This window comes from Indicator indicator, chromosome 35 (genome assembly GCF_027791375.1).
Source record: "Indicator indicator isolate 239-I01 chromosome 35, UM_Iind_1.1, whole genome shotgun sequence".
In the NCBI taxonomy this organism is placed as follows: Eukaryota; Metazoa; Chordata; class Aves; order Piciformes; family Indicatoridae; genus Indicator; species Indicator indicator.
In genome coordinates this window covers 4,887,966-5,014,776 of record NC_072044.1, presented here as the reverse complement: position 1 = coordinate 5,014,776, position 126,811 = coordinate 4,887,966, and the positions used below count along the sequence as shown (strand labels likewise).

Genomic DNA, 126,811 nt, shown 5'->3' with positions numbered 1-126,811 from the left:
AAGCTAGAAGTGGGGAGATTCAGATTGGATGTTAGGAAGAAGTTGTTCCCCATGAGGGTGGTGAGAGACTGGCACAGGTTGCCCAGGGAGGTGGTGGAAGCCTCATCCCTGGAGGTGTTTGCAGCCAGGCTGGATGTGGCTGTGAGCAACCTGCTGTGGTGTGAGGTGTCCCTGGGCATGGCAGGGGGGTTGGGACTGGCTGAGCCTTGAGGTCCCTTCCAACCCAATTCTATGATTCCATAATTCTAAAGATTTCCCCCAGCAGCCCCAGGAGCCACTCCTGTGGCCAGCAGCTCCCCTCCCTCACCTCAGCATGTCATTAACAAGCACAAACTAAAACCATTCCCAGGAGAGATCTGGCCCAGTCTTCTTCCAAACAAATTCTTCCTTTTCCTCCGGACTGATTTCTGCCCCATCCCAACCTTGTCTCCAGGGCCCAGGTGCCCCTGGTGTGTGCCCCACATGCCATGGATGAGTGCCATGTCACGCTGGCATCCTGCTGCCACTCTGCCCAGAGAAAGCAGGTACAGCTTGACCTAGATAGCCTGGGGTGGCTCCTCTGCAATTAGCTTGAAAGGGAAACGACTTTCTCCTTCAAGGCAACCCTGCCACAGGGACTCTGTGTGCCCAGGGCTGCTCTCAGGAACCAGCTGCCACTCACCCTCCAGGTTAGGTGAACACCAGAATTTGGCACCCAGTGCTTTCATTTTGGGACTCCCAGCCACCAAGTGGGTTTTGGACCCTGCCTGCTCCCCAAGTACCTGCCTGGTGTTTCTGGGTCCCATGGTGGTGGAAAGCAGCAAATACACAGAAGGTATTTTAGCACCAGGGGGCATTTTGGAGAAGCCACAGCAGCACTGTGGGCAGCAGAGTCCTGCCTGGGCAGCCAGAAATGCTCAGCTCCTGGCCAGGGAAGGATGCTTATCTCAGCTACCTCCAAAGCTCAGGTCTGGAGCTCTGGTCCATGGCTCCAGAACTAAACTCAAATTTTCCCTGAATTAAAGACTTTAAGCCTAGAAATTATGTGGCTTCCGATCCCTTCACATGATGCCATCCACAGAGACAGTGGTGCTCACACTGAAGGAAAGTGAAACAGCCTTGGCTGAGGCACAGCCTTCATCCCAGGACAAACAGCCCAGTACATCCCTGAAGGCATCTCCTTCAAAGAGGCATCTGTTGTGCTCAGAGCTCAAGCCACTTGCTCAGCCTGCTGTCCAAATTCATCTCACATGTGCAGTTTTAGCAGCCAGAAATTAACACAGGGACCTGGAGCCCAGGCCTCATTTCATGCCCCAGTTTTGCACATGAGGGGTCACTGGAGCATCCCCAGCATCAAAGCAGCCCCACTTGGGAGCCATCCATCTCCTGAGGAGGGCTGGCCCTCCCCTGCCTCATGGCCCTCCCCTGCCTCATGGCCCTCCTGACCCCATGGGGCTGAGTCACTTCCTGACCCTGCACTGGGGCTACTGCAGCTGAAGCCCCCAGTCCCTCTGCACTGCCTCAGAGGGATCCAACCTCTGGCTCTCCCCTGGTCTCAGGAGAGCAGCTACCAGCTCCACAACCATGTCCCTGTTCCCAAAGTGTTTCAGGGTGACTTCTATTAAAACTGGCTTCTCTCTGATCTCTCAGCTGAGACATCCCTGATGGGGGTGGAACTCTGCCCTGTGCCCCTGGGATAATCACGGCAGGAATCTGGGCATGAACACTTGGTAACGAAAAAAGCTTTGAAACCCTTCAGCCTCTGCCAGGGCCTCGCTGCCACTCTGTGCCTGTCTTCCCACTCTGACACAGCCTCTACTAGGCATGAAGGAGCTGAAACCAGGCTAAGAAATAGGAACAAAGGAGGCCAGATCGTTCCCTGGGTTTGCTGGACTGCAGAGCAACTCTGAAAGCTGGGAGCCATCACTAAGACCCTGATGGGACAGCCAGTACAGGGGGCAGTGGTCGAGCTGCCCGTGCTGGATGTCTGTGGAAAGATGCTTGGGAGCAAGGATGGAGGCGAGCAGCCCCGGGGTGAATCCTGGAGTGCAAGCATCCTGAGGAGCTAAGCCCATGCCAAGGGACAGATCCTGGTGCCATGACACAGCTGCCCAAGATGCCTTCAGGGATGGCTGAGCTCCAGCACAGCCTCCTCCCTGGCATGCTTGGGAAGGCTGACAAAGAAAAGGCTCCTTGTGACACAAGGGACATAAAAGTTTCCTAAGAGAAACAGAGAGAGCAGGGGCAGAAAGGAGCCTTCAGAGGACAACAAACTGCTGATTCATCTGCCAGCCCCATCCCTCTGGCCCCACCGTGCCATGGCCAGGACCTGGCCTGCCCACCAGCTGGTGTGACTGCCTGGGACATTGCCACCACCCACATCACCAGGGCCCTAGGCTGGGTCCTTCCCCAGGGAGGTCTCACCGCTCACATCTCCCTGCCCCTCAGAAGAGTGTGCCAAGGCTGGTCACAGGCAGGAGGCTCTCTTGGGTACATGCAGCAGATGGGCAGGAGGGTGGGAAGGGAAGGTGGATAGAGCTGGATCTGTTCCCCACAACATGATACTGGGAGCTCTGGGAGCTGCTGAGAGATGGGCTGCAGGCTGGGGCAGGAGGAGAAGGCCAGGAGCCTCCTGTTGTCAGAGCAGCAATGCCCAGCCCGCAGCCAGGGCACTAATCTCTGCTTGAGCCTCTCTGGGAATCCCATTAGGCACTTAACCCACTTTAATAAAACCTCGTTTGGAGCAAAGCTTAGCTCTCAGCTGGACCCACAGAGCAGCTACTGTCACCAAGAGCCCTGCACAAAGCAGACAAACAGAGCTCTGCCCAGGCTGGGCTTGGCCTGGCACTGATCCTGCTGCACGGATAGGGCTGGGTCGAGCTCTGCCGCCACTGAGACGCACCCCGAGATCTGGGCAAGGGTCTAGGCAAGGGTTTGTGCAAGAACCCCAGTGCCAAAGGCCTCTCCCCAGCATCTGGGGATACTCCCGGTGCATCTGGTTTCCTGTGCTCTTTCCGTGTCCCCCCACCTTGTCCCCACCCCGCAGGTTTATTACTGGTGCTATTCCTGCCGGCGTGCAGCTGGTGTGACACCTCCTGAGCTGGGACAACCGGGGACCCCAGACAGGCCGGCTCGGGGCAGGGGTCTCCCGTCCGCCTGGCAGGAACCCCCATAGGGGGGCATCAGGGCTGTTGAGTGCTGGCTCGGGACGGAGGAGCCAGCCTCGAGCCCCGACCCCAAGCGAGGAGCGGAAGGCAACGAGGGGCGGCGAGGGACAGCCCCGGACCCGCTGCGCAGGGAAGGTTCAGGATGTGCCGGTGCTGGACAGCTCCTCACGGCACCGCCCCCTGCCCGGGACCGCCCCTCCGCCCCGGTGTCACCGCCACGGGCCGGTACCGCCCTCTCGAAACAGTGAACCTCTCCCCCCGCGGTCCGATACCGCCTCTCCAGCTCAGCATCAATCCCCGAGCGCCGGTGTCACCCACCCGCGCGGTACCGCCTCTCCCGGCTGGTGCCGCCTCCCGGGACCGGTGCCCCGTCCTCGAGCCGGTACCGCTCCTTGGGCCGGTGCCCCTCTCCCTCGGCAGAGTCGCCCCCCCGAAACTGGTGTCCCTCCCCTCATCGGATCAGTGTCCCCAACGCCGTGCCGGCAGCGCCCTCCCCGTGACCCTGGCCAATGGTCTCTGTCCCCTTTGTGCCTCTGTCGCCCGCCCGCGGCCATCAGAGCGAGTGCGGCCAAGCCCGCCCAGGCTCCCTCAGCCCCTCCGTCCTGCAGCCCCTGTCTGCGGCTGGTGCCACCTCTCCAGAGCCTGCTGCCATCTGTCCTCCCAGCAGCGCTGCCTGTCATCCCTCAGCGTCCCAGCGCCCTTGGGAACCGAGGCAGGGCTGTCCCGCCGTAAGGTGACACCCCCCTGAAACTCCTCTAGATGCTTCTCAGACAACCGTCTGCCCCGGGGGGAGGGTTTGGGTTGTGCCGGGGGGTCTCCTCCTCTCATCGGCTTCTCCACTCTCCCCGTGACGCCATCGGCAGCCCTGTGACACAAGAACCACCGGCATGGCATAGCCTAGGGTCTCTTTGCCACCCAGTACCATGGCAACATCTCTTTTGCACCTCTTCAGGGCACCAAATCGTCCCCAAAACGTTCCCAAAACCTCTTCAGAATCGCCCCCACACCTCCGCATCTCCTCAGCGCTGGACCAAGCCGTGGGCTAGGAGCCATCCCGCATCCCGGGCACAGGCTCTTGGGCCAGTGACATTCGGATCAACTCCTGTCTGGGCCAAACCTCCCGAAGCCGATTGCATCATTTATTGAGCCCCGCGTTCCTGCCGCATCCCGGCCCTGGCCCTTTGCTCCCGGGATTTTTGAGCCAGAGCAGATGTCGCAGCGTCTGCGCTCGCCTCCGCCGTGCGGAAACAAACCCCCCTGGGCCTCAACCCCTGAAACCTGGAAGCCCCCGACGCGTTTTGGCTCTGCCGATGGAGAGAGGCAGCTGGGCGGCGGAGCTGCGAAACGCATTAACGCGGCAGATGCTGTCTCCTTCGCACGCAGACGTGTGGGGTGCCACGGCCGGGGGGGATCTGCTCCTGTCCGCCCATCCCGGCACGGGCGGCTCGTCCCCGGCAACCCCAGCGCTCGCTGCCGGGACCCTGGCTGCCTGTTTGCTTCTTCCAACACTCAGCCCTCCACGCCTGCGGCGGGCAGAACAGGATCTTCGGGCCATCCAAAAAAGTCATTTTCCCACCCCAAAGCAGGTTATGGATTTAGAAAACACCACAGGGAGTATGGGGTGGGTAACAAGGGATACAGCAAAGGGATCGTGTGGGTAACGCTGGGAACACGGCAAAAGAATGGGGTGAGTAACGCTGGGGACACAGCAAAGGGATGGGCACAACACGGCCCAAAGCTGGAGCTTTAACCCCGAGAGCAGACACGGAGCTGGGGTGCTGTGACTGTGCCCCTCCCTGCAGAGCAGCCAGGCTCCACGTTGGGCATTTTTCGATGCCAAATCTGCTTCGGGCAATGAAGCAAGTGAGGAAAAGTCAATTCATGGCTTCGATTCCCAACTGAATCATGCCTGGTCCCAGTCATGCCTGGTATGAATCATTCCCACCACAAGCAAAATTTCCCTGTCTGCTCTTACCTGGGCACACGGGACGAGCGTCCCTTAAGCCTGGCACACTCTGGTATAACAAACAGCTCTGCCGCTCCTGCAGCCACGGCTCTTCCCGGCAGCGCCCGCCCCGAGAGCACTCCGGCTCGGTGGCACTCCAAGGGCTTTCCCTCGGGACAAGTGGCTGTTTGCCATGGAAAGCAAAAGCCGCGGGGAGCCCTTAATGGGATGAGTGGATTTTCCAGTGAGATGCAAATCCGCAGTGGCTGCTGGCAAACACCTCCCGGCTCGGGTCTTAAGGGTTTGCAGCCAGCCCCCACTGCCACTGCTGCCAGGCTGCAGTGACCATGCAGTCCGGAGGGAGCCACATCCCTGGGGCTTATCAGAACAACCCTGAGTGTGTCCCCGATTCTATGACTCTGACACCAAAGTCCTCAAAGAGCCAAGGGCTGCCACTTATGTTTGTGGCTGGAAGAGACGGGCAAGGGCTGGCAATGCCCACCCCGGCCCTGGTACTGCCCCATCAACCGCAGAGCAGGCAGCATCTCTGGTCCCACCACCTTCATACACCTGAAATTAAATCTCCTGACTCCAAGGGATGCAGCTCATAGAGCCACTGTGGGGGCTCAGCACAATGGGGGTACCTGGCTTGCCTGGAGGTGAGCTCTAGTATCTCTAGAGTTATTTAATTGTTGGGAAAGGAGGCTCAGGGGAGACCTTCTCACTCTCCATAGCTACCTCAAAGAAGGTTGGAGCCAGGTGGGGGTTGGTCTCTTCTCCCAAGAAACAAGTGATAGAACAAGAGGCAATAGCCTCAGCTTGCACCAGGAGAGGTTTAGGTTGGACATGAGGAACAATTTATTCCCCAAAAGAGTTGTCAAGGCCCGGCCCAGGCTGCCTAGGGCAGTGGTGGAGTCCCCATTCCTGGAGGGGTTTCAAAGCTGTGGGGATGTGGTGCTGAGGGATATGGTTCCGTGGTGCCCTGGCAGTGCTGGGTTAAAGGCTGGACTTGATGATCTTAAAGTTGTTTTCCAACCTAAATGATTCCATGATTCCATGATTCTATGATCCTGCCTGCCCGTGCACACTCCCACCTTACCCGTGCCCACCACGGGGTGGATGCCTCCATGCATCCAGGAGCCCAGCCCTCGGAGCCAGCAGGGACGGAGGGGACAGAGCACAGCGCGGCGAGGGGCAGGGCACAAGAGGGATAAAAGGTGGAGCAGAAGCCAGGACTCCTCGGCCGGCCCTGAGCCGGGGGAGTTTCCGCTGCCGGAGGTGACGCCCCTGGCCGCATCCGTATGGGCCCCGCAGCCGCGTCCGGTGGGAGCCGAGGATGAAGGTGGGGAACGAGCACAAACCTGACTCCTCCAGCTCCGCTCCTCCATGGGAGTAGAAACAGCGGAGACCAGGCAAATACTGGGAGGTAACTCCAACACTGGCTCCCACCCCAGAACCACTCACTGCAGCATAGTCAGGACCTCTGGAGCCCAAGTACCACATCCCAGCAGTGAGAGGATGCCAGGATGCTAGTCCCACTGCCCCAGCTGGCCCTGGGGATGGGTGGCTTGTCCCCACCTGTCCCCTCCTCATAGGAACCTCAACCCCTAGTGCCTGCAGAGCAGTCAGTCCCTCTGCTTCAGGCTTCAATCCCCTCCATGGCCAAATTCTGCCCTGGCACACGGATGGTGTGAGGGCAGCTCTGGCAGCAGGGACATGGTTCAGCCCCAGCCACAGGGGCTGCAGTGTAAATCAAACAGGATAAAGAACTGTTGGGTGTCCAAAGATGGTGCCATCATGCTTACATGGTGACACATGGTGACTGCAGGTGGCAGGAGCTAGGGTGGTAGAAGCCAGGGTGGCAGTAACCAGAGTGGCAGCCACGCTGCCAAGCCTTTCAGGGACAGGGCTTGGCAGGATGTGACCCTGCATGAGGTGACATGCAGACACTGTGGGTGCTCTCAGGAACCCAACACTGAGATGGGGCAACTCAGAGCACCTAAAACAGGCCCAGGTGACAGCAATGGTGCTGCATGTGGCTCAAGGGCTGTGCTAGGATGGGGCACTGACCAGGCAGGTCTGAGCAGTGCAGGGAGGTCAAATCCTGCAGCAAGCAGCAGCTCCACTCCATCTCCTGACCCACACCGCCCCATCAAAGCTCCAAACCCTGCCTCAGGAGAGGGTTGATGAGAATCCTGCTTTCTCCAATTGTTGTCACTTCCCATGATGGTGACAGTGAGTGCTGGGTGCCAGGGGCTGCTCCAGGCCCTCTCACCTCTAGTATCTCCTGCTACAGACAGTGGCTTCAGCAGCAGTGCCCCCTGTCACCACCTAGACCCCATGGTACAGCTTGCTTGGTAATGAGCAGGGCTTGAGCTGTGCCAGCAAACGCACTGGGAAGCTATCAGAGCCTGCTGGGACAGGTTGGTGGCTGCTCTGTCACCTGGAAGCCTTCGAGGAGGTCCCACAGGTGTGGGCAATTTGCCACTTGCCTGCAACCTGTGCCTCAGTTTCCCCACACTCTGTCATCAGCCTTGTCACCACCTGTGGCCACAACTACCCCAACAGGTCCTGGCAGCCCAGTGTGTTTCTAGGAGCTGGCACTCCTCTGGGCTTGGTTAGGGCTTGAGGACCAACCCTGCCCAGAGGGGACAGGCTGGTGACAGGAGCTGAGTTTTCCCTAGGGTCATACAAGGGCAGTGACACTTTGGTCTCAGCTGTCCCATGCCTGGGGATCCCTCCCTGTCACTGCCTGGGTTTCTCCCTGCATGGGGTACAAAAAGCTGTGGCAGGACAGAGGATGCTGTCCCTGGCTGCCACCCAATGGGCATCCCACCCAGGTGACAGGGGACTGTCACCCATTTGCCAGCAGCATGGTGGAAGGAGATCTGCAGGGGTCATGGGCATGGCCAGCTGCTCTTCTCCTCACATGACCAGCTCCAGCTCTCCCGCTTCCTCATGGATCCTGGTCTGGTCAGAAAGGTGGAACATGGCCCCAGGGACTCAACTGCTGGATGCCTGAGCCCAGGGGCACTGGGGGCAGAACAGGGTGCCCAAACCTGGTGGCACTGGGGATGGGACAGAGTGCCCAAGCCCAGTGGCATCACACAGAATTATAGTGTCATAGAATCACAGAATGGTCGGGGTTGGAAGGTATCCCTGAAATCCTGGAGTCCAACTGCCCTGCCAGAGCAGGATCACCCAGGGCAGGTCACACAGGAAGGCATCCAGTCTCCAGAGGAGACTCCACAACCTCTCTGGGCAGCCTGCTCCAGGGCTCCAGCAGCCTCACACCAAAGAAGTTTCTCCTCATGTTTCAGGTGGAGCTTCCTGGGTTCCAGTTTGTGTTCATTGCTCCTTATCCTGTCACAGGACACCACTGAACAGAGCCTGGACCCTTCAGATAGTTGTAAACATCAATGAGATCCCTTCTCAGCTTTCTCTTCTCCAGACTAAACAGCCCCAGGGCTCTCAGCCCTTCCTCATCACACAGATGTTCCAGGCCCTTCATCATCCTCATAGCCTCCACTGGACTGTCTCTGGCAGTTCCCTGTCCCTCTTGAACTGGGAAGCCCAGAACTGGACACAATACTCCAGATGTAGTCTCACCAGGGCAGAGCAGAAGGGGAGGAGAACCTCCTTTGTCCTGCTGGCCACAATCTTCTGAATGCACCCCAGGACACCACGTCCCATGGATGACTTCTTGTCCACCAGGACTCCAAGGTCCTTGTCCATGTCCATGGAGCTTCTTTTGAGCAGGTCAGCCCCTAGTCTGCACCCTTGGTGTTGTTCCTCCCCAGGTGCAGGACTCCACGCTCTTTCTTGTTGAACCTCATTAGATTCCCCTTTGCCCAACTCTCCAATCTGTCCAGGTCCTGCTGGATGGCAGCACAACCTCTGCTTTATCAGCCACACTCCCAGCTTGGTACCACCAACAAACTTGCTGAGGCTCCACTCTGTCCCCTTCTCCAGGTCACTGATGAAGTTATTGAATAAGTCTGACCCCAATACTGACCCCTGGGGAACACCAGCCCCTGGGGAACACCAGCCTCTGGGGAACACCACTAGTTACAGGTCTCCCATGGACTCTGCACCTCTGAACTCTTGCTCAGCATGGCCCAGCACAGCCCAGCCAGGCCCAGTGGCAGCTTGGTGGTCCAGCTTGGGGCTCCTGCAGCCAGACCAGAAGGGGGCCCTGCGGGGGCTACATTGGCTCTTCTGGGGTTGAAGGTCCAGGTAGCCCCAGGCTTAGTGGTCACCTGCCCCCCCCCCCCCTGCCATTCCAAGCCCCACATCCCCCACCCCCGCCCGGGCTCGCTCCAGCTGCAGCCGGAAACATCTTTTTCCTGTCCGTGGGGCTGCGGCGCTGGGGGGGTGGCAGGAAGAAACCTCCTGCCTTGGAGGGTTATTTATAACCTGCTGCTGTGGGGCCAGCCAGACTGCCCCAGTGTCCCCACTTGCACCCCAAACCCTGCTCCAGTCCCCTCTCCAACCCCATCTCTGTCCCTGACCCCATCCATTTCCATTCCCATTCCCTGTCCCCATCCTATCCCATCCCCATTTCATCTCATCCCCATCTCATCCCATCCTCATCCCATCCAACTCCCCAGTCCCATTCCCTTCCCCACACACCAAAACCCAGCCTGGACACCTCTTTAGCAGAAGGAGGAGGCCCAAGTCCTGCTCAGGGACATATTTCCCTCTCACCCAACACCAGAGCCACCCAGCCCACACTCCCCATCCCACCCTGGCACCTTGGCACCTGGTTCTCTGTTCTAGGGGAGTGCACAGAGCCAGGTCTGGCTCATGCCCACATCCCAGGAGCCTTTCGCCCTATCCAGTCCTAGGAAAACACTGGAGAGCAGCTGAGGCCTGGGGCTAGCAGCACAAGGAGGACACCAAGGCAGATGTGGGTTGTGAGCTGGATTAGGCTCCTGGGGAGCTGGGGGACACATCTGTGGGCAGGGCAGCAAAGCAGGCAGCTCCTGCCCACCCACTGAGGCTGCAGGCAGCCCCACACCCCCCTGGCACCACATGGGCAGCTCCTCAGTGTGTGCAAAATGACTCAGCCAGGATCCGGCCAGGCCAGCCAGGAGCTCCTGACTCAGCTTCCCCGGCTGCAAAACTTGGGGCTCTAACCCTCCTTGTAACACCACAGACTCCAACACACTGTGTTGGGGAGTGCAGGGGGCTCCCCCCATCCCCATGATCCCCTTGGGACCACTGGCACCCTCCAGCACTGTGGATGATGGCACAAAGAGCTCCAGCAAATCCCTGGGGAGCATCAGCAGCACCCCAACAACCCTGGGCAACCCCTGCCTGCACAGGGCATGAGTTTGCCCACTTGGAGCCCACCAGGGCATGCGGCAGTGGTGGCTGTGGGACCTGCAGCCCGGCACACCCAGGCTCCCTGGCTCTCCTCCCACTTGTTTTTTTCCTAGGTGAAATCCAGGAAAACAGGAACCCCGGCGCATGCATGCCGCGGGGCTTCACCGCTCCCCTCCCACAGTGGTGACAAGTTAGCGTCCCCATGGGGGACATGGCCCATGCCAAAATCACCTCCAAGCTTCTCCCTGTGTTGTGCCATCCTGGTTTGGCCACAATGTTGGCAAAGCTGGGCTGTGATACAGTCAGCTCCAGGGAAGCCATCCTATGTGTGGGCTGGGGATGCCACCCCAGGGATGCTCAGCCCCCCAAGATGGCCAGGATGGCAGAGTGTCTCTGGGGTGGCAGAGCATTCCCATGGTGCCCAAGCACCCAGGAGAGAGAGAAGCCTTTTGCTATCACTGAAAACAAGACAAAGTCCCCACTGCCCCCCACACTGTCCCCACTGTCCCCATGCCAGCATGCAGACATGGAGCATGTGGAGCCACATGGCCCTGGGCAGCCACTCCAGGAGCACCCATGGGTGCCTACAGCACCTTCCCATGCCTGAAGCGAGGGCAGCCACCCCAAGCTGCTGGCACCAAGGAGGGATGTTGGGCAGCAGAACCTGTGTTTCCCCACCCCAGGCCAGCTCTCTGGAGAATGTCCCCTTGTCTCGGCAGCGCCCATGCCTCAGTTTCCCCTTGCGACCCCCTGCTGCTGTTGCCCTCCCCGGGGCTCGTTGTAGGGTGAGGGGCAGTAGGCAGCAGGCAGCAGCAGCAGCACTGGCCTCCGGTTGCTTCCTGCAGCCCCTCTCTGCCGAGAACAGAGACGAGGAGGTCTGGGGGGCATCGGGGGACACCGAGGCACAGGAACATGCCAGCCCGAACGTGCTGCCCCGAGCATTGCTCCACTGCCTCTGGAACAGGATCCCCGCGGTGAGGTGGGGACATTGGGGGATACAGGGGAGGGGACACGGGGCAACGGTCAGGCAACGACGACCTCCAGTGCCCGCCAGGATGTTCCCTGTGTCGCCACTGGTCCCAGCCACAAGACCTCCTTACTTCGGTCCCCACCGGGGTGTCCCCCACGACCTGCCGTCAGCAGTTAAATGCCTTCTGTGTCTCCCCGGTCCCTAGCGGAGTGTTCCTGTCATCACCGACCCCCGCCAGGATGTCCCTACCATCACCGCCTGACCCCACAGGATGTTCCCCATCACCCCGGCCCCACCAGGGTGTCCTCTACGTCACCGCTGGTCTCTGTCGGGGTGTCCCACATCACCCCCAGTCCCCGGCGGGGTATCCTTCGTGTGTTCCCGGTCCTCACCGGGATGTCCCTACCATCGCTTCCTGTCCCACCGGGGTGTCCCCCACCTCCCTGCTCCCCGCTGCCCCCGGGGCTGGCTCGGCGCGCGGCGTGGCACTCACCGCTCGCTGCGCCCCGTCCCGCTGCGGCCCCCCGTACAGCGCCCGGTGCCGCCGCCGGCCGCGGACTGACCGCGGGACCCCGCGCCGGGCCAGGGGAGGAGTCGCGCAGGCCTGTGCCCGGCCCCGCCGCCCCGGGAGCCCGGGGGTGCCCGCCCCGGCTCGGAGAGCCGCCCCTGCCCGCTTCGGAAAGGCCCCGCCCGGGCCTCTCTGTCTTCGGTGCCTGGATCGCGGCGCCTGGAGCCGGCGGCAAAGCCCGACCCAGGGATCTCCCCAGGGACCCCTCGCCCCAGAACCTCCCTGGGCCCCACTGCCCCATGGATTCCCTTCCCGATCCCCTCCATGAATCCCCCGTGGGCCCCTCCCAGATCCTGCCCCCATGTCCCGTCCCCAGGACTCCCGATACGGAGCGTTCCATAGGCTCCATTCGGATTCCCCGTGGAGCCCCCTCCTGCATGGATCTCCTCCATGGATTTCCTTGACCTATGGATTCATCCTTCCTGGATACCGGCCCTCGCTCCGCGATCGTCTATGGGTCCCCCTCATAGATCTCCCAGGATCCCTTCCCCCCCCGAAAATGTCCTCTCATCCCTCAATTCCCCTAGACGCCTCATGGATCCTCACCCCAAAAGCGCTCCTGGATCCCTCCCCATAGTCCTCCCTGCCACCCCACTCCACCATGGATCCCCCCCCCGTAAATCCCCACCCAAAAGCCCTCCCATTCATGGATAATTCCCCCCAAATCCCCCCCTGGATCTGTCCGTATGTCCCTCCCCGTCCCTCACCCTGGATCTCTCCATGGACTTGCACCATGGATTCTCCTCCCCATGGATCCCTCCCCTGGATTCCTCCTCCCTCAGATCCCTCCTCCCCCCATAGATCCCCCCACCATAGATTCCTTGTCCCACCCCAGGCCCGGCTATGGATTCGCCCCCCAGATCCCTCTCCAATCCCAGGATTCTTCCATGTCTCCTCTCCAGGAATCGCTGTCCTGCACCTTCCCACGACCCCATGGACGCTCTCAAATCCCTCCCGCCCCCCATGGATCCTGCCATGAATCCTCGACATAGATCCCCTGACCCTCCCCAGAGTCCCGTGGATCCCGTCAGACCCCTCCTGTCCCCCATGGATCCCCCTCCATGAATTCTCGACATGGATCGCCCGACCCTCCCCAGTGCCCCGTGGACCCCCTCAGACTCCTCCTGTCCTCCATGGATCCCTCCTCCCACCATGGATCTGCTGCCCCTCCCCCGGCCACCCTCTCTCCACTCTGTCTCCCGAGTCCGCTCCCGACGCCCCTCCCCCCCCCCGGCCCCGCCCTATGCCTGACGCCCCGCCCCCTCACTCCGCTTCCTCGCCCTGGCCCCGCCCCTCCCTCGGCTGCGTCCGCCCCAGCCATGGCGGACCCGGCAATGGACGTGGCCTCTGCTAGCAGCGCGGGCGCGTGGCGGCTGCGGCACCTGCACCTGTCCCTGCGCGTGGCCTTCGCGGCGGCGGGCGCGGGGCGGCTTCACGGGACCGTGCGGCTCGAGCTCTGCTGCGCGCGCGAGGGCGCGGGCCCGCTGCGGCTGGACGCGCACCCGAGCGTGGCCGTGCGCGGGGTCGCGCTCCTCACCAGCCCCGCGGACGGCGCCGGAGACGGCCCCGCCGGCAACCCCCGGCAGCCGCTCGCCTTCGAGAGCCACCCCTTCACCAGCTACGGCAGCGCCCTCCACATCGACCTGCCCCAGCCCCTGCGCGCCGGGCAGCTTCTCACCATCGAGATCGACTATGAGGCGGGAGAGGGGCCCGGGGTGAGCGGGAGGAGGGGCGGAGGGGGCAGGGGAAGTCGGAGGAGGTTGTGGGAGCCGAGGTGGGACGGGGGAGCTGAGTGGACAGGGGGAGTGGAGTCCAGAATGGCTAGCAATAGGACGAGGGGGAATAGTTTGAAGCTGAGGGAAAGCAGGTCTGGGTCTTAGAAGTTCTTCGGTACGAGACTCAGGCTGCCCAGGGAGGCGGTGGATGCCTCCTTCTTGGGGGTGTACAAGGCCAGGCTGGATGAGTTCTTGAGCAGCCGAGTCGAGATGTGAAGTGTCCCTGCCCGTGGCAGGGAGGTTGGAGTAGATGATCTCATGTGATCCCTTCCAACCTGAGCCATTCTAGGATTCTGGGATGAATCTAGGAATAGGGAGGGACAAGGGGGCTGGGGGAGCTGAGGGGAGAAGTGAGTGGAGGGGTCGGGGGAGCTGAGGGGACACTAGGTCTGGGGCAGGCAGAGTCCCCCATGGTGGACACCAGTGAGAAGCCCCTTCCCAGATCCCTCAGCAGAGAGCATACATGGGTGAGGAGCTGAAAACACTCCCCACCCTGGGAGCAACCCCCCACCCTGGGAGCACCCCCCACCTTGAGAACACCCCCCACCCTGGGAACACCCCCCATCTTCGGAACACCCCTCACTCTGGGAAGACCCCTCACCCTGGGAACACCCCCCACCCTGGGAACATCCCCCACCCTGGGAACACTCCTCACCCCATGGTCTCTCCCTTCCCTCCTTCCACCCCCAGGTGTGCTGGCTGGCCCCTGAGCAGACGGCAGGGAAGCAGAAGCCCTACATGTACACACAAGGCCAGGCTGTCCTCAACAGGTCCTTCTTCCCCTGCTTCGATACCCCCTCAGTCAAAAGCACCTATTCAGCCACGGTGAAGGTAAGCAGTGCCCCTGGGAAGCTGCCACCTGCCTCTCAGGCCACACCACAGCCCTGGGGCATCACCTCAGTGACACTGCTGGCGCCCTGGTGCAGCACAGCACACAGAGGTGATGCTTTCACACTGGCTTCAAATCATCCACCAGAGTCCCCAGCAGAGAAGACACTGAGAGAGAACTCAGTCATACTCCTGCTTTTCTCTAGATGAATACCAGCACACCCCAGGGGTCCTCCTGCTGCTCCCCAGCTGTGTGTGGTGCTGGGCACGGTGCTGTGCAGTGGCTTGCGAGCAGCTGCCTTTGCTGGCCGTCAGCCTGCTGAAAGCTCTTCTCTCCCAGGGGAAATGGCCAAAGTACCCTGAGTGTCAGCTGTTGGGATGCACTGGGTGCTTAAGCCTCTCTGCTCTCCTTGTGCTGCTGTGTTTGAGAATTCCTGTAATTAGCACAGAATAATTCCTCTAATTACCACACAAACCCCTGGGTTTGCCCTGTGGCAGCCTGAGGGTAGTGGGATGTCTGCTCATAGTGTGTGTAGCAGCAGGAGGGGGACTGACATAAGCTGAGTTTGGGGGACACAGCTGGAGGAGGAAGGTGATGCTGGGCCACACTGAATCCTGATGGTGGTGCCAGGGCTGCTGGGCTTCCATGATGGAGGAATCAGCCACTGGTCCCCAGGTTTACTACAAAAATGGGACTAAATAATCCAAATTCCCTGCTTGCAAGAGGGTGGTCATGTGGTGACACCAGTGCAGGGCTGCCCTGGCATGCTGGCTGGCCATGGGCAAGGGAAGCTGCTTATCAATGTGACACTAGTGATGGCACACAGTGGCATCAGCTGGTGATGCCAGAATTGATTTTTTTTTTTGCCTCTTGCTATGATTTCCACCCATAAAGCTTTGGCAGCATCCCCTCAGCAGGTGAGTGCAGGGCTTGGCTGTCACAGAGCCTCAGTGTGATGCTCTGCACTGGGAAAGCCCCATCCTGGGTGGCTCTGCCAGGACCTGCAGAAGGACAGAGACCAGATCAGTCTGCCAGGGCTCAGCCCAGGCCACTGCATCAGCCATGGGTTCTGCTTTGGCCTGAGAACAGGAAGTACAAGTTGTTGGGTAAGGAGTGGGAAGGGAGCTGGGTCTGAGGGATCTGCATCCTTTGCCCTTTCAGCACCTGCAGCTCCAGCACTTTTTTATCTTGCTGGCACCTTGCAGGGCTGCTCCAAGTGTCCTGGTGCTGCACTCAGTGTGTGTTTGGGCCCCAGTGCCAAGTGATGCTGTTGCAGGGAGGCAGTTGTGATCCCCAGTTGGGGTTCAGGATGCTACTGCTCTGCACCCCAAAACCTGCAGTGCAGTGTGCTGGACACATCAGCCATGAGAGAGTCCCCTCGCTCTGTACCTCTTGGATCTGATGGATGTGTTCCTCTCTGTGCCCAGGTCCCTGAGGGCTTCACAGCTGTGATGAGTGCCACGAGCTGGGAGAAGCAGAAGGACAACACCTTTGTCTTCAAGATGTCCCAGCCCATCCCCTCCTACCTGATTGCTCTGGCTGTTGGGGACATTGTGTCTGCTGAAGTTGGCCCAAGGTAAGTGGCTCTGGAGGAGACCCAAGAATTAAGTCCTGGCTGTGGGAGCTGCATGGTGAAGCTGCTGTGCCATGCTGTCCCATGCCCTGCTGGCTGGTGGCAGCTGCCTGCTGCCTGTCCCCACACTGCTGGGCTCTGGAGAGCAGGGCAGGCTTGGAGGCAGGACCTGGTCAGCCTGCACTTGCCATGCCTGTGGTGCTGCCTCACCAGTCCACAGTCTCCCCTGGGTGAGGGGAATCTTGCTCTTGAGATCCAGGAGGAGCCTCTGTGCCAGTCCCCTTGCCTCAGGGTGTCCCTAGCTCTGCCCCTTTCACCCCTGATCACCCAGGGTCCCACATCTCTTCTCAAGCCTGGGGGTTGGTTTGGGTTTGCAGCTGTCCCAGTAGCTACATAAAAGCCCTTTGACATTCAGAGGAGGGAAGCAAGGGCAGCAGTGTGCACTATCAGTCAGTCTCATCAGCTTCCTTTATCAGCAGCCTTTTATTTTGCTGTGGGATAAACACTGCAGTTTTTCCCTGATGAAGCAATAGGGTAAAAGTCTGCCAGTGGTTAAAACTTCCTCTTGCACTCTCTTGGCCAGGAGCCGTGTCTGGGCTGAGCCCTGCCTGATCGAGGCGGCCAAGAAGGAGTATGACGGAGTCATTGAGGAGTTCCTGGTGGTTGGAGAGAAGCTCTTTGGACCTTATGTCTGGGGCAGGTACAGCGTCCTGTTCCCAAAGGGCTTTGTTCCCTGGGGATCATCCCTCTGTGCCCAGCCCTGCTGGCAGGAGGGGGTGGGTCTGAGGTACAGCCTCCTGTTCCCGAAGGGCTTTGTGCCCTGGGGATCATCCCTCTGTGCCCAGCCCTGCTGGCAGGGGGAGGTGTGTCTGCCCCATGCCACCCTCTCTGCCCATCAGGTATGACATCCTCTTCATGCCACCCTCCTTCCCCTTCGGGGGGATGGAGAACCCTTGCCTCACCTTCCTGACGCCCTGCCTGCTGGCCGGGGACCGCTCGCTGGTGGACGTCGTCATCCACGAGATCTCCCACAGCTGGTTTGGCAACCTGGTCACCAATGCCACCTGGGGAGAGTTCTGGCTGAACGAAGGCTTCACCATGTACGCCCAGCGCCGCATTTCCACCCAGGTCTATGGTGCGTGGCCTTGCCAGGCCGAGGCTGTGCCGTGGCAGGCAGGAGCTGCGTGGGGCTGAGCTGTGTGCTGCAGCCTGTGCTGCGTCTCGGAGCGGCTGAAGGGCAGCAGCCTGCACCACCCTGGGGCTTTCCTCTTAGAAACAGAACCAACTTTGCTCTGGGGAGGTGCATGGAGCTCCCACAGCCCTGTGCCAGGAAGGTGGGCACAGTGACCTTGTCTGGCCTCACCTCACAGGCTGAGGGAGCTGGGGGTGTTCAGCCTGGAGAAGAGAAGGCTCCGGGGAGACCTGAGTGCAGCCTTCCAGTATCTGAAGGGGCTACAAGAAGGCTGCAGGGGGACTGTTTGCAAAGGCCTGCAGGGACAGGACGAGAGGCAATGGCTTCAAACTAGAGCAGAGCAGATTTAGATTGGATGTTAGGAACAAGTTCTGCACCAGGAGGCTGCTGGAACACTGCAACAGGTTGCCCAGGGAGGTGGTTTGGGTCCATCCCTGGAGATATTGAAGGTGAGGCTGGACAGGGCTCTGGGCAACCTGAGCTAGTGGAGGATGTCCCTGCTGAGTGCAGGGGGTTGGACTGGATGAGCTCTGGAGGTCCCTTCCAACTCAGAGCATTCTGTGATTCTCTTACCCCAACAGCTCCCTCGGGGAGCTGATCACATCCACCCTGTGTGCCAGTGACATGGTCACATCTGGCAGCTCAGGCACTCCCAGTGCTGTTTGCTGCATCCAGGTGGATTAGAAGGGCTCCAAAACTCCCTTGCTGCCCAGAGGCTGTGTCCCTGTGCTGCTCTGCAGCTCCCAGGGCCTTCTGGATCCCTTTCCTGCCCCCCCAGCTCACAGGACAAGGCTGTTCCCCTCCTGTTGTGCTGGGAGCGTGCAGGGTGCTGTCTGGGGTCTCCAAACACCTCCTGCTTGTCCCTGCCAGGCTCAGCCTACACCTGCCTGGAGGCTGCGACGGGCAGGGCCCTCCTGCGCCAGCACATGGACAGCACCGGGGAGCAGCATCCCCTGAACAGGCTGCGGGTGGTCATCGAGCCAGGTCCGAGCCCTGCCCCTGGCCTGCAGCCAGCCCGGGAGTGGTGACAGGAGAGGCGTGGGGCCGGGGGGCGGTCCTGATGCTTGGGGGAGGGTCCTGCTGCTGGGGGAGGGTCCTGCTGCTGGGGGGGGGGTCCTACTGCCATAGGAGGGGGTCCTGCTGCTGGGGGGTGGGGGGTCCTGCTGCTGCTTTGGGGGAGGAGTCCTATTGCTGGGGGGAGTCCTGCTGCTGTTGGGGGAGGGTCCTGCAGCTATGGGGGGAGTCCTGATGCTGGGGGAGGGTCCTGCTGCTATGGGGGGAGTCCTGATGCTGGGGGAGGGTCCTGTTGCTCTGGGGGGAGAGTCCTGCTGCTATGGGGCAAGTCCTGATGTTGGGGGGGAGGGTGTCCTGCTGCTATGGGGGTGTGTCCTGCTGCTATAGGAGGGGGTCCTGCTGCTGCTTTGGGGGAGGGTCCTGCTGCTATGGAGGGGTGTCATGCTGCTGGGGGGGGGTCCAGCTGCCGGGGTGTTTCATGGCCTATAATAAGCCTGGTGCTGCCAGAGTGGTGATGGCTCCAGGAGGGATGTGAGTGGCTGGCACAGGAGGTGGCAGTGGCAGGCGTGAGAGCTGTGCTGTTCTGCAGAGGGGGAGGTGACTGCTGCTGGTTTGCTCCTGCAGGGGTCAATCCAGATGACACATACAATGAGACCCCCTACGAGAAGGGTTACTGCTTTGTGAGCTACCTGGCTCACCTCGTGGGGGACCAGAGCAAGTTCGATGCCTTCCTCCAGGTCAGTCTGAGGAGGAACCAGAGGGAGCTGTGGGAAACCTCACACTGTGAGCCAGAGCACAGCAGGATGCTGGGGAGGGTGGGCTGAGCAGGAGAGGAGAGGAGGAACCAGAGATGTTCACAGGGGCAATGAGGTGAGGGCAGAGCTGGGCCCTGTGCTGGCAGCAGGTGGTAGCAATGCTCAGAGGTGTCCCGAGGGATGCAGGGGACTGGGCAGCCCTGAAGGGGGGGAACTGAGGTAGTGTGGGCTTGGCAGTGCTAAACCCCCAGGAGGTAGAGCATGGGGGTGCTGGGCAGCATGGCTGGGGTGGCACTTGTGGCACTGAGTCCTGACCCTCCCCACAGGCCTATGTGAACCGCTTCAAGTTCCAGAGCATCACAGCAGATGACACCCTTGGGTTCTTCCTGGAGTACTTCCCAGAGCTGAAGGAGAAAGGGGTGGACTCCATCCCAGGTCAGCAAACACTCTCCTGGCCAGGACACCAGGGTGCCCCTTTGCCAACCAGCACCTAGCAGGCATTGGAGCTGTTCTGTGTCCCCTGCACATCCTGAGGCTGCTGCTGCTCCTTGGCCTCTGCTCTGCAGGAGGAGGCTCAGTGTTGGCCAGCCCAGGGTCAGGCACTAGCTGAGGTGTGGGCTTGCACCAGCTCAGCCCAACTCCCCTACACACCCCCAGTCCCTGCTCTGCACTCAGGTGGTGCTGTCCATGGGATTCCTGATGGAGAGCTGAGCCCAGAGAGTCTCTGGCACCAGTGTGGCAGCCTTTGCCAGCACTGGCTCAACCAGTGCCCCAGGCTCAGCCCAGCCTTGCTGCAGAGGAGATCCAGGCTTGGCAGGAGCTTTGCAGGCTAGGCCTGGCTCATCTCCCAGGCAGGGTGTGGCTGTTCCCACACCAGCCCATGCTGAGCCCAGGGTGGCTCAGTAACCTCACCCTGTCGGTCCTGCTTGTCACCATCTCTGGTGAGCAGGTTTGCTGGTGCTGGGGGTGCCCTCAGAAGGCAGTGGGATGTGTGGGCAGCAGCTCCCACCCTGGGCTTCACAAACCCAGCCCCAGCTCTCCTCCCTTCCTGGCTGCAGGCCTGGAGTTTGACCGCTGGCTGAACACCCCGGGCTGGCCACCCTTCCTGCCTGACCTCTCACCAGGGGAGCAGCTGATGAGGCCAGCAGAGGAGCTGGCTGAGCTCTGGGCAGCTGATGGCTTGAACATGGAGGCAATTGAGGCTGTGGACATCACGGCCTGGAGGACATACCAGCTGGTCTACTTCCTAGATAAGGTCCTGCAGAAATCCCCCCTGCCGGAAGGTGAGAGCCAGAAGAGACACAGGGTGATGTGTCCTGGTCCAGGTTGGCCAAGGGACATGAGGACACCTCAGGGGGAGTCCTATCTCTGCTGCAGTCCAGCAGTATGGTTCCTGGGGTCTGGGAAGCCTTCCTCAGTGTGGTGGGGGGCAGAGAGCCTGGGGAAGTGTGTCCCTAGAGATGTGGGGACACCTGCAGTGACAGGAGGCATCCTGCTGTCCCCAGGCTGGCTCAGCTGGGCTGTCATCTCCCTGTGTCACCTCTCCTTGCACCCCTTGCTGAGGGACTTCCCCACCCTTTGTGCTGCCATCCCAAGCCCCCAGGCTTGTGGCTCTGCAGGGCTGCCCAGCACCAGGAGCCCCAACACAGGCACCCTGGGCTGCTCCCAGGGCTGGGGGTGCTGGGAGGGTCCAGGCTGGCCCAAGGCTGCGAGGAGCCCGGAGGATTTGTAGCACAGCCAGGGTGAGCTCAGAGGGTCCCCTGGGAGCAGGGGCTGGGAGCTGGATGGTGATGATCCTCTCCCAGGCAACGTGGAGAGGCTGAGCAAGATGTACCCAAAGATCTCCAAGTCCCAGAACGCTGAGCTGAGACTCCGCTGGTGCCAGATCGTCCTCAAGAACAACCTCGAGGCTGAGTACAGCAAGGTCAAGGACTTCCTCCACAGCCAGGTTTGTCCCTGGGCAGGGCTGGCTGTGCCTGGCAGTGGGGAGAGACAGGCACAGGACCTTCCATGCCAAAGGGCCAGGGGTTGGCTCTTGATAGAGTCACAGAATGGTTCGGGCTGGGAGGGGCTCTCAGGGATGATCTAATCCAACCTGCCTGCTGTGGGCAGGGGCAACTTCCCCTAGATCAGGTTGCTCAGAGCTCCTTCCAGCCTGACCTTGAACCCTAACCCTCCAGGTATGGAGCCTCCACAGCTTTCCTAGGCAACCTGTGCCAGTGCCCTCATTGTACAACGTTTCTTCCTTATCTCTTGTAAGCTGTTAGGCACTGAAAGGCCACAGCAAGCTCTCCCTGGAGCCTTCTCCAGGCTGAACAGTCTCAACCCTGTCAGCTTCTCTCCACAGCAGAGGGGTTCCAGCCCTCTGAGCATGTCCCTGGCCTCCTCTGGACCTGCTCCAACAGGTCCATGTCTTTCTTGTGCTGGGGAGTCCAGAACTGGACCAAATAGTCCAGAGGGGAGAGCCTCACTGGGGCACAGCAGTGGGGCAGGATCCCCACTGATCCCCTGGGGATCAGCCCAGGCCAGGCTGGGGCTGGGCTGGGCTGGCAGTACTCAGTGCCAGCTCATGTCCAGCTTTGCACCCTCAGCACCCCCAAGTCCATCTCCACAGGGCTGCTCTCCTTCCCTCTCTCCTCTCTCTCTCCCTCCCTCCCTTCTACCCTCTCTACCCCCCAGCCTGTAGAGTAAGAGTTGCCCTGCTGTAGGTGCAGGCCCTTCTCTTGGCCCTGTTGAGCCCTCCTGAGCTTCTCCTGGGTCCACTCCTTCTCCAGGGTCAAGGCTTTCTCTCCAGGTGCCGCAGTGCCAAGGGCTGCCCATGGTGGCATTTTCCACCCTGTCCTCTTCCTCTGTTCTCTTTCCCTAGCCAAGAGCAGGGCAATACTGGAGGTGTTTGTGCCCTGGGGTGGGTGTGGGGCTTCTGGGGCTTCACCCCCACTGGAGCTGGGGTGTCACTCCCTGCTGTGTCTCTGCAGGGGAAGCAGAAGTACACCCTGCCCCTCTACCGTGCCATGTGGGGTGGCTCGGAGTCAGCTCGGGCCCTGGCCATGGAGACCTTCTCTGCTACAGCCTCCCAGCTCCACATCAACGTCCAGAACTATGTCAAGAAGATCCTGGGCTTGGAGGTGGCAGGGGATTAGTGCATCCTGGGCCCTGCTCCCCTGCAGGCTTTGCCTCTGCCAGGACCTCACAGCTCTCTCCCTGGCTGCACATTTCCTTATTAAAATCTGTGGTATTTTTCCTCTTGTGCTTTTCCTGATCTCAGAAGCCCCTGGGCAGCCTTGGAGTGCTCCTGCTTCCAGGAGGGGACCCAACCAGCCCTGGGTTGCTTCTGAGGTCACTCCAGGAGGCTTCTCCTGATGTTGGCACAGGAGGGATGTGCCTGCAGCAGCTCAGGGAGGCTGTGGTCCTTGTTGGGTTCCTGCCAAGCTGTCACAGGTCCCAGATGGCAGCAGGGATAGTGATCTGCCTTGGGAGGGGGCTGCTGCTGTCTGCAGTAGGAGGCCCTGACCCTTCAGCCTTTGTGGTGGGACTGGAGTGGCAAAACTGGGACCTCTTTGCTTCAGGGCCCCTGGGCGCTGAAGAAGGCAAAGGATGAGTTGGGGATTGCTTCTCCTCCTCCCTCTTCACACCCCAAGGCATCTCACCCCCATCATTGTGCTGGGGCTCACCCTGGGGTCAGGGAAAGGGTTGCTCCTGCTCCCCCTTGGCAGCCTCTCTGCTGGAGGAGGGACAGTGCTCTGCAGAGGGACAGTGCTCTGCAGGCAGCACACCAGCCCCCCCCCAGAGAGCAGCCACCCTCTGGGCCCCTCTGCCTATCCCAGCTCTGGGCAAGCAGCAGGGGAAGGCTCCTGGTGCCTGGGGGGATCAGCCCAGCAAGGAGCAGCTGGCTGGGGCTAAGGCCACCCCCTGATCCTGGACCTAGCACACGGAGTGACAGCAGCAGGTTCCTGACCAGCACCATCATGGATGGGGGGAAGGTCTCTGTCCCCTGCACAGCCTGAGGGGCTTTTAGCTGGAGGTCTTCCATCAGGAAATGGAGGCCCTGCCCCAGGCAGCCAGCAGCACAGGCCCAGCCAGGCAGGGACTTACTGAGCCATGCTCTTCACACTTGGCTGGGATAAATCCTGCTGGAGTGTGGACAATGCTGCAAGTAGAGCATGACTTGAGGGCTGTGAGGAGCCAGCATGGCCTACATAGGGCAGGGCCTGTGGGAACGAGACCAAGGCAGGGAGCCAGGGCTCCTGCTTCCTCAGTAAATACAGAGGATGAGCAGAGCCCCAGAACTCCAGAACAAACCTGCCCCAGGGCTGCAGTGACACCAGCTGTGGGATCCTGCTGGCCATGCCCTCACCAGGGTGCAGTGAGGAGGACACCACAGGACCTGACTGTTCAGCTACCCCCATGGTGTGTGCTGGCCTCAGGACCCATCCTGCTGCAGCTCCTCCAGCACCTGCTGCTCCCAGCACACCTCTCATCCTGAGATGCCTCCAAAACCCAAGGGTGCCGCATGGTGAGACCACCCCTCTGGGCCATGCCCCTGCCTGACCCGTGGGAGGTTGGTCCTTTCCCTCCTCACAGCCCCAGCACTGCCCTTGCCTTCTCCTGAGACCCAGCCCAGCGCCCCCAGGGTCAATCGGAGGAGCCTGCCGCAGCCCTCGCTGTGCTCCCAGGGGCAGAGGGGACAGCTCAGGCCCACGGGGCAGGTCCCTGGCTCTGCTCTCAGAGGGGTGCATGGTGCTGGCATCATGCACAAGGACAGACAAGGACATAACAGCACCTTGGGACAGTGGTGTTCAGACTGAGGCAACACAACTCTGGCTGGGCACTGCAGTCACCAGAGCTGGGACTAAGCCAAAGCCACCTGCAAAGCAAAGGTTCCTGCAGTGCCCCAGCTCAGAGGGGGCAGAGGCTGCACTTTTCCTTGCAGTCACCAAACCCGAAAGGGTTTGAGATGCTGAATCAGTGGGGCTGGTTCTGGCAGGGTGGAAACCAGCCTGTCCTTCCTCAGGGAGGGAAGCAGGCTGCAGATGTTTGGGAAGTGGCTGTCCTCTAGTGGATTCAGCTCTGCCGAGAAGCACTTGCAGTGTCTCACAAGCACTGAGCTATGGCCCTGCTCACTGCAGAGCTGCTTGCCCAGGCACCATGCAGGCTGCTGGTTCATGACCTCCACCAAGAGACAATCATTAGCAACAAGGCATCTGGAAACCATCCCTCAGGTTGAAACGAACCCTGGGCTCTCAGATGCATCTATCACCCCTGGTCTGACTGACCCCAGCAAGCCCTCACCTGGGAGTGAGTGAGAAATCCTCAAAGCTTTCCCCTGCAGCAAATGAAGTGACATGGAGCCAGTGCCCTCAGCATGCCAAGCACCACCTGTGTCCCGCCACAGGGTGCTGAGCAGGGGCTCACACCTCCTGCTGCACCAGGGACACTTCACTGGCCTGAACTAAGAACGATGGCAGGGAAGGGCAGGGCTGGGTGGCTGCATTTCCCAGGAGGAATCTTGCACTGCTCCAGCTCCAGCCAGCTGCTGCCATCCTAGACATGCAAGGCAGAGCAGCACCACCTCAGTACTGCCTTCTGCTTCACACCACTGTCAGCTGGTGCAGCTTCAGGCAGGACAAGACTTTGCTTCTCAGCTTCTGTCACTCCCTCCTCTCTGGGCTGCCTTGGGGGCTCTCAGCAGGGCTGGAGGCAGCTCTGCCAGCAGACATTTCACCAGCACCAGCTGATCTCCAGCAGTCCCCAGCCTCATTCTGCAGCAGGGAGAGGCAAAGATGCTCTCCCCAGCCCTCCCCAGAGCCCGGGAAGCATCCAGTGTGGTGCAGCTGGGAGGGCAGAGCAGCTGCCTCTGAACTGGCTGGGAGGGTGCTCTGCCTTCATTCACCTTCCTGCAAAGGCCCCAAGGAAGGCACTTCAGCACAAAATTAGTAATGAGATGCAGCTCACTTATTTTAACCAAAGTGACCTTCAGCACACTCTGAGCTCTTTCTGCTTAGTTTTTCCCCAATGAGAGCCAAGTCACTTGGGGGCTGCCAGGAGAAGATCTTAACTCTTTATTGATCCAGCAAGGCTTAGAGAGACAGGATTCAGGGGTGGGATGGGCAGAGAGGAGCACTGCAACCTTCCTGCTGCAGAGCACAGTTCTGGCCCTCCTGCAGCCCAGCACTCCAGGAGGCTGCCAAAGGGCTCTTATCCTTTAATCCATGCCATGGAGAGCCTCTGGAAAGCCCCCAGATGTTGGTCCAAGGCTCAGCCTCGCCGCCAGCCCCGCACACTGCGGTTCCAGTTTGGCTTTATCTGACTTTCCCCGGCAGCCTCCGGCTGTGTCAGCTGAGCTTCCTTCAAAAGAGCCCTGGAAATACTGCATTTCAAAGCACTAACAACTCAGGACTGCTTCATTGCACAGTGTAAAAGTACTCACAGGCTGGATTCTGAGCTTTGTGACTCCCCCAACCATGTGGAATAAATTCATTCCTGTAACAGTTTCAGTTTGATGTTTGTGTAACAGAGACCAAAACCTTCTCCACAAAGGGACCAAGCAGGGCAGAGCAAGGCAGCTGTCCAGGCTCCTCTGGGTCACCCTTGCTCTGTTGTGTGCTCAGTGTGGAATGGTAAAGAACTAAAGAAGTCAGCTGTAAAGTGCTGGTTTTGGTGAGGAATGGCTGCAGTTTGGTTCCCCAGGCAGGTCATATGTCTGCACCCAGCTCTGCACACTGCTTGTCTGAGATGTGGTTAGCTAAGGACTCTATGATGTCAAGGAGGAGCAGCTGGCTCAGGGAGCGGAGGTTGGGCAACTTGGAGACCTTCAAGGAAAAGAAAAACAGAACAGAAAAAAAACAGAAAGGAATTAACCCCCTCCCCAGACCATGTCTGATCCATCACCACACAGCCCCTGCAAGGTCAGGTGAGGCCGAGGCTGGGCACCTACAGCCTGAGCCCACAGTGGGGACTGGGCTCCAGAGGATGACCCAGGGGGGCTCCAGGCACAGCTTCCTCTGCTTACAGCCCAGCTCCAGACTGCTGCTGGAGGGCAGTGGAGGAGGGCAGATGCTGAGCCCAATGCAAGGACTTTGTGCTGACAGCTCTGCTGCGGATGGAGGCCATCAAGCAAAGCTGGGCACCAGCACAGCCCTGAAATTGAAGTCTGTGTTTGTACTGAGAACCTGCCCTGGGGCCTGATCTCTTCACTCTTGTGTGCTCCTCAGGACATGGTGCTCAGTGCCCACACTGGTTTTGCTTGGCAAGCCTCCTGCAGTCAAAGCAGGTCACTGGGGCAGCAGCCAACAGAAACCTTCACCACGTCAGGGGCTGAGAATCTACCACAAACTTCATGCTCTTGAACTGCTCAGGAGCTCAACTCTTATCCAAAGGGAGCTCTACAGATTCCTTCCTTCTCCACAGCCCCACTGTAAGGAGTCAGGAACCCCTCTTGCTGGAGTTACCAATGGACAAGCCCAGCCCTGGGGACAGACTCTGCCCAGCCACCAGTAACTGTCTGGGGGAAGATCTTCACCTGGCTCTGCACAGCTTGGCTGTGAGGAAGAACAAAGATGTCTCCAGCAGCATGTTCTGAAACCCAGCAGGGAGATGGCTGAGGAGACTTCCAGAAAGAGGTCAGGACATGTGCTTGGGGTAATACCCCCAAAATATAGGTCCACAAGGGCTGGGAGGGAAGGAGATCCCTCAGGACTGCTGGGAGCCTGCCCCTGCCCGAGGCTCGCGCTGCGGAGGAACACATCAGGGGGGGCATCTCAGCACTTCAGAGCAGCTTTATTTGGGCTTTTGCACAACACTGACACAGGAGAGCCTCAACCACGGGGCCCAAAGCAGCCAAGCTCTGGGAACAGATCCTCAGTGAACCCTCCTGCTGTGGGGAGAGCTCCTCAGCAATCCCAGCTGGGAGGAGCATTAAGGGAGCTGGGAGAAGAGGAGACCTCAGCAGCCATACCCCAGGCTGCCTTCACCTTGGTGACCCCACAGCTTTGTGCAGCCAGAACAAATCCTCCCTTCAGGCCTGTGGCTCACCCTGGGCAGGACAGTGATTGCTGGTGCCCAGGCCCCCTGCGCTGGGCCAGAAATCACACACTGGAGGCTCTCAGGCCACAGGAAAACACTGCACAATGAGAGCTCTTGGGGCACAGCTGCTGGACAGGCTTCCAGCCATGGCTGGATGAGAAGTTTCTAGCAGGCAGCAGCTTAAACAGCAAATATTTGCACACATCCTGGTGAGCAGTTACCAGAGCAGCTGCAATGGTGCAATGGCTGTTCCCTGGCACGGCCTGGGCAGACTCCCCCCAGTCTCCTGTGGCCTCACGTGGGGAGTTGAGGCCGTGAGGTTTCAGCTCTTGGGGACTGTAATGCAGGGACCCCAAACCCCAGGAGATGTCCCAAGCCACCAAGCTGTCCTGTGGGACAGGCTGTGGGACCATGCTCCATGTCCCTCTGCAGCATTCAGGCCAGAAAACTCTTCAGATGAAGGCAGGAGGTGGAACCTTGTGCTGGGGACTCTTACTGGGAGTGCAATTCCTGGATGCTGGCTCCACTCTCAAAGCTTTTCATGCATTTGGAGTTATTTCTGACTGTAAAATACCCCAGGTGGGCAATCAGGCACTTAACAAGGAGCCCCTCTCTGTCTCCTCTCCAGCCCTGCTCTCCTTCCCTGGAGTTTACTCAGAGAAAAGGGAGGCAGCTGGGTGCTGACTGGGGAATTGTTATCAGCAAGAGTGCAGCATCCAGAAATCCCAGCTCCTGATTTATTTACCCATTCCCACAATGCCAATAAGGTGTGCAATGAACTGCTCACAGGCTGGGGAGCTCTGGTGGAGGGCTCATAGCTCACAGGAACACCTCCATGACAATATCCTTATCTCAGGGTGAGAACAGGAACATCAGCACTTCAGGCTCTTGACCCTTCCTCTGGCCAATGCATCACCCAGACACGGAGCCTACAGAGAGCACAGCAATGGCAACTGCACCAGCACCTGGCAGTTTGCCTTCCGAGCACGTGGCAGCAGAAGATCCATGACAGGGAACACTTCAGAAGAAATATGAGCAGCACACAGGGAACAGATTTGTGCCCTCAGTACTGCTCCTGCCACACACACAAGAACACAGCAATGGCACAAAGTGAACAGCTGGAACAAGGGGAAAGGAAAGCAATGCTGGAAAGCTTCTCTTCTGGAAGGACTTCACATTTCCAGACCAGGCTGTTCCAGCCTTTCACTTATTTTTGCTGTGACCAGTATCCCCAGCAGGCTTGTCCTGCAGGGAGTGGCAGTGACAGGCAGGCAGCACTCAGCTGTCTCGGGAGGAAATGGTTCCTGCACTAAATTGTCTTTAACCACCGCAGGGACACAGGACAGCAGCTCTCAAAAGCCCCAGAAAAGATGCAACCAACCTTGGTGAACTGGTGAACGATGATGTGCAGGCAGTGCCTCTTCATGTCCAGGGCCTGGGTCTTGTCAGCTGCCTCCAAAATCTAGAGCAGAAGCAAGGAGGAGATTTTCCCTCTGCGCGGCTCAGGCGTGCAGCACAGACATTGCCCTGCCCCAGGCAGCTCCCTGAGCTGGGGAACAGCTCCAGATTTCATCACAAACCTGCATCTGTTCTAAACTACTGAACAGCAACCCTGGGGTTTCAGATGGGTTTTAGATGGATAGAGTCCTCAGGAGATGCTCAGTGGGAAACTGCAGAGCTGCTTCAGAGCCAGGTCCCTGAAGTGCCCCAGTGAGACTGGCAAGAGCCAGAAGCATTTAAAGCTGGAATTGATTCTGCTCATGTTGCAGAGGGCTCTGCCCACCCAGCAGGTGCCACTGGCAGCTTTCTTACCATGAAGTATTTTTTGTTAGCTTAATCTTCCCTGCCAGATCCTGTCAGCATTACTGATACAGCAAGGCCAGTGCCACCTGCACACCACCCTTTGCCCTGGTGCAAAGGTCTACCAAAGAAAGAGTCTGGAGCTGAGTGCTGAGCACAATGCAGATCTTGAAAAGCCCTCAGAGATACTGGTCTGCAGTGGGGGCTGAGGAACTGCCCAGGGACACACAGAGCAGGGCAGGAAATCAAGCTGCTGGAGGCTGTGTGTCCTCAGCAGGGTTTGTGCAGTCTCAGTGGGTGGCAGTTTGGGAGGGACTCAGGGAACCTGGCACTGGGGGTGCCCACTTAAGCCTTTGGCTTTCCTCTACCTAAGTCAAGTGACTAATTAAAGCTACCTGGGGACAGTTACCTGCAGCACATTCTCCACTGTGACATTCATCTCCAGGTTCTGCTTGCAGTAGGCCTGCAGCCTGTTGTTGGAGAAGCCATAGTAGTAGGAAGCAGCAAAGAGGTACCTGAGCAGCTCACTAAGGAAAAGGTGCAGCAGAGGCAGCAGCACTGCCTGGCAGTACAAGCCAGGTGAAAATGCAGCACCCCACAGAGCAGCCCTGCCAAAGAACCCAAAGCAGGCAGGGCAGGAGGCAGGGACCTTGAGCTCCTCTGGGTTGAAGGATACAGGGAGTCTTCAGGAGGCATGTTCACTTCTCCATAGTAGATGTATCTGAGCATGGACTCGAAGGCCTGCTTGCTGGGAACCATCTCCCCTATGGAGATGTTCACCTGCCCATCCTCTGGCATGAAGGAACGGAACATGGCCTCGAAGTAGCTGCAGAAGGGAACAGAACTGAGGGAAATTGCTCTGCAGACTGCTGGAGCCCAGCAGTGTTCAAGGGCTCCTACCAAGCATTGCAGCTTCCACAGAAGCAAATCCAGGTGACAGCCTGGGCAAAGCCACTGCTGAATTGTTCTTTCCTAGATGTCTGTCTGCAAATATAACTCCCCCCCTAATTTCCATCAGCACTACCTGAAATTCATCTCTTTCCTGAAAATTAGGACACTTGGTGCTTTGATTTTCATCTCATTTGCATAAGAGCTGGTAGAGAGCTTAAAAATTATGAATTTCCTTGGTGTCTGCAGGCTGCCAATCATGCAGAGTTGTTTTAACAGCTGTGAAATGCTTCTGGTAATGTACCACAGTAGCTGACACTGAATATTATTGCTGGGGCTGGGAAAAATAAACCAGTGGTGCCAGGGTTTGAAAGGGAAATTTGCTGTGAACACTTTGTGGCTGGCAGAACACAAAGGTGCAGGCAGACAGAGCAGGCAAGGGAAGGGCAAACCTCCCTCAGGAGGCAGAAGGGAGAGCTGCTGCCCCTGCAGCAAAGCAGGGGAACCATCTACTCCTCTGTCATGCACCATTTCTTCTGATGCCTGTTCACACCCAGGTGAAATAGCAGAAAGAGATTCAAGTTTCACAGGACTGGAAATGGACCTTCACCCTCAGAAGCCTCTTTCTGACCTCAGTGGACACCTGCTGCTTTCCAGTGCACTGAAGCTGCCTTGCATGCATGGAATCATGGAATGGTTTGGGTTGGAAGGGACCTCCAAAGCTCATCCAGTCCAACCCCCCTGCACTCAGCAGGGACATCCTCCACTAGCTCAGGTTGCCCAGAGTCCTGTCCGGCCTCACCTTGAGTATCTCCAGGCATGGAGCCTCAACCACCTCCCTGGGCAACCTGTTGCAGTGCTCCAGCAGCCTCCTGGTGCAGAACTTGTTCCTCACATCCAATCTCAATCTGCTCTGCTCTGATTTCAAACCATTGCCCCTGGTCCTGTCCCTGCAGGCCTTTGGGAACAGTCCCTCTGCAGCCTTCTTGTAGCCCCTTCAGGTACTGGAAGGCAGCTCTATGGTCCCCCTGGAGCCTTCTCTTCTCCAGGCTGAACACCTCCAGCTCCCTCAGCCTGTCCTCATAGCAGAGGTTCTCCAGCCCCCTGATCATTTTCATGGTCTCCTCTGTTTCCACTCCACCAGGTCCATGTCCTTCCTGTGTGGAGGGCTCCAGAGCTGGATGCAGTACTCCAGGTGAGGTCTCACCAGAGCAGGGCAAAGTGGCAGAATCTTCCACCCTTCCTCTGCTCTTACAGATCCTTTGTCTTACAGGGCAGCTTCTTACACCCCCTCCAGAGAACCTCTACAGCTTTAATTTCCTCCCTGCTGGGTATCAAACTGAAAAAAAAATTAATCATTGTTGCTTATTATAAGCCATTGAGCAAAGCTGCATCTTGCACTTCAATGCTACACAAAGTTCCTCTCTGTCTTCTAACAGAGGGCAGCCACCCCCAGACCCACAGCCCTGCAGCTGACACCCAGCAGAGGCTCACCTGGAGCGTGCTGCCAGGATGGCTTTGTGGGCTGGCCTTGGGTGCCCATCCAAGAGGAGGATGATGTCACAGAACTCAGTCCCAGCTCCTTCTAGGTAAGCCTTCATGTCCTGGATTAATGATGTTCCTAAAAGTCAATGTTCATGAAGTGGTTAGAGGCACCACAGCTACTACCAAAGTGAGAGGGGAGAGCTCACTGCTCTCTACAGCCTGCAAGGAGGTTGTGGAGAGGTTGGTGCTGGTCTCTGCTCACAGGTCCTTAGGGACAGAACAAGAGGGAATGGCCTCAAGCTGCAGCAGGCCAGGGTTAGGCTGGACAGCAGGAAACATTTGTTCCCAGCAAGAGTGGTCAGAGACTGGCACAGGCTGCCCAGGGAGGTGGAGTCACCAACCCTGGAGCTGTTTAAAGGTGGTGCAGATGTGATGCTTGGGGATATGGCTTAGAGGTGAACCTTGCACAGCAGGGTCAGTGGTTGGAACTGATGATCCCAGAAGTCTTTTCCATCCTGAATGACTGTGATTCAATAACACATGGCCAAGCCACAGCTCCAGCCCCGCCTTGTTTTGGGACCCCTGGGGACAGCCTGAGGCAGATCCTTCCTCACAGCCCTGGAGCCAAACAAGCTTCATCCTTCCCCATCACAATCCATCACCGCCTGCCCACCCCAGCCTGGCAGCTCTGCTTTCAAACTGCTGACAGCAAACACTGGCAGGGGCCACACTGGAAGGTGCTCTCCACAGATAAGGCAATCAGGTTCCCCCCCACCCTTTGCAGTATTGCCAGCCAGCAGGAAGACAAAATTCTGTCACCTAATGAAAAAGCTTCCCCAACTCCTCAACAAAGGCCTCTTTTAGCCAACATTTTAATTAACCTTTGGAAAGACAGAGGACAAGAGCACCTGGTCTGATCCAAGGTTTCAAAGTTCATGTTTCATTGGTTTTGATGCTGGGTCCCCTGTCCCAGCCCTGGCTACAGAAGGTGGCTCTGCCTCCCTCTTGCACGGGGCACCTGTCTCCTCTCTGGCACAAAGGCCACCCAAAGGCTTTCTACTTAACCTTCTGGGACTGGCTTCCCCATCTTTCTCTCCAGTCCCCAATTACTGTTGTGCAGAATTCCCAACCAGCACTGGCAATGCCTCTGACCCTCCTAGCCTCAGAACATTTCATGATTAGATTCCTTTGTTTGCATGTCATGATGATACAATTCTGAGCAAGCCCAATCCCAGATCAGTCCTTGATGAATTCCACAAGAGAATCATCAATCAAATCTCCTTCCACTGCACACACCCACACTTCAAGGTGGACCCCAGCAGCAGCCTTCCTTGCAAGATCTTCCTCTGGTTAAAACCTAGGAGCAGCCCAACTGCCTGCTCAGCTTTGTCACCTCCCAGGCTGCTCACAGGGAACAGCCTCTGCCTTTGTTTTGAATCCTTCTTAGTTCCACTCTGCTCCTTCTGCCTCATCTCTCTCTGAACAGAACCAGGGGGCTTTATTGCAAGAAGAACCCAACAGGATTTAACAAGACCCTTTCCAGGGAGGTGGTGCATTCTCCATCCCTGGAGGAGTTTAAAAGCTGCCTGGATGTGGTGCTGAGGGAGGTGGTTCAGTGGCAGTGGCTCAGCAGCAGTGTGGGGTTGGGAGCTCCAGGTGAGCAGTTGGACTGGATGGTCTCAAAGGTCTCTTCCAACCTCACAGATCTATGGTTCTGTGGTTCTGTCTGTTTGGATGGGGACACTGCTCTGAGTGCAGCTCACTGAAGAAGAACCAGCATAGAACCACAGAATTGTCAGGGTTGGAAGGGACCTCAAGGCTCAGCCAGTTCCAAGCCTCCTGCCATGGGCAGGGACACCTCACACCACAGCAGGTTGCTCACAGCCACCTCCAGCCTGGCTGCAAACACCTCCAGGGATGAGGCTTCCACCACCTCCCTGGGCAACCTCTGCCAGTCTCTCACCACCCTCATGGGGAAAAATTTCTTCCTAACATCCAATCTGACTCTCCCCACTTCTAGTTTTGCTCCATCCCCCCCAGTCCTGTCACTCCCTAACACCCTCCAAAGTCCCTCCCCAGCTTTCCTGTAGCCCCCTTCAGATCCTGGAAGGCCACAAGAAGGTCTCCTGGAAGCCTTCTCCTCTCCAGCCTGCACAACCCCAACTCTCTCAGGCTGTCCTCAGAGCAGAGCAGCTCCAGCCCTCTGCTCATCCTTGTGACCCTTCTCTGGACACCTTCCAGCACCTCCAGAGCCTTCCTGGAAGAGAGGCTCCAGAACTGGACACAGAGCTCCAGGTGTGGTCTGAGCAGAGTGGAGCATGCCCTGCCTTAGTGTGGGGAACACCCCTGAGCAGAGTTACACCAGTGGGTGGTCTGCAGTGGTCTCCTTGCCAGGCTGTCCCCCAGCCCCCCACACCCCAGCACTGCCAGAGCAGCACAGCCAAGGCTGCCCCAGAGCACAGCAGTCACCGATGTCCAGCGGCTGCTCCGAGTGTGTCCGAACCGGGGGCTGCTGCTTCCTCCGCACAATCTCCACGATGAGGGATGAAGAAAGATGCTCAAACTCCTTCATCATTATGACCTGATTAAAATGTGATTCCTTCACCACGAAGTTCAGGCAGTGTTCCTTAAAAACAACGACAATATCGATGACAAATTACAGGTTGCTGCTCGAAGCCCTCCTGCAGCGTCACAGAAATGGTGCCCTGGTGCGTGGGCAAGGAGCCAGGAGAACACTCAGGGCCTCCCACAGGGGACTGCAGCTGGAGCTGTCACAGAATGGCTCAGGTTGGAAGGGACCTTAGAGATCATCCACTCCAACCTCCCTGTCATGGGATCGGATGGATGGAGAGAGACTGTTCCCAAAGGCCTGCAGGGACAGGATGAGAGGCAAAGGCTTCAAACTAGAGCAGAGCAGATTTAGATTGGATGTGAGGAGCAAGTTCTGCACCAGGAGGGTAGTGGAACACTGGAAGTGGTGGCACAGGGAGGTGGCTGGGGCCTCGTGCCTGGAGATATTCAAGGTGAGGCTGGACAGGGCTCTGGGCAACCTGAGCTGGTGGAGGATGTCCCTGCTGAGTGCAGGGGGGTTGGGCTGAATGAGCTTTGGAGGTCCCTTCCAACCCAGAGCATTCTGTGAATCTCTGACAATCCACACTGACACTGGCTCCTGCAACTGCAGAAAAGAGATGAGCTTCACAGGCTCACAGATGTTAGGGGTTGGAAGGGACCTCTGGAGATCTTCCAGTCCAAGCCCCTGCCAGAGCAGGACCATAGAATCCAGCACAGGTCACACAGGAGCACATCCAGACAGGGCTGGAAAGGCTCCAGAGAAGGAGACTCCACAACCTCTCTGGGCAGCCTGCTCCAGGGCTCTGGGAACCTCCCAGTGCAGAAGTTCCTCCTCATGTTGAGGTCGATCCTCCTGTGCTGTAGTTTCCATCCATTGCCTCTTGTCCTATCTCAGGGCACAACTGAGCAGAGCCTGGCCCTGTCCCTTCCTTCCTGACCCCCAGCCCTCAGCTATTGATAGACTTTGATCAGATCCCTCTCAGCCTTCTCCTTTCCAGACTAAACAGTCCTAGGGCTCTCAGCCTCTCCTCCTCAGGCAGTGCTCCAGGCCCTTCCTCATCCTTGTAGCCCTTCCCTTGGACTCTCTCCAGCAGATCCCTGTCCCTCTTGCACTGGGGAGCCCAGACCTGGATGCAATACTCCAGGGGAGGTCTCACCAGGGCAGAGGAAAGGAGGAGGAGAACCTCCCTCGAATTTGCACAAGCTGCCAGCTTTGGCAAGGCATTAATGCCATCAATCTGACTTCTGTAAATGCCTGATCAGTTCCTCTGCATGCAAAGAGTGCTCACCTTTAGCTGATCCAGCTGAAGCTTGTTAGCATTTTCACACACAATGAGCACATTCTGCAGGTCTACTGATGCCTCAATGTACTGCAGGCAGAGCTGCTCCAGTCGAGACAGCTTGAAGTTCAAGGCCAGTTTGTAGACATCCATAATGAGCAACACATCCTGCACATGGCCTGGAACCACAAGAGAGACAAGTGCTGCAGAGCTGACAGAACAACAGAGAGGAATCTTTCTCCAAGGATTTCTTTTTACCTAACCTAGAATAGGAAAAAAAAAAAATCCAATGGATACTAAAAAATGGGTTCCAAAATTGAGGCATGAAAGAGTCACCCCAAGAGCTGTCTGGGACAAGATTTTGTGACAAAATGACTAAAAAGAGGGTTCCAAAATCGAGGCATGAAAGAGTCACCCCAAGAGCAGTCTGGGACAAGGATTCTGTGACAAACTGACTAAAAAGAGGGTTCCAAAATTGAGGCATGAAGCAGTCACCCCAAGAGCAGTCTGGGACAAGGATTCTGTGACAAACTGACTAAAAAGAGGGTTCCAAAATTGAGGCATGAAGCAGTCACCCCAAGAGCAGTCTGGGACAAGGATTTTGTGACAGTCAGATTTCTTTTAAACTCTCCAAAGGAAGTGCAGTCTCTAACCCCACTGAGAGCTCTGCTTTTCCAGAGAGCTCAGCTGCTCCCAGCTCTGCTGACAGCTGTGGCTTTTATGCAGCATCAGCAATCAGCTCCCTGCCTTGGACAGACCCTGATGGAGGCTTCCTGCTTGTGTGTGTACAGCTCTAGGCTGGCCTGAAGAGTGGGATGAAGTAAGAGAGGGGCAGTGGGGACCCTCTTAGACCACTGTAAGGGGACTACTGGGACATCAACTCAAGGAATAATCCTCAACAGCCTTTGCTTTGCTCACAGGAGACCTCTGGCCATCTGCTCTGACCACCCTTAGATAGAGCAAAGCCTTCTTGCCTGCCTCGTGCCTCCCCTCCCTCTAATTGGAAAATCCCATTTGATGCATGGCCAATGCTATCAGCTCAGCCTCTGCAGGGATCCCCAGGGTGCTGCTCTCTGAACCCAGAGGAACAGCTAGGAATACAAATGGTCAGGACAGGGCCACTGGAGGATCCCAGCAGGGAGAGAAGCACCAGGGAGAACGTTTGAGGGGCTGGGGGCAGGGCAGCAGCTTGCCTGGGAAGCCTGTAACAAAGAGCTCAGTGGGAGCAGCCTTTCCTTGTTCTGATCCTGTCCCAAAGCCAGCTTGCTGAGGATCAGTGAAGCAGCTGAGAGCAGGATCTGGCAATGCCAGCAGACACACATGAGCAGGTTGCCTCACCCCCATTAATGAGGCTTGCTCTGATACAGGCCTCCTTGCAGGGAAAGCCTTGGGACACCTGCACACAAATCATTGTTTTGCTGAGAATCCCCTTTCAGAGAAAGGAAAGAGCCTGGGCTGAAAGTGCAGCAAAGCTTTCTGCATGAGGACAGATGTGCCTCACTCCACCTGCCTGTGCCACATGGCTGCAAGGTCCTCAGCCCTTCCCCAGGTACCCCCAGTCTGGCTCCCCCAACCCACGAGCCAGGCTGTGTGGGAGCTGAGATCTCTGGCTGATACCTGCCAGCCTGCAAGAGCTCAGGGATCTTCAAGGAATGCATCAAATGGATTTTGCCTTTCTTGAGGCATCATTCCCTTGGGCTGGTGTTTTGAGGAGATGACAAACCCTGCCTTCCTCTGCCTTTTGTGTGGCCTCAGTTTGCAACGGATCAAAACCACACCAGAAAAGGCAATGAGCCAGCCCAGGAGCCAGAGGCCCTCCAGGCTGTGATGTTCCAAACACCACTAACTTTTTGTTTATTTGCTCTGGGTTTTTTTTCACACCCTTTAGAACGATCAAGACCTGCTTTTCCTTGATGTTTGAAGAGAAATGGGGAAAAAAACAAAGCACTGTCAGGATGCTTTGATAGAAACCTGCTTTTCTTTCCGTCTCAGGTAAGTACCCAGGCACTCAGAGCAGGACTGATGGGTCCTGCTCCCTAGGGAAAACCAGGTGGGGCCCTTTGGGCTGGGTGCTTCCAAAACAGAAGCCACAGAGCTGAGACCTGCAGTGTCTAGAGTGTCCAGCCCAGAGGGTGCACACAGGGAACAGCCTATTTCTACCCAGAAATCCTGCACCCTTACAAATCTGCTGCAAAGTTATTGTCTCTTCCTTCCCTCTCTGCTCTTATCTGGTAACAATGGGGGTGTATCACAGAGCCTCTTTGGCCTGTTTAGGCCTAATGCCAGGGTAAAAAGGGGAGGTTGGGGGAGAATTCAGGCCTGGCCAGCCTGAAACCAGCCTAGCAATGGGGGGGGAAGAAAGAGCCTTGGGGTTTTTGGTGAACCCCAGGAGGGGAGAAGGGGAGTGTTGGCTTGTGTGTTAAGTTTAGACTGGGGATTTCTTTGAACTTCCTCTGCTTTGCTGTGCTCAGCACTGTGCTTTGTAGCTCTTGTAGGATGTGAATTGCTTTTCCATTGACGCTTTCCATTGCTACCCAACCCCCCTGTGAGTGTCACTCTTTGGGAGTGGCAGAGCAACCTGTCCCGCTCCGAACCGGGACAGCAGGCTTGCTGCCCAGCTGCTGGCACCACCTGCACCCTGCTGCCCTACCTTTGCGTGGGTATTTGATCTTGTCTGTGTAGAGGAACTGCATGAGCACCTCGAAGGGCTGTGCCTCGGCCTCCCGGATGGGCACGTCCAGCAGCGGCTGCAGGCGGCACAGCTTCACGGTGCCACCACTGCCATCCCGCGGGCACGGCGCCTGCCCCTCCTCCTCCACGTCCTGCTTGGATTTCTAATGGGACAGAAAACCCACTCAGACATGGCAGGGAGGCTGTGTCAGCTCACACACATTGCTGACCAAGCCAGAGGAGAGGTCCTTCTCCTGCCTGCCCTCTCCTCAAGACCCAGGGTCTCCATAGCTTCAAGATTGCTGAACATGAGCCAGCAGTGTGCCCAGGTGGCCAGGGGAGCCAATGGCATCCTGGCCTGGATCAGCAATAGTGTGGCCAGCAGGACAAGGGAGGTTATTCTTCCCCTGTACTCAGCACTGGTCAGGCCACACCTTGAGTCCTGTGTCCAGTTCTGGGCTCCTCAGTTCAAGAGAGATATTGAGGGACTGGAAGGTGTCCAGAGAAGAGCAACGAAGCTGGGGAGGGGTCTGGAGCACAGCCCTGTGAGGAGAGGCTGAGGGAGCTGGGGGTGTTCAGCCTGGAGAAGAGGAGGCTCAGGGGGGACCTCATTGCTGTCTACAACTACCTGAGGGGAGGTTGTAGCCAGGTGGGGGTTGGGCTCTTCTCCCAGGCACGCAGCAGCAGAAGGAGGGGACAGAGTCTCAAGCTGTGCCAGGGGAGGTCTAGGCTGGGGGTTAGGAGGAAGCTCTTCACAGAGAGGGTGATTGCCCATTGGGATGTGCTGCCCAGGGAGGTGGGGGAGTCACCATCACTGGAGACGTTCAAGAGGAGACTGGATGAGGCTCTTAGTGCCATGGTCTGGTTGATTGCTTAGGGCTGGCTGATAGGTTGGACTGGATGAGCTTGGAGGTCTCTTCCAACCTGGCTGATTCTATTGATTCTACGATTATCTCCAAGGCAACAAAGAATTCCTGCTTCAGACCTACTGTTCCCTATTCTGTGCCACACCTGGATCAGAACAAGTGTGAGCTCCTGGATAGAGCTCAAAAGCAGCACCTCAGAAATAGGGAGGAATGAACTTTACTGAGCTCCTTTCTGCCTTCAGCAGGGACAGCAACTCCACTGAGCTCCTTTCTGCCTTCAGCAGGTACAGCATCTCTCCTTGGAGAAGGAAAGATGCAGGAGCGAGGTTCCACAGACTTGCAAAGCCAGAGCTCAAAGTGCTGCACAGAAGCATCTTAAGCCATTCTATTTCTTTCAAGTTTCACTTTGCAGCCTTTCCCTACAGCCTCTTCCAGTGGCTGCAGGGTGGCAAAGCAATTAACTGTGGTGCAATGAGGCATCCCTGGGTCTTACTGCAGGTTGTGTGCCTCCAATTCCTCAAGAGCAGCAAAATGTTTGCTGCTGAACAGTTGTGAGCAGTTAAAATTAACAGGCAATGAACCAGAGGCACCAGACCTTCAACTCTGCACAGCCAGGAGATACCAAGGCAAAGGGAACCACAGCAACCTCAAGCCCCTCACACTGCCTGCCCTCTAAGCTGTCTAATCTCCCAGGCCATCCCTGCTGCCATGCAGCTCTCACCCTCCCCAGAGGGAGGGGTACACAGACCTCCAGGGGTACTCCACTAGATCAGAATTTAGCTGTGAGAGCTCCCAAGAACCACACCACCACATGCAGACAATTGGATTAACTTTGGCTGCCCCATGTCATGCTCCTCACCTGCCCTGGCACACCCCCCCTGCCTGTCTAACCCAAATTAGCCTCTGCACTTCACTTGCCCAACTGCACCTTAGCACCAGATGCTGCTCTGGTCCTAATCCGTCTCTGCAGATGGAATTTTTTTCCTGACAACTTTACTTCCAGAACTGGGCAGAATTAGCATTACCTTGCCACAAGATGATTCTTCTAAAATATTCATAGAATCATGGAATTGTTTGGGTTGGCAAAGCCCTCTGAGCTCATCCAGGCCAACATCAACCCAACCCCACCATGGCCACCAAACCATGGCCCCAAGTGCCATGGCCACACCTTGCTTGGACACCTCCAGCCATGGGGACTCCACCACCTCCCTGGGCAGCCTCTTCCAATCCCTGACCTCTCCTCCAGCAAAGAAATTTTTCCTCCTCTCCAACCTAACCCTCCCCTGGCACAATTTCAGGACATTTCCTCTCCTTCTATCACCTGAGACTAGGGAGCAGAGCCCAACCCCCACCTGGCTCCAACCTCCTCTCAGGAGCTGTAGAGAGCAATGAGGTCTCCCTCAGCCTCCTCTTCTCCAGACTGAACACCCCCAGCTCCCTCAGCTGCTCCTCCCCAGCCCTGTTCTCCAGACCCTTCCCCAGCTTTGTTGCCCTTCTCTGGACTTGCTCCAGCTCTCAATGTCCTTCTGGGAGTGAGGGACCCAAAACTGAACCCAGGATTCATGGTGTGGCCTCAGCAGTGCCCAGCACAGGGGCACAATCCCTGCCCTACTCCTGCTGCCCACACCATTGCTGCTCAAGGCCAGGCTGCTGGTGGCCTTCTTGCTCCCCCTGGGAACACCCTGGCTCATGTTCAGATGTCTCACCTGTTTTAACCTCTCCCTTGCCTGGATGATTTTCTTCTTCAGCCACTTGCAGCGTGCTGTGACGATGGCTGTGTGCCCTCGGACTCGTTCTTCCTTCTGCCAAGGCAAGGGAAGAGAACACATCCAACTTTTACTCCCACATCAGAAGCTGGGGGCAGATGGCAGAACCAGAGAAACCTGGGCTGAACTCCCACTTTCTGTACATTAATTTAGAATCCAAGGCAGCCCTGCAGCTGCTCTGCACCATCAGAGGGAACGAACCCAACACCTCCTTCCCCTATGGGCTGATGGCAAACAACACTTGGGAAGAGCCTTTCTGATGTTCACTGAGTGGAAGCTGTTGCATAGGTTCAGTGTCACAGATGCTGCTTCTTAATGGTGCATCTGATTTTCCCTTTTCAAAACAGCAGTTTGCTACTGGTCTTCATCATCTGCTGTTGAGGATCTGTGATCTGACCTCTGCAGAGTGGTTTAGAACCTCTTTGGCAAAAGCAGTGCTCAGGGAGGTTCCAATTTCTCATCTTTTTCTCCAGAAAATGTGAGGGAAATTTGTTTCTAATTGTTTTCATTACTAGAGAATCATTTCCCTGTACTGCTTCTGTGTTATTTCAGTAACTCAAAATGGCTCTTTCAGTGCTGTATGGATCTGCAAACCATTGTGACCTGCTCTTTCCAGGGCTTGCTCACACTGCAGCTGTCTATAACGTGCTCTGATAAGCCCAGGTTATGTCTCAGCCATCCACACAACTCCTCAGTTTAGAAAGTTTCTTCTCCTTTGCAGCTTTAGCATGCTCCTGGATCACTGCAACTTGCTAAGCCAGCCAGACATGATTCTCACCACTGACACTGCTCTTAGAAGCCCATTCCCAGGGTTTCTGGCACACTCACAGTGCCCTGTGCTGTTTCCCAGCAAGCAGGCTGTGTGCACAGGAACCTCCCCCCTGCTGGCACCTCTTCAATAACCTCTACTCACCTCTCCCAGGACAAACTCCAAGTCACTGAACTGTCTGTTTTCCCACAGCCTTCCATAATCTTCGTGGAGAGTGCACTTTGGGTAACAAGAGAACTGAAAAAACAAACCAGAATTCACTTCAAGTGCTCTGGCCAAAAGCTCTGCACTTACCCAGACCAGGGCTGCACCTTCTGATGAACCCCAACCTCCAGGCAGCACAGGAGGCAGAAAGCAACAAGCAGACAAACACCTTGCAGGGCTTGCTCTGTGGTGATCACCCAGGGGGAAGGTGGCAGAGTTGTGTCTCATCACAACTTGCAGATTTCAGGATTTGGTGGCCAGGAGCCTCAGCTGCTCTCAGGACTTGTCTGAGGGTCCCACACAATAAAAAGAAACTTGAGTGCAAGGAGGATTGGATCTGGGGTGTCTTGAAATGTAACATTTTGAACTCCCAGAGTTACTGGGGGGTGGGAAGGCTGCATGAAGATAAAACTTCAGTGTAAGATGCTCCGACCCAGGAACCCTGAGGCTGGCAGTGCAGAAGAATCAATTTTCAGGTTGCCCATCCTGGCAAGCCCCCTCTGGCACACTGTGGTGGGGGTAAGGCTGGATGCCTTAACCAGAGTGCAGTCCTCCAGAGGGATGAGATCGTCTGGGGGGGACACTGGGAAGTGTAATCTTTGCTTATCATGGAATCATAGAATCAGCAAGGTTGGAAAATACCTCAGAGATCATCAAGTCCAACCTATCACCCAGCACCTCATGACTAACTAAACCCTGGCTCCAAGTGCCACATCCAATCCTTTTTGAACACCTCCAGGGATGGTGACTCCACCACCTCCCTGGGCAGCACATTCCATGGCCAATTCCTCTTTCTGGGAAGAACTTTCTCCTCACCTCCAGCCTAAACTTCCCCTGGTGCAGCTTGAGACTGTGTCCTCTTGTTCTGGTGCTGGTTGCCTGGGAGAAGAGACCAACCCCCACCTGGCTACAACCTCCCTTCAGGTAGTGGTAGAGAGCAATGAGGTTTCCCCTGAGCCTCCTCTTCTCCAGCCTAAGCCCAGCTCTCCATCCTGGGTTTACCTAAACCTCCCTAGCCCAACATTGTCCAAAACCTCCCCCCAGCCAGGTGCAGAACCCCAGGCCTCAATGCCCACCCCCATACCTCCCTACCCAAGCCCATACAATGCAGCAAAAATTAGCCAGGGCTGCTCAAGGTCAAAATCCTCAACTCCCCCCTAAATAGCAAAGAGACAGCAGCTCAGCACTGGGAGAAGAGAGAGGGGGAAAAGGCAGCAGCCTGTCCTGTGTGCTCATAGAGGGGGGCTGCAGGCATGATGGGATGGAATACACCACTAGTGACTGGCTGCCAGCTGGAAGTGGTGGTGAATGGTGTCACTGCCAGCTGGCAGCCAGGCACTAGTGGTGTTCCCCAGGGATCAGTGCTGGGCCCCATCCTGTTCAATATCTTTATTGATGATCTGGATGAGGGGGTTGAATTCACCATGAGTAAGTTTGCAGATGACACCAAGTTGGGAGCAGGACTTGATCTCTTAGAGGGTAGGAGGCTCTCCAGAGGGACCTTGCCAGGCTGGACAGATGGGCAGAGTCCAACAGGATGGCATTTAACAAGTCCAAGTGCCAGGTGCTGCACTTTGGCTACAAGAAATCCCAAGCAGCACTACAGGCTGGGGTCGGAGTGGGAGGCAGAAAGGGACCTGGGGGTACTGATTGACAGCAGCTGAACAGGAGCCAGCAGTGTGCCCAGGTGGCCAAGAAGGCCAATGGCATCCTGGCCTGGAGCAGCAATAGTGCAGCCAGCAGGACAAGGGAGGTTATTCTTCCCCTGTACTCAGCTCTGGTCAGGCCACACCTTGAGTCCTGTGTCCAGTTCTGGGCTCCTCAGTTCAAGAGAGATGCTGAGGTACTGGAACGTGTCCAGAGAAGAGCAACGAAGCTGGGGAGGGGTCTGGAGCACAAACCCTGTGAGGAGAGGCTGAGGGAGCTGGGGGTGTTCAGCCTGGAGAAGAGGAGGCTCAGGGCAGACCTCATTGCTGTCTACAACTACCTGAGGGAGGTTGCAGCCAGGAGGGGGTTGGTCTCTTCTCCCAGGCAACCAGCACCAGAACAAGAGGACACAGTCTCAAGCTGTGCCAGGGGAGGTTTAGGCTGGAGGTGAGGAGAAAGTTCTTCACAGAGAGAGGAATTGGCCATGGAATGTGCTGCCCAGGGAGGAGGTGGAGTCACCATCCCTGGAGGTGTTCAAAAAGGATTGGATGTGGCACTTGGAGCCAGGGTTTAGTTAGTCATGAGGTGCTGGGTGATAGGTTGGACTTGGTGATCTCTGAGGTCTTTTCCAATGAATATGAACCTGTGTATTTTGGGTGGTTTTGTGCTGTTGTGTACAGTTGCGAACAGTATTTCCATTTCCATTTCCAGCTCTTTCCAGTCCTGAGTGGAGTGTTTTTAATTTCCCCCCTTTGGAGAGGGGTAAAAGAGCTCCTGTCCACTCTAAAACTAAGACACACGCTTTGCAACGATCTGTCCAAGGAAGTTGCCATGATCTCTGTCAGGGCTTTGGAAGGCACTGGAGAGCTGGACCTTAGCACAAAGTCTGCCCAGGTAACATCTCAAAAGATTTTACAGAGAGATTTTAAAGAGAGATCTTTGGCAGCTGCAGCTAACAGCAAAGGCTGCCTGCAGCAAGGACAGCAAACATTGAGCTGCTGGGGAGCCAGGGCAGAGAGGGCAGGAGCTCTGCCATGCCCAGAGGCAGAGAGAGAAGGGCTGAGGCAGAGCTGGAGTGGCTGGCTGTGGGCTGATCAGCAGTTACCTGGAACCTGTACATCTCTCCACTTCGAATGTTGTTGTCCACTGTGCCCCCAAAGATGTACATAGCATCTGAGATCACAGCTGCAGCATGGAAGAGTCTCCCACTGGGTAACTAGGGGAAGAAAAGGACAGAAGAAGGAATAAATACAAGATTTTTATTTCTCCCAGGAAAAAGGACCTGAACCAGATCAGGAATGAGAAGGGAAAATCAGAGTAGTCCGAAGGGACACAAATGCTGTACCCTAGGACTGGATTGCTTCCTAGTGGATCTAGAACATACTTTCCAGTCCCATTTAAAACCTCCTGCTCACTGCACCCTCTAATCAGAGTGAGATGTCCTCAGGGCCCAACATTCCAGGGCAGTGACATAATCCATCAGTTACCAAACTCACACTCAGCACCAAGTGTTACAGAGGAAAACAAAACACTTTTAGAACTGAACAGCTCCTGCAGATGTGATGACTGAGCAAGCTGGGAGCTTATCCTGAGTGCTGTTGGGAACTTGCAAGGCAAACGCTCAGCTCTCCCAGCAGGATGCTGGACTGCAGCAAAGGCAGACTCCCCACAGCCTGCTGAGGCTGCACCATCTGGCAGCCCAACCCCTCCAGCCATGCCAGGCTCTGCCCCAAGCCCAGCACTGGAGATGCTCACCGAGCTGGCACCATGGAATCAAGGCTCACTCCTCCCTCATGCCAGCTCCACAGAGCTCTCCTACAGCTGCCCCACACTGCACAAAGGCCTGAGGGATCCCAGCAGTCCCTGCACACCCAGCAGCTCCTGCACACCCTTCAGTCCCTGCACAGCCAGTTCAGGTTGGAAATGCACAATCAGATGCTGTTTGAAGTGGGAACCCAAAGCTGCTGGGACCCTCCTGCATGGGACACACCCCATGGTTCCCAGCTGCCTCTCCTGAGGGTACACAGCAGGCACTGCTCCCAGCTGCACCTCTCCCTATCCCAGCTGCACATCTCCCTATCCCAGCTGCACCTCTCCCTGCCCCAGCTCCCAGCTGCACCTCTCCCTATCCCAGCTGCACCTCTCCCTGCCCCAGCTCCCAGCTGCACCTCTCCCTATCCCAGCTGCACCTATCCCTGCCCCAGCTCCCAGCAGCACATCTCCCTGCCCCAGCTCCCAGCTGCACCTCTCCCTATCCCAGCTGCACCTATCCCAGCCCCAGCTCCCAGCTGCACCTCTCCCTATCCCAGCTGCACCTCTCCCTGCCCCAGCTCCCAGCTGCACCTCTCCCTATCCCAGCTGCACCTATCCCTGCCCCAGCTCCCAGCAGCACATCTCCCTGCCCCAGCTCCCAGCTGCACCTATCCCTGCCCCAGCTCCCAGCTGCACCTCTCCCTATCCCAGCTGTACCTCTTCCTGCCCCAGCTCCCAGCAGCACATCTCCCTGCCCCAGCTCCCAGCTGCACCTCTCCCTGCCCCAGCTCCCAGCTGCACCTCTCCCTGCCCCAGCTCCCAGCAGCACATCTCCCTGCCCCAGCTCCCAGCTGTACCTCTCCCCTGTCCCAGCTCCCAGCCATCTCCACTGCTGAGAGTTAAGTTCCCTCTGATTTTTTTCTTGTTTGTCAGGCTTGGTTTTGTCTTGCAGGCAACAGATCTCATTAAATCTTTGCCTACCAACTCAAAAGGCCTCTGGTGTAAACAACCCTCTCTCCTGGTAGGTATTTCTAAACACCACTCCAGTGAGCTCAGACACCAAACATGATGATGTCTCTCTGCAGAGACTCATGTTCCAGGCAGCCTTGCTGGCTGGCACTCCTCATCACCACTGACTTATTCCCTTCCCCACAGCAGCTCCCAGTGCTCTCACTTAGCCTCTTACTCACCAGACTTGCCATGACTTTTTTCTTTTCTTCAAACTACAACTTTTAAGGGATGCAATTCCCTGGGCAGTAACTAGGACCTGGGTTGGTTGTTCCTTTTTTTTTCCCTTAGATGTACAAACCACAGGTTTGGTGACCTTAAAATGCACCTTTGCCTGTGCCAGAGTCACAAACCATCTGGATTCCTCTGGATAAACAAAGTATCTTCTGTCTCCAACCTGCTTCATGGACACTTTATAAGAGGAACTTCAGAGCTGGTGCTAACAAATGCTGTGATGGGAAGATTATGGAGTAACATTGATCTGTTGGTGCCTTCCTGCTGGGCCCCTTTCCAAAAGAGGAGGAGATTACAGTCAAATACCATCTGTTTGATATGGCCTCTGCCACTCCTAGCAGTAATCTCCTAAGTAGTTAATCTCCAATGAGGTGAACTGACTGAAAACATCAAACATTCTGCAGGAGCTGAAAAACCTATTAGTGACCTTTATCAGCAGGACCTCCAACCTCACCCCCAGTGATGAGGTTACAGCTGGGTGAGCTGACATCAGCTGTATCAAACCCTGCTAACAACTACCTCTCCAGCCACCCAAACCCCACACAAACCCACTCCTGTCACAGAGGATCAGGGAATTATTTTGGTTGGCAAAGCAGTGGCTCCCATCTTGGTCTGCCCTTTGCTCCTGGCTCATCAGCTCCCAGTAGGTTCCAGGCAAGCTCCTCCCCAGGGAGCACAACCACATCTCACCTCAGGCTGCCTTTCTGGTCCTGTGAGCTATCCCAGCAGGTCCAACAGGCTCACAGCTCTGCAGCTGTGCACAGCTTCTCCCTCCTCCTGTTTCCCAAGCCACCTGTGTTTGTGTGGGGGCAGCTGAGCTGAGCTGTCTCCACAACAGGAGCGGGAGAGCCTCCCCATTCCCCCTGTCCACCAGACACCTCCTCCCCTTCTGCTCAGATGCTGGCAGCCCCTCCCTGTTGTACCTTGGTGTCCACAGCCGAGACAACAGCACTCAGAGCACTCCACTGCAGAGCCAAGCCTGTGCTAAGTGTGCTCACCAGTAAGGGCAAACCAGTACCCACCTGGGGAAACCCTCCTGAGGCAACTGCTGCCTAAAGCCAGCACTGGGAAGCACAGCTGGAGGCTGCTGGGGGAGGCAAGCAGTGCAGGGCTGCACCTCTGCTCTGCAAGAGCTCCAGTTTCAGCCAGGGCTTTGCTGCCACAACTCCAGAGGGCTGCGTGTGAATCCCAGGGGAGTCACAGGGAGTCTCTCCCACAGGATTTACTGGGAATCCTGCCCAGGGGAGTCACTGGGAGGCCTTCTCATTCCCAGTGCATACAGGAATGCTAAAAGTCACAGACCAGGACCCACTGCCAGCCTGAACCTCTTTGTCAGTTAGATCCTGAGCTGATCTCCCAGCCCAGGTGATTTCCTTACTCTATTAGGCAGTGCCTGACAAAAAGAATTTCAGGCTCAATCCTGACCCCTCTGGTCATGGGGGCTGGCACCCCTCTCTCAGACACACCACCCAGTCTCATCTGCTGAGGGTTTTCTCTAGTTAAGGTTAATGAGATTTGCAGCCTGAGGCTCTTTCCAAGCTGGACTCCTTGCTTTCACAAGCAGATCTCATCAGTCACCTTTGCTTCCCTCCCCTCCCAGCACACTCTCCCACCCTGCTGGCACGATTCAAGCCATCAGGTACAAAATTCACCTATTCCAGAAGTCTTTTTTCTCCTCTTTTTGCATTCCTCATGCTCAAACTCTCTCTGCAGCCTGCCTGGCACATCACAAATTGTCTGGAGAGCAGAACTTGAGCTCATCCTGCCATGCCCATGAGGGTTCTGATTTGCCTTACAAAGCTGTGCCTTAGTGATGCTCCTCCCTGTGCTGGAGCACCTACCAACCATTCAAATGGTGGAGAGCACAGCCCTCAGGGTCCTCTCTGGGACTGACTCCAGAAACTTTCAAAGAAACTTAGAATAATAGAACCATAGAATTGTTTGGGTTGGCAAAGCCCTCTGAGCTCATCCAGTCCAGCACCAACCCAACCCCACCATGGCCACCAAACCCTGGCCCCAAGTGCCATGGCCACACCTTGCTTGGACACCTCCAGCCATGGGGACTCCACCACCTCCCTGGGCAGCCTCTTCCAATCCCTGAACACTCCTGCAGCAAAGAAATTTTTCCTCCTCTCCAACCTAACCCTCCCCTGGAACAATTTCAGGACATTTCCTCTCCTTCTATCACCTGAGACTGGGGAGCAGAGCCCAACCCCCACCTGGCTCCAGCCTCCTCTCAGGAGCTGTAGAGAGCAATGAGGTCTCCCTCAGCCTCCTCTTCTCCAGACTGCACACCCCCAGCTCCCTCAGCTGCTCCTCCCCAGCCCTGTTCTCCAGACCCCTCCCCAGCTTTGTTGTCCTTCTCTGGACCTGCTCCAGCCTCTCAATGTCCTTCTTGGAATGAGGGACCCAGAACTGGTCCCAGCACTCCCCTGATGCAGCTTGAGCTCATTTCCTCTTGTCCTGTTGTGAGTTACTTGGGACAAGCTCTGGATCTCATCAGTCCCATCCTGGATTGGTACCAAGGATTGTCCTGACTCAGATGCAGGACCTTGCACTTGGCCTTGTTGAACCTCATGAGATGCACAGGAGATCCCACATCCTGCAGCTCCCCAGCTCCACACCCATTCCAGGTAAGCCTCACTGCAGTACTGCTGCAACTCTTTACTGGTGAGGGAGCTACAGAACCCAACCCCTTCTGCCCAGCAGCCACAGGCCTGCTTTTGGCTTCCTCTGGAGGAATCCTCTAAAAGCTTGGAAGGAAGATCCCTCAGAAGGAGGAGTGGAGACTTGACCATCAGAAATGGAGTTGGGCAACATTTCCCACAGGTACTCTGGAGCCAGGTTCTCATCAACACCAACATTTTCAAGAGGCCTCTCTCCAGCTCACTGAGCACAAACTCAAAAGCTCACTGGCCTGAAGCTCCTACAAGCTAGAGGAGAACTTTCTAGAAAGAATGCAAGCCTGACCACTGGGTTTAGGAACACAGAAGGCAGCAGTCTCACTGCACTGGGAAATGATCATCTGCAGCTCTCCTTCAGACTTGCACTCAGCACAGCTGAGGGCAGGTCTTGCTAGGGACCTCCCTGCAGGCACTGAGGGGTTGCTCACACAGCAGTGTGGTTCTCCTGCCTGGAGATCCTCACTGGTGGAAGGAATCTCTGCACAGGGAGGCTGCAGCATACTCATCCCCAGCAGGATGAGTAAGTCCTTTTAATCCTCCCTAGCTGCCCACAAAGCCTGTCACTCCAAGCCATCTGAGCAAGCCCAGAGCTGTGTCTCAGAGGGAGCCAAAGGAGGTAACCAACACACTGACCTCCCTTTCGGCTTATTGAAAGAAAAATTAAGGAGCTTTGAAAGTCAGAAATGTTTATTGCTCTTGGCTTTGAAAGGCCTAATTGTGATGCTGAGATGTGTCACAGGCCAAGTCCTAGAGCTTTCTCTTGTAACTTCAGCAAAGAGCCTGCTGGCACCCACAGCCACTGGGGAGGTGATGGTGGCTCATGGGTGACCAGGGAGTGACCCTCACACACTGCCCTGCTTTGAGCATCATCTCCTCCTCTACTCTGCCCTGGTGAGATCTCACCTGCAATACTGCATCCAGGTCTGGGCTCCCCAGTGCAAGAGGGACAGGGAACTGCTGGAGAAAGTCCAGGGGAGGGCTACAAGGATGAGGAAGGGCCTGGAGCACCGCCTGGGGAGGAGAGGCTGAGAGCCCTGGGGGTGGTTAGTCTGGAGAGGAGAAGGCTGAGAGGGATCTGATCAATGTCTATCAATAGCTGAGGGCTGGGGGTCAGGAAGGAAGGGACAGGGCCAGGCTCTGCTCACTTGTGTCCTGGGATAGGACAAGAGGCAATGGATGGAAACTGCAGCACAGGAGGTTCCACCTCAACATGAGGAGGAACTTCTGCACTGGGAGGGTCCCAGAGCCCTGGAGCAGGCTGCCCAGAGAGGTTGTGGAGTCTCCTTCTCTGGAGCCTTTCCAGCCCTGTCTGGATGTGCTCCTGTGTGACCTGTGCTGGATTCTGTGGTCCTGGTCTGGCAGGGGGGTTGGACTTGAGGATCTCCAGAGGTCCCTTCCAACCCCTGACATCTGTGATCTGTGATCCAGGGAGAACTTCCTTCCTCTTCCTGTGACTCCCTATCCTCTCTGAGGCAGTGGCTGCTTCCAAACATAATTTTTGATTCTGCCACAAATAGATGTGTCTCTTTCCCAGGCTCCAGCTCCTCTCCTGTGGCACAGACTGTGACTGCTGCCTGCACCTGTGTCGGTCTGTCTGTCTGTCTGTCTGTCTGCTGTCCCAGTCTGAACTGGGTGCCTTTAAAAAGGAACCACAAAGCAGATCTCCAGAAGGCACAGAGCATGCAGGAGGTGTACTGCAAGTGCAGTCTTTGCATTTCCTCCCCTAACTCCTGCAGCTCTATCAATTTGGCTGCAAAGTTATTGCCTTTATCTTTCTTCCCTTTCTCCTCCCTGGAGGCAGTGAGCTCCTGGGGGTGGGGAGGATGGTTCCAGTCCTGCCTGTGGCTTTCCAGGCCTGACTAATTTTTACTGTGCAATCTTGGCCTGTTTAGGTCTAATGCCAGGGACCAAGGGGAGGCAGTTTCAGGCCTGGCCAGCCTGAATCCAGCCTAGCACTGGGGGTAAGAAAGAGCCCTGAGGCTTAGGTTAGACCTCAGGAGGGGAGAAAAGGAGTTGGGGACTTTTGGTCTGACTTGGTGGAAGTTTTGTGTGAAGCTTTTTGGCTTAATGAGTTTCTCTGTTCAGCCCAGGTCATGCATTCCTCTGGGTTTGATATGCCTTGCTCTGCTCACTACTATGCATTGTAACATTTTAGTATTGTAGCTTGTTAATAGATTTTCCATTTAGATTTCCCAATGCTCCAATCCTGTGTGTGAGGCATTCTGCTTTTGCCCCAGGGGCACTGGAGCAATCTCTCCTGCTCTGAACCACAACAACTCTTAGTGCCTGCTGATGTTTTATGCTGCTCCAACCTTCTTCAGAATGTCAAAGGTACTTTGAGTTCAATGGGAAAACTCCAAGCCAATAGACATCTCCTTAGGTCATTTTTCAGATCCTCTGGGAGCTCTGCAGAAAGGGCACCTCAGGGAGCTCTGGCAGTGCCACACAGGCAGGCACAGGCTCAGAAGTGGTGTTCCTCTGGCTGCCTTGGAAGAGCAGAGCTCCCAAGACCATCTGACAGTGAGGATGGAGAAGAGCTCTGTGTGCTCTGTGAGATACAGATGTGCAGACAGCCAGCAGCAAGGGTGAGGAGCTAAGGATTGCAGCTGTGCAGTTCATCTTCATAGGCATTTTGTAGACATCCTAAAAGCATCAAAGAGGAGTTCCTGGTTTATTTTTAACTTGTTCCACTGCATCTCCCCTCTTCTATTTATGATGAAGCAGAAGAAAAGCAAAAATCATTTTTCTTCCCACCCTTCAGGCCACAGTGAAGGGCTGTGGGCAGAGAACAGATCAGGTCCCATCACCAAACCTGCTTCCAGTTTTTGTTCTGCTTGGTTGCCCAACATGCAGAACACACAGGGCTGTCCCAGTGCACCCACAGCACTGACTGCTGCCTCTCCTCAAGAGCTGCTCCTCCACCTCCCTGCACCTCACCCTGCTTCACTGGCACTGATGCTCAAATTCTGCAACCTTTTCCAGGTAACAACCTCAAGATTCTTCAGTCTCATGGCACTTGTCACCTTCCACACTGCCTGTAACAGGGTACTAGGGGAAGTACCACTCCCATCTGACAGACTATTTCTATTTCTATTTCTATTTCTATTATTTCTTTCTATTTCCATTTATTTCTATTTCCATTTCTATTTCCCAGTTCAAGAAGGACCTCAGGGAACTGCTTGAGAGAGTCCAGCACAGATCCACAGAGCTGCTGCAGGCAGTGGAACATCTCCTGTGAGGACAGCTGAGGGAGCTGGGGCTTGGAGCTGGGAGCAGAGCAGCCTGAGGGCTGCCCTCAGTGCTGGGGATAAAGATGTGCAGGGCTGGAGCCAGGCTCTGCTCAGGGATGGCCAAGGACAGCACAAGGGGCACTGGGGGCAAGCTGGAGCAGAGGAGGTGCCATGGGAAAACTTTGTCCCTGTGAGGGTGGCAGAGCCTGGAGCAGGCTGCCCAGAGAGGTTGTGGAGTCTCCTGCTCTGGAGACTTTCCAACCCCACCTGGATGTGTTCTGTGTGCCCTGCCCTGGGTGCTCCTGCTCTGGCAGGGCTTGGACTGGATGAGCTCCAGAGGTCCCTTCCAGCCCCTAACATGCTGTGGTTCTGTGAAAGGCAGCACAGGATGCTCAGTGTGACAACCCAGCCACAGAGCTGTCTGCAAGGTTGTAACACAGCATTCCCAAGACCATGCACAGGATGCAGAAACACTCAGGCTACACAGAAGGAGGATAAAAGGCAACTCCACCACAAGCCAAGCTGGGCTGCTGTGCTGCACACTGACAGCACTTCACACACAGGCAAACTCCTTTCAGTGCTGAGGCAGCAATGTGTGTTCAGCTCTGGTTCAACTTAAAGTGAACAATTTTGTTCTTAGATACAGATAAGACAGGAAATGTGAAGTTCAGAGTGCCCTGGGAATAGTCTGGGGTATGAAAGATTCATTGCCAGGGGTCAGAGTCTTTGCCAAAAGCTCAGAGAACCTTCAGACCAACCCTGAGAAATGCTCCAGTTGTCACTCCAGAACACACCAAATGAGTCAAGGCTTACTAAAAACAGCAGAAGCCTCCCAGCCCTTGCAGCTCAGCAGGCTTTAAAGCACATTTATTATCATGTGTTCCAACAGAGCCTCAACCTCCCTTCCCCCCTCAGGGCAATCAGTCTCTAGATGCCATCACTGCCAGAGAGACTTCAAAATACAACCAACAGCCTGACACCTGCCTCGAGTGACAGACAGCCCCAGGAAAGAGCTGGGAAACAGGAAATGAAACTCAGCAGGGGACCAGCCAGGTAATAATGGAGCTTCAGAGCACTGCCAGGAGCAGACTGGCTCTTGAGGGTGATAAGCAATCAGAGATCCCCTGGGCCAAGGGATAGCCCTGGGAGAACAGAGCAGGAGCTACACAGCCTCACAGAATGCCCTGGGTTGGAAGGGACCTCTAGAGGTCATCTTGTCCAACTCCCCTGCAGGAACCTCTCCAACCAGATCAAGCTGCTCAGAGTCTCATCAAACCTGATCTTGAACATCTCCAAGAACGAGGCCTCCACCATCTCTCTGGGCAACCTGCTCCAGTGTCTCACCACCCTCTGAGTAAAGAGGGTGTCCAACCTAACTCTTCCCCGCTCCAATTTCCAGCCACTGTCCCTTCCCTAGTGCTCCATGCCTTTGTAAACAGTCCCTCCCCAGCCTTCAAAGCTCAGACAGTTTTGTTAATCCCATGGGAAAACAAATCAGCTTTGCAAAGCACAAAGGAGCTGCCATCAAATCCTCTGGGCAAAGAGATTTTGGAAAGGAGGCCCCCAGGTCTTGTGGAGTCCAGAGGAGAGCATCCACAGGATGTTCCTGCTCATCAAGTGCTGGGTTCATGCATTCATAGAATGGGTTGGGTTGGAAGGGACCTCCAAGCTCATCCAGTTCCAACCCTCTGCCATGGGCAGGGACATCTCCCACCAGCCCAGGCTGCTCAAAGCCTCATCCAACCTGGCCTTGAACACCTGCAGGGAGAGGACATCCACAGCCTCCCTGGGCAACCTGTGCCAGTGCCTCCCCACCCTCACTCTCAACACTTTCTTTCTCATCTCCAGTCTCAATCTCCCCTCTCCCAGCTCATTGTCCCTTGTCCTGACACTCCCAGCCCTTGTCCAAAGTCCCTCCCCAGCTCTCCTGGAGTCCCCTTCAGCTTCAGGCTGAACAGCCCCAACTCTCCCAGACTGTCTCTGCAGGGGAGGTTCTCCAGCCCTCTGATCATCTCTGTGGCCTCCTCTGGCCCCTCTCCAGCAGCCCCAGGTCCTTCTTGTGCTGGGGGCCCCAGAGCTGGAGGCAGTGCTGCAGGTGGGGTCTGAGCAGAGCAGAGCAGAGGGCAGAATCCCCTCTCTGTTGCTGTTCCCCTGCTCTGGATGGGGCTCAGCACTCAGCTGCCTGCTGGGCTGCCAGTAACCATTGCTGGCTCCTGGGGAGTTTGGCAGCAGCTGACACCCCCAAGGCCTTCTCCTCAATGCTGCTCTCAAGCCACTTCTCACCCAGCCTGGATCTGTGCTTGGGATTGCCCTGACCCAGCTGCAGGATGCTGCACTTGGCCTTGCTGAACTTCTGCATTGGGACACTGAGCCATTGCTGGCAACTCTGAGTGCAGCCATCCAGCCAATTCCTTATCCAGCCACTGGCCACCCCTCAAGCCCATGCTCTTCCAGTTTGGTGACCAGGATGTCACCAAATGTGACCAGGATGCCCAGTGTCTCTGCAAACAAACTGAAACACAGAGCCAGAGTGCAGGATGTGAGCACCCCTGTGGAAATCATCTGCATCTGATCCTAACCCAAGCCACATTCATCTCCCTAAGTCCCTGCAGCACACACAGGTGGAGCAGATCAGCTCAGCCTCTAAACCTAGCAGTGTCTCAGCTCAAGGATTTTAACGTCTCCATCCATGAACATCAGCAAATGCAGCCCAGGTGCCCAGCTAAGCCCAGGGAAGAGGCACACTACAACCACACAGCACAGAGAGTCATTAAGGTTAGAAAAGATCTCTAAGATCAAGTCCAACCTTCCACCCAGCACCTCCATGACCACTACCCCAAGAGCCACATTGAGTTGTGTCTTGAACACCTCCAGGGATGGGGACTCTACCACCTCCCTGGGCAGCTTCTTCCAATCCCTGACCACTCTTTCTGTAAATAAACTGTTCCTAATGTCCAGCCTAACCTCCCCCTGGCACAGTTTCAGGCCATTTCCTCTTGTCCTGTCATTAATCACTTGGGAGAAGAGGCCAACACTGGCCTCACTCAAGCCTCCTTTCAGAGAACTCTAGAGAGCGAGCAATGAGGTCTCCTCTGAGCCTCCTCTTCCTCAGGCTGAACACCCCCAGCTCCCTCAGCATCCATGGGGAGGCACACAGTGCGGAAATGACTGCCCAGGTCCCAGCCTTGGGGACAGATCTCCCTAGGGCTGTTTACCCCTGCAGCTGCTGCTGGGTGCTGCTGGAACACATCAAGATGTGGAGCTGTCCCTTGGGAATTTAAGAATGCAGGCTGCAAGAAGCCTTCTGCATGCTGGGAAGGAAACACTCAGAGGCCACTGAAACCACACAAGCCCTCAGCACTTCAAGGTGAGAGCTCAGCTCCTCCCAGAGGTGGAATGAGAGGAAATGGACATCTCCTCACACAACCACTGCACTGTAAGGAGCAGCCCAAGAGAAGCACATTAAGATCTTCACCAGCTCTGGGTCACAATATTTTCTCATTGAGGTTTCCTCAGCCCTCATGGTCTGCTGCTTTTTTTATGTTCATGTGAAGCACCTGCAGTTTTTAATTTATCTACCTTATTAGATAGACATGGCAGAGGGGGTGGAACTAGATGATCTTTAAGGTCCCTTCCAATCCAAACCATTCCAGGATTAAGGTCTAAGATGTCTCAGATTAGACATTAGGAGGAAATCCTCCCTCAGGAGGCTGGTGAGGCACTGGAACAAGTTGCCCAGGGAAGTTTTGGAGGCTCCAAGCCTGGAAGTGTTTGAAGCCAGGCTGGATGAGGCCTTGAGCAACCTGGGCTGGTGGGAGGTGTCCCTGCCCATGGCAGGGGTCTTGGAACCAGATTCACAGATTGCACTGGGGTGGAAGGGACCCTCAAAGGTCCCCTTGTCCAACCCCACTGCAGTCAGCAGGGACACCTCCAACTGGATCAGGCTGCCCAGGGACACATCCACTCCAATCTTTAATATCTCTAGGGATGGGACCTCAATCACATCCCTGGGTAACCTCTTCCAGTGTCTCACCACTCTCATTGTGCAGAGCTTCCTCCTGATGTCCAACCTGCCCTTGTTTCAAACCATTGCCCCTCAATGGTCCTTTCCAACCCAAACCAGCAAGTATGTTCAACAAAGCCATTTCTGAGCCCCACTGTGACCTCTATCATTATTTTACAGCCACACCTCTATAAGCCAACACTTTACAGTTGCCCTAACACCTCTAGAATGTGCAGGACTTTATGCACACAGCACTGCATCAGTGGGAATCCTGCTGCACCAGCACCTCCCAGCCAGCCAGCCAAGCACCAGTCCCCGTGGTGAATCCATTCCTCATCTTTGTCAGATAAGGGCTGACTCACATCTTGAATTCCAAGTGGTTTATGGCATTTCTTTAAACACTTCTAAAAGTGTCAACAAATGTGAGAGAGGCTGCTGCCCACAGCACTGCAGCTGCTTAACCACCGGTGGGAAGGAGCCATCGCTGCGCAGCTAAGTCAGAGCCCTCGTCAAGAACGAGTCAGAAGGAAAAACCACAAGCTGAAGGTTTTACCTCACTGTCTGGGCTGGGCTGGATGACTTCCCAGGTCTGAGAGTCCACATCATAGCAGTGAAGCTCGTTGGGCAGGGTGTTGTCTGCAGCACCACCGAAGACGTAGAGGTGCCGGTCGAAGGCCACCATGGTGTGGCCATACCTGCGCTGCGGCGGCGGCGGAGAGCCCCGCAGCAAGTGCTCCGTGGGGATCCGTGTCCAGCTGAGACAGGCAACAGCAAAGGGAAGGGGTTGGTACAGTTCTGCTCTGCACAGTCACAGTGTCATAGTGTCACAGTACATTTGAAAGGAAGCTGCAGAGATCATCCAGTCCAAACCCCCTGCCAGAGCAGGAGCACCCAGGGGAGTCTGCACAGGAATGCATCCGGGTGGGGTTGGAATGCATCCAGAGAAGGAGACTCCACAACCTCTCTGGGCTGCTCCAGGGCTCCAGCACTCTCACTGCAAAGAAGTTTCTCCTCATGTTGAGGTGAAGCCTTCTCTGTTAAAGTTTGTCTCCATTGCTCCTTGTCTTACTACTGTGCACCACCAAGAAGAGCTTGGTGCCCTCCACTTGCCCCCCACCCCTCAGATATTGATAGACATTGATCAGACTCCTCTCAGCCTCCTCTTCTCCAGACTAAACAGCCCCAGGGCTCTCAGTCTCTCTTCATAGGGGAGATGCTCAAGTCTCCTAATCACCCTCCTGGCTCTCCATTGGACTCTCTCCAGCAGGTCTCTGTCCCTCTTGAACTGGGGAGCCCCAAACTGGACACAATACTCCAGATGCAGACTCACCAGGGCAGAGCAGAGGGGCAGAAGAACCTCCCTAGCCCTGCTGGACACACATTTCTTGATGCACCCCAGGATCCCACTGGCTCTCTTGGCCAATTCTCTAGCTCTCAGATGAAGAGGAGGACCAGAGGAGCTCTACTGACCCAGTAGGAGCACAGACAGCAACTGGTACCACAGACTGCTCAGAGCCCTGCGCTGGCTCCATGCAGCCAAGCTTCTAACTGAAGATGTGCCAAAGGCAGCACAGTTCCACAGCCCAGATGTATTTACACAAACCCCAGCAGCTCCAAGACCACAGCTTGGGAAGGAATCAGTGATCTACAATCAGACCCTTCAGAACTAACCCTTCTGAGGCACCCAAAGGCCCTTCTGACACCACATCCCAGGCTGACAAAGCATTGCTGACTCACCACGACAGCACCAATCCAGCCACAGTCTGGAGGCCAGCAGCTGCTGTTCCAGCTGTGGTCCTGCTTCAGCCAGCCAGAAGCCAGCCAGATCAGGCTGGCAGATGAGATCAGTGGCTGGATTCCCACTTTCTAGCACTTTTACCTCATGAGAGGGGTGAGTCTCTGGGTCCCACCAGGTGCCTCTAACTGAACCCTCAGTGAGCTCACTGGAAGCTGGCATTTCACAGGACTCTGCCTGGCTTTGATCAGGAAGGTAAGATCTGGCATCTCACTCTGAATACACTGAGACTCAGACTCAGTGTTTGAACTCAATCTACTGAATTTTCTGCTTGTCTGCTGCAAAAGATCTATTTGATGGATGTGGCAAATCACAAAGTCCCCCTAACTGTCTGTGTTCTATGCTCTGTCCTCTCTACCCTTCCTCACGATGAGAGGCAGTGCTCTTCCTCAATACCCTTAAGGATGTGCATTTCTCAACTCAAGCAGCCAAGGATTATGTGGATTTGGTGTGATTTAGCTGTCTCCACTTACATCTTCTCCTTGAACTCAAACTGAAAGAGGTTGTTGGTAATCTTGGCTCCACTCTGGCCAGAGAAAACAAACATCTTGTCCTTGCAAACAGCCACAGGGAAGTTACAGCAGGAAGGAGGAATTTCACCACTTTGCTCAATCTGAAAGAGAAGGAGATTCAAAGTTCACTCCACAGGCTGCAGGACCAGGCAGTGCCAGGCCAGGCAGACAGACAGACAGACACCTGGCAGATGTGTGCAGACAGCCAAGTCCATGTCAATCTGCTACAGGTAATCAACTAATGCTGTGCTTACAATGTCTGCTCAGACTGATCTGATCCTGGAGGGCCATTCCTAAAGGCTCTAACAGTGCAAGGATCAGGACTCTGATCTCGGCAGTCACCCAGCAGTGGTTCACGTGGGAAGTGCTCTCTCTTTTTATAGGCCACAGCAAAGCCACCAAAGTCAGGGTTGGAAGGGACCTCAAGGCTCAGCCAGTTTCAACTCTCCTGCCATGAGCAGGGACACCTCACACCACAGCAGGTTGCTCACAGCCACATCCAGTCTGGCTGCAAAAACCTCCAGGGATGAGGCTTCCACCACCTCCCTGGACAATCTGTGCCAGTCTCTCACCACCCTCATGGGGAAGAACTTCTTCCTAACATCCAATCTGAATCTTCCCACTTCTGGTTCTGCTCTACCACCCCAGTCCTATCACTCCCTGACACCCAAAAAGTCCCTCCCCAGCTTTCTTGTAGCCCCCTGCAGATCCTGGAAGGCCACAAGAAGGTCTCCTGGGAGCCTTCTCCTCTCCAGACTGCACAACCCCAACTCTCTCAGGCTGTCTCCACAGCAGAGCAGCTCCAGCCCTCTGCTCATCCTTGTGACCTTCTCTGGACACCTTCCATCACCTCCAGATCCTTCCTGGAACAGAGGCTCCAGAACTGGACCCAGAGCTGCAGGTGTGGTCTCAGCAGATTGGAGCAGAGGGGCAGAATCCCCTCCCTGGCCCTGCTGGCCACACTTCTCCTGCTGCAGCCCAGGCTCTGCTTGGCTCTCTGGGCTGCAAGTGCTCACTGCTGGCTCCTGCTGAACTTCTCATCCCCCAGCACCCCCAAGGCCTTTTCTCCAGGGCTGCTCTCGAGCAAGTGCCTGCACCATGGGCAGTCTAGGTCCAGTTCACAGATGCAGAAGCACAAATGACACTTTTCATACTGCCTTTGTTTTCCAAATACACCAAAAAAAACCCAAACCCTGAATTTGAACTGTTTCTTTTCTCCTGTGTGACAAATGCCTGCAATGCAGTCCAGCACAGACATGTTAAATAACATTTGAGAGGGAATCCAAAAGAGAAAATGTGATGTGCTAGCTGAGATTGAAGCTTCTTACCTCCTCCCAGCATGTTAGCTCTTTATCCTGTAGGCCAATTGTCCACATATCATTTAACCTACAACACAACAAGCAATGCTGGATTTGGAACAGTTTATTTTCAGTAAGTTTTAGCTCATGGAGTTGGAGAGAGAGAGAGATCCTATTTCAGGAGCTATCCCTCTCCTGCACAGGAAGAATTTCCTATTACCACTAGCAAAAAAAAAAAAAAAAAAAAAAAAAGCCCCAACCAATGAGAATCTTTTTGTCCTGTGTCTGGTTTAGCACCACCTCAGCATCCTTCTGGTTCCAAGTGCACTCCAGTTACACTCAGCAGCTCTGCCTGGAGCTTCAGGATTTGAGCCACTTAATCTTCAGGATTTTTACAGAAATACTCCTTATCATCCTGCCTCCTTCTCCCCATCCCTGCCAGCCCCTGAGAATGACCACAGTAATTATTTATGTGCCTGAATCCACCCCACACACAGAGAGGAGGAGGAAGGAGGTTGCTGACATGGCTGCTGACTGCTACCTATCTGCCTGTGTTTCTCCCAGCATGAGTCACTCACAGTAGCTACAGATGTTCCCCTTGTTCCAATCTGCCTGGAGGCTCCTGTTCCACAAGAAGTCATTTTTTAACATGATTACACATATTTAACATAAATTAGACAGCTCCTCTCACCCAATCCCTCCTTCCAGCTACCCGAGGTCCCTGGGCAACTCCCTAAGCTGAACTGAGCAATTCCACAGAGCCCTGCAGCTTTCCCCAACTCCTCCTCCACAAACAGAGAACAGATCCCTCCTGTTTTCCCAATTAACAGCAGCTCTCCTGCACACTCAGAGAAGCTGATAACTTTCCTGCAGATTCTCCTCCCAAGAGGGGTCAGTGCAGCACACAGAGGCAGTTCCTGGCTTGTGACATCTCTGTGTGCTCTCACGATGCCAATATTGCCCAGCAGCATCAAATGGGAATTGATCCTTCCCTGACAGACCAACAGCAGTCAGAGAGAGCTGAGGCAGAGCACCAGACTCTCCCTCACTTCTCAGTACTGCTCATTTCCAGTCGTTTCCACTCCAAATTCTCATCTCCCTTCCACCTAAAAGAATCTCTCCTGTTTTCAGGGCAGAAGCTGTGTTGGTGCTTAGCTCTGTCACAGGGCTTCACACAAAATCCACCTTTTGTCCCATAAGCCTTCAGCCTGTGGTGGGTAGCTTTTGAGAAATGCTCATGTGCCAGATTTCAGGGATCATTTAGCATCTTTACAGGCAGGGAGGCTGTCAAATGACACATCCAGACCAGCCTGAGTCACCAGATTTTCCCCTTTTAAACAGGTACTGACGAGAACAGGAACCAGGGAACAGCAGATGTGGAACCCTCAGCAAGGGGCTGGCTTTGGCCAAGCTCCAGGGATGTGTTTAAATCATTTGGTACATGGAAGCAGCCCTAGAGAGGTGGAAAGGGAGGGGCTGTGGTTGCAGAGAAGCCCCCAGGCAGGGAGGGTGCCCAGCACGTACCGAGCGTTGCCGTCGTATCCTGCGAAGATCCACAGCTTGTCGCTGTACACAGTGGCACCGTGAGCCGAGCGGGCAACGGGCACCCTGCAGGGGAACAGGGACAGCACAGCTCCTAACCTCCCTGGCCTGCACAGGTGAAAGCCACACCAAGGAAAATAAATGGCCCCTACACAGAATGGTTTCTGGTCATGACATTTCTTCTGTCATAGACTCATAGAATTGTTTGGGTTGGCAAAGCCCTCTGAGATCACCCAATCCAACACCAACCCAACCCCACCATGGCCACCAAACCATGGCCCCAAGTGCCATGGCCACACCTTGCTTGGACACCTCCAGCCATGGGGACTCCACCACCTCCCTGGGCAGCCTCTTCCAATCCCTGACCATTCCTCCAGCAAACAAATTTTTTCTCCCCCCAACCTAACCCTCCCCTGGCACATTTCAGGCCATTTCCTCTCCTTCTATCACCTAAGAGTAGGGAGAAGAGCCCAACCCCCACCTGGCTCCAACCTCCTCTCAGGGAGCTGTAAGGAGGTCTACCCTCAGCCTCCTCTTCTCCAGACTGGGCAACCTGTGCCAGTCTCTCACCACCCTCATGGGGAAGAATTTCTTCCTAACATCCAATCTGAATCTCCCCATTTCTAGTTTTGCTCCATCCCCCCAGTTCTATCACTCCCTGACACCCTCAAAAGTCCCTCCCCAGCTTTCCTGTAGCCCCCTTCAGATACTGGAAGGCCACACAAAGGTCTCCTGGGAGCCTTCTGCTCTCCAGACTGCACAACCCCAACTCTCTCAGTCTGTCTCCACAGGAATGTGTACATTTCACTACAAATAAGCTTCCAATTGGTTTCTGATAAAACTAAACTGAAATTATCAGAGGTCCACAGATTTCACGGCAGCCTGGAGAAAGAAAACATCTAAATGACAAAAATTCCTTTGCTCCTGTCCCTTGTGTCACAGAAATGAAACATGAAAAATATTTCCCATTGTACTAAGCTCTGCTGAGGCCACACCTTGAATGTTGTGCCCAGTTTTGGGCACCTCCATACAAGAGAGATGTGGAGGTGCTGGAGCCAGGGCAGAGGAGGGCAAGGAAGGGGAAGGGGCTGCAGAATAAATCTTGTGAGGAGCAACTGAAGGAGCTGGGGATGGTTCGTTTGAGGAAAAGGAGGCTGAGGGGAGAGCTCACTGCTCCCTCCAGCTGCCTGAAAGGAGGTTGTGGAGAGGTTGGTGCTGGTCTCTGCTCACAGGTAATTAATGATAGAAAAAGAGGGAATGGCCTCAAGCTGCCACTGGGTAGGTTTAGACTGGACATTAGAAAACATTTTTTTCACAGCAGGAGTGGTCAGGCACTGGAATGTGCTGCACAGGGAGGTGGTGGAGTCACCAACCCTGGAGGTCTTTAAGGGTCATTATTTATGTGGTGCTTGGGGATATGGTTTAGAGGTGAATCTTATGGAGTAGGCTTCTGGGTTGGACTTGGTGATCCTGAGGGTCTTTTCCAACCTGAATGTTTCTGTGATTGATCAAATTTTCAGCATAGCACACAATGGAATGGAGGCCTTGCAGGAAAAAACCAACAACCTCCTTCAGGAGAAAAGATTAAGATTTGAGAAAGCTTTAACCAGGAAAATAGGGCAGAAATCATCCTGCAGCCCTAACATCAGCCTTGTAATGAATTCCAACCGTCCCCCTGAAGAGTGGGATGATGATGCCAGCTCCTTACCTTCCTTCAGTCTTCCACTCTGTCCACTGTCCAGTTGCAAACTTATACTCAAAGAGATCATTTTTATTCTTCAGGTTGGAGTTGGAATAAATGTCTCCAGTGTAACCACCTGGGCAAGAACAATTCTGTTATACTCAACTGCAACAGAGCATCCACACTTCCGGGGTGGTGGTAGAAGAAAACAAGTTTAGATCTACAAGGATGCTGAAGGGCCTGGAGCACTGCCTGGGGAGGAGAGGCTGAGAGCCCTGGGGGTGGTCAGTCTGGAAAGGAGAAGGCTGAGAGGGATCTGATCAATGGCTATCAATAGCTGAGGGCTGGGGGTCAGGAAGGAAGGGACAGGGCCAGGCTCTGCTCAGTTGTGCCCTGGGATAGGACAAGAGGCAAAGAATGGAAACTACAGTACAGGAGGATCAACCTCAACATGAGGAAGAACTTCTTCATTGTGAGGGTCCCAGAGCCCTGGAGCAGGCTGCCCAGAGAGGTTGTGGAGTCTCCTTCTCTGGAGCCTTTCCAGCCCTGTCTGGATGTGTTCCTGTGTGACCTGTGCTGGATTCCATGCTCCTGCTCTGGCAGGGGGTTGGACCTGAGGTCCAGAGGTCCCTTCCAACCCCTAACTGTGATCTGTGATCACACAGAGAAGGTTTTGGCCAAAAGACTACAGGTGGGAGACTTTTCCTGCACCCCTACCCCCAAAGAAACCCTATGGTCATGAGTTTCAAGTCTTCCTTACTTTAAACAAAAAGTATTTCTAAGTTAAATCTGAAATCACTCAGCCCTGAGCACAGGGTTTGCTACTGAGCTGAGCTATTGACACTTCCTAGAAAGACCTCACTTTGCCACACCCCAGCAGCACAACTGTAAGCAGCCCCTGTCTTACCAAATACAAACATGCTGCTCCCATAGACCACGGCTGAGTGGTGGTAGCGCGGTGCCGGCGGCGTCCCCGTGGTGAAAGCCCTGCACAACGTTGAGGAAGCAGCAGTTACAGCCCCGGGGCCATGCTCCAGGCACCCAGGGCTATTGTGCAGGCTCAAAAAAAGACACAAGGGCTAAAAGTGATTCTGCTGCTCCTGAGTGTTTTCACTGCTTGTGCTCTGGTAATCAGACTGTCTAAGATTTTACGACAGACTTAGCACTGCCAACCCAAACAGCTGCAAACGTTGCTGCTGAAGGCTGCCTGGCAGAGGCAGCGCATGAGGCACAGAGCAAAGGAGCGAACCAAAGGTGTCTGTGAGCCCCCCTTGGCACCCTTCCTGCCCCGAGGGGCTGCAGCAGCCCAGTCCCCGCCCGCATTCTTTCAGCACTCACAGGGGTAGGAATGGGCACCGGTGGCTCACTGCCCATCACTCCCTGGCAGGCAGGAGCTGTGGGGGCACTCAGTGCCACGCAGTCGTTTGCTGGGATCAGCTCTGATAGCGCCTGGCAGGGGGCAACGCTTCCCCTGGGATGCTCTGGTAGAGCTCCAACTCTCACAAGCCGGGGGAGCTGAGGAAAGCAGCAGAGGCACCTCCCAGCCCTGCCAGCAGCCCTGCAGCAGCGGGACCGAGCGAGGGGCGCGGAACGCAGCCCACCTGCACCACGAGCAGTCCTTCACGTCGAAGCGCAGCAGGTCGTTCAGCATCGTCTTCCTGCGGGGAGGAACGGGAGAGGCGACTGAGCCGGGCCGCGGAACCGGCGAGGGGCGACCCCACTGCCCTCAGCCGTGGCTCCTCTCGGGCCCGGGCCTGCTCCCCACGGCGCCTGCTGCCCCCAGGCCCGGCCCGGCCTTACCCGTTGTCCCCGCCGAAGACGTAGATGGCATCCCGGTAGGCCACCACGGTGTGCTTGCTGCGCCTGCGGGCGGCAGAGAGCGGCGGTCAGGACTGGCCGGTACACCCCCTCCAGCCCCCGCCGCCGCCCCCCGTTCCCCGCTCACCGGGCCCCCACGAACTCGTCGCAGGGCGGGAGGCGGCGCCACCGGTGCACGGTCTCGAAGGGCCCGAAGTTGAGGGTGAGGTACTCGACGCTGTCCGAGCAGCTGTGGTCGAAGTCCACGCTCGGCGCCACCTTCGAGCGCCCCGCGCCGCCCGCCGGGGCCCCGCCGGCCGCCATGGCCCAGCCACCGCGGGGCCGCCTCCCCGCCGGACTACGGCTCCCGGCGCGCCCCGGGACCGCGGCTTCCCCGCCTCCTCGCCAGGCTGGGGTTCCGGGCACGGCTCTCCCCTCCCCGCCGGACTACAACTCCCGGCGCGCCGGGGGATGACGGCTCCCGGCACGGCGTCTCCGCCTCCTCGTCCTTCTACGGCTCCGGGCGTGCCCCAGGACCGCGGCTTCCGTGCCGGTCCAGGGCTGCTGGTTCCCGGCTGCCGCCTCGCTCCCTCCCGCCTCGCCGCGGTCCCCCCCGGCCTGCAGCCCCTAGCATGCACCGCCCCGAAGACCGTGAGTTCGAGGCCCGCGCCGGCAGAGCACTGGGACCGAGGCAGCACTGGGGCCGCCCCTGCGGGGCCTCGGGAGCCGGGCGGGTGCGGGAGTTTGCTGTGTTAGCACAAAAAAACCAACCAAGGCCAATGCGCACCGGGACGTGCAAAGTCCTTTGAGATCCGTCTGTGGCTCCCGCAGCTCCGCGCTGCCCAGCGAGGTGATGCTCGGGGTGCAGAATGCGATCGGTGCCTCCCCACGGAGCCGGACACGCGTGTGCCAGGCACCGGCACATGCCGAGGGCAGGGCGGAAGCCTGAATCTGTTCCTGAAGCACGTTCAGGGCTAAACTGTTCTTTTGGAGGACAAACGAGCAATGGAGAAAGGGCCTCCGATGGAGATATCCTCAAAAACTGAAACATAGGAAATAGCACGCTCAGCTTTGGCTCCAAAATCGTGCCCTAGGCTAATCCGGCCTCACTGCCATGTCACAAACCAGCTCCTACCTGGGAGACCCCTGCCCAAAGTAGACTCACTGAGCATGTGTAGGGCAGTGAAGAGCAGCTGGAGCTCTACGGGGAAGGCTTCAAGAACCTGACCACTGGCTCATTGCATTAGGGGGTGCTGCCCTGGGGCAAAGCTGGTGCAGTCCACTTAATAAATGTCCACCACAAATCCCACCTGGTGCACTGGATTTGTGGGGACAGCCCCCAGCACCCAGACTTGCACAGCTTTGTGATAAAGAAATGCTGCTCTTAAAGCCATTCCCAGCGGTGAGGGCACTGATCCCCAATTTTGGTGACAAATCCACCCCTGGGGTTTAATTTAGTTTAACAGGGACCTTGCAGTTCTAGCACAGCCTTAGCAACCTTCACCACTGTTGGTTTAGTTTCTCCTCAAGAGCAGACAGCAGAGGGGTGCTCTGCACCTCCAACCCACAGAGCTCAGACACATCTGCACAGAGTCCAGCACCTCTCACCCAGGCAGATTTGCTCCAGCAGAGCTGATGGCCCCAGCAGTGGTGTTTTGGTACAGCATGGGGCATTAGGAATTTTGTTATGAGGGACAGGAGGAAAGCAGAAAGGCAAAGGGGTTAGAGCTGGGTGAGCAGTAGGACCATGCAGAGGTCCCTCAAACCATCTCCCTTGGTACATGGTTGCTCTCACATCCTACTTGGCCATTGAGTCTCAACATTTCCTGTCCTGCACACCAGGAGCTCAATGGCCATAGTGTGCTGCACGATGAGGCTGCTCCTGCATGGGGACAGGGCCAGCTCCAGGGAGTGGTCCCAAACTGCAGCTCTTGGGCAGCAGCACTGTGCCCACCAGTGTGGGCTGCATGTGAGCTGCTGCTGCAGGGCAGAGCGAAGAGCATGAGGCCCCAGACCCAACTCACCTCCCAGACTCACTCAGCTACACTCTGAGCAAAATACCTGCAAATTAAAAGTCATTTCTAACCAACACACTGAGGAGCTCCAGCAAGAGCTCTACAAGACACTGCCCCACCTGCTTTTTGGTCCTTGGAATTGCAAAGAAATCCTTGGATTTCTCATTCAGGAGGAGGAACAGTGAGAAAAGTGTCAGCAGGTCAAGCTTGTTTAAACCTTCCATCTGACTTATCCAAAGCATCACCAAGCACACAGCAGTCACCTCCCACCAGCAACCACACAAACCCCACCAGCATCCCTCCACAACCAGACCTGAACAGGCTTCCATTTCTCTCTGACACCCCAAGACAGGCTGTATTAGTTTTGGGTTAAATTAACAAGGTGGGAATTGTAAAATATAGTTATTTTTATTTTCCAAAAAAACCCACCCCAAAACTATGCACAAAACTGATAGAATTATTTACAGGTTCTATTCGGTCGTGAATTCATCCAGGATGCTTAATGGCAATTTTGACACAATTTAGAGAGTTCAGAGACTGGAAAAAGCTATGACACAAATAGCTTCACCCACTTATAAACCAAAGGCCAACCAATAACCCTTAGGAAGATATGAGCAGGCTGGGTTTACTCATGAGGATTAGAGTAGGAATTTGGAGATGGTCCCTAGCTCACTCTCTCTGCTGACAGGCTCCAGAAACTGTCGGTTTGCAATCCAGTTGGAGGCTCAGGCTTTATCCCAGGGCTCTGGACCAGACACTCGAAGCAAGGCAGGACACTGGAGACGACAAGGCTTGAAGTGAGGAGAGGCTTCAGCAGACGTGAGCAAGGCTTGAGCAAGGCTGATCTGAGCGAGGAAGATCTGAGGAAGGCTGATCTGAGCAAGGCAGATCTGAGCAGGAGCAGATCTGAGCAAGCCCCCAGGCTCCCCAGTCTCTTGTATATATACAAAATGCCAGAGGTCACTTGGTCCAGTGGGGCACTAAAGCTAACATGGAGCCACCCAATAGGAAGCCTTCTGCCAGGCTATGACCATAACAGGCAGAGGCCAGGACCTTGTATCTGGGGAAGCTTTCGTGCTCTGACCCCAGCTGGCATCTTGTTTACCAGACAGGCAAGGGCCTGGCCCCTTTGTTCCTTTTCCCGCCCTGCCCTGTTGTTGTGGCAGGAAGGAGGGGAGAGCAAGGACCTGTCTAGACATCTTGAGGCTTGTCTGGATTTGTACTGGGCCATGTGTCATGGCCTACCACCACACAGGCCTAGGTGCTTCCAGATGTTTGGTATTCACTTAGCTCCAAGAAGCCAAAGCATGGGGCAAAGAAAATCATGGTCCCACCTCTTACCGGGGCTGGGACCAGTCCCCCTCCCTTGTTGGTCTCTTCTCCCAGGCACCCAGCAGCAGAAGGAGGGGACACAGTCTCAAGCTGTGCCAGGGGAGGTATAGGCTGGATATTAGGAAGTTCTTCACAGAGAGGGTGATTGCCCATTGGGATGTGCTGCCCAGGGAGGTGGTGGTTGCCATCACTGGAGACGTTCAAGAGGAGACTGGATGAGGCTCTTAGTGCCAGGGTCTGGTTGATTGCTTAGGGCTGGCTGATAGGTTGGACTGGATGATCTTGGAGGTCTCTTCCAACCTGCTTGATTCTCTGAGGACACTCACTTGAACCTTCCTGCACAGGTATCAGGACACACAACTGCAGCCACTGCTTCTAGCTGGGTTTCCTTCAGAGCCTGCACTGTGTAGTTTAACTTGGGTTGAAAAGACCAAGGGAGAGTGAGAGCCAAGGCAAACATCTCAACCTTCCCAGTAAACTTCCAAACAAAACCAAAAGTGACATCTAGGTCAGACAGCAGCAGCATTCCCACTGACGGGAATGGTGTGGTACCAGGTTTGATTTGATGTTCTTACACACCAGAGAACCCACAGGGAATAAAGCCACGAGGACACAGCTGAATGGGAGCTGGAGCAGAGCTACCTCTTCACATGCACACACAAAATTCAGGCCTCAAACTCTGCTTCCCATGGAGTTAGCCAAACAAAGCCACTGAGAACTGGAGGCCAATCCAATGGTGGGGACTGTCCTCTAGTACTGCCCATTCTTGGGCACCACCTGAGGGGCTGGGCTGGGAGGGGGCAGGGAGGTCTGCTCTAGAAGTCGGTGTTGTTTTACTGCTTTCCACACACAAACCCTGCAGCCCTGGCTGTTACAAAGTCAGCTACCCCCTCCTGCTAAAAAAGTGAAAAGCTCTGCTCTGCACACCTGCAAGACAGAATTATTCCAGCTCTTTGGAGGCTTTAGATAAAATTCCAAAGCACATTGTCCACAAAGGAACAGCAAGTACATTCCTTAGGAAAGGAATCACATGACAGGGCTTGGAAGGGACCTCCAGAGATCATCCAGTCCAACCCCTGCCAGAGCAGGAGTACCCAGGGCAGGGCACAAAGGAACACATCCAGGTGGGTTTGGAAAGTCTCCAGAGAAGACTCCACAACCTCTCTGGGCAGCCTGCTCCAGCACCCTCACACTACAGAAGTTTCTCATCTTGAGGTGGAACCTCCTGGGTTTCAGCTTGCACCTGTTGTTCCTTGTCCTCTCACTGGGCACCACAGAAAGGAGTCTGGCACCCCCATCCTGACCCCCACCCCTCAGATATTTATAGACATCTCTGAGGTCCCCTCTCAGCCTTCTCCTCTCCAGACTAAACAGCCCCACAGCTCTGTCTTCCTTCATAGGAGAGATGTTCCAAGTCCCCAAATCATCCTCATGGCTCTCTGTTGGACTCTCTCCAGCAAGTCTCTCTTGAAATGGGGAGCCCAGAACTGGACACAGCACTCCCGATGTGGTCTCACCAGGGCAGAGCAGAGGGGCAGGAGAACCTCTCTTGACCTGCTGGCCACTTTTCTTCATGCACCCCAGATGCTGTTGGCTCTCTTGGCCACAAGGGCACATTGCTGTCCCATTCAGAACCTGCTGTCCACCAGGGCTCCAAGGTCTTTCTCCACGGAGCTGATCTCCAGCAGGACAACCCCTAGCTTGTACTGGTGCCTGCTGCTGTTCCTCCCCAGATGAAATGCTATGATGGCTCAAGCCTTTCCTTTGAAGCAGATGGATGCATTCCAGGCCCCCCTCTCTGAGCAGCTGACTCCCATGGAACACCCTAACAGCCTCCAGCCAGCATCCACAGAAAGTTTCTTCAGGAGAAACAGATCTTTAAAAAAAAAAAGTGACTGCAGGAAACAAATTCCTTGGAAATCAGTTTTATATGAAGGATACCAATGTACATTTGAATAGTTTTATTTCCACTTTCCCCAAGGGGGAACCAAAGGCAGAGAGGTGTTGTGAGATACATCCCACTGTTCTCAAGGGGAGATCCACTTCCAGAGGCTATTTTACCACTCTGGAAACACACACACGGGAGTGTGAAGGAAGCAGAGTAGTTCAGAGTGGCTGTCATGGAGCAAATGGGTTAAATATCATCAGGATTTCCACCCCACCCTCCCCCCCTAAAAATTGTGGCTCCTGGTGTTCCATAACCCCAAAGTCTTTAGTTGCCACATGCCACAGGAGCAGAGGTTTCAGTGGTAACTTCCTTTGAGCATGAGCACACAGAAGCATCAGTAAAGAACTGCTCCCTGGGGACAGGGCAGCTGTGAGCCACAAAGCAGGAAGGAAGATATGCATCCAGCTTTATTGTCTCAGCTTCCCCTCCAAACTCCTGTAAACAGGCTCCACACCATCCAGGCATCTCTGGGAAGAGTCAATAGTTCTGTAGAAAGGCTGAGAGATTTACCCTGTGTTAGGTGAGCACGAAGAGGAAGGACCTCAGGAGGCATCCAAGCAGCCTGGAAGTGACTCCAGTTCCTTTCTCTGTCCAACTGTGCTGTGGGGAACTCAGTCAGGTGCCTCCTCAACAGGGAGAGACAGTCAGCTTTTAAAAATATTAAGGACACATTATTTTTATCTGTAAGAACTTCCTGGAAAGTTAACTGTGGAAAATGAAAGTGCTGCCAGGGTGAGACCAAGGTGCAAAGCTCCACAGCCTCCGGCCTTGCTGCTTGCTCAGTGTTCCTTCCCTTAGCAGATTGGTGGCAAGATGAATTGCACCGAGGCCAGCATCATCCACCTGGAACGAGCAGACACTGGAAAATGTTTTATGTTTAATCATAAAACGTGGAATAAACAAAAAAAAAAAAAAAAACAAACCCAAAAAACCCAAAACCAACACAAAACCCCAAGCCCAAATCCTATTGTTGAGCTGTGCCTGGGCTGCTGTGGGCCCTGGGGCTAGATGCCAATGGCCTGCAGCACTCTCTTCTCGTTCTCGTTGAGGTGGTCAGAGAACATTGCATAGCAGGGCTGCTGTGCAAACTGGCAGAGGAAGTCAGTCAGGTAGGCCTGGAAGGAACACAGAGAGGCCCAGTTAGCATCACTCCATCTTCTGTGTTTAAGTCTGGAGAAGAGAAGACTGAGAGGGGATTTATAAATTTCTGAGGGCTGGGGCTCAAGAGGGAGGGGACAGCTGCTGCTCAGTTGCACCCTGGACAAGGGGCAATGGATTGAAACTGCAGCACAGGAGGTTCCACTTCAACATGAGGAGGAACTTCTGCACTGTGAGGGTCACAGAGCCCTGGAGCAGGCTGCCCAGAGAGGTTGTGGAGTCTCCTTCTCTGGAGCCTTTCCAGCCCTGTCTGGATGTGTTCCTGTGTGACCTGTGCTGGATTCTATGGTCCTCTTCTGGCAGGGGGTTGGACTGGAAGATCTCCAGAGGTCCCTTCCAACCCCTAACATCTGTGATCCTGTGTATCAAAAGATAAAGCTCAGCATGCACCAGGGAAGACCAAGGGAACAGCCTAGCAGAGGAAGGGGAGCAGCAAAGAAGCACTAAGAAGCAGCTGCCAGGTGGTGGCAGAAAGCAGCTGCAAAGTGTCACAGAGGGCCTGAGAGGCTGCCAGCATCCCCAGGTGGAAAAGGAAATTCTGCCATGTTCAGTCTCCACTCAAACAGCTGTGAAGTGTCTCATCTCCCCTTGTTCAAAGAGTTTTGGTCATTCCCCTTTCCAGCCTACAACCACTGAACCAATAAGGAATTCTCCAGGCATTCCTGGGATACTCTGCACTTCCCTAAGGAAGTTCAGTGACCTGAGCCCATTTGGGACAACCAATAAGTTAGGCTTCCAGGGATTTACAGTTCTGTTAGAGTACAACATAAAAACAAATCCATAATGATAGGCTGAGAGGGTTGGGGTTGTTCACTCTGGAGAGGAGAAGGCTCCAAGGAGACCTTCTTGTGGCCTTCCAGTATCTGAAGGGGGCTACAAGAAAGCTGGGGAGGGACTTTTTAGGGTGTCAGTGTATCGGGTTTAGCTGAGCTGGAGTTAATTCTCCTCCAAGCATCCTTCTAGTGCCAGGGCCAAACCACCACAGTCAGGTAGTGATAAGAGCGGGGAATGGAGCAAAACTAGAAGTGGGGAGATTCAGATTGGATGTTAGGAAGAAATTCTTGCCCATGAGGGTGGTGAGAGACTGGCACAGGTTGCCCAGGGAGGTGGTGGAAGCCTCATCCCTGGAGGTTTTTGCAGCCAGGCTGGATGTGGCTGTGAGCAACCTGCTGTGGTGTGAGGTGTCCCTGCCCATGGCAGAGGGGTTGGAACTGGATGAGCCTTGAGGTCCCTTCCAACAATTCTATGATTCCATGAATTGGATTAAATCCCAGCACTCTAGAGCATCACCTGGAGATCTATTTGGTACAGAGGATCCTTTAATGCATCTGGATCATCCTCTTCATCATCTTCATAGTAATCATCATCTGTCAGAGGCAAACCAGCAGGTTTTAACATCAAACAGGGCAGTACCTCTCAGGAATTTGCCAGCAGACTGTTGTTGAGCTCCAAGAATTCAAGAATAAACAGTTTCAGCACTGCTGGGTTTAAAACTCCACTGTGAGCACACAGGGGGTACCAGACAAGCAGGTCTGTCAGAGACACACTCCCAGCTCTCTGCTGATGTCAGCTGCCTCCCTCATTGTATTTGCCTGAAGGTTCTCCCCTCCAAGACTATACAAAGCAGAGAGCAGAGGGAAGCAGATGAGGTACCTGCTCTATCCTCTTTATGCACCAATTATTTCTCAAGGTCACCCCCCAGACAAGCTCATCCACTTCTCCAACAATGTCATTGCAAGGTCACACCTACAGCTCTGAGCAGCAATTTTCTCTTGAGATGGAAGATCTGCACAAACCTCCCAGCAATGTGAAGCATAGGCAGCATTTGAACTCAGGTGAAGCATGGAGCTCTGCCATGCCTGTGCTAGTCACAGACATGTCCCTCTTGCAGGTAAGGTTGCCCAGGAAGGTGGCTGAGGACCCATCCCTGGAGATATTCAAAGTGAGGCTCAACAAGGTTCTGGGCAACCTGATCTGGTGGAGGATGTCCCTGCTGACTGCAGGAGGGTTGGACTGGGTGAGCTTTGGAGGTCCCTTCCAACCCAGACCATTCTATCAAACACTGGCAAGGCAGATTGCTTGTGTTGCTTCACAGATAGGAGCTTGGGTTCTGCCTTGGCTGTTAGCCAGGAAGTTCCTTTGGAAGTTCCTTCCAACCCAGAGCATTCTGTGATTCATTCCAAGTCCCAGTCTGGTTATTTCCTTCCCCTGCCTGTAGCCTCTCTTGAGCTGCTGTGAAGGTCAGAGAGCTTTGACCAGGATGGCATCTCCCCTGTTTTGGCTTTGAGCAAGCACTTTGAAGCTGTTACTTACCATACTTGTTTGTGGAAAGAATGTCTGATAAGAACTGCCCTGCTAAGCCTTCATCTTCATCCTCATCCTCTTCCTGATCCTCCCACATATCATTTGAATCATCTGTTTAGGAAAAAAAAAAAGTGATTCTAGAAATAATCCAAATCCAAGAGGGCTGTTGGTCACTCTAGGGGGGACTTCAGTTTTCAGGCAAACACTGCTGCTGGTGCCTGCAAGTGAAGGGAAACAGCTGCAGCCTTTGGCCTCCTTTGGGAATGAGTGAAATGAGTGACTCAGGAACTGGAGCTAAGCAAAAAGTTTAGAACAGATGCTTGAAGTAGGGGAGAAGAAAAGGAAGCCAAATACAGCAGGGCAGGAGGATTTTATTGGCATGTGGTCAGATCCCACCTTCCAAACTGGCCCAAAATCCTGTTCAGGTGTAAGAGTAAACAGCACTGACTGAGCTCAGCCTCTGGTCACTGCCTGAGCCTTGGCAATTCCAGGCATGCTCTTTGGTATTTTAAGTTCCTCACTGCTATAAGCACTGCTGAAGAGAGGGCAAAGGAGGTTTCAGCCATGCAAAGGAAGCAGCAAAGGCAGCAGTGTACCTTGGCTCCAGTCTGCAGCTGTCTGTCTGGATGCATTTGCTTCCATGGCATTGGAGAGCTCATTGATGATCAGCTTCAAGATTTTGACCAACAGAGGAATGTTTGTCCAGCGCTCAGGGTCTGCAAGGGAGAAATACTGACTCAGAGAATGGCTTGGGGTGGAAGGGAGCTTCAAGATCATCCAGCTCCAACGCCCTGCCATGGGCAGGGACACCTCCCACCAGCCCAGCTTGCTCAAGGCCTCATCCAGCCTGGCCTTGAACACCTCCAGGCAGGGGACAGCCACAGCCTCCCTGGGCAACCTGTTCCAGTCTCTCCCCACCCTCACTCTCAAGAATTTCTTCCTATTCTTCAGTCTCAATCTCCCTTCTTCCAGCTGAAAGCCATTGCCCTCCTTCACTGCTTTGAATAAAGAATTGTTAAAAACCAGGGCTGGGCTGGTTTGGGTTTTGTTTGGTTTGGGTGTGGGTTTTTTCCTGTTTTGTTTTGTGCTTTGAGGGTTTTTTTGTTTAGTTTTGTGGTTGCTTTTTTGTTGTTTTTGTTTGTTTGTTTGTTTTTGTAGTTTTCCTACCCATTTCCAGTGCTTACATCCCCTGAGCACTCACATACAGTGCAGCAAAACCTCCAGGTTGGAAGGAGAAAGGAACTGACATAAACCCCTCAAATGTCCTTTCTGTCAACCTTCACAGCTGGATTTCCAAAGACCTTAACTCCAAACCCCAATCTTGCCTATTTTAAATGAAGGCATTAAGGTTAATATCTTGATGGCTGTGACTCTGCCCAAGGACATCAGAGCTGCAGATGACTTCATGAAGCTTTCTTCTTTGGAGTACAGTCACACACCTGGCACTGCAGCACCCCACAGGTGACTCCGCCCTTTGAGACACTGTGAGCTTCAACCTGGCCTCCCCAGTGTGCCCCCGGGGCTTAGTTATTCCATAGGGATAGCCAGAGAGTGTCATTGACTATAGGGAGAGCCAGAGAGTGTAGTGTCCATAGGGAGAGCCAGAGACTGGTAGTGTCCATAGGGAGAGCCAGAGAATGTTACTGACTATAGGGAGAGCCAGAGTGTAGTGTCCATAGGGAGAGCCAGAGAGTGTAGTGTCCATAGGGAGAGCCAGAGAATGTTACTGACTATAGGGAGAGCCAGAGTGTAGTGTCCTTGCCTGGAGAAGTGAAGATCCTAGCAAACACAGAACCTGGGAGCACAGGTTTTCACTTGTCTGGTTTAGTATTAACCTTGGTTTAACTCAGATGCTGGCAGTTACCCTTCCTCTGTCTGACCAGAAACAAACCACTGTGCTGCTCTGGGGGTTTAAAGCAAGTCATGATAAGGCAGCAAGTGTCCTGTGACCACTGCTCACTCCTCACACTCCTGGTGCTCTCCCCTGTTCATCTCCCAGCTTAGCCCTCTACTCCACACCCCAAATCTCCTGAGCCTGCAAGAGCTGAAGGCTTGAGGAGCACTTCAATGGGCCTCCTCCAGGCTGGATGCATTCAGCTGTCATGTCCCATTCCACATCTGGCCACACAAGTTGCAGAAATGAGGTTTTGAGTGTCCACTGAGGACAGCAGCTCCCCAGGGTCTTCCTCTGGGGCTCAGTCCTCACAAAACCCCTGCCCAGTGCTCACTCCAGTTGAATGTGTGACTCCCCACAGCACCCTGGAGTCACAGACTCTGGGTTCAGGCAATTAATGACACAAGTCTTCTGCAGGAGACTGGTCAAGCTTCCCTTCCCAGTGATCTCTAATTTCTTGAACTCATTGCTGGTATTTGTGCAATGCTGCCTCAGCCAAAAAAGGACCACTTCTGATTTTTAATCTCTGCATTCACTACACAAACCTTCCTCCCAGAGCAGCTACTGGGGAGCATGAAATTGTCAGCTCTGCCTCATCAGACGGAACAAGATGACGTGAAATAGCAGCAAATAACTCCCTATCCCATCATCACCTCATCCATTTAGATTAAATCAGAGACATCAGGAGCCTTCCAAATCAGTCCTTGGTGGAAGGAAGGCAAACAATGGATGTGTTAAGTACCTGTATGGATCAGCTCTCAGGTACCTGATGCATGGATCAGCTCTGAAGAACAATGCACACCTGCAGGAAATATCTCCCACAGCTTTGTGTGAGCTGCAAGAGCTATTTTAAGGCTTCTCCTAGCATCTGCTAAGAGGAAAACGCAGCCCTGCTGAGCCAGCAGAGCAGCTACTCACTCTTGGCCGACTTGGAGCGCGTCCGGATTCCCTCATCCATGTTGAAGATCTCTTCTCCCTTCACCCGGATGTCCTGCAGCCTCTTGTCATCTGTGTTGATGCCATACTGCAGGAGTTTGCACAACGCTACAGAGCTGGCAGCAGGGAACAGGAAAGTGACAGATCAGAATTGCCCTCGAGTGCCTGCCTGGCTTCCAGGTGTCTGTTAGCAGCAGCACATCTGCAGCGCAGACGTTCAGTGTCCTCACCCCCAGGCGGCCCCCAAGGCCAAGCTCTGCAGAACCTTCCCATTCCTCCTGCCTTCTGGCAGTCACCACAGCTGGGCTCATCTGCAAAGGGACTCATGCCCTGGCCTGCAGAGCGAGCTGGAAACTGACAAAGCTTTGGACTGAACACCACCAAACAGTGCAGGCATGCACTGAAGCTTTTCCAGCTCAGAAGGGCCAGGAGGTGAAGCCACTCCTGAAGTGTCAGCTGCAGATGAAGGTGCAATTAAGAGGACAACAGTGGCAAGAAAGCAGCAACCTGCTTGATCTGCAGCCATGAACATCTCTTCTGCTTTTCTCTAGTCTCAAGGCTCTTTTCCACTCTGGTCCTGCACAGCCCTGCTACACTCTGACCTTCCTAGTTTGCTCCTGCAGTATCTCCACCTTCTCTCCACCTCTGCACCTTAGATTTCTACTCCACACTTCCAAACCTTCTCCAGCTCCAGACTGTTTTCAAGCCATACTGAGGATGACTGACTACAGATTAAGGTCACCAATTTAGGCTGGGCACTATTGAACTCTTCTGGCTACACAAGTCTCAAACTGAAGTTTCAGAGCCCCATGGAATGGGATCATTTTGTGCTTCCCCCTCACACCTTCTTTCTCCCCGACACTGCTGGTTTGGTGCCAGACCTTACCTGCCAGCCCTGAGCTGCCCAAAGTTTTCCCATTCTTCATCATGCAAGTCAAGAACAAGTTCCCACTCAGAGGGATGGGGACACTACCATTTTCTAGTGCACCATAAGCACCACTGTGAGCAACCCAGGAGTGGAGCCATGCCAAGTCAGCTGCTCACAAACTGCTCTCATCTTGGACAGTCTGGAGACACTGATGAGCAGCAGCACTGCACCTTGTTCTCCCTGCCAGCTCCAGCCCTGGCTTCTCCCTGTGGCTGTCAGCAGTCTCTGGAGATCCCAGACACAGCCCTGCTCTGTCTAACTGGGGATGTACCACTCTCTTGGGATGAAACAGACCAAGCACAGAATCATAAAATGGCTTGGGTTGGAAGGGATCATCTACTCCAACCTCTCTGCCATGGGCAGGGACACCTCTCAACTAGACTTGGTTGCTCAAGGCCTCATCCAAGCTGGCCTTGAACACCCCCAAGGAGGGGATATCCACAACCTGCCTGGGCAGCCTGTGCCAGAGTCTCACCCCTCACACTGAAGAACTTCTTCCTCAGCTCCAGTCTAACCCTGCTCTCCCTCAGCTTCAAACCATTCTCCCTTGTCCTGACTCTAGACACCCTCAGCAAAAGTCTCTCTGCAGCCTTCCTATAGGATCCCTTCAGGTCCTGACAGGCAGCTCTAAGGTCCCCCCAGAGTCTTCTCTTCTCCAGGCTGCACACCCCCAGCTCCCTCAGCCTGGCTTCACAGCAGAGCTGCTCCAGCCCTTGGATCATCTTTGTGCCCCTCCTTCTCGGTCTCTTTTCACATGCAACAAGTAACAGGACAAGAGGAAATCACAGAATTGTTTGGGTTGGCAAAGCCCTCTGAGATCATCCAGTCCTACACCAACCCAACCCCACCATGGCCACCAAACCAGGGCCCCAAGTGCCATGGCCACACCTCCAGCCATGGAGACTCCACCACCTCCCTGGGCAGCCTCTTCCAATCCCTGAACACTCCTCCAGCAAACAAATTTTAACTCCTCTCCAACCTAATCCTCCCCTGGCACAATTTCAGGACAATTCCTCTCCTTCTATCACCTGAGACTGGGGAGAAGAGCCCAACCCCCACCTGGCTCCAGCCTCCTCTCAGGAGCTGTAGAGAGCAATGAGGTCTCCCTCAGCCTCCTCTTCTCCACACTAAACACCCCCAGCTCCCTCAGCTGCTCCTCCCCAGCCCTGCTCTTCAGACCCTTCCCCAGCTTTGTTGCCCTTCTCTGGGCCTGCTCCAGCCTCAGTGAGGGGCGTGAGGGGTCCAGAACTGACCCCAGGATTCAAGGCGCAGCCTCAGCAGTGCCCAGCACAGGGGCACAATCCCTGCCCTACTCCTGCTGCCCACACCATTGCTGATCCAGGCCAGGCTCCTGGTGGCCTTCTTGGCCCCCTGGGCACTGCTGGCTCATCTTCAGTTGCTGTCACACAGCACCCCCAGGTGCTTTTCCACTTGGCAGTTTTCAGCTACTGTGCCCCAAGCCTGGAGCCTTCTTGGGGTTGTTGTGACCCAAATGCAGGACCCAGCCCTTGGCTTTGTTAACCCTCATGCAAATGACCTCAGCACAGGGATCCAGCCTGGCCAGAAACCTTTGCAGAGCCTTCCTGCCCTCCAGCAGATCAACACTGACACCCAATTCCCTCATCCAGATCATTAATAAAGATGAAATTGCCTCAACTTGCACCAGGGGAGGTTCAGTTTGGACATCAGGAAAATTTTCTTCCAGAAATGGTTCTCAGGCACTGGCACAGGCTGCCCAGGGAGGTGGTCAAGTCCCCATCCCTGGAGGTGTTTTAAACCTGTATAAATGGAGTGCTGAGGGCCATGGGTTAGTGGCAGTGGCTCAGCAGCAGGGTGGATTGTGAGCTCTGGTTGAGTGGCTGGGCTGGATGATCTCAAAGTTCTCTTTGCATCTCAACAGTTCTATGATTCTATAAAGGTAACTTCCTGTCTGGAAGCCATTCTCAGCCCTTTCACAGAAGTTCAATGTCCAAAGCACTGCTGTGCTTGCAAAAGCTACCCCTTGCCCTTGGGTCACCCTGTGCTGGCACAGCAACAGCCAGCAGTGAGGGGCACTCTGGGGACCATGGCAGAAAGCTGAGGCTCCCACAGCTCCCCTGTGCCAGGCTGACAGTGCAGGGGAAGTGCAGTCATTCTGTCCAAGGCTGGCACACAGCAAGGCAGGCCTGAGCCAGCTGCCCTTTGCCCCCCAGCCAGCAGAGGTGTTTGCAGTGGGAGCCCAGCCAGCTCCTGGAGCACCTCACCTGACTTTGCCCTCATACTGCCCATAGAAGAGGTGCTGCCTGCTCATCCACTCAGCCATCACGAACTCCAGGGCAGGCTTGCCTGTGGGACCAGGGAGGCTGCACAGGAACTCCAGCAGTGGTTCCAGTTGAGAGTGAACCAAGTGAGCAAACACCATAATCAAGGACTACAGGAGGAGAGAGGAGATGTTAGCTATGCATAATGTAAGAGCTGCAAACGTTCCATCAAATATTCAAGAGCTCCCTGCAGGAGCAGAACCCCAAGAGGAGGAGAAGTGAAGCCATCTGCAAGATCCTGTGTGCTGCAAAAGCAGGCAATAAACCACCCCAAAAACACAGCAGGAATACATTTACTCACACCCATGCCCCAGACTAACAAACCTTCCTAAAGCAAAGCTTAAAAAATGACAGTTTGCAGGGGTTTGACTGGCGACAACCTCCCACAGCAACACCCAAACACTGCTGGTGCCCCCCTAGGCTCTGTTGGGCAGGAGCTGGGCATGGGGCTCTACACACAGAGCTCTAAACCCACACTGAATAAAGCAGGAGAGTGTCTCACCACCAAGAAACACAAGTTCTTGGTCCAGAGCCAGAAGCCAGGTTCTCTTTCCCTGCAGCACAAGACCACCCTCCTCCCACAGCACATCAGAATCCAGCAGCACCTCTCTGAGTGCACTCTGAACAGAAGTGCCAGGGAAGGAATTCCCAGCTTCAGAAAGGTTTTTACACAAGATGCAGGTTACAGCCTGACTCCTACAGACTGTGCACTTCCGAATGTTAGTCTCCAAGTCTGAGGGCATCTCTGTGAGCTTCCTCAGGGAAAAGCTGCCCAGCACCAGAGGCTCATAAAATGGTCCAGGCTGGAAGGGACCTCCAAAGCTCACCCAATCTGACCTCCCTGCAGTCAGCAGGGACGTTCCCAACTAGATCAGGCTGCCCAGTGCCCTGTTGAGTCTTACCTTGAATATCTCCAGGGATGGGGCCTCAACCTCCCTGGGCAACCTCTTTCAGTGTTCCACCACCCTCATAGTGAAGAACTTCTTCCTGATCTCAATCGGAATCTGCCCTTTTCTAGTTTGAAGCCACTGCCTCTCATCCTATCCCTGCAGGCCTTTGTGCATAGCCTCTCCCCATCCTTCCTGTAGCCCCCTTCAGGCACTGACAGGTTGCTATCAGGTCCCCCTGGAGCTTTCTCTTCTCCAGGCTGAACACCCTCAGCTCCCTCAGCCTGTCCCCATAGCAGAGCTGTTCCAACTCCCTGAGCATTTTCATGGCCTCCTCTGGCTCCTCTCCATCAGGTCCATGTCCTTCCTATATTGAGGGCTCCAGACCTGGACACAGCACTCCAGGTGAGGTCTCAGCAGAGCAAAGTGGCAGAATCACCTCTCTGGCTCTGCTGGCAACGCTGCTTTGGATGCAGCCCAGGCTGTGACTTGGCTTCTGGCCTGCAAGCTCACACTGCATGCCCATGGCCAGCTTCTCATCCATCAGCAGCCCATCACCTTGCAGGCTAGCACAGGGAAGAGACTCAGCATTGGCTACAGGGCCTTCATGTGACTGCTTCAGATTTAAGCTTCAGGGCCTTTTAAACCCAAAAATAGGCAGGGAGAGCCATTCTGAACAGCTAAGAACCAAGAGTGCATCCAAGGGGACAGTCAAGGCTTCAAGATGAAATCTGTGCTGACATCTGAATGGCCTTTTAGATTCACCATGTCCTGGCTTGAAAGATGCACCAAGATCAGAGAAATACACAGCAGAAAGGAATCAGAGCAGAGGGAACCTCAGCCTAGTGCTGCACTGAGAGCAAAGATAGGATCTTGCTCAATGGTGCCAGCAAAACCTCTTCCCCCAGCTGCTGCTGGGGCGCTGGGGCACTGGGGCAGCCATCCCTGGGTGTTCTACATGAAGGGCACAGACAAGGCAGGAGAGAGAATGAAGACCACTGGGATAAAATTATTCCACAGAACTGTGCCACCAGAAGTAGGTCAAGGCTAGAAGAGATCAGGATGTTCCTGAGCCTCTCTCCTGCTGCAGGCCAGCTACACTTCCCAGCCACCTTGTCTCAACTCCATACAAACCCAGGTACTGCTTTTGCCACAACATCTCTGCTGGGCCAACCCCTGCCCCCTCTGAAGGTTCTCTGCTTGCAAGCACAAGGTCAGGAGGGACTATTTAAGGTGCTTTAAAGCTTACCCACAAGAATCTGGCTAACCCTGAAATCCAGGCAACTCTCTCTAAGCAGCAAGCATTTTCCTGACTACTTCAAGAAGATCCAGAGACCCTCCAGCTGCAGTGGCCATAAATAACAGGCAGACAATTGTGAAAGGTGACAATTGCTTTTCCTGTCTCTCCTGCTTGTTCTCCTGGGTGCCCAACCTGCTCACCTGCATCACGCTGAGCGTCTCCGCTTGCTGCATTTTGCTCAGGATGGCTCTCAGGATCTGGTCCAGATTCTCTCCCAGTTCACTTCCTGCTTTTGAAATTAAAGTGGAGACCAGCCTGCCCACAAAGGCAGCAGTGAACTCTGAGGTCCTTGGGTCTAGAAGCTGGCTCACCACCTGCATGACATACCACAGCCCGTTGTGGCCCTGCTCATCGTGCCACTGCGCGATCTGCTCCAGCGCCACCGAGACGTAGGCACGCAGGCACTCGCCGCCGTTCTGAGGAGAGAACCACCTGTCAGACCCTCCCCTGGGGCCAAGGGAGTGGGCAGGCATGGCAAACACCTCCTTTCATCACCCCACAAAGACCCTTCCCTAAGATGAAAACAATGGGCAAAGTGGTGGCAGCTGTAAAGGAACAAAGACCCTTCCCTAAGATGAAAACAATGGGCAAAGTGGTGGCAGCTGTAAAGGATTTGAGCTCTCTGACGTGCAGCAAAATGAGTGAATGTAAAAAGCATTTCCACAGCCCTCAGGTCATTACCAAGCACAGAACTCTTCACTGCCAAGGCAGCTCCCAAGATCATTTGTAAATGCAAAGACAACCTGAAGGAGCTGCAGTTTTGTGCCAGTCTTGCTACCCAGAGAAACTCCAACAGATTCCACCAAGTGAGAACAAAGAGAGCAAAGTGTGGAAGTAACAAAACACAACCAACAGCTGAGCTGCAATCTTTGAGCCCTCCTTAAAACAAGGATCCAGCAGAGCAAACAGCTGCTGGTCTCCAGCCTCTTTTTTTCTGCTGTGCTGTTTAGGGAAAGCCACTGGCACAGGGTAGCTGGCACAAGGGCCTTACATAAGTGTGGCCAGCAGGGTGAGGGAGGGGATTCTCCCCCTCTGCTCCACCCTGGTGAGGCCCCGCCTGGAATACTGTGTCCAGTTCCGGAGCCTCTATTACAAGAAGGATCTGGAGGTGCTGGAACTTGTCCAGAGAAGGGCCATGAGAGTGAGCAGAGCCATCCAGCCTGGCCTTAAACAGCTCCAGGGATGAGGCTTCCACCACCTCCCTGGGCAAACTGTTCCAGTCTCTCATCACCCTCATGGGGAAGAACTTCTTCCTAACATCCAATCTGAATCTCCCCACTTCTAGTTTTGCTCCATCCCCCCTGACACCCTAAAAAGTCCCTCCCCAGCTTTTTTGGAGCCCCTTCAGATACTGGAAGGCCGCAAGAAGATCTCCTCAGAGCCTTCTCCTCTCCAGACTGCACAATCCCAACTCTCTCTGTCTCCGTGGCAGAGCAGCTCCAGCCCTCTGCTCATCCTTGTGGCCCTTCTCTGCACACCTTCCAGCACCTCCAGATCTTTCCTGTAACAGAGGCTCCAGAACTGGACACAGTGCTCCAGCCAGGTGGGGACTCACCAGAGTGGAGTAGAGGGGGGAAATCACCTCCTTGGCCCTGCTGGCCACACCTCTCTTGCTGCAGCCCAGGATATTAGCAAAAGCCACTCAAGCCCCTGAAGAACAGCACTTCCATGACAAAGTGGAGGTGGCAGACACCTGAGAAGGTGCCAATACAGCTACCAGCAAGCAAAGCCTTGGCTCCCTTGCAGGCTGTCACCTCTCTTGGACTGGCACAGCCTTGCAGCCCTTCCCACTCCCCACAGTGTTACCTGCATGGTTGCATTGTCATCTGTGTTCAGGCTACACTGAGCCACTGCAGGGAAGGCTTGGCAGATGAGCAGCTGGGACAGAGGAGGTTTTGTGTTCCTCACAACTGTGGTCAATATATCGATAGAGGTCTGAAAGGAGAACACCAACAAGAGACTGCTCAGCAGCAGCCACAGTGCCCTAGGGCAGCACCACCCACCCCTGGCACAGGCATCAGGCATCAGCTGGAGGGCTGTGAGCCAGCACTGCAGACAGCCTGGCTGGACAGGCCAGAACACTTTTTAAATCAGAGGGCCTTGGGAATCCCAGCCCCAGGCAGCACTGCCTTGGCCACGAACATGTGGTGAGTGCCAGCAAAGTGCCCACAGCACTGCAGACATTCAAAGCAGGACAACTACCTAGGTGTGGCAGCTCCACAGCACCCTGATGCCTGCTGTCAGCAGAGAACTGCTCCAGCTGACTTGTTCCAGTTTGTTGATATTGATTTCAATGTATGTTAATTACCCACAAGCAATTGTTAGCCATGCCAATCAGAACAGAGCATTAGCAGTTCATGGGATTAGTTCCACACAATCATTCTACACAGCCAGTGCTCAGTCTTTTGTGAGGAGCCTTTGCACAGAAAGGACAAACCTGTGTCACTCATCTCCAGCAGTTCATACACAGGTGACAGAAATCAGAACAAGCCTTACATAAAAGTGCAAGGAAGAGCTGTGCAGCCTGCTGGAGAACATTGCAGCAGAAAGAGGAGGCTGTTACTGGAGAAGGATGGCAAAATAAACAGTAAAAATGACCAGGGGAAAGCTGCAGAGACTGAGAGGAGGCCAGAGGGGCAGTTTAAGGTTAACTTTTACAAGCATCTCACCCCACCTGCAGTTTGCCATCTCTCCACAAAGAAACCTCCACCAATGACCAAAGTCACTGCTGCAAAGCAGTTCAGAAGCACCCTCCCTGCTCTCTGCAGACGTTAAAGAGGAGGGAAGCCTCTCCAGCTAAGCCCATGTCCCACTGTAGCACTTACTGCACAAAGCCCTGCTGGGATCTTGTCAGCAGGGGCCTGCATGATGCTGACAAGAGTTGGTATTAGCCTCATCTGCATTGGACCCTGGCAGGCTTCTATCTGAGCTAGCTCCTTAAAGATATCTTGGGCAAGAGAAGCAACAACTGGATCTGGAGAGAGAAAGCATTCCATTTACTGACACACACTGACAAACATCCCCATTACTGCCACCACTCTTGAACAGGCAAAGCAGCAAACGTCCCTTCCAGCTCCACCACCCCAAGTCACAGTCAGTCAGTTATCATTTACCAAGTTTTCAGCACCAGGGCTCAGTAGCAAACCCCGAAGCACTCTGAGGCTGCAGGCTGAATGCTTACCATTGCTGTACTTGACGAATATGGCAATGGTGAAGGGGCAGATTTTGTTCTCCACACTGGCTGTGAAGGCTGCGTCCACCGTGCAGACGATGCACAGCGTCTCCATCACCAGGTTGAGCACCTCGGAGCTGAACTGAGTTGCCAAGTGGATGAGGCCATCCAGGATGCTAGGCAGGAAAGGCTGCAGCACGTGGGTGCTCTCTGAGATCTTCAGCTGATCACAGTAGCTAGAGAAGAAATAAGGGATACAAAAATACCCCCACAAGACACTGAGGTGATTGCTGTGTTTCTGGAGGTGATACACCAGGGGCTCTTTCACCCCTCCCCTTCTGCTTCCTCAGGTTCACTCCTAGAGGATTTTTCCCTTCAGTCCAGTAGAATCACAGAATGGTTTGGGTGGGAAGGAACCTCCAAAGCTCATCCAGTCCAACCCCTCTGCAGTCAGCAGGGACATCCTCCACTAGAGCAGGTTGCCCAGAACCCTGTCCAGCCTGACCTTGAATATCTCCAGGGATGGGGGGTCCTCAACCACCTCCCTGGGCAACCTGCTGCAGTGGTCCAGCAGCCTCATGGTGCAGAACTTGTTCCTAACATAGTATTCCTTGATCTCAACAGCTCAGCTAACTCTTCTCCTCATTCCACCCCAGCAGAGTTGAGCCAAGTGATGTTAAAAGCTTCTACTCTCTCTCAGGAACAGCTATCTCAAGAGCTGCCCATGGATGGAGAATGGGGATGGAAATAAGCAGCCTGAGCCAGGCACTCACTGCTTACAGAGCTTCACTCCCATGTTCAACAGCTAGGGAGCCACAACAGCTCAGGAATAACTGAGATATGGCTCTGCCTTTATTGACTCCTTAACATGTCAGTACAAATAGGAGACAATCAGAGAATCACAGAATGCATCAGGTTGGAAAGGATCCTCAAAGGTCACCTTGTCCAACCTCTCTGCAGTCAGCAGGGACATCCCCAGCTAGATCAGGCTCAGGGCCACGTCAAGTTTGACCTTGAATGTCTCCAGAGATGGGGACTCCATCACCTCTGGGCAACCTGTTCCACTGTCTCAACACTCATTGTGCAGAGCCTCCTCCTGATGTCCAATCTGTATCTCCCCTGCTCCTGTTTCAAACCATTGCCCCTCATCCTACTGCTACAAGCCCTTGCAAACAGTCCCTGCCCAGCCTTCCTGTAGGTCCCCTTCAGGTACTGGAAGGCTGCTCTAAGGTCTCCTTGGAGCCTTTTCCAAGCTGCACAGCCCCAGCTCTCTCAGAGGAGAGGTGCTCCAGCTCTCTGATCATCTCATGGCCTCCTCTGGACTCTCATTGCAGGTGAGGTTTCATCAGAGCAGAGCACAGTCACCTCTCTTGAAGTGCTGGCCATACAAGATGTTTTTTGGGGGGAAGGCAGAGTTTTGCAAGGGGTTTTTGTGTGGTGGTTGTTTTTGACATTAATGTTCATATTTCACTTTAGAATCAATACAGCAGAATTTCCTTTGTCCTTCTCACAACCTATGTACAAAAACAGGATAAAAAAACCTCCAACAAACCAAACATTCCTCCTTGCTGTGATTTGCTCCACAAACCTATCTGATGTTATTCTGCCACCTCTGGAACTGAACAGAACAATCTGAGCTTCATCATGATGCTTTTCATCACTATCTAGTTCTGCTTGGCTTTGAGACTGTATCTTAGAATGGTTTGGGTTGGAAGGGACCTTAAAGCTCATCCAGTTCCAACCCTCCTGCCACGGGCAGGGACACCTCCCACCAATCCAGGTTGCTCAAGGCCTCATCCAGCCTGGCCTTGAACACCTCCAGGGAGGGAACATCCACCACCTCCCTGGGCAATCTGTGTCAGTGTCTCCCCACCCTCACTGTATCCTCTGGAGGATTTCATAGGATCATAGAATCACAGAATGGTCCAGGCCAGAAGGGACCTCTGAAACTCATCCAGTCCAATCCCCTGCATTCAGCAGGGACATCCCCAACTAGATCAGGTTGCCCAGGGCCTCGCTGAGCCTTACCTTGTATTCTCCTTGGAAGGGGCCTCAACCACCTCCCTGGGCAACCTGTAGCCAACTGTGGCAGTTTGGGCTGGGTGCCCCCTGCCACTGCTGCATGAGATACACCTCTGGTGTCCTGGGTGCCCACCCACAGGGGTGGACACAGGAAACGGCGTATTTCTACCCATAAATCCTGCACCCTATAAAGCCATCTGCAGAGTCATCCTCTTCCTCTTTCTTCCCTCTCTGCTCCCATGGAAGATGTCCTCTCTTATCAGGTAATGCCGGGGGAGTATCTCAGGCCTCTTAGACCTGACTAGGCCTAATGCCAGGAGGAGAATGGCGGGGGGGCAGTCTCAGACCTGGCCAGCCTGAGACTTGCCTAGCAGCGGGAGGGGGAAGAAAGAGCCCTGAGGGATTGGGTAGACCCTCAGGTGGGAGAAGGGAAGGATTGGAAGCCTCTGGGAATTGTGTAAGGGACTCTGTATGCTTTAGGATGTTCTTTGCCACTATGCTGTGTAATTTTTCTGTAGTTTCACCAATTGCTTTTCCATTTAAACTTTCCATCACTCTCCAATCCGTTTGCGTGAGTCATTCTTTTGTCCCTTTCGGGGCAAGAGATGTTCTGGCTGGCCTCAAACCAGCACACCAACCCTGGCTCTCAGTTTCCTGCTCCTCATCAGAGCAGTCCTATGCTGAAGCTGCTCACTTACTTTTTTAAGCTGCCATCTATTTCACCCAAAGCAAAGACTGCCACAGCCTATGCAGAGATGTTCCTAGTTTGGTGTCATTTTATGTCCCCTGTCCCTGGGGCTTTGCAATGCCTCAGGGTTTCCTTACCCCCAGATGGCTCTGACTGCAGAGATCCGCACAGAGGGAGGTTGGGTCTCGTGGAGGCCACTGACAGTGGCTTGCAGGAACTGCTGGATCAGCTCTGGAGACATGGCCACGGTGAAGCGGCTGGCGGCCCAGAGAGCACGGCCCAGGAGGAATGGAGACACTGAAGCAAAACAAACAACCCAGGGGCTTTAGTGTTAGGTTTTAGCAGGTTGAAACCACAGCTGCTTCCTTGCAGCATCCCAAACCTTGTCAGCCTAGGAGGAAAACAGAAGACAAATGTGCAGGCAGACAACCTTTGCTCACAGGCAGAATCCAGTTTATTTTCTTGGTTATTTCAAAGAAGAATTTATCTTTTGTTTATAAATAAATAAATAGCCACCTTTCCCCTCAGCTGGTTAGACCTGACCTTGTCCATCACAGCAATGCTCTGCTGATCACCAGGTCAAAGGTGAAGGAAGAGGAGGGAGGCTTTTCAGTACCTCCTGCTCAACAGCAGTGCTCAGGGAGAGGAATGAGAGAAACAGAGCATGTGCACAGGAATCCTCTGCAAGTGACTCTGGCTTCCAACCATCACCTTGCAATTACAAAAGAGAACCTTCAAGAGCACCAGAGGAGCAGTGTCTACTCAGTACCTTCTCACCTGTTTGCACCTATCAAGGTATGATAATGCTTAATGGTACTTAACCCTTCTGCCTTTGCAGGCTAAAAGCATCCTGCTTTATCTAGCCCACCTCAAACACATGATGCTCTCTGTGTCCCAGCATCTTTACTGCCATCATTTATACTCCTGAAAGTATTCATTTTAAGATGAGGACATAAAAACCCAACAGAAGGCATACAGGAAGACAAAAGCTTTGTTTGCTAAGCCATTCAATAAGGAAAAAAAAAAAAAAAGGCAAAAAAAAAGCAGGGCTGTGTCCAGCTCTGGGGCTCCCAACACAAGGAGGACCTGGAGCTGATGAAGGGGGTCCAAAGGAGGCCACAAAGATGATCAGAGGGCTGGAGAAACTCTGCTATGGGGACAGGCTAGGAGAGTTGGGGCTGTTCAGCCCGGAGAAGAGAAGGCTCCAGGGAGATCTTAGAGCTGCAGTTCAATACCTGAAGGGGACCTACAGGAAGGCTGGGCAGGAGCTGTTTCACAGGGCTTGCAGTGACAGGACAAGAGGCAATGATTTGAAAATAGAGCAGGGGAGATTTAGGTTGGATATCAGGAGGACATTCTGCACAACGAGGGTGGGAAATACTGGAACAGGCTGTCCAGGGACATGGTTGAGTCCCCAGCCCTGGAGACATTCAAGGTCAGACTTGATGAGGCCCTGGGCAGCCTGATCTAGTTGGAGGTGTCCCTGCTGAGTGCAGGGAAGTTGGACAAGATGACTTTTGAGGGTCCCTTCCAACCCAATTCAAGCTGTGAATCTGTGAAAAAGTTACAAACCACAAGATCTCTTTGATCACCACTGCCCAGCATTAAATGGATATCCTCAGAGCTATCCAGATCCTGACTCCAGGAGCTCTCTAGAGCAAACAGCTCACTTACAGCCCAACAGCACATATGGAAATGAATGGAAACAGCTGAGGTTGGTTTTCCCATGCACTGCACACTATTTCTTCATCCAAAATGAAGTTCCACCAGCCCAGGTTGCTCAAGGCCTCATCCAACCTGGCCTTGAAAACCTGCAGGGAGGGGACATCCACAACCTCCCTGGGCAACCTGTGCCAGTGTCTCCCCACCTTCACTTTAAAGAATTCCTTCCTCATCTCCAGTCTCCATCTCCCCTCCCCCAGCTCAAAGCCATTGTCCCCTGTCCTGGCACCCCCAGCCCTTGTCAAAAGTCCCTCCCCAGCTCTCCTGGAGCCCCTTCAGGTACTGGAAGGCTGCTGTGAGGTCTCCCTGGAGCCTTCCCTTCTCCAGGCTGAACAGCCCCAACTCTCCCAGCCTGTCCCCACAGCAGAGGCTCTCCAGCCCTCTGACCATCTTTGTGGCTTCCTCTGGACCTGCTCCAGCAGCACACAGACACTTTTGTTAGTAAGGTCTGGCACTCAGTAGTTGCTCTGAGTAATGGCAAGGTCCAACATACCTGAGAGGTTGAGGTCTGCAAGAACAACATTGGTGAGGAATCCATGCATGTCAAAATGTATTCTGCCATTCTTCACACTGTCTGTGATGATGGACTTCACAGAGCCCAGGGCTAGCATACAAGCTTCATGGATTTTCCACCTGCAAAGCAATTCAGATGCCTTTAGGTTTTTCTACCACCATCATCTCCATAAATAAACACAACTTCTGAAGTGAAACTACCACAATTACTTGGTCCAAGCTACCATAGCTATTCTCTTCATCCCAAAGCAGAGAATTTATAAAGGCCCTGAAAGAAGTGAACAGTTGCAAAACTGTGCAAGCTGGGAGCTTGGAAGCTCACCCAGGACAGTCAGCACCCTCAATCACTTCCTAAAGCATCAGTTGGGTTAACTGTTACCTCCTACACAATTTTGCTGCCAGAACAAACAAGCAATGCAGGTCTTCTCTGAAGGCTTCCATCTCAGCTGTGTCCTTGCTGGACCATTCCACCTGCAGCAGCACTATGCCACCCAGTACATGAAAGGTTTCAAAAGGTCTGGGTTGTGTTTTGTCAATGATGAAATAGGGTCATGTGCAAACACAACTTCTCCTTGGATTTAGCTCTGAAGCAAATAACCTACTGCAAAAGTCCCCACAAAGCCTCACTGGCTGATCTCACAGCCATTCAGTTGCTGCTCACTACACAGAGAGAGGCTGCTGACACACTCCAAACACTGAGCTAATGCTCTGGAAAACCAAAGGAGAACAGTTATGGTCCAGCAACCAGGTATTCCTGCAGCTGAGCTTTCTCCCTCCATCCCCAAGTAACACCAATTTCCTCAACACTGATGCCCTAAAAAGTTTGCATGAGCTGAGCCCAAGGGATAAGTGTTGCCATTTCTCTTCAGTGTGCACAACTAATCCTCACTTCCACTGTTTTAAGGAATTGCCAGGGTCTGGAAGAAAGCAGCCAGGGGAAACAGGCAGCTTGTGCTGTAACTGCTGAAAGGATCCCACAGGAGATGTCACCACCTGGCTCAAGAACTGCTGCCCTGCCTTCTTCCTCTTTTAAGCAGGGTTCTCCCATTTCACCCTTGTCCATTAGCAGCAGTGCCATGACAAGAATGTGATTAACTTGTGCTGCACCCAGGGCTGCAGAAACTCCTGACAGTGTCACTCCCTGCTGTCCCATCACCTTACCAGTGCTCAGCACCACTGTTTTTAGCCTGCTCAGCCTCTTGGAGATGTCTTGTAGCTGCTGCAGCCAAGGCAGATGCACTCTCGTTCTGGAAATCAGCAGCCACAGCCTGTGCAGAAGGCAATGAGAACATTTTGTTTGTGCAGGCTCCTCAGGGTAAGGGCCCTCATGAAGCTTTGTTATTTGCTATTCCTGTTTTGGTTGCACCTAAATGTGGAACACATTTCATACCAGCAGCAGATCCTGGGCAGCAATCCTTACTGTGTAAGAAAAAGTATCATCATCTTCATCCTCCACAAACTGTTGTGGATTTGCAGTCCAAACCTTTATCTGAAACAGAAAGGGGACAAAGATAAGGTGGGGAGGGTGATGAATTCACAACACAGGGGCTACAAGGATGCTGAGGGGATTGCAACATCTCTCTGATGAGGAAAGCCTGAGAATTGGGGCTGCAAAAAGGACAGCCTGAGGGGGGATCTGATCAATGCTGATCAATACTTCAAGGGTGTCAGGAAGAAGGGACCAGGCTTTGTTCAGTGACAGCTCAAGGGGCAATGGGCACAAACTGGAACATCAGAAGTTTCATCTAAACCTGAGGAGGAACTTCTTTAATTAAAAGGTGGCAGAGCAGTGGAGCAGGCTGCCCAGAGAGGTAGTGGAGTCTCAGTCTCTGGTGACATTAAAAACCTTCCTGGCTGTGTTCCTGTGTGACCTACTCTAGGTGTGGCAGTTTGGGCTGGGTGCCCCCTGCCACTGCTGCATGAGATACACCTCTGGTGTCCTGGGTGCTCACCCACAGGGGTGGACACAGGAAACGGCGTATTGCTACCCATAAATCCTGCACCCTATAAGGCCATCTGCAGAGTCATCCTCTTCCTCTTTCTTCCCTCTCTGCTCCCCTGGGAGATGTCCTCTCTTATTGGGTAATGCCAGGGGAGTATCTCAGGCCTCTTAGGCCTGACTAGGCCTAATGCCAGGAGGAGAATGGAGGGGGGGGGGCAGTCTCAGACCTGGCCAGCCTGAGACTTGCCTAGCAGTGGGAGGGGGGAAGAAAGAGCCCTGGGGGGTTTGGGTTTACCCTCAGGTGGGAGGAGGGAAGGATTGGGAAGCCTCTGGGTACTATGTAAGGGACTCTGTATGCTTTAGGATGTTCTTTGCCACTATGCTGTGTAGTTTGTAGTTTTCTGTAGCTTCACCAATTGCTTTTCCATTTAAACTTTCCATCACTCTCCAATCCGTTTGTGTGTGTCATTTTTTGTCCCTTTCGGGGCAAGAGATGTTCTGGCTGGCCTCAAACCAGCACACTAGGTGACCCTGCCTTGGCAGGGGGCTTGGACTCCATGATCTCTGGAGGTCCCTCCCAGCCCCTACCACTCTGATTCTGTGGTAAAAGAGAACTTTTCTGTTCCCAGTAACCTTGGTTTTGCAAAACTCCTTTCAGAATTTTTCTCTGCCATAAGAAGTGGCATCTTCAGCTGATGTGTCTTACACCCTAGTGGAGAAACCTCTGAGAAGGAGACTCTGAGCTCATCTTGCTCTCTGCTCCTCATTTCAGATCAGAATCTGACTGATCAGAGCTGATGACTGACCTGGAGCCAGTGGCACAGAGTTTTACTTGTAGATGAGGAATGGGAGAAGCAGCTGAGTCACATTCAAGGTCAGACTTGATATAGCCCTTGGCAGCCTGATCTAGTTGGAGGTGTCCCTGCTCACTGTAGGGGAGCTGGGCAAGATGACCTTTGAGTATCCCTTCTAACCCAATGCATTCTGTGATCTGCTCTGCAGATACCAACAGGGTGGGCCTATGAGATGGCTGAGGTACAAACGTGTCCTGGAATGGACAGAAATGAGGTAGGTGGGTAACAGAGGTCAGATAAATAAATGATGGAGAACACTTAGACCTGTTTGCTTAAGGAACATGGTTTAGCACCAGGCTTGGTTGGATTAGATAGTGGTTGGACTTGATGATCTTAAAGGTCTTTCCCAATCAAAATGATTATGTGATTCTCTGAGTCTGAGCAGAGTGCCTGTTTTTCTGCATGCCTACCTAAACAAGATGATGGCAGTCAGGAGCCATGGGGGATCATCTCACTACAAATTATCTCATGCTACCAGCACAATCTTTTCACTGTCCCAGCAACCTGGCCCCATCCCTGGCAGCATGATAATCCTCCTCTGACAGCATAATACTTGATGAAGGAAGAAAGAATGAAAGCCTCTTAGCCTGGAGAAAGCTCTGGGGAGACCTTCTTGCAGTCTTTCAACACTTAAAGGGGTCTTGCAAGAAGGTTGGAGGTGCTTCACCCCTGCCTTGTCCTTCCTAAGTTTCCAAGCCCAATTTTAGAGTTCTGAATCCTAGTCCAGCCACTGCCAACCCTGAAAACTGGACTGAGCCTACATTTTCAGCAGCCCCTAAGTACTGATCCATGAGAAGCTCAGGACTCAGCTCTTGACAGCACTGAAAATCACAGAAATGACAAACCAGGAGTGATGGTTTGAAACTAAAAGAGGGAAGATTTGGATTAAAAGTACAGAAGAAATGCTGAGACTGCTCCATGCTGCCCAGAGCAGCTGTGGATGGTCCATCACTGAATGAGTTCAAGCTCAGGTTGGTTGGTGCTCTCAGCAACCTCATCTAATTGAAGATGTCCCTGCTCACTGCAAGGGGTTTGGAACTAGCTGAGCTTTGTTGGTCCCTTCTAACCATTCTGTGGTTTGCTGCCCACATTCCACCTCATTAATGTCTATAAATATGTGCAGGGTGAGTGCCAAGAGGCTGGAACCAGGCTCTGCTGGGTGATGCCCAATGCCAGCACAAGGGGCAGTGGTGGAACTTGAGGCATAGAAGTTCCATGGAAACATGAGGAAACATTTTGTCACTGTGAGGGTGACAGAGCCCTGGAGCAGGCTGCCCAGGGGGGTTGTGGAATCTCCCTCTCTGGGGATATTCAAAACCTGCCTGGATGTGCTTCTCTGTGACCTGGCCTGGGTGATCCAGCAGGAGCAGGGAAGTGATTGTCCTCTTGCACCCAGCTCTGGGGAGGCCACACCTCGAGTACTGTGTTCAGTTTTGGGCACCTCCATACAAGAGAGATGTGGAGGTGCTGGAGCCAGGGCAGAGGAGGGCAAGGAAGCTGTGAAGGGCCTGGAGAATAAATCTGATGGAAGAATGACTGAAGGAGCTGGGGATGGTTAGTTTGAGGAAGAGGAGGCTGAGGAGAGACCTCACTGCTCTCTACAGCTCCCTGAAAGGAGGTTGTGGAAAGGTTGGTGCTGGTCTCTACTCACAGGTAATTAGTGATAGAACAAGAGGGAAGGGCCTCAAACTGCCACTGGGTAGGTTTAGACTGGACATTAGGAAGTATTTGTTCACAGCAAGTGGTCAGACATTGGCACAGGCTGCCCAGGGAGGTGGTGGAGTCACCAAGCCTGGAGGGGTTTAAAGGTCCTCTGGATGTGGTGCTTGGGGATATGGTTTGGCAGTGAACCTTGTAGAGTAGGGTTCTGGGTTGGACTTGGTGATCCTGAGGGTCTTTTCCAACCTGAATGTTTCTGTGATTCTGTGACCCTGCTCTGGCAGGGGGGTGGGACTGGATGATCTTTCAAGGTCCCTTCCAAGCCCTAACACTCTGTGATTCAGGAACATCTGGATGCTATTGCCTCTCTGGCAGAGCAGTGACAGAACAGCCCAGGAGACTACAGCAGTGTCCACACACTGGGACTCCTCCTAGGCTTTAGCTCTTTGAAATCATTCCTTTTGCTCCCCACACCAGCCAGCCATGCTCACCTGCTCCTCAGTGATCTGCATGTACAGAAGGATGTAATAAATCAGCTCTGGCAAGGCCTTCTTCACTGTGCTCTTGAATTTGGTGTTTTCCAACAAGGCATGGACAAACTCAAATATGCTGAACACCAAATTTTCAAACCCCAACACTTCACCTGAACAAAGAAATGGAAGAAAAAAAAAGGAAGGTGCCTGGTTATGCCAACACAAAGAGAAAGGCAGAAGTGAAAACAAATCCCATGACTGAACATGCTGACAGACAGAAAAGGTATAAATAGGTGTCCAAAATAACTCCAAACTGTTAGCTGGGCTGATGAGCTCATGGTTATTCTTACTTCTGTGCTAGCAGGAGCAGCAAGCAGCCCCAGGAAGATGTCTGACCTCATCTCTCTTCGCTCTGCACACCCCTCACTGAAACTGATTAAGCTCAACCTCAAAACCTCTTTGGTTTTCTTTTGTCCCATTCTTTTTACCTCAGCATTGTTGCAGAACTCACTGCCTGAGTCTTTGTAAGGAGTAAATTTTGTGGCTTCCCTGACCACAGCCACAACTTGGAAATGAGTGATGGACACTCTTCCAACACCAGAAATGGACCTCTCAGCTCTAACCTCCTGCAGGGTTTCAGTCACTGTGATGACAACAGCAATGCTCAGGTAATTCCATTCCTCCCCAGAGGGAAGTGCAGTTTAAGTTGTTCTTACCATCAGAGTCCACAGGGTCCTCCACCTCCTCTGTGTAATTTACCTCTGTTCTCACATAAGTGGATGGAGTTAAGAAAATAAAAGCATTTCTCTAAAGAGCTGCAGCTGGTTAGGAATGGATCTGTTCCTGTCTTACAATTCCTGCAGCTAGGAAAGCTTTTGTCTTAAAAACAAACCTTTGACTTCATGCACAGTCCTGTGTTTGACAGAAGACAAGCCCCAGGAGCTCCTGGCTTTCTGCACTGCCCAGCTTCAAAGACTACTTCCACAAACACCTTCCCTCCAGCACATCCTTTAGATCATTTGATTAACTTAAACCAAGTCCACCAAGGCCACCCAGAACTCCATTTATATTCCAACTCTGCAAGAACAGAACCACTCAGACTCACACTTTGCAGAGGGCACTGACCCGGTTCAGCATTTCACTGCTGCTGAAGGGTGAGAAGCCACCCCATGATCCCACCTCGTGGTGGCTTTGCTCCCTGCCAGGCCTCTCCATGAGCCTCCAACCCTGGAAAGTGGCAGAAAACTAACTTGGGGGTGGGTAAGAAGGAGGTTTCTTTGAGGATGGCAAATTGAAGGTCCAAAAAACACCACACACAGGGGAAGGAGGGACAAGGCTCTCCCCTTCTGCAAACACAAAGCTATTCTTGTCAGCTCAGCTGCCAGCAGGACTGCAGTGGGAGTCAGGAGAGGGAGGAAAACACCACCAAAAATTTAACAAACAGCTCCTGGTACTTTAACAGGGGTTTAAAAAAGCCCAAATGAAAACAGCTGCCCTTGAAAGCAGCCAGCCTCTACTTGCAGCAGCACTAAGGCCCCTTTCATGGTCTCCCTGCCCATTTTCACTCTCCAGGATCCTTTCACTCAACATGCAGCAGGATTCTCAAACACCAGACTATGCACAGGCAGCTGTGATGCAATGAGATCAAGATCTGTGACCTCCAGAACCACCCCTATGAAACTGCAGAGGAAGAGGTCAGGAAACCCCTATGCTATTGTCACAGCCAGTGCCCAGTTCTGGGGTTTAACCCAAAAAAAAGGCAGAAAAAGCTACAGGAGGCTCAACATTCTCCAACTGCTGTTGAAAAAAAAAAAAAAACAACTTTTGGATGAACAACACAGAAATGTTGGCTTGGCAGTTTGGAAGCACTGAGAAAACCACCAGCAGAGCAGAACAGCTCCAACTGATGGTGCAGTAATGACCACTGTGAAGTCCAAAAGGCAAATCAACTTCAAGTGTAAGCAGCCATTGGTGCTGCTGCAGCACAGGGAGGTTTTGCATTGGGATTGAACATCTCTTCAAAAAGCCAATTTTGGCTGGGAAGCATCAGAGGCAATGCAGAGATCAGCTCAGTTCCATACCCTGTGCCACACACGCACTCACAGCACACACCAAGGACACATTGCAGCTACAAGCAACTTCATGGAACCTACTGAAGCAACAGAGATATCCAGGCCATCTACAGCACAGGTGTTTCTCAGGGCAGACTGCTCCATGTGCCTTGGTCAGCAGCCCTTGCAGGCCCTCACTGTGCCTGAGGCAGCTCTGCTCTAGCTGAAGCTGTTACAAAGGATATAAGGCAGCGCTCTCGGTCAGGGTGTTCCAGACGATGGGCAAGATCTGCTGCATGGAGGAAACCATGTGCTTGGGGTAGTTCTTCACAAGTGCTGTCACAGCCTGCAAGAGAAAGAGACCAAAAACAGGTGGGGAAAAGCATCCCCACACCCAGCTCATGGGCTGCTCTTTCATTAACAACTGAGATAATGCAGAGTCTCCTCCTGCCCAGGCAGTCCCCTCCCCTGCACTGTCACAAACAGAGCCCTCTTCAGAGGGACTCTTCTGCAGGGAAGTCAAGGGACAAGGCAAGATTCAAGGATACCAGGTTGGAAGATGTACAGCTCTGGGGATGAAGGCAAGGTGAAGGTTTGGTGGGAAGGTGCAGGCTGCAGTCAGAAGTGGATGGATGCAGTCAGCACCTACTGCCCCAGCCCCACAGCCTGAGTCACTGTACAGACACCAAGATCACCACTGGGGAGCAACACCACAGCCCCTGAACTCCTTCCAGCTACTCTACAAGCAAATACCTGACCATATCACCACTAATTGATCAGCACCTCCTTAAGGTCACTGCATTAAAGCCTTTTCTTGCTTCACTTCCTACTTGTGTCTTTAGACAGAGCAGGAATGCCCCAATTTGAGGATAAAAACTTACAACAGAGGCTAGGCAGCTGCAGGAGCAGCTAAAGCTGAACATTCAGTAGCAGTGCAGCAGGAGCAGCTCAGAAACGTGGGAGGTCTGCCCCCAAGCCATGGCTGCCACCTTGTCTTCCATTCAAGAGTGAGGAGGATATGGTTAATTATTTTATTTAACTAACTTTTTATTCCAACAGCAGGAAAAACAGAACCTTAGCTCCTGTGTCTCACCCAACGTGTTGGAAGCCCAGGGTGGAAGTGAGGCAGCAGGGCAGCAAGGCTGTGAGATACTGCAGCTGTGCTTAACTGCTGCTGCGGATGCAATCACTGCACACCAGACAGATCCATGGAGCTGTTTTGGTTGGCAAAGCCCTCTGAGATCATCCAGTCCAACCAGCAACCCAACACCACCATGGCCCCAAGTGCCATGGCCACACCTTGCTTGGACACCTCCAGCCATGGGGACTCCACCACCTCCCTGGGCAGCCTCTTCCAATCCCTGAACACTCCTCCAGCAAACAAATTTTAACTCCTCTCCAACCTAACCCTCCCCTGGCACAATTTCAGGCCAGTTCCTCTCCTTCTATCACCTGAGACTGGGGAAAAGAAACCAACCCCCACCTGGCTCCAACCTCCTCTCAGGGAGCTGTAGAGAGCCATGAGGTCTCCTCTCAGCCTCCTCTTCTCAACACCCCCAGCTCCCTCAGCTGCTCCTCCCCAACTCTGTTCTCCAGACCTTTCCCCAGCTTTGTTGCCCTTCTCTGGACCTGCTCCAGCTCCTCAATGTCCTTCTTGGAGTGAGAGGTCCAAAACTGATCCCAGGATTTGAGGTGCAGCCTCAGCAGTGCCCAGTCCAGGGGTACCATCCCTGCCCTGCTCCTGCTGCCTACACCATTGCTGCTCCAGGCCAGGCTGCTGGTGCCCTTCTTGGCCACCTGGGCACACTGCTGACTCATCTTCAGCCAGCTGCTGACCAGCACAAACACATCACATTCGTATTCCCTTGCTATGAAATTTGCCTTCACTCTCCTACCTGTCATGTTTAATGGCTGTTTCTCTCACACCAATCACCAGTGGGCATTCAGCAACACAGGGGCTGGGACTCAAGAGCCCTTTAGGTGCAGCTCATTCCCTCAGACACCAGTTCAATCCAGGACACTAGCAAACACCAGAGCAGCAAATGCCACCACTGCTGCTGCCTTCTAGTTCTCACCATTGAAAATACTTTTGTTGTGGCCAAGCTTCTATCTGCTCCCAGGGTTAAAGGCACAGACTCCTCCTGATCACTGCTTCCAAACTCCTAAGTGCCCTGGGCAAGACTGGGGCCAAATTACCACCCAGAGCTTTGCCATGATGTGATCCAACCTGCTTCCTCTGCTAGCCAGAGCTGTCCCACCAGGTCAGGCAGCTATGAGCACTCCAGCACTGCTCCTATGAGCTTCCAACCCCCTCCTGCAGTGCTCTGCTATGAACAGCAAGGACTGCCCCTAACTTCCACTGAGAACTCCATCAGCCCTGCAGTACAAAACTCTCAGGAGACAGGGAAGGAAAAAAAAAATCATCTTCCTGTCATCTGCTGCACAGCACTTCATTAAGGGGAAAAAGCTTGGGTTGAGTTTGCAGCTGGTTGCAAACGTACTATAAAAAGAGGCTGAATTCCCTTCTCTGGTGCATCAGCACTTCAGGGGGTTCCTGTAATGAGCTCATCTGTAGAGCTGCCTTAACTAATCCCTCAAGGTCTCTTACTTCTGCATTACAATGGCTATAAAATCCACTTTTCTGGAAGGGAAGGTAATTCATGGCTCTTTCACCTCAATTTCTTCTCCCTTAAGAAAATTGGGGTCATCAGCTCAGAAGCCCAAAGTGACAAAAGCCTGAATTGCCCTGAGTCAACAGCCAGGATGCTCAGCTCTTCACAGAAGCCTCCCACAAACCTTGTCAGCAGCACATCTCCTGCATGCACTGCTTAAATCCATCCTGCTTGCCTCCTGCCATCAATGGCACCCAACACACAACTCTCTATTCAGGCCCAAATCCTCTCTTGACCTGCACCCACCTAGCAGTGGCCAAGGAACATAGCAGCAAGGAACAGAGCAGGAACATGATGACATCTCCTCAAACACTTTCCCAGTCTGTCCCATCTCTCAAGAGACTACTGCTGTGTCCCAGCACAGACACAAACAGCTCCAGTTCCTGTAGGCACTGTTGGGTAAGGAACAAAAAAGGCTGCAGAGTGAAGGAATGTAACAAGAGAACTGGCTGTGGTTCTTCCCCCAACCAACAAGCGACAGGACAAAAGGCAATGGCCTCAAGTTGCCCCAAGGGAGGTTTAGGGTGGACATGAGGAACAATTTCTACCCCAAAAGGGTTGTTGAGCCTTGGCCCAGGCTGCTCAGGGCAGTGGTGGAGCCTCCATCCCTGGAGGAGTTTCAAAGCTGTGGAGATGTGGTGCTGAGGGCCATGGTTTGGTGGTGACCTGGCAGTGCTGAGGTAAGGCTTGGACTCCATGGTCTAAAAGGTCTTTTAAAACTGAAATGATTCTGCAATGGTTAGAGTGAAACTACCCTTTACAAACTGCTTTCTGTGGAGGCTGGAAGCTACTTCTGCTGGAGCTGGATGTTTAATCTGGACTCAAAGGTTCAGCCACTCTTGAGCTGCAGCCTGTTCAAACCAGGATTTCCCCCTGCAGAGCAGCCCAGAGCTCCCTCTTCTTCATGTCATAGTTCCAAGCTTACTGTCCCAGGAGTCCCAGTGCATGGAAAGGAAAGAAAGCCACAAGAGATACTCTCCCAGCCTGCCAGCATCCCCTCAAACTCCCTCTGGTGCAGCACAGCAGGGACAAGCTCCTGCTGTCCCCAGGGCATGACAGACCCTGCAGCCCCTGCCTGAGAAGGGCCAGGCTGCCACAACCAGGGTACCACTGCCCTCAACAGGACTAAGAACAAGCTCCATGAGACAGGACTTAGCAGCTCCTCTCGGTGTGATGCAGCAAGATGCTCCCAGCAAGAGTTTTCCTGGTTGCAGTGCAATGCTGGTCCTTACAAAGCACCTTTGCTGCTTGCCTTCAGCAACTCTTCCTTACAGTTTTCCTCAGGGAATGTGGCTGAAGGGGCCTGAGCCACGCCTCTGCAGCAGCCTGAGCACTACTCACCCCAGCACACAGGCAGCCCATGCAAGGTCTGGATTTGATTCTGCAGCTTAGCTTTTTGAGCTCCTCTTTCTCCCTCAGTGCTGCACAGCCACTGCAGGGATCTCTCACCCACACTGGCACTCCTGGCCCCACACACTGAGCTACATCCACACACACCTCTGCAATCCCATCCTCTTCTGTCAGGAAGCCAGGGCAATACAAATTCTCCCCATTTCTCTTTGGCAGAGATAATTTAGCCTTAAAGAGAGATGGAAAGCTCTAGGAAAGCATCTGCACGGAGTAAGCTTTTAGAACTTCATTGCAGCAGAATTCTGCAGCATCTGCAGCACAGCCATTTAACTACCGAGCATGGTGTCCAAGCAAGATGTGTCCAGGACCCCTCAGATCAGTGAGTGACAAGGACAAGATTGCCCTGTGGATAGATCCCTGTGGATCATTTAATGGACAGCTTCCGATGGATCTCATCACTGCTATCTTCAGGAGAGGCAGAACAATGTTTTTTTCAATGTTGTGTGGTGCTGGGAGCCAAAAAATGTAGTTGGGCAGCTATACAATTCTTCACATCAATGAACACAAAACTGAGGAACACAAAGACAGAACTTGTTCATGCCCTGCTGAGACCACATCTGGAATACTGGGTTCAGTTCTGAGTCCCCTGGTTCAAGAAGGACCTCAGGGAACTGCTTCACAGAGTCCAGCACAGAGCCACAAAACTGCTGCAGGCAGAGGAAGATGTTCAGAGAAGGGCCACCAGGATGAGCAGAGGGCTGGAGCTGCTCTGCTATGAGGAGACTGAGAGAGTTGGGGTTGTGCAGTCTGGAGAAAAGAAGGCTCCCATAAGACTTTATTGTGGCCTTCCAGTGTCTGAAGGGGGCTCCAAGAAAGCTGGGGAGGGACTTTTTAGGGTGTTAGGTAGTGACAGGCCTAAGGGGGATGGATCCAAACTAGAGGAAGGGATATTTAGGTTAGACATTAGGAAGAAATTCTTCCCCACGAGGTTCCACAGGGAGGTGGTGGAAACATCATCCCTGGAAGTTCTTAAGGCCAGGCTGGATGTGGCTCTGAGCAACCTGATCTAGTGTGAGGTGTCCTTACCCATGGCAGAGGGGTTGGAACTGGATGAACCTTGAGGTCCCTTCCAGCCCTGACAATTCCATGATCTCTCTGTGAGCACAGGCTGAGGGAGCTGGGGCTTGGAGCAGAGCAGCCTGAGGGCTGCCCTCAGTGCTGGGGATAAAGATGTGCAGGGCTGGAGCCAGGCTCTGCTCAGGGATGGCCAAGGACAGCACAAGGGGCACTGGGGGCAAGCTGGAGCAGAGGAGGTGCCATGGGAACAGGAGGGAAAACTTTGTCCCTGTGAGGGCGAGCCTGGAGCAGGCTGCCCAGAGAGGTTGTGGAGTCTCCTGCTCTTTCCAACCCCACCTGGATGTGTTCTGTGTGCCCTGCCCTGGTGACCCTGCTCTGGCAGGGGGGTTGGACTGGATGATCTCCAGAGGTCCCTTTTAACCCCTAATATTCTGTGACTCTTCTCAACATGAGCAACAGCAGCAGAGGTGACCCAGACTCAGGCCTCTGTTCTCCAGCACACCTGACAGGGCACTGGTTCCCAGCTCTTTCTCTGGCCAGGCTGAAGAACCTTACCTTTAGTACTTCCATCTTGAAGCCACTGTCTGATGTGGGTCCATCAGGCATCTGCAGGGCCTGAACAAAGGCCTCTGTGAACTGCTGCACCACAGGGAAGATCAGGACTTTGGCTGCACCCTGGATGTAACCAACACAAGCACAGTGAGTATCCCAGGCAGACCCCCAGGCTGGACAAGCAAAAGACTTTCCTGCTGCAACACCAGAGAGGGACTGGTGATAACACTGCAAAGTCACAGCCTTGTTTCAGGCATCACTTTGGCTCCCCCCTCATGCTGGGAACTAAGCTCAGCTGAATGCCACCCTTCAAACCACACAGCAGGGACTGCTCCAGAACACACCTCCCCATCTACACTGATCACCTCAGGCTATAGAGATGCAGACAATCCAGTCTGGAGAGTCTCAGGAGTAGCACACATCCTCCTACAGAGGAGGATGACTTAGTTGAGATGAATCATGCCCTGCACCCAACCACCCAGACCCCCCGAGGCTGTAAAAGAACCTTGGGGTTCAGCAATCAGAGTGAGCCCTGCAGGTGGCATTTAGCTGCCTCCTGAGCCACCCTCCCCCAAACCAAACAAGCTCTTTGGGAGCTGAGTATCAACAGCTGGCCTGAAGATTCCCAGAATGATCCTTCCTAGGAAAATGCAGCATTTTTCCAGATGTCAAAGCAGTCCACAAGCAGCACTTGGCAGTGACACTGAACAAAAGCCATTTTGTTGAGAAGATTCCTCCTAACCCAGCTAAGGGCTGTGTGCTTAAATCAGCTCTCAAAGAGCACCTCAGCCATCTGCAGCAAGATTGACTCTTTTTCTTTTTATCTGAACTCAGATTTCAACAGAAAAAAGTTTTCTCTCCAAGGTAAAGGACCCTTTCAGCTCCCCTGCAGCACAAGACAGTGGGGAGCTACAGGTAACCTTGTACCTTGAAAGAGCTACCCAGCAGTGATCAGCCACTAGACTGAGAGTCATCCCTTTCCTATCCTCACCCCCCCCCCCAAAAAAAATCTAAAATAACAATTTTTTGACTGGGGAAGCCACTGCCAAAGGCCAGATGGCCAGATGGCCATCTGGCCTTTGACAGTGGCTTCCCCAGTCAAAAAATTGCAGATGTGCTCAGACCAGATTGCAGCTCTCAAATTTGGTTTGGTTTGGTTTCCATCACCCCTTTAGGAGCAAGAAGCTGCCATGTGCTAAAGCAGCTGCTGAACTTCCAGCAGCTTGCAGGCAAAGCCTCACCCAAGAGCCTATCCAGCCCAGACGGCCAAGGCCTGGCAGTTCACCAGGTGGAGACTGAAAGCTCTGAGGGGTTTCCAAACTAGAGGCTGTGACACCACCTCCTCCCCATGCTCTCAGCTGTTACAAGCACATCTCTTGACACATTAGCAAAGACAGGTGACAGAGCCAAGGCACGCATGCAAAGGAGGGAGTCAGCCACTTCACACCTCTTAAATGACAGCCTCCCTCCCCAGAATTACAGCATTCTCCAAGGTTTAATTTCCATAGTCCCAAGTGTTTGGAATCTGACTTCATTTGAGTGTCAAAGCCTGGTGTGCAGTAAGTTCAGCTCTTGCCTTTTCCAGCTCCTCCATGTTGCAGATCATGTGGGCACAGGTGGTGAAGATCTCCACTGCCCGCGACCTCGTGCGGATGCCATACACCTGGGGAGAAGGTTCCACAGGAGATCAGGGACACAGGACACCACTTCCTTTAAGGTGCTTTTAGTTGTAAGCAGTTCTGGCTTTAACTTGATTCCCTTATTCCATCATTGGCTGCAACATTTCTGTTGAAACATCAGCTGCCACCAGCTGTCACATCATTGAGACAATTCTTGAAGTGTAGCTCAGAGCAGAGTTCACCTTAACCATCAAACCCAGAGTTCCTCTGCTCCAAGAAACAATCTCAGAGTGACTTAGGGACTGACCTGCTGGGAAGCAGCTCCATGGGCAAGGACCTTGGAGTCCTGCTGGACAAGAAGTCATCCATGGGACAGCAATGTGCCCTTGTGGCCAAGGAGGCCAATGGTGTCCTGGAGTGCATTCAGAAGAATGTGGCCAGGAGGGCAAAGGAGGTTCTCCTCCCCCTCTATTCTGCCTGTGTACTCTACTCTGTGAGACCACATTTGCAGTATTGTGTCCAGTTCTGGGCTATCCAGGTCAAGAGGGACAGGGATGTACTGGAGAGAGTCCAGTGGAGCCTATGAGGGTGATGAAGGGCCTGGAACATTTGTGTGATGAGGAAAGGCTGAGGCCTGGGGCTGTTTAGTCTGCAGAAGGCTGAGAGGGGATCTTACTGATGTTTACATACACCTGAAGGGTGGGGGTCAAGAAGGGGCCAGGCTCTTTTCTGTGCTGTCCTGTGACAGGACAAGGGACACAAACTGGAACCCAGGAGGTTCCATCTGAACAGAAGGAGAAACTTCTTAGGTGTGAGGGTGCTGGAGCCTTGGAGCAGGCTGCCCAGGGAGGTTGTGGAGTCTCCTCTTCTGGAGACTCCCACATCTGGGTGTGTTCCTGTGTGACCTGCCCTGTGTGACCCTGCTTTGGCAGGGAGGTTGGACTGGATGATCTGCAGATGTCCCTTTCCAACCCCCACCACTCTCTGAAGATCCTACCTCTGCCATGGTGAAGATTTTGTACATCTCTGGCAGGATAACAGGAGCGACCAGGGGCATCTGCGTGTCTGTAACTTCCCGTGTGAACTCTAGAAATGGAGAAGGAAGAGAAGTTACTGCCACAGAACAGTGCTGGAGGCAACACCACAACAGAGTCTTTGGGCAGCACTAAGAACATTGCAAATGTGCTGATCTGTGCTGAGCTGGACCAGTGTCACCTGGCCCACCCACAAAAGCAAGCTGAAAAATACCCTGCTAAAAATAGTAAGAATCTGGAAACTGAGTGTTAAAGTTCCCTCTGAGCTATAACCTATAGCACAGAACCTTCTTCCTCAGCTTTCATGACATCTACTGAACATGCAATTGAACAGTGACCAACAAGCACCATGCCCAGAAGAGAAGCAGAAAATTCTGATGTCTTTACTTTGGAGTGAAAAGCAGCAGGATGCTGTGGCAAGGAACCTGCCCCCCTGAGCAGCTGCCTCAGCTTGGCTCAGACCTACCTGTGAGCACCCTCATGGCTCCATGCACTGCGTTCACATCTCCACTGACCAGCATCTCCATCAGGAGGTTGAAAAGCTCAGGCCAGGCTTCAGGCCAGTCCCAATGGGCTATGGCTGAAACGGCATAGGCCACGCTGGAGCGCACCTTGCTGATGGATTCTCTCAGCCCGTTGGGCAGCAGCTCCCTGATGGCAACTTTTGCCTGGAGAGAAAAAACAATGCAACAAAAAAAAATTATACATATAGCAGTATCCTGACTGGACACTGGGTTTACTGCCAGGACAGAAAAGCCCTGCATGCTGCACCACATCACTCCTGCTGGGACCCCTCCACACTCCTGCTGGGACCCCTCCACACTCCTGCAAGGACCCCTCCACACTCCTGCAAGGACCCCTCCAACCTCTCACTCCTCACACAGATCCCTGAGCCAGACACACAGCAAACAGCTCCCAGCTGCAATGAGGACAGGACGTAGATATCTACATGGAGGACATCCAGAGCCTGCCGAGATAAATCCCAGCTCCAGTGTCAGGGACCATGTTTGCTTACTTTGGAAGGCTTTAGTAAACAAGAACTAGTCACCCAGCCCTGAAGGGACAGGAACAAAACCCCAGGTCTTGTGGGGCATCATTCACAAGGTCTGTTTCCAGTAATTTTCTCTGGATGGGATGAATCATACCCTAGATGTGGAAGATGGCCCAGTCAACAGTCAGAGTGGTAGAGGGCTAGAATTTAACTGCTAAAGAGTCCCACTGAGCAGATTTTTCATGAAGCTCAGCAGACCTTTAAACTGAAAACTTTGTTATGGGAAAATAGCCTTTAGGTCTCAAGCTGAAAAACAGAGGATTTAGCAAGTCTCTGAAAAAGGACTCCAGAAACAGCATTTGTAGGACTTACAAAGCTGACTTCTAGGCTTGTTTTGGAGCAGCAAAACCAATACAGCTGAGCTTTTCCTACAGAAATTAGCTCAAGCATCTCGTGTCTGGTTTGCTTTAAGCAACTGAAAACATATTTTGAAGTGGAAAACACCAGAGAAGCTTAACAGAAGCCATGAATCCCAATACACAAGCACAGGGGCACTTTTTAAACTGCTTATGAAATGAATATTCTTGATGGATAAAGTCTCTCAAAGCAGACAGCATGAAACCAAACCTTACCCTTTCTGTGGTCTCTGGAGGTCTAAACTTCTCTGACTGAGAACACCAGTGAGTCTCCACATACTGTTTCAAAATGACAGATGCTAGCTGTGAGAAGAGAGGTCAGGAATCAGGAACACATCTCACAACCATGGCAAGAGTCACCCCTGACCCATTTGCTCAACCTCCTGTCCCACACTGCTGCTTTTAGAGGGGCCAGAGGGGAAAGAATCCTTCTGAAACAGACAGAAAAAGAGCTGAGGCAGTAAAAAGATGAAGGAATGGCCATCCATTGAGCAGAGATGTCCTGCACAGCACTGCCACAAGGCAGCAGCTTTATTTCCTTACCTCTAAAAAGGCACAAGACACAGGCCATGTGGTAACTAAGGAAACACAGAACCTAAACTGCCTTTTCAAGGAGGAAAACACCTACAGAGAAAGCTGCTCCAAAGATGAGCCACAGTGCTGCCTGCTGATGCCCACCACCCCCCTGCAGCACTGTCCCAGCAGCAGGCTGAAGTGCAAAAAGCACTACCCCCAAAAAGGTAATGATGCTACAAGAGAAAGCAAGGGCTCTCAAGAGCTGCCAAAGACAAGAGGGGCAGTACCAGAAAGCTACCTCCAATTGTTCACCTGGAGACATGAGAGAGTATTTTAAACCCCTCAGGCACTGGGATGGACTGCCCAGGGGGGTGGTGGAGTCACCATCCCTGGAGGTCTTCAAGAAAAGCTTGGATGTGGCACTTGGTGGCTGGGTTTAGCTGATGTGTTGGTGTCAGGTCAGAGGCTGGACTAGATGATCTCAGAGGTCTTTTCCAGCCCAAATAATTCTGTGATTCTGTGTGAAACTCCCATGGAATTTCCTTCTACAGCCCCAGCAAACTCACCTGCCGTATGGCCAGAGCTCCCTGGGGATCTACAGTCAGCTCTGCTAAATGAACACCAAACTCTGGGAAAAAAAAAAAAAAAAGGAAAGAAAGACAGCAATCACTGTTGATATCCTCACTTTTATTTCCACAGAGCAAAACTCACCAAAGATTTTGAACAAAGCCATCATACCAACTGAGTTACTCAGACGTGGGAAGGAGACAATTGCAAAGCTCCACTGAATCAGGAGCATGAACTCTCCCTGCTGCTCCCTGCACAAACTTCAGTTATTTTCTCAGCATCTTATTTCTTTCATGGGCAAAAGTTTTTGCAAGGCAGGTTCATACCAAGCACAGGATTTACTACTTTCAATAAAAATAATCTCACCTACAATGTAATATCACAAGTCAAGATTCTACACCTCAGAGATCATCTGCTCCAACCCCCTGCCATGGGCAGGGACACCTCTCCACGAACTCAGCTGCTTCAGGCCTCATCCAACCTGACCCCAGGGAGGGGACATCCACAGCCTCCCTGGGCAACCTGTTCCAGAGTCTCACCACCCCCAGTGAAGAACTTCTCCCTCAGCTCCAGTCTAACCCTGCTCTCCCTCAGCTTCAAACCATTCCCCCTTGGCCTGTCTCTAGACACCCTCAGGAAATGTCCCTCTGCAGCCTTCCTGTAGGATCCCTTCAGGTATTGTAAGGCAGCTCTAAGGTCCCCTGGAGTCTTCTCTTCTCCAGGCTGAATAACCCCAGCTCCCTCAGCCTGTCCAGCCCTTGCATCACCTTTGTGGCTCCTCTGGACTCACTCCAGTACCTCTGTGTCCTTCTTATGCTGCAGACACCAGACCTGGACACAGTATTGGAGATGGGGTCTCATCAGAGCAGAGTGAAGGGGCAGAACCATCTCTCTTGCCCTGCTGGCCACACTCTTCTAGATGCAGCCCAGGACATGGTTGCCCTTAGAGAGGCATGGGTAAGATCCAGCATGGGGTAAGACAGAAGACTGACAGCCAGCAGTCCCTTTTTGGACACCCTGAGTTCATCCAGAGAGTGATTTGCAAACACCACTTCAGCTGTCCCCAAACACACCCTGACCAGCTCTGAGCACACTGACACCAGGAACTGCCTCTACAACCACTCAGGCTCTGGCACCTTCTCCAGCAAGAAATTTGTCCAGAAAAAGCAAAAACTTCTTTTAGTTGCCAAGCAAGTTGTGTACCGAAGGCAAAATTAAATCACTGGTACCCATCCTGCTGATGGCTGAGCACAGCAAAGAGAAAGCAGAGCAGCTGTTGTGGCATGGCAGACACAGGCCCAGGAGATTGGCTTCTGATCGCAACTGGAAGCTGCACTGAGCTGGTACCTGGACTAAAGGCCAAGTGCAGGGTCCTGCACCTGGGTCAGGGCACTCCCAAGCACAAATCCAGGCTGGGTGAGGAATGGCTTGAGAGCAGCATCAGGAAGGACTTGGGGGTGTCAGCTGGTGACAAACTCACTGTCAGCCCAGAAGCTAACCATGTTCTGGGCTGCATCCAGAGCAGGGAGAGCAGCAGCACAGGGAGGGGATTCTGCCCCTCTGCTCTGCTCTGCTCAGACCCCACCTGCAGCACTGCCTCCAGCTCTGGGGCCCCCAGCACAGGAAGGACCTGGAGCTGCTGGAGTCTAGAGGAGGCCATGAGATGATGACTGACTGAAGACCTCCCCTATGGGGACATGCTGGGAGAGTTGGGACTGTTCAGACTGGAGAAGGCTCCAGGGAGACCTCAGAGCAGCCTTCCAGTACCTGAAGGGGCTCCAGGAGAGTTGGGGAGGGTTGGGAGTGCCAGGATGAGGGACAATGGCTTTGAGCTGGGAGAGGGGAGATTGAGACTGGAGAGGAGAAAAAAATTCTTCAGAGTGAGGGTGGGGAGAGACTGGCACAGGTTGCCCAGGGAGGCTGTGGAAGTCCTCTCCCTGCAGGTGTTCAAGGCCAGATTGGATGAGGCTTTGAGCAGCCTGGGCTGGTGGGAGGTGTCCCTGCCCATGGCAGAGGGTTGGAACTGGATGAGCTTTAAGGTCCCTTCCAATCCAAACCATTCTCTGGTTCTATGAATTTAATTTCACCAGTCTGCTGGAGAAATGCAATGGTGAGGATTCTGCTCCAGAAGCTGTGGAGCAGAAGGTGTGCCCTGAGGCCCCACTAGCACAACCTGCTCCCATGGCCAGGTTAAACCTGCTGACAGCATCCCTGACAGAAACACACTGAAAATTCTTCTCAAAAGGGCTTCTGCTACTTCCCTCAGCAGCAGATTTGAGCACTTCCCAACTGTGGTTATCTGAATTTCTGCTCAGATCCACCTCACTGCTAAGAAGCTTTTCTGGGTCAGGAGATAATTGCCTCTCACTTTCTGGTGCTTACACTGAGCAGGCACTGCCCCTCCAACGTTTCTACACTGATCATGTGTTTAAAAAAAAAAAAAAAAGGGAAAACCTCCTCTAATCTGAGGAGCTGGGAGTCCCATTCCAAGGTGTACTTAACAAAACTGGCAAGCACTGCAGCAGTCCCTTCTCCTCCAGCTGTCTGCAGTGGTGCAGACTGAGCATGGCACCACATCACCCATGCTCCCACGGGGTGGAGACCACCAGGATGAACCCAAGGCTTTCACATAGCTGCAGCTCACTCCTACAACTGCTCTGCAGTCTTACACCTGTTTGAACACAGGTTCTGATCTCCTTCCTTTACACCTAGTGCTCTGCACTGGATTGAAGTTCTGTGTCTCAGTGCTTTTGGGGCAGCTCTCCTGTCTTCCAGTGCCTTGCCAACCCTGCAGGGCTGTCACTGGTAAACCAGAGGTGCAGCTCTGCAGCTCTGTCTTAAAAGCCCCTTGGGCCTGACAACAACAGGGAGGTGTCTCTGCCCACAGCAGGTAGGTTGGAACTAGATGATCTTTAAGGTCCTTTCCAACCCAAACCATTTTGTGATTCTATGCAAATCCTCCAGAATCTCTCCTTCCACACAACAGCTGGGTTCCAGGACATGAATTCAGGTATTCCAGGAAGCACCCAAAGCAATACGGAAGTCCCTCTCAAAGCCACATGCATCAGAAGGTGCCAGGAAGGAGCTGGCCACAAGCAAAACGTGGTGAGCTGGGGAAGCTGAAGAGATGCCACAGGTTCCAAGCTATCATTGTACCTACAGCTGTTCTGATAAAAAGGGACAGCAAAATGTATCATGCAAATATCAGCAAAGGATGAACAGGGCTTCAAAGCACCAAAGTGTGCTGAGCCACCTGCTCCAGAGGGGACAGCAAAAGAGGTTTTACAAGACCCATAAAGCCAATACTCAAACCTGAGATCAGGGCCAAACCATAGAATCAGAATCATAGAATGGTCCAGGCCAGAAGGGACCTCCAAAGCTCACCAGTCCAACCCCTCTGCAGTCAGCAGGGACATTCCCAACTAGATCAGGGACATGCCCAGGCCCTCATCGAGCCTCACCTTGAATATCTCCAGGAATGGAGCCTCAACCACCTCCCTGGGCAACCTCTTCCAGTGTTCCACCACCCTCATAGTGAAGAACTTCTTCCTGATATCCAATCTAAATCTGCCCTTCCCTAGTTTGAAGCCACTGCCTCTCATCTTGTCCCTGCAGGCCTTTGTGCATAGCCTCTCCCCATCCTTCTTGTAGCCCCCTTCAGGCACTGGCAGGTTGCTATCAGGTCCCCTTGGAGCCTTCTCTTCTCCAGGCTGAACACCCCCAGCTCCCTCAGCCTGTCCCCATAGCAGAGCTGCTCCAACCCCCTGAGCATTTTCGTGGCCTCCTCTGGCTCCTCTCCATCAGGTCCATGTCCTTCCAAAGCACTGGCTGTCTCCTGCACAGGACTAGTCTCAAACAAGATGGACAAGAATCAGTGTGCCCACAGTCAGCACCACCTTCCCTGCCACCTGCACATCTCAGCTTCTGGCAAGAAACAAGGACTGAGCTGAGGACTCCTTTCCATACACAAGATGTCACACAATGAGCCATGCTGAAGAGAGCCTGAGAAATGCCTTTTCTCCCTGCAAAAATGGGCAAGCAGGAACACATCATGTAGACAGGCAAAGACAAGGCAATTCTCCAGCCTGGAGCTATTCATCTACTACCACCACATCACAAGAGCTGGTAGCTGAGAGACTCCATCCTGTCACCTGTCACTACCTAGGATGTGCAGACTGTAAGAAGCTGGCATTGAAACTCCTCACCAGCAGCATTTAGGAGCGTGTCAGACACTGCTCCTCTTCACAGGCTCAAGATATCATCCCTCCTGGTGGACATGCACACCCCTCAGAGCAACACTGTCCCTGCTCTGACATTCCTGGACATGCTTTGGTCTCCGTATGTGCTCTGCAGTACAGCAGGATCTAGAGGAAGAGATTATTTGTATACACTACAGAATTATCCTCCAGTTGTATGATGTCAGCTGTAGGGCACACACATCAGAGGTACCATCAGAGGTGGTGCATGAGGGCAAGAGAGGATGGATTGAAGCTTGAGGAAGGGAGGTTTAGACTAAAGATTAGGAAGAAATTCTTTAGAATGAGGGTGGGAAGAGCCTGGCACAGGTTGCTCAGGGAGGCTGTGGATGTCCCCTCCCTGGAGATGTTCAGGGCCAGGTTGAATGAGGCCTTGAGCAACCTGGGCTGGTGGGAGGTGTCCGTGCCTATGGCAGGGGTTAGAACTGGATGACTTTTAAGGTTCCTTCCAACCCAAACCATTCTGTGAATCTATGATGTTACCTGGACAGACCCAGCACAGGGGGAATGAAAACACCACCCCCACTTCACTGGAGCAGGTGAAGTGCCAAGCCCACCACTGGTGCTGATGCCCAGCCCAGAGCTCTCATCTGCCCTGTCAGGCACAGGCAATGCATTTATTGATGCTCCATTAAAACCTGCAGACAACAACTGCCCCCCGGTGAATCCATCTTTCCCAAGGCACACAGCAATGCATCTCCCACCCCAAGCTGTCACCTGGGGCCTATTCCCACGCCTTGAGCAGACAAAAGACACGGAAGCAGGGAAGAGACTGAGTCACTGGGGTCTGGAAGGTGCTTAAGGGTGACACAGTAGGAAGGCACTGCCACCAGGTCCTTACTCCAGAGCTGACATCCCAACACAGCTGCAGAGTCAGACAGGAGATGCAGTACAGGACAGTTCTGCCTGCCCCAGAGGCTCACCTCTGACTGCGTTTGTGCCCAGCCCTTTGCACCAGCACAGCCCAGCCCCACTGCCAGCCTGCTGCAGGGAGCTCAGCTGCAGCCCCACAAAACCCTGAAGCACCCTGGCCTGGCTGAGCCCTGCCCGGGGTGGGGGGCAGAGGGGGGGAGCACAAGGGGCAGAGGGGGAGCGCAGGGAGGAGGTGGGGGGGCAAGGGGGAGGAGCGCAGGGGGGGAGCACAGGGGGCGGGGGGGGAGTGCAGGGGGTGGAAGGGAGGAGCGCAGGGGGGCGCAGGGGACAGAGGGGGGGCAGGGGGGAGGAGCGCAGGGGGGAGCACAGGGGGCGGGTGGGGAGCGCAGGGGGGGAAGCGCAGGGGGGGTAGGGGGGAGGAGCGCAGGGTAGGAGCACGGGGGGGGAGTGCAGGGGGTGGAAGGGAGGAGCGCAGGGGGGGAGGGCAGGGGGGGCAGGAGGGAGGGCCGGGGGGAGCACAGGGGGCGGGGGGGCGCAGGGGGCAGAGGGGGACAGGGGGGAGGAGCGCAGGGCGTGGGGGGCCGCAGGGGGGAAGCGCAGGGGGCGGAGGGGGGAGCACAGGGGGCAGTGCACGGGAGGGCAAACTGCTCTGCTGGCTTAGCCTCCTTACACAACTCCACCTGCAAGCAGCTTAGGCAAAGAGGTGAGGGCAGAGCAAGGCTGCCAGCACACCCTCTCGGAAATCCTGCTGCTAGGAACCCCCCTGCTGTATCCAGCCTCTGTGTTTAGAGGTTCTGGAGGAGTTTTTCCCTCCAGGAACGTCAAACTGATTTTGAACCACTTCCACGTTCACCATCCAGCAGGGATGAGTTCCATAGTTTGCACACTGGCTTGTTTCAGGCTCATTTTCATCTGATCTCAGCTTGATGAAAAGTCACAACCAACCACTCCTCGCTCTCCTCTGTCACTCAGGATTTTCCAGCCTCCATCTCCACTCTTTCCCTGGCAGAACAGTCACAGTATTTGCTCCTTCTGAGAGCTGCAGCTTCTCCACAGCTCCAGGAACGTCTCTGTGCCGCATTTTCACTGCCCTGCTTCACGCCCAAGAGCAGCCGGCCGGTAACAGCCCTGGGATTGCAGAAGCAGGAGGAATTTGTGTCGGGCTTTGTTCTCTGCTCCCTCCTTAACGGTCTATTTGGCTTTGGGAGCACAGCAGTGAATGGGGACCTGCAGGAAACTCTCCACACGGACAATGGGATTTCTGCTCCCAGCGACAGCAGTTAGGACAGCCCATTGCTTTCTAAAGTATCCTCTGGGCTGCCTCCTCCTCCCCCAGCACCACTCTGCTGACCTACAGACACCCTTTGCACACTCAAAACTCACTCCTGTGAGATGATGCTGTAATGTTTACCACCAGCTCTCACTCTGAGCAGTACTTTCAGCAGCTCTGCCACACCACTCTTTTCCACATTATTGGTGGATGCCCTGAGCAGTCCAGCTTCACACGGTACTCTTGATTACCTCCCTGCAGTATGAAACACAATCAGTCACCTCTACCTCTTGTCTTCACCCTTGTAATCAGTTCTTGGTCCAAAGAGCTGTCTGCAGCAGTTTAGTTTCTTCAAAAACTTTCAGCAGGGGAATGTTCCAAAAGCTCTTTGGCAGTCCCAGGTCTCCTTCTACAGCTCTTCTACTGAACATAGATCCACTCTGCCACAACAATCTCATTTTCCTACCCTCCTCATTCCAACTCTTGACAGACTTTAACTCTTACAGGCAGAGTGAAAGCCACACCAGCATCTCTAACAGCTCCAACTTCAGCCCTCGGCTCCTTGCTTTAGAGTCCTTACTAAAAGCTGTCTCTCATTTGCCACCTTAGTTTATCTGGTCCCTAAGTGACCTTAAGTACTAAGTTTTGCAGCATAGCAATTTCATGTTTAAGTCCCTGGAGATCCATCCTGCAGCACTTGCTGTTTGAAACAATCTGAGAAGTAAAACTCTTTCTGCTCATGCTTCACCTTGGCATGGACTCTCCATGTCTCCTGCAGAGGCTCTTCAATGTAGCCAGCTCAGCCAACACCAGCAGAAGGAATTCAGCTCTTCTGCAGCCCTACACCTCCTGGATGTACCTGGCACACTCTGGTCACCTGGTGAAACACCTCTGAAATGCATTCACCAGCACTCTAAGTTCTTATGGCGTTAAGAAGTTTTTCCTCCGTTTTCCCCCTTGCTCTACCTTCATTTATCTTGCATTCAAAACACCAAGACTTTGTGCTTTTTCCTACTGCCCTCACCTTTACTTTCAGCATCTTCTTCACACTGCTTCACGATGCTCCATGTTCTGTTTCTTTGTAGTACTTCTGACCCATTATCTACATTTCCTTTCCTCAGTTACACAGCACTGCAAAGGCTGCATTCCTTTAGCTCCTCCTCGTAGTTTCTGCACATTTCTCCAGCCCAAAGACAGCACAAAAAGGAGAATATGGCTTGTTCCTCCCATGCTGCCTGGCCAGGACAAGAGGAGCAGAATAATTCAGCTGAAAGAGACTTCAGGAGGTCTCCAGTCCAACTCCATGATCAAAGCAGCATCAGCAGCATCAAATCAGGTTGCTTGGAGCATTTGCTAGCTTGGTCTTGGAGACACTCAAGGATGGAAATGGTAAAACTTCTATGGACAATCTGCTCCAAAGCCTGGCTCTCCTCACAGTGAAAAAAAGTCTCCTTATATTCAGTGTGAACCTCTTTTCTCAGTTTCTGCCTCTTCATCCTCTCCCATCCCTCAATATGTTGACAACCTCCTCAGTTACCAAAAGCTGCTGCCAGATCCACCCCCAAACCCCTCGTCTCCACACTGGAAAACCTCTCTGCCCCAGCATCTCCTCATGTGGGGAGTGCTGCAGTTCCCCAGCTGACCTGACAGCCCTTTGCTGAGCTCACTCACACTCCCAGCTGTCCTTTTTGTTCTGGGGAGCAAAACCAGATGAGTATTCCAGATGTGGTCTGACCAGTGCTGACCAGAGAGGGATGTTCATTGCCTCTGATCCTGTTCCTACAGCCTGGGACACAGGTGACCTCCAGGGCACTCTGTTAGCCCTCTCCAGCTTGCTGGCCACCAGGATTTCCAAGCCCTTTGTAGAACTGCTCCCCAGCCAGGCAGTGCCTGACTCACATCCCTGTGGTGGGTTCTGCTATCCTGGGGCAGAACTTGGTTCCTGTCCTTCCTGAATTTCAGGAGGCTCCTCTCAGTCCATTCCTGCAGGGCAATCTGGACAGCAGCCCTACCCTCAAGGATATCAACCACCTCCTCCTCAGTTTGGTGTCACCTGCAAACACCTGGCCTTCTTCAGGTCATGGGTACAGCTCCTGCAACAGCCCTCTGCAGTCGTGGGGTGGCAACCACAGAGAAGTACTGAGTGACTCTGGAGCACTTGTAAGACAGTAGCCAAACAGCTGCACTGCTGACTCTGCTCCTCTTGCCCTTGAAGTTATCCACCAAATGGGATTTTGCTGCATTCCTGGGCTCTCAAAGGGACCTTAGAGACATCCACCTTGTAGCACCCTCCAAAACCAGTACTTTCTGGAAATCTATTACCTAAACCACTACAAACTTGACTTGCTGAGGCAAGATTCTCACTGTTTGGGGAAAACCAAGTTGCCAGTGGGAGCACACTGACAGCAGCAACTGTGCGAGGCAAAGGCTCTGTGGGGCAAGGCCCCTCAGGACGTCACATCACTCCTTAAACCTCCACTAGCTGTGGTGGCCACAGACTTCCCCAAAACACATCACAGAAGGCTTCCCCTGAGAGTGCTACAAGCACATGTAAGGGGCTGCACAGCCAGGCCCATTTCACCCATTTGCCTTTCACCTGCCTCACAGCACTACTCCTGCCCCAGGCACACCCTGACAACTTCATTTCCTTTACCATCAACTTCCTTTGTAGCATTTCCAAGCTAAAGTTCAGGAGCAGGAAGACTTGAAAAGACTTCACAGAAGACTTTCAGAATGGCACAGTGAGAAAAAGCTAAGGCAAAATTTCCAGCAGGGTCCACAAGCAACCAGCACATCAAGCTGCCAGACCAGAAGCACAACTTCAGGTCAAGGGGTTCAATGCTGCCCTCTCCAGTGCCCAGCTCCTGTCACAGCAGATCACCTGCAGATCTTCCACAGCCTTCTACAGAGTCCAGTTCTGAAGGATGGGTTATAACATTTAAGCTGAAGTGAAATAAAACGTTAGCAGCAATAAATTTTTAAGTGTAGCTTCCAACCAGGAAGAGCAACAAGCACATGAACTAGCTTAGTGGCAGCACAAAAAGGCCAGGGGAGTACCAGAGTAAGTGGAGTCACTCCCTGAATGTGTGCTGCTTGCTCATTTCAGCTCTGTCCTGTCAAAGCCCCAGACCAGCTGCTGTCCGGCTCCTCAGCTCTCCACAGCAGACTGAAGCTCTGACGCCGGAGTCTCACACAAGACAAGGGCACAGCTACGTCCTGACCACGCTCCACACAAACCACACCACACAGAGACGATGCCTGCAGGACGTGGGCACGAATATGGGCACAGCTATGGGAGCAGGACAGGGCCTGCAGGACAAGCAGAGGAGCAGCAGGAAGGCTCCAAAAGCATCATCGTGTGAGCAGCCCTGCAGATCTGGCTCAGGTGGAAAGAGGCAGCAAAAGCAACAGCAACAAGCCTGCTTCACCACCCGCCTGTCCCTCCGTGCCCTACCAGCAGTGAGCTCAGTGTCCCACGGCCGCTCCCCTCCTGCCCCTCTGACGGCAGCGCTGCCTCGGAGCCGGCTGCAGCTTTGTCCGGCGACCTCCGCTGCAGGCCGGAGGCAGCCTTAAGCCAAGTCCCACCGCAGCCGAACTGCTGAGGCGGGCAGGGGCTCCTCACGAGGAACCCGGCAATGCCGGTCGGAAAGGTGCCGCCGGCGCTCCCCGCCGGCCCGAGCGATGGACATGGAAGTTTTGGCCGAGGCCAACGCGCGGCCACGAGGCTCCGGTACCGAGAAACACTTGCCGGCAGCCTGTCCCCACCCCGACATCGCCGTACCCGCGGCCCGGCTCTCACTCACCCTCCGTCACCTCCAGCACCTTCACCTGCTCCTCCGCGGCGGCGCGCACCGCCTGCACCGGGCACAGGATCCCGGTCAGCGTCTCCACCAGCGCCTCCTTCAAGCCCTGCGCTACTGGTCCCGGCCCCGGCCCGCCAGCACCCCCGCTGCCGCCGCCGCCGCCGCCGCCGCCCGCCCCCGCTGCCGCCGCGCCCGCCATCGCCTCCCGCCCCCCGGCCCGGGCTCCGCCGCCGCGCGGGCTACGGGCCGCCGCGCGCCAAACGCACGGCACGCACGCACGCAGGCGCGAAACAGCGACAGCAAACACCCCGCCCCGCACAGAGGGGGGACACGCTCAGCGTGCGGCACGCGCAGCGCCCCCTGGCGGCGCGGAGGGATCGGCGGCTGTGGGGCGGGGCGGGAAGTGGCGGCGCCGCCTCTCGTGGTGGCAAGCGGGGCTGAGGGAGTGGCCGACCTCAGTCCCCGGGGCCCCCACAGACGGCGGAGGTGAGACGCTTGTGCTGCAGAGCTGAGCGTGTCCTCAGACCACGGGGAGCTGCTGTATGGGGCCTGAGACCCTCAGCGGTGAGGGTGGCAGTCCTGAGGGGTGGGATCCAGCCACGCAGGCACTGGGACAGGCTGCAGGAGGGGACTGCGTGCAGCTACTGAGTACAACAGGGCAAGTGCAGGGTCCTGCGCCTCGATCAGGCAACCCCCAGCATCAGTCCAGGCTGGGGATGAAGGGCGGGGGGCAGCCCTGTGGAGAAGGGTTTGGGGGTGCTGGGGGTGCAGAGGTGGACAGGAGCTGGCACCAAGCACTGCCAGCCCAGCCCCAGCCTGGCCTGGGCTGATCCCCAGCAGTGTGGGCAGCAGGGGCAGGGAGGGGATTCTGCCCCTCTGCTGTGCTCTGCTGAGACCTCCCCTGCAGTGCTGGGGCAGCTCTGGAGTCCTCAGCACAGCACAGACAGGGAGCTGCTGGAGCAGGGCCAGAGGAGGCCACAGCAATGCTGGCAGGGCTGGAAGGGCTCTGCTGGGAGGCCAGGCTGAGAGAGTTGGGGTTGTGCAGCCTGGAGAGGAGAAGGCTCCAGGGAGACCTTCTGGTGGCCTTGCAGTGCTTCAGGGCATCTGGAAGAAAGCTGGGGAGAGACTTTTGAGCAGGGTCTGTTGGAGGGGATGAACTCAGGCAGATTCAGAGTGGAGAGAAGGGAGAAGTTTTTTACACTTGACCCAAGTTGCCCAGAGAGGAGAGAGCTGTCCCATGCCTGGACACTGCAGGGCAGGGTGGATGGAGTTCTGAGCAACCTGCTCTAGTTGCAGGTGTCCCTGGTGATTGCAGTGGGATTGGACTGGGTGAGCTGTAAAGGTTCTCTTCTCACCCAAACCATTCCATGACTCCAGGTGTTCTCCTGTCCCTGTGACAGCTCTAGACATCATCCCATGGCAGATTCCCGGTGGTCTATTTGCTGGAGGCTGCCTTGGGTGTTCTGAGAGAATCTTCTTGTACCCTGCCCATGGGAGACCCTGAGCAGGGCAGGAGAAGCAGAGAGGCTCAGATCTGTGCTGAGCACTGACAGCCTGGCCAGGCTGTGCTTGGCCCAAAGGACAATGACAGAGCCCCAGCAGCAGCCAGGCAGGATTGGGATTTAAGGCACTTTGCTGGCAGTGGAGTGAAAGCTCAGAGCCAGGGGCCAGGCTTTAGGTGCCTCAGGATCTGAACAAAGCCTTGAGCAAAATGTCCACAGCTGGACTCTGGGCAGAGAATGAAGAGAGAGGGTTCCAGAGGTGGGCAGCAGGGCAGGGGTGAGCTGAGCCCCACAGCAACCTGCCCCAGCTCCCCTCTGGTGCCAGCTCTTTCCAGGAGAAGGAGCTGAGCTGCAGAGGCCCAGAAGCACCTCTGAGTTTGGGACAGGTGGAGCAGAACTGGTGAGGCCCTCAGGCTCCTGATCTGTCACCTCTGCAGCAAAGGGACAGGACCTCAGGACAGAGACTGGGCTCCTGCTGCCAGCCTCTCTGGAGGGGATGGACAAGAGCCACCAAGCTGGGCACTGGCTGCTGTGTGGAGCCCTTGGAGCTGCTCCTTGTGAGAGTCTCTTCCAGCAGAGCTCTGCCACAAGGCTGCCAGCAGCTGACTGGGCTTGAACCTGCCCCTGGCTGCCCATCTTGGCTTCCCCTCACCTGGGAGGGCTCAGCAGGGCTCAGGATGTCTCTGTGGCTTGGCAGAGCAGGGCCTGGGGAGCAGTGTGCAGAGGGCACCTGGAGCAAAGCCCTCAGGCAGCAGGGAGCAGAACCTGCTCTGCCCTGTGCCAGCCAAAGGCTCCTCTGCTGCTGCTGCAGCTGTGAAGGGAGCTGGGGCTGGGAGCCTGAGCCCAGGGCTCAGCCAGGCCTGGGGACACCCAGGGCCACCCCTGGGGCTGCCCTGCTGCTCTCCTGGGGAGCCTTTGGGGCAGTGGCTGTGGGCAGGCAGGGTGGGGGCTGTGCCATCAGCGAGGAGGGGGTCACAAAGGGGTGCCCCAAGGGTGCCAGGCAGCAGCCCCCCTGCAGTGTGCCTCAGGACAGCAGTGAGTGGGGCAGGCAGGGCCAGGCCAGGCTGGGCAGGGGCTGGGGCAGAAGCTGCAGCCCCTGGGGGTGGTCCTAAGGCTGGGCCAAGGGCACAGCTGCTGCCAGGAGCCCCCTGGGCAGGGCAGGTGCCATCCTCAGGGCTGGGCACAGAGGTGCCTGAGGCTGCCAGCCACAGCCAGTGCCTGGGGGGCTGTGGGGATGTGCCCCCATGCCCAGCACTGTCACCAACCTTCCCCTTGCTGCCCCACAGCTCCCTCAGGCCCCTGCCCAGGCCCCTGCTTCTCTGCTGCCATTTCCCCCCCACCCAGCCCCTCCTCTCCAAGCCGTGGCTGGGGCCATCCTGACCCTCCTGGCCACAGTGCCACTGGTGCTGAGGGTGGGCACCCCAAGGAGGCACCCACAGAAGAACTCCTGGGGCAGGGTGAGGAGCAGCAGAAGCAGGACACAGCCTGGCAGCTCCAGGAGCTGGAGGAGAGGAGCCAGCAACCACAGCAGCTCACTCCAGGTGTGCTCCTCACTGCCTGCCAGCACTGGGGGCTTGGGGCCCTGGTGGTGCCCATGGGGCTCTGCTGGCTGCCCAGGAGCTGGCAGTGAAGCTCCAGAGGAGCCAAGGAGGAGAGGCAGCACCAGCAGGGCCTCCTGACACTGGGTAAGGACAAGGCTCTGGGCAGGGTGGGCACTGCCACTGCCTTTGCCCAACCCTGCCCAAGAACAACCTTCTGAGGGGGCTGCATCCAGCCATGGGAGCAGGCAGCACCTCCAGAGCTCAGCACCCACAAGGACAGCACCATGGACCAGCTGCTGCCCGTGGCCCTGAGACCACCCAAGGGCACTTCTCCCACCAGAGCTGGGCAGCCATGGGGCTGGGTTGGTGCTGGGGTCATGATTGGGCTCCACCATCTGAAAGGTCCTTTCCAAACACTTCTCTGCTTCTCTGGAGCTGCAGCAGCCCTGTGGAGCAGCTGCCAGGGACCTGCTGCCCTTCCTCCTCCAGCCCCACACCAGCCCAGCTGCAGCCAGGTCCCTGCTTCACCTGCTCTCAGCTGGGCCACTCCTGCCCAGAGCCCAGGAGGGCTTCACCCCCTGGCCACGGCCAACAAATGTCCTGTGCTGAGCCATCCTGTGTCCCTGAGTGCCTGGGCAACACCTGGGGGGATTCACCCCTTGGCTGCAGCTCCCCTCTGGAAGCAAGAGCTGAAGCTTTTGCTTGGCCTGGCTGTGGTCATGCTCTGATGTTTGGCACCTCCTGATCTGCTCAGGGGGATGGGATCCACCTGTCTGGAAGAGGCAAGGGAAGCCTTGGCAGCAGGCTGGGTGAAGTGGGCTTGAAACTGAAGGACTTGGGGTGGAAGGGTCCAAAGTGGCCACACTCACAGCAGTGCAAGCAGCTGGGCACCAAGCCAGGCCACCCAGGGCAGTGCCATGGTCCTGAGTTCCAGATGGGAACCAGAAGAACAACCACCTCGAGGGCCTCTGCTCTGCTGGTGGTGGAGGAGGAGGTGGAGAAGCTGCTCCACTGGACCTGTTGTGGACAGAGAAGGAGTTGTGGTGACGTGGTGGTTGGAGCATGTCTTGGGCCAGCAGGGCTGGGGAGCTGGTGGCCATGGGACTGCCCTGGAGGGAGCAACTCCTCAGAGCTGGGCTGGCACAGCACAGGTGCTCAGGTGGGTCCAGAGAGCTGATCTTGTGAGGAGCAGCTGAGGGAGCTGGGGGTGTTCAGCCTGGAGAAGGGAGGCTGAGGGGAGACCTCATTGCTCTCCACAGCTCCTGAGAGGAGGTTGGAGCTAGGCCAGGGTTGGTCTCTTTTCCCAAGGAACAAGGGATAGGACAGGAGGAAATCATCTCAAGCTGCTCCGTGGATGTTCAGCCTGGAGGAGAGAAGGCTCCAGTGAGACCTCCTGGTGGCTGATCAGGAAGCTGGGGACAGAGCTTGAGCAGGGCCTGTTGTAAGAGGACAAGGAGGGATGGTTTGGAACTGAAAGAGGCAAATCTGTGCTGGAGAGAAGGGAGAAATGTTTGACACTGAGGGTGGGGAGAGCCTGTCCCAGGGGAGGTTCAGGTTGGATATTAGGAACAATCTCTTCCCAGCAAGGTTCTCAGGCGCTGGCACAGGCTGCCCAGGGGGGTGGTGGAGTCCCCATCCCTGGAAGGGTTTAAGGGACCCATGGATGTGGTGCTGAGGGGTGTGGTGCAGTGGCAGTGTGGGTTGTGAGCTCTGGGTGGGTGCTTGGACTGGATGGTGTCAGAGGTCTCCTCCAGCCTGCCCAGCTCTGTGGTTCTGTGATAACCCCCAAGGTGCAGTGGCTGCACTCTGCACCTTCCCTTCCCCTCTTGGCAGTCAGGCTCCCTCCAGCCTGGGGCAGTTTCTCTTTCCAGGGGCAGTCTGTGTCCCTCTGGCCACCCAGGGGTTTTTGCTTTGCCCACAGCACTTCCTGCTTGAGGGTTCTGGAGTGGTCACCTGGTGGATGTGGTGCCATGAGGGGGCTGGGGGCTTCAGTCCTGTCCTGTTGCTATTTAACAAAGCACAAGGCTTGTCCCCTCCCACAGACACCTTCCCTGGCCCCTCTCACTCTGTGGCTGTATTTTGTTCTATTCCAAGCCAGCCCTGGGAGATCATGTCCAGGGACTTTCTCTCTCTGTTAATTCTTCTTGCCCAGAGCAGTGCAAGGAAATGCACCCAAAAGTCATGCAGGTAACTGCTGCAGCCTGAGTTCAAGAGCACCTGGAGAGACTACAGCAACCCTAGGCTGGGTTCAGCTCCCTGCAGCCAAGGCTGGGGGTGGCTGTCCCACTGCAGCCATCCTGCAGCTGCCCTGTCCCTGCCTTGCTGCAGCCCAGCACTGGGCAGGACCCCACTTGGGCAGTACTGCCCCAGGTGCCCTGCTAGGGCTCAGCTCAGCTATTGCTCTGTGCCTGCCTGGGCAGTCACAACCCTTCAGAGGGTAACTTCACATCCCCAGCAGTGGAGGTGGCACTGGCAGCAGCTCCTCTGTGCTTCCATTAGATGCTGTCCAGATGCTGCTGCTTGGTGAACCCAGTCCATGAAAACCTTCCCCACCATGAAGTGAGATTTCCTTCTGCAGGAGTTAGGGAAGTTGGGCTGCTGGACCCCACCTGTCCCCCTAAAACTGAGCAGGGCCAGGGCCAGGCTCAGCAGTGCCCAGCACTCCCCATGCCCTGTGCCAAGCCACCCTCTCCTTGGCAGCAGCAGGCAGGGGACAGCAGAGGTCAATCCCAGTCCAGGCACAGGCACAACCAGTTCAGGCTGGAGCTTCTGTGGGGAGAAGCACAGAGTTCAGCCACCCAGAGACAGAGTCTGGGCCTTGGCACCTCACAGCATGGCCAGGGTGGGCACCCCCTGCTCCCTCTGGGCTGGCCCCTCCTCATCAGCGCCAGAAAGGTTCTCTGCAAAGTCCACACAGATCCCTGTCCCTTCTTGCCCTTCCCACTGTCCCTGCTGGCTGCTTCTGCTGGAGGAGCAAACAGAGCCAGGGTGCAGCTGCTGCAGCTCAGGTCACCTCCTCACCTTTGCTCTGCCCTCTGCTTTGGCTTAGCTGGGGACAGAATTGAGTTCCTGGATCAGCAAAACCAGCAGGACAGGCCCAGGCCCTGAATGCTCCAACTCCTCCTGCTGTGTTTGGAGAAATTCAGTTTATTTGCATTTCCAAGGCTCCTCCAGCTCTTAGTCCCCCCTGGTGTGCACATTGCAAGGTCTCCTCTGTCCTGCAGCTCACCTTTCAAACACCCCAAAGCCAAAGGGGTTCTGACATCCACCCTTCCCTCTGGGGGGCTCTAGGGCAGGAAGCTCAGGCACTACCAAGGGTCATATTCTTACCAGGAAAAGATTTTCTATGAGGTGTTCCTGGTTTCCTCCTGAGATGCTTCACCTCAAGAGCGAGGCACCCAAGCCCTTGAGCTCCCCTGCAGAGCTGTGGTTCCAAGGAAGACCCCACAGAAATCTGCACAGCTGAGGTGGGACTGCTGCAACCAGCCAAGATCCTGCAGGAGCAGCTGGGGCCAGCACAAGGCACCAAAAAATAGGTGGAACCAAACCTCTGTCTCTGCTCAGGTCAGGGGCTTGCTGGAGCTGCAGTGACCACAGCTGCTGCAGCTGAGCCTGTGTCTGACAGGAGGCACAACACACACAGCCCCAGCACCTGGGGGATGCTGCAGGCAGACTTGAATCAGATTTTTCACCCTCAAATCCTTTGAGCTTTGTCCTGTTTTCTGATGAAACTTTGTCACTGTGAGGGTGCTGGAGCCCTGGAGCAGGCAGCCCAGAGAGGTTGTGGACTCTCCTTCTCTGGAGACTTTCCACCCCCAGCTGGATGTGTTCCTGTGTGTCCTGCCCTGGGCAATCCTACCTAGAGGTCATAGACTCCTCCTGTTAAAGAATTAGGATCTGAGCAGCTCGGGGAGGTTGATGGTCTTTGGGTGCTTCATTCCAAAGCAAAGTTTAAAAGAAATCAGTGAAGCAGAATGTGAGACTGGGTGGTTTGGTTTGGTCTGTTGGGGTGGTTTGGGTTTGTAGGGTGGTTGGTTGGTTTTGGGTGGGTTGTTTGGGTTTTTTCTCTTCTTTTGGTTTACTCTCTGGCAATCCAGGATGGACAGGAGGGATGAAAGGTTCAGCTAACAGCCTGCTGCTGAGTGTGTTCTGCCTTCATCCTCTTCCCTGCTGAGGGACTTACAAGTGATGCTCACAGCCGAGCCCACCCTGAAGCAAAGAGCAAACCTCTCACTTTCTGTGACAATATCAAACCCCAGCCTAACCTGAAGCCATCTCCATGGGGATGAAATCCAACAGCACAGCCCTGTGGTACGCAGCCACCACCAGCCCTCAGCACCCTCCAGCCAACTGCTCCTGGGGTCAGCTCCAGCAGGAAATGCAGCACAAGGCTCACACAGAGCTTGTGTACTGCAGCCGTGGGGCAGCCGGGGACTGGGATTGCCATTTCTGGAACATTTTCCTGTGAGATGTTCAAGCAGTGACCTCCAGAGCTCCAATTCTACTGCACTCATGGATCCTGATGGGAACTTTCGTTGCCAGGACAAGAAAGGTCTCACCTGGCTTCTGCAAACTGATCCCTTCCCCATGGTCCTGTACTGAAACCACCACATGAGGCTGAGCTGCATCACATCTCCTGCAGCATTTTTCAGTCAGCAGCCATTGCTGCAGAGGGAAAAAACAAAAGGGACCCTGAGAGGAGCCTATGCAAGGATCTCAGCTACACCAAAGCACTGCACCAGCTCTAGGTCATTTGCTCTTTTGCCCCTTTGAATAGAAGTTACTACAGAGCAGCTTTTTCTGCAGCTTGGGCTCTTACCTTGGTGTTGTACAAAGAATTCTTCCAATAAAAAAAAAAAAGGATAAAGAAATTTAAAAGTTCTCCTCCCTCTCTGCCCTGCTTGAGGCCACAGCTGGAATATTGTGTCCAGTTCTGGGCTCCTCAGTTCTAAAAGGACCTCAGAGAACTGCTTGAGAAAGTCCAGCCCAGAGCCAGAGAGCTGCTGCAGGCAGTGGAACATCTCTTGTGAACACAGCTGAGGGAGCTGGGGCTTGGAGCAGAGGAGCCTGCTCCTGCCTCAGTGCTGGGGATAAAGATGTGCAGGGCTGGAGCCAGGCTCTGCTCAGGGATGGCCAAGGACAGCACAAGGGGCACTGGGGGCAAGCTGGAGCAGAGGAGGTGCCATGGGAACAGGAGGGAAAACTTTGTCCCTGTGAGGGTGGCAGAGCCTGGAGCAGGCTGCCCAGAGAGGTTGTGGAGTCTCCTGCTCTGGAGACTTTCCAACCCCACCTGGATGTGTTCTGTGTGCCCTGCCCTGGGTGCTCCTGCTCTGGCAGGGGCTTGGACTGGATGATCTCCAGAGGTCCCTTCCAACCCCTAACATTCTGTGGTTCTGTGCAAACAGCCTTGTGGTGACTGCGGTAAATCATGGAGCCAAGCCCCAGCCAGCTCAGCTGCACCTGCTCATGTTGCCTTCCCTCCCTCATTGTCTTTAGACAAACCATCCCTGCCAGGCTGCAGATTCTCTAACAGTTACAAATCAACATGAGACTAAAAAGCACTTTCAGGGCTAAACCAGAGCCCAAACCTCACTGACATGGAATTCCTGCCCAGGGATCCACCATAGCACGGTGAGGCATTGGAAGAGGCAGTCAGGGAGGTGGTAGAGTCACCATCCCTGGAGGTGTTCAGGAAATGAGCAGCTGTGGTCATGGAGGTGATGGACAGAAGGTTGGACTGGATAATCTTAGAGACGTTTACCAACCTTAATGATTTTGTGATTCTCAGCCACAAACAGCTCAAAGGCTTTGCCCTGTGCCCAGGGACTCCACACACATCTGCCCCTGGGAAAAGGCCTAAAGCCAGCAGGGAAAATTCGACAGCAGATTTCTCTTGCTGGCCACAGGCAATGCCAAAGCAGCCCCAATTCTGGTCATGTCCTCAGGAGAGTGCTGGCTCTGGCACAGAGGTCTCCCAGGTTCTCCAGTGCTCTGGCAGGCCATGGAGCCACATCTCTGTCACCTCTTTCAAAGAAGGAACAGCTCCACTCTGCAGCAGCAGAGGCCCCCCAAAGG

The 126,811-nt window shown here is 54.5% G+C and overlaps 3 protein-coding genes across 3 annotated transcripts; 1 reads left to right on the top strand and 2 right to left on the bottom strand.

The window, feature by feature from the left end:
* Positions 1–13,276: 13,276 nt before the first annotated feature.
* RNPEP (arginyl aminopeptidase) lies at positions 13,277–22,235 on the top strand. The gene is made up of 11 exons (XM_054395791.1): positions 13,277–13,672; positions 14,423–14,563; positions 15,989–16,137; positions 16,718–16,834; positions 17,034–17,269; positions 18,197–18,310; positions 18,965–19,077; positions 19,422–19,530; positions 20,154–20,378; positions 20,901–21,043; positions 22,071–22,235. The coding sequence occupies exons 1-11, from the start codon at positions 13,277–13,279 to the stop codon at positions 22,233–22,235; spliced, it is 1,908 nt and encodes a 635-aa protein (XP_054251766.1).
* A 3,007-nt stretch (positions 22,236–25,242) lies between these two features.
* On the bottom strand, positions 25,243–64,923 carry LZTR1 (leucine zipper like post translational regulator 1). Its single transcript, XM_054395754.1, has 20 exons — positions 64,748–64,923; positions 64,603–64,665; positions 64,404–64,460; positions 63,710–63,789; positions 62,830–62,938; positions 61,104–61,187; positions 59,610–59,667; positions 58,243–58,382; positions 56,528–56,729; positions 44,169–44,279; positions 41,357–41,449; positions 40,384–40,479; positions 37,792–37,975; positions 35,151–35,320; positions 33,760–33,916; positions 31,300–31,426; positions 29,594–29,743; positions 29,327–29,432; positions 28,499–28,579; positions 25,243–25,904 (listed from the first exon to the last, which is right to left on the bottom strand). Exons 1-20 carry the CDS (start codon positions 64,921–64,923, stop codon positions 25,788–25,790), a joined length of 2,361 nt encoding a protein of 786 aa, XP_054251729.1. The 3' UTR covers positions 25,243–25,787.
* A 5,902-nt stretch (positions 64,924–70,825) lies between these two features.
* On the bottom strand, positions 70,826–105,667 carry IPO9 (importin 9). The gene is made up of 21 exons (XM_054395758.1): positions 105,468–105,667; positions 104,965–105,053; positions 103,925–104,011; positions 102,352–102,471; positions 96,943–97,043; positions 95,363–95,421; positions 94,665–94,816; positions 91,109–91,207; positions 90,880–90,986; positions 89,699–89,838; positions 87,621–87,780; positions 84,783–85,009; positions 84,427–84,575; positions 83,408–83,536; positions 81,742–82,017; positions 79,358–79,524; positions 76,169–76,302; positions 73,953–74,072; positions 73,366–73,467; positions 72,343–72,419; positions 70,826–71,009 (listed from the first exon to the last, which is right to left on the bottom strand). Exons 1-21 carry the CDS (start codon positions 105,526–105,528, stop codon positions 70,899–70,901), a joined length of 2,667 nt encoding a protein of 888 aa, XP_054251733.1. The 5' UTR covers positions 105,529–105,667; the 3' UTR covers positions 70,826–70,898.
* Between the last annotated feature and the right edge of the window lie 21,144 nt (positions 105,668–126,811).

Bases quoted from the DNA above. Each gene is read 5' to 3' on its own strand.
- LZTR1 (XM_054395754.1), bottom strand. From the start codon at position 64,923: ATGGCGGCCGGCGGGGCCCCGGCGGGCGGCGCGGGGCGCTCGAAGGTG. The intron at 64,461-64,602 runs GTAAGGCCGGGC...TCCTCCCCGCAG, and splicing joins GTCTTCGGCGGGGACAACGG to GAAGACGATGCTGAACGACC. The intron at 28,580-29,326 runs GTAACTGTCCCC...CTTCTGCTCTAG, and splicing joins CAGTGGAGAATGTGCTGCAG to ATTTTGGAGGCAGCTGACAA.
- IPO9 (XM_054395758.1), bottom strand. From the start codon at position 105,528: ATGGAGATGCTGGTCAGTGGAGATGTGAACGCAGTGCATGGAGCCATG. The intron at 94,817-95,362 runs GTAAGAACAACT...TTCTTTGTTCAG, and splicing joins GGACCCTGTGGACTCTGATG to GTGAAGTGTTGGGGTTTGAA. The intron at 71,010-72,342 runs GTGATGCTCTAG...TGTTCCTTCCAG, and splicing joins TGTACCAAATAGATCTCCAG to GCCTACCTGACTGACTTCCT.
- RNPEP (XM_054395791.1), top strand. From the start codon at position 13,277: ATGGCGGACCCGGCAATGGACGTGGCCTCTGCTAGCAGCGCGGGCGCG. The intron at 16,138-16,717 runs GTAAGTGGCTCT...TCTCTTGGCCAG, and splicing joins TCTGCTGAAGTTGGCCCAAG to GAGCCGTGTCTGGGCTGAGC. The intron at 16,835-17,033 runs GTACAGCGTCCT...TCTGCCCATCAG, and splicing joins GGACCTTATGTCTGGGGCAG to GTATGACATCCTCTTCATGC.